The sequence below is a fragment of the Perca fluviatilis genome, chromosome 7 (assembly GCF_010015445.1).
Source record: "Perca fluviatilis chromosome 7, GENO_Pfluv_1.0, whole genome shotgun sequence".
NCBI classification, from domain to species: domain Eukaryota; kingdom Metazoa; phylum Chordata; class Actinopteri; order Perciformes; family Percidae; genus Perca; species Perca fluviatilis.
The window spans coordinates 12,381,937-12,503,726 of NC_053118.1; the positions used below are offsets into that span (position 1 = coordinate 12,381,937).

The following is a 121,790-nucleotide window of genomic DNA, read 5'->3' on the forward strand; positions in this document are numbered from 1 at the left end:
CTGTTGTTATGATTTGATACTATAAATAGATTGAATTGAATTGAATATACATATATACACACATATATATATATATATATATATATAGAACAAAACTTATTAGGTAGGTATTTAGAAATGTAAGGACAAAATTGGGGAGATTTGTTGTTGCTTTAACTACATATCACAAAACAATAACTGCTCCAAGCATTACAAGAGTTTACAAGGAGTTTAGTTACTTATGAGCATCACCAACCTGAGTTGAACCTGCAGATTCTTTGTTTTGCCACTGTGATGCATTAAGCATGTGTGAGAGAGTGCGAGTGGAAATTAATTGTCATACCCTGCCAACACCTGAAATGACATTGCAGAGTTTATGGACATTTGTCAGAGTGCCAAAGGGAACAGTGTGACTAATGAAAATAAGGTGTTAGTGACAGACTCTTTAAAGCAGGATGCTAGTATTGTTTCCTTTGTAGCAGCTCACCCTGATGATTCCCTCTCCTCCATCACTACAAAATACATGTGTGCCTTTGTGTGTGCATGTACGTGGGTATACGTGAGTGTGTTGTATAGAATTCTGCAGAGACCTTGGCTGCATTTTGCACCCTGGTTGACCTGTCCAACTAAAGGATTGCGAGGAAGGCTTAAATGCATCAAGAGCAGCAGGGGAAAAGAGGAGGAGAGGCCAGCCGTTGTGTTGTGTGTGTGTGTGTGTGTGTGTGTGTGTGTGTGTGTGTGTGTGTGTGTGTGTGTGTGTGTGTGTGTGTTTTGTGAAACCCAGAGAATAGCACATAATTACTCTATCTGCCTTTGATTAGCACAAGGGCATTTGTGTGTATTCATACAGATATGGATGTTTTGACCCGTCTCCAATTTACAGTACCATTTTTTTTTAATGATACTGTTATTGCCAGTGGTTTGGTTAATTACTGGGAAACATATGAAAAGCTCTACAGGGTGTATGTGGCACATTTAAAAGGTATCATAGAGGGCTTTTAGCTTCTTTCCAGATATTTTAGAGCCTTTTAGATTACAAAGTATGCACACACACACACACACACACACATACAACACACACACACCTGGGTGAACACACACAGACGCACACAAGGTTTGAGTGAGTGGTAGATGAAACCTTGAATACAGTATTCTGTGTTGTTTCAACATTAGCTTTGTCTCAAATAGCCTTTTCAACACCAAAAGTCCATGAGACCATAATGTAATGTTTCTATGTAAGGAATAACCACATGTTCTGTGTATCTTGAACAATTATTTTAATGAAACACATCTGCTGAATTAAATGATAACATATATTACAGTCACAGAAGTAAACAGATGACAACTGGCTGCACGCAGATCTTCATGTAATTTGAAAGAAACAATGCACCAAGATGAAAAACATCTTGATAGATTTTAACAATGCAATGTGTGTGTGATTTGGGAACCCTGCAGTGGTGGAAAGCCCCCGACTATAATATATTCTGATGGGCAAACGTTTAGATGTAAATGACTCTGCTTCTGCCTTATCTCATTTTGCTTTGACCTCTTTGGCCAATGTTTCTATGGGCTCAGCGTTTGGAAGTAGTCTGTTCCTAGTTTATGTCAGAAGTCTTGGTCTTGATGCTCCCACGGTGCAGAAGCCCTTTCTGTGACCCTCTGCAGGTACCACGGGTGCTTTTTGTGGGTCACTAAGTTGGAGCATGAGATAAAGTTTAAGTGATACTGACAGAATGGACGTACCACTCGCATCCAATCTACTTTTGTAGAAAAATAGAAACACGAGTAAGTCTACAGCCATGCTAGTGACTCTGAGGCTCTTGTTCAGGCGCAGAGACGGTGCTAAATACCAACACCAGCATGCTAAGGAGCTCAAAATTATAAAGCTAGCATGCCTGTGCTAAGTAGGTATAAAAATACAATTTTCACTATCTTAGTTTAGCGTGCTAGCATGCTAACATTGGCTAATTAGCACTAAACACGAAATACAGCAAACATAGGAATGTCATTAGTTTTGCAGGTATTTGGTCATAAACCAAAATATTGGGGATCACCAATTCATCCTAAGGACAACATGCACTCAGTTCCCAATTTATACACCTAGCTAAAATTCACCCAGTCTAATAATTCAATTTAATGGTAACTTTGGAGGCTGTATGTGGTGCTGTTGAGTATTGCATTATACATGTTTCTGATATTTTGTCCACCATGTTATCTATGAGGTTAGACTTCATGAAGATAGGATTATTGCAGGGCTGTTGTATTAGTTTTAGCTTGGTGAATTTAATAAAAAATGTGACCTGCTTGTGGCATTAGTGGAAAAGTCAAAGGATCCCCAAAGTCAGCAGGATCCATCTGGTGACTAGGGCTGCGCTCGATTGAAGAAATTCTTAGTCGACTAACACTCATTCAATTGTATCGACTAATCGATTAGTTGATGTAATCGACAGATCTGTAAATCTGAGTTTCTCCGCAAATAGTCATGCAAAAGCACCACTTTAATTCTTGTGTTTACCAGAGATGTGCTGGTACGTTTCTTGGAAATAAGTCATTCAGCATGAAAAAAGCATAAAACATAACTAATCGACTAAAGAAATCTAAGTTGACTAAGACCAAAACGACCGATTAGTCGACTAATGGACTAAGAGGGAGCAGCCCTACTGGTGACCATGTATGTATACACCAAATGGCATGGCAATCTATCCAAGAGATATTTCAGATATTTTAAAGTGGAGGACAAATCAACTGACAGGCCGACATTCTCATTCCCAGAGCCATAACGCTATTGTGCCTTAAATCAGAACTGTTGTGAAAAAAACTGTGATCATGCATAAAGTTGTTAGTGAATTTTCTCTCGCGGTGAGAGTCAGTGGAATGATGCAACTCGGTGCTCCTCTTGGTGTAATAATGGGGATTCCTGACCACAGCCTTTACACTGGCCTTCCTGGAATAACCCTAAAAAAGGATCAGAAATACAGATTAATGTGGCTGTGTGATTTATGACAGGAATGGGTTCAGACTGTTATCATCTGAGACACCAGTAATTCGAAACGGTTGCATGAAAGCAGTTGGTCAGTTTAACTGACCTACAACCCTGAAATCTCTGCGCATATGCTGTATGTGTCTGAGTCACTGAGTCCGATGAAAGACAAAAGAATAAATATTAGTTGTGGAAAAGGTTCTTCTCTTTCCCTTTCCCAATTACATTTCTCTTTCTATACACAGATTTAGCACTATGACAAAACCCTATTGTGTCAACGAGCCAAATGTACAGTATGGCAGAGATGCCAAAAATGAAGCTTAATTTGTCTTTGTGTGGTTTGATGTGTCTACTTCGTGCTTTGGATAGAAAACTGTTTACTTGAAAGATCCCGTTATGGAAGATCACATTTATCGTTTAGTGTTAGGATATGCGGTTTATTGGTCAGGTTTAGGGTTTACACAGTTAGTCTGGTGACTAGATCATTTACCAGTGACAGGGAATTGCGTAGTTGTGTAGTTACAAATAATATGTTTTCTCTGCCATAGATGAAACTGTATGTAGTGCTCTCCCAGACTCTCTTCTTGCCAGAAAAATACGCAAGCCTCATGTAGCTATTAAGAATATGTCCATTTTAAAGGGTAAATCAACACTGAATCACAGATGGCAGACATCTGACCACACCTAGTTCAGTGTTGGGCTACAGGTGTTTTCCATCAGCTGTTAAAGGAAAAACTCCTGCTGTGACATCACTGAGGTGTGGCAAGAAACATGCTTAACCCTTGGGTTGTCTTCCCATTGACCATGCAACTTTTTTTTTTTTTCTGGGTCAAAATTTCAAATGAAAACGTTTTTTGGTGATGTTTTTGTCACGTGGCCAGGTTGGTTCAGTGGGTAGAGAAGGCGCACATATACTGAGAGGCTTTTGCCTTGACGCAGAGGTCCAGGGTTCGAGTCCGACCTGTGATGGTTTCCTGCATGTCTTCCCCCCCCTCTCTCTCCCCTTTCTCACCTAGCTGTCCTGTCAATTGAAGGCGGAAAAGCCCCAAAAAAGAATCTTTTGACTTTTTGGTCACTTTTTTCCAATTTTGTTTTGTCACAAATTTCCGATGTTATTGTCGATGTTTTTGTGGATTTTTCTGCACTTTTTTTGTTGTTTTTTCCAAAATGTATTGATAATTTTTCTTTCCAATGCTATGAAATTGAATAACACACCCAAATTCAATGAAAGTGAACTGATAATTTATTTTACTTGTAAAGAGTAATGGTTGTATGGAACCATCCACATTATGTTTTTGGACAATTTGGTTGAAAGAAACCCAAATTTCGGATATAGAAACTTTTTGAAAATGGGTCAAATTTGACCCGAGGACAACAGGAGGGTTAAAAGTTTCAACTCGCAGCAGAGGACTTCTGCAGTATGTGATCCACAGTGGAATTTTTCTTTAAAACGGAAGCGACAGTATAGCTAGGCTAGATCCATTCTCTAAAAATGTTTTATTTATAGCAATGGTTTAAGATTTCTGCCAGAATAATGTCTTATCAATGTGTTCAATTGACTGAAGGGAAGGCAATGACAGTGTTTCGATGACAGTTGCAATAAAAGTGAAATATTGCATAATTTTTCCACACAGGACCAGTACTACAGTATTTGTAGAGAATTTAGTACATAATTAAATCATCTATAACGTTCTTGGTGGCATCTTTGCAATTCTCTTATCTTTCTTATGGTAGACTTCACTTTTAGAAGTCTCTCTTGTGTTGGTTGGATCATCTTGTTTTTGGCAAGAGGTCAATCTTCTTAAAACTGTGTCACCTCACACTGTGAGTCAGGAACTACTTACTGACAATGCCAAAGTTAAATAATCTATCTAAGAGACAACCCAGGTCAACTGAAGTTTATTGTAATGGATGAGTCTGTTCACACAATTCTCAGACTCTTACACTAAGATATTGTTTTGGGACGGATTAAATCTTGATGTATCATTATTCATTCTGGCAAAACTAATAACGATTCTGCTGCTGTTGTTTCCTGACCTCTGACCCCTAACGTCACAGGAAGTGCTGCGATAAGGAATCCAGTTTAATAGCCATGACAATTACAACAAGCTTATCAGAGATACAAGCCAGACCTTCTGACTAACTGCACTGCCAACACAAATTATAAGGAGCACATGCACTTGTAGATTTAATTTTATGGAATAATCACTAGCTAACGATTCGATTCTAAACCGATTATCGAATATGCAAGAATTTTTTTATGTACATTTTCATGCGTGATTTAAAAAAATATACATAGAAATCTGAGTTTTCTACTCAGTTTGCTAATCACTTCCTAGACAAAGCAGCTAGACAAAGCTTAGATTTTGCCATTTATTTGTTACACACAAGTTTTAATGAAATGTTTTGTCTACTGAGGTTTTTATTTTGTAGTCATTCCATGCTTAACCCTTGTGTTGTCTTCCCGTCAACCTTGAAAAAAACACAAATTTTTCATTTGTTCATCCCATCTTTTCTGATATAAAACAAAAATTGAAAGGGGGCAATGTGACCCGAAGTCTACACAAAGGTTAAGCCTTAAACATGCTTGCATGAAAGTCACCTTCTCTCACAGTAATCTTCCATGTCAGAGGCTCAGTAATGTTAAAGGTGGATAATTGTCTTCTCAGAACATGGTTTCAGATGTAATGTGATAAAGTAGATGAACAGCCTATATGTGTTTTGCCTAATTATTAGTCTTATTAGATCATGTGTATATATACAAAATGTATTTTCCTTTTTTCCTTTTGGCCATTTTTGTGTGTTTTTTTTCCTGCACTCTTGCCTAAACTCTAAGTTATTGTCCATTATCCCATCCTCTTTCAGTCACTCAATTTTCTGATTTGTACTTGTCTGGAAACAGTAATATATATAACTTTTAAATAAAATTCAACACATTTAAAAAAAAAAAAAATGATATATATATAAAATTAACTTATCTGAATTAAGAGTTGCATCGTTCTAGAGATAATCGCGATGCTTCTAAGAATCGATTATTTTCTCCACCCCTAATAATCACACTAAATAAAAAGGGAAGTTGTTGATACACTTTCCATTTTGGGAAGGGGCAAAAATACTAGTTAGCTGATTGGATGAACTATCTGTCTATCACCACCTATGTTGGTGATAGATGGGCCAAATCATCCAATCAAACTCTTGCCGAAACCAGTCGGGAGAAGAGCAAAAACATCTTTTCCTCCGAGAAAAGCCTCCATTGCCGTTTTTTGCTCTTCTTTCATTGGAGGAATACTTTCTAATTTGGATAAAACTTGCGCAATAGCTATGCTCATCTCATCCGTGGAAGCTGCCATCAGGGCTGGACTGGGACAAAAAATTGGCCCTGGCATTTTTGGCCCAGGCGGCCCACACCCACCGTGATTGGTCAGACACATTCCCTGCAGACAGTCCTCTTAAAATATGCGTGCATTCTATGTTATGAATTGCCTAGTGTTCAGCGTTCATGTGATAGTTTTGGATCCTTCAAGAGGAGTCTCAAGACTTATCTGTTGATCTTACACTTAAATAATTCATTCATTCTTAGAGTTATGATTTGTATATTTATGGTATTTTTGTTATTTTTTATTATTGATATTTGATATTGTATTGTCATTATTGTTTTTATTACTATTTTGCTGGACAAAAAGTGTCTGCTAAATACAATAACCATAACCCTTCCCAAAAAGCTGAGAGTAGTATGCTCTGGAAAAGAGCTAATTAAGCAATTCAAGGAACACTGATGCTTGTATCACCACTGATTTTATAGATCACACAGACTTTTCAGCTGCCCAACAGGCTAACAGCTAGCATTTTCAATGTAAGCTTAAGCAGTTAGGTTACCTGACAGCCATTAACTTTAATGTTACAGTCAAACTACTTTGTTATGACGTGAGGCGCACATAACGTGTGCGCGCGCGCACACACACACACACACACACACACACACACACAGCCTCCCTCCCTTCCTGAGAGTCCCTGTTGATTTGTCTACTCCTTACCACATCATCCTCTACTCTCTCTTCCATCTTTTCCTCACTCGCTCCCATGGGCCTGTCGCGGTCACTCGCCTCCTCCTCAGCTTCTTCCCTGTCGTGAAGCCGTTTCTGCTTCTCTGTATAGCCAGCCACGTCTCCTCCTCCTAGGCTTCAGGTAATGCTGATGTTGAAGCAGCTACTACAGCCCGATACATGTCAGAAATTTTGGCACATTTTGAGGAATCCGCCTGTAGATTCTTAATCTTTTTCTCCCGTAATACCTCTGCACCTCCCTTGCGCTTTGGTGGTCGTTTGTCCATTTAACGTGGATGCTAAACTTCCAGCATAACTATTACAGCTCGTTTCTCAGGGCCGGGGGGCGTGGCCATAGTGGGATTCGTAAATTTGCGGCCCGGAGTGCGGACGGGGGTTCCTGAATTTGATTGGGTCAGGCCAGTGTCAATAAAGAAAATTAACCAATGGGCCGCTGTGAGTTCTTTGTGGGCCGGCGCGGCCAAAAAAACAAACAAAAAAAGGCCTATTTATCGCCGACTCGGCCCAAAAGTGTGTCGGCCCACCGGGAAAATGCCCGGTATGCCAGATGGCCAGTCCAGCCCTGGCTGCCATGTTGTTTAGACTGAACAGTCGCTTCTCGTTGCGTCACACCTAATCCCGCCTCAAAACCAACACTGATTGGTCGGTCGTTTGGCGAACGGCTCTAAATTTTCTCCATCTCAAGGTGCCAGACTGATCTGCGAGTGGAAAACTGGAGCTCGCGAGATCTGGACGGTCTCACGAGGCTACCTATTTTCCCTCCTTAATTGTGATATCAAATTATTGGCAAAAGCACTCGCACGCCGTTTGCAAAAAGTTATGCCAGAGGTGAGCTCCCCGGACCAAACAGGTTTTATGACGGGACGGCACTCTTTGTCAAATGTGCATCGGCTTCTAAATGTCTTAAGGCAGTTACACACCAACCAGATGGCCAACCGTCGGCAGAAAAGCCAGTCGGACTGATCAGTCTCCCCGAGTTTGTCCAAAAACTGCCACAGAACACACCGAAGAGACGAACGTAATACGTCTCCATAACAGCAGGCGACGCTAATCTGTATTGTTGCCCAAAAAATGAAAACCGGCAGCTGATTGGACGAACGCGTCATGTGGGTTTGTTTTCTCCGGAAATTCAAAGCCAGACTGTCATGGCGGCTTGTTCAGAATACAATCTCATATTGTACTAAAATAGTTCACTGAAACATGTTTCTGAAAACATTTTAAGTGAGAAATAGGCCATGCAGTTGCTGAATCTGTCTTCATTTCAGATCAACAAAGGTCAGTTTAAAAGATTTTCGTCAGATTTTGAGAGACTCTAGTCACGCTCATTCCACTCGCCATTTCCGGGTGAGTCCTGACTGCTCTGTCTCCGACTGAACATGTCAGGTCGGCCAAAATGAAGGCCGACAGCCCCTCAGATGGACGACGGCACGGAACACACGGAACAGACTCGAGTCATTGACCTCACCAGATTGTCCAACGGCCGATTATCGGGTTAGTGTGTCAGTGCCTTTATACTCACCAGCATCCAGTGCGGTGACTGAAGTGGTCACTTCTCTGGACGCTGAGAAAGCGTTTGATAGGGTAGAGTGGAGTTTTTTGTTTGAGTGTTTGAGTAGATTTGGTTTTGGCCCTAATTTTAGATGTTGGATTGAGCTTTTATACTTCAGCCCAAAGGCATCAGTAGTCACCAATGGGAATCATTCCAAATTATTTTCCCTGACGAGGGGAACACGTCAGGGATCGCCAATAAGTTTGTTTGCTTTAGTTATTGAACCTCTTTCTATTGTATCAAAGCCAAAAAATGTGGAATTCATAGATGGGGATTGACCCATAAGTTATCTTTGTATGCGGATGATTTATTGTTGTACCTATCAGACCCTATAGATTGTATTCCCCATGTTTTGGATATATTGCAAACATTTGGTATTTTCTCTGGTTATAAACTGAACCTAACTAAAAGTGAGTGCTTTCCTATAAATGCCTTGGCCCAGTCTCTTCAGGACTCAGAATTACCCTTTTGTATGTCCAGAGATGGGTTTAAGTATTTAGGTATTAACCTGAGCTATACCAAAAAAACTTTACTCCATTAGTAGATAGATTAAAGTCTGATTTTCAGAGCTGGAATGCCATTAATTTGTCATTGGTTGGTAGGATTAACTGTATTAAAATGAATGTTCTCCCTAGATTTTTTTATCTTTTCCAGTGCCTTCCAATTTATCTGCCTAAATCATTTTTTCAATCTATTGATAGGTATATAGCATAATTTATTTGGGCAGGTAAAGCTCCTAGACTTCCCCATACCCACCAAAAGTATCTGTATGACTGGCTGACTGATCTTATGATGTATCTGAAATTGGAAAAGATAAAGTATGCACTTAGAGGGTCCAATGACCTTTTTTTTGGAAATGAAAAAGTAAAACAAATGTATTTCATGTAAGTATGTAACTTGATTGTTCTTTATGAATAAAAAGAGTTCAAAAAAAGATTAAAGAAGAGGCATTAAATCAACAAAGATGTGGATTGTGCAAAATGTGGTGCAAATTGACTGTTTCAAACATTTGGATTGCAGCGGATTGTGGTGGTGATGGCGCAGTGGATATGACACATGCCTTTGGTGTGGGCGATCTGGGTTTCATTCCCACTGAGATACATCAACCAATGTGTCCCTGAGCAAGACACTTAACCCCTAGTTGCTCCAGAAGCATGCAACCTCTGATATTTAGCAATTGTAAGTCACTTTGGATAAATGCGTCAGCTACAGTAAATTACATGTAATGTAATGTAATGCATTTGCCAGACCAGCTACATGCTATTTAACAGTGAATGAATATTACCGTTATTATAAGTATTTCTACTTTTCAGCACCACTGAACAAAAATTAAGGTTCTGTGCAATCTCATGTTAAAGTTTTGGTAATAACATCATGATCTTTTTTGAAAATTGTGTGTAAAATGTCTCAACAACACTGTCCTTTTCATTAGTAATTACGAAGTAAACAGAAGAACCGCTGAAAAAGAAAGATTGTATAAAACTGTGAGAAGGTTTGATAGGTGACATGAAACGATGACCTAAAGTTTGTGACAGCCCAGAAAAGAGAGAGGGTCATTCGGTTCATTATGTGATGTTCTATCATAAAGAAAACCCAGCAAATCTATGAGCAGCAGGGGCATCTTGGACAGTAGTGCAGTGTGGTTTATTGTTTTAAGGACTGGCATTCTTTGCTTTGTTGCTCTGGTCCCCATCAGAGAAAAGCCGAAAGCTGGGTTGGACGCACATATGGAACTGCTACGTTCTCCCTGCATGCTATGTTGCTCAACATCTGTTGAAATTAACAACACTGACCACAAACCTCTGTGCCAAAATTTTGGTTCAATATTAGCGTATGCAGGGATTTAAAAGCACACTGAGTCAAAGCCGTTACAGGAGACTTATCAATAGTTTTTAGATAAGTGGAGATAAAAGATTTAAGATACCCCATGAGAAGGTCTAGAGATGGGAATAAAAGCAATGAAGTGGATTTGAAACTCAATACTATTTTTTTTTTTTTAATTACCTGCTGAGCAACCGCGTGTCCATACTGTCATGCAGCTCCATATGTTACACTGTTGTGCAGAAGAAAGCCACTGCCTCAGTCTCAGGCAGTGGCTCTCAAGTGTCAGCTGGGAAAAATGTAAGAGACACGAGCAGCAGGCTGCAGAGGTCTCAGTATCACTGATGGAGGCTGGAGAACTTCCACCATGCTGTCAGTGTGTAAATGAAGCATTACTGTGAGCGGCTCTGGTGCACAAGAGTGCTAGTGCTGCAGTTGACTCGAGGACACAGACAGAGAGCGAGTAAAGGGAGAAACGGGGCTTTCCATTGCCCTAGTTTCCATGACCCTGTGTGTGTGTGTGTGTGTGTGTGTGTGTGTGTGTGTGTGTGTGTGTGTGTGTGTGTGTGTGTGTGTGTGTGTGTGATTAGCTCTTTGACGAGAATTACAGCTTTAACTGTCTCACATTCAAACGACAAGTGAGAGTGAAAATGAACACAAAGGAAAAGAGAAAAAACTGTGTGCTTGCGTGCATGTGTGTTGTGTGTGTGTGTGTGTGTGTGTGTGTGCGTGCGTGCGTGCGTGTGTGTGTGCATGCATGCGTGCATGTGTGTGCACAATCTCACAGGTGGGCCGAATGCACATGATTTTTGTGAAGTTACTTTGCAACCACAAACTTTCTAACATTACTTCCAGTACTTTAGTTGCAGTAAAAATCATCCAGCATCAAAGAGCACTCCCATAACCAGACTAATACAGTGACAGTGTCTGATGCTGGTAAAGAAGACAGACTGCAGGAAACAAAAGAGTTGGGGCTAAATATTTGTGGTAAATATTAACGGTTTTAAATTCCAAGGAGTCCTCTAAGAATCTAGTTCTCAATTATCGAAGCCAAACGATTGTGAATCACCAGTTGGGTTCCAAACCAAGTATACTGTACTATGAGTTATGTTATTCTTTTAGTCTAATTTTAATTAAGACTGTAAGAGTATGCAGCAAGCAGCTTTGTGAGGCTGTACTTAGGCACAGCTATGCTTTGAGCTAAACGCTTATGTTAGCATTGGCAACATGCTCACAGTGACAATGCTAACAAGTTGATGTTCAGCAGATATAATGTTTATCATGATCACTATCTTAGTTTAGTACAGTATATTAGCATGCTAACATGCTAGCATTTGTTATATAGCACAAATCACAAAAGTACAACTGAGGCTGTTGGGAATGTCATTAGGTTTGCAGGTATTAAGGCATAAACCAAAGTAGTGGACAAATTACAACTTTGACCTAATGGTGGTTCTGGAGGTAAAGTCAGGAGATCATGAATGTCTGTACTCAATTTTATTTTATGACACAAAAGAGACATTTCATTCAAAACCACAACCAAGTCAACCTTATGGTGGTGCTACACTGAAAGTCAGAGGATCACCAAAGTCATTAGGATTCATCTTCTGAGATGTCTATAAGGGTGTTTTCACACCTAAAGTTTGTTTGCTCTGGTCCGAATCAGTTGATGAGTTTGTAAACTGGCAGCGATTTTGCCCTTGGTTCGGTTTCGTTTCACACATAGAAAAATCCAAGTGTACCAAAATGCATCATTACAATCCACGCAAGAACGTTCACTCTGCTTATTGGTCAGATGTGTCTGGGGCGGGAGCAAGAAAGTAAATACAGCAAGAAGGTCCTGTGTTCTGGACTAGTGCATATTTCTTGCATCTCCATTGTCAAACTAGCTAATTTCATTTAAATAATAAGACATTGTTTCGCGAGCGATGTTACCAACGTCTGCTCTGGTCACCTAGACTTCGCTCTGCTCTGCTGGCATTTGTCTCCAACTTTAGCAGCGGCTGGTTTGACCACAGAAATGCAAGTGACCGCAGTCAATTTCTGTGAGAGAAACATTGCAAGCTGCTACAGTTTGCAAATGGCACTAATGCCCCTGGATGCTCAGGGGTACATTGAGACTATGGGAGGAACTAGTGTTACTTTTCCATTTTTCCATTACAGTCTAACAAGCTATTTTCACATTAAACATATTGTATCTGTGGGATATAAAATAAAATACAAAGTAAAAAGGCAAACATGCTCTGATTACAGTTAAATCTGCAATCTTTGCGACAAATTAAGTTAGCATAACATTCTACATTGTAGTTCAGCCATTTACTATGAATCACAAGTTGATCCAATGTGGCCTCTATCTGCAGACTGCGTTCCAGCAGGCTGTCACTTTATATGAAGCAGTTTGTACAGCGGCAGGCCTGCAGCCAACTGCTCTACACTTGTTCCACATTCATCATGTGAACCTGTTCTACATTGCAGTGGGTGTGTTTTGTTTTGTATTGTAGGATGTAGAGATGCAGGCTATTGAGTAGAGCTTTTAAAATTGGCAAATAAACAAGGAGGCGTTCTTAGCCCCATTAGAAAAAAGCATTTGGACTTGATTTACAGTTAGCTTCCTAAAGGCTGTCAACAAAGAAAGCATTTACTCCACATCACGCCTGGTTTCTGTAATTAAGGGGTCAAGACCCCCAAAATTGCAGTTCCCTACTGACAAGAGTCACAACTCATTTTCAGGAGAAAATGAATCTTATTCATAGACCGAGGAAAACCTAAACAGAGAATGTTTTGAAACCTGGATTTGGATTGGCTGCAGACAAAAAGACCAATTAGCAACAAGGCCTTATCCTATTGAGAGGAAAATATTGACCAGATCAGAAACATTTGAAATTTTCTTTGAACCATCCAGCTGCCATTGTGATTTTATCTGTAAAAAAAGTGCTTTATAAATAAATGTTATACTGTTAAATGTAATATGTTCATGGCAGTCCATCCTATAGTTGTGGAGGCATTTTACTAAAAAAACAAGAATGTTAATTTGATGTTGCCGCTTGACCAAAGTGCGACAACCGACCACTGAGCCACAGTGCTGACATTTGTCAAAAGCAGGGCAGCATGAGTCAAATGGGCATATACCAACATCCAAATCTTTCTTAATTTTTCTTAATTTTTTAAAAGTTAGTGAGATTTGTCCTTTGTTGCTTTCACCATTTTTGCCATCATGATAATATCACATTGTTGTTTTTTAGGGGGGAACCTACGAGTGTCTTGTGTTATCAAGTAACTGTTTTATAACAAATGTGTCATTTATCAGTGCATACATTATTTGATTCATATCCATTGCTATTGCCACGTCGCATTACACACAACACACTGAGGTAGATTTACTAACACTAGCGCAGTTTACGCTGCGTCTGTTTATGCAAGTTCATTAGTAGCACACGCAATGCTTCCTCATTTTGCGTAGTATTTATCAAACCTGACACCCACCAGGCAATCAGCGTATACTCCGCCCTCTAGCGTAATTAGCCGCCTCTAAAAAGCAAAGAATGGGCCCGCATGTATCTATCATGGATCTTCCTACGGGAAAAAGAAAGCGCAAGCTTAAATTTAGTGACGATGAAATTGATTAGTGCATGAAGTAACAACAAACCTGAACATATTACAGGGCAGAACATCCACGCCCTCGAAAAAAAATTCAATTTGGATTGCCGTAACAAATAAAATCAACTCGTTATCATCTACACGGAAAGAAGTGGAGGAGGTAAAAAAAAAAAACGGTGGCAAGACATAAAGCGCAGAAAAAAAGAGAAGGTGGCGTACAACTGGGCACAATCGAGGAGAACCGGTTCAGGTCCACCAGAAATAGACACGCTATCCAGAGGTGTATAGTCCAGGTGCCAGAAAGTAAAAATCCTGCTATGTTTTTGGATCTGCCTCTACATCTAGAACAGGTGTTTTCACTAACGAGCTCATCTACCTGGTAGAGGAGCTGGTTTAGTGATGGTTGGGACAGCTGCTGGACAGGATTTCTACTTTCTGGCATCTGGACTATACACCTCTGACGCTATCTACTATTGAAAAGGTGGTACAGCAAACACTTGTTGCCGAACAGGTGGAAGGTGTGTACAGCATAGATACTGCTGAGATCTCTGTAGAGAATGAAGGTATGTGTGGTATGTATACATATGTTTATATCATTTATATGTCAACCCAACCGATGGGGTTACGTCATTAAAGAGAGTGTTATATAGTTAAATAATCGCAAAATTGTTTATCAAAACTGCAACCGACATGGAGGCTTTTTTTTTTTGCCAAGTGTATTGGATGCCATGTTTGTAACGATTGCACCTGATCCTATCACAGCAATTGTTCCAATCTGGCTTGATTTATTTTCTTCATTTTTATTTTCAATCAATTTCAACCTAACATAGATTACTTAAGTATGCCAATACTTGTCATAGACATCTGCCTTCAGCCATGTCATATTGTCGGGGGGGGGGTAATGCGATGTCCTCTGGTGGCTCCATGTCCTCTGTTGGCTCCATGTCCTCCAGGGGCACACTATGGCAGATGGCTATGTTGTGCACTATGCAACAAGCCACCACAATTTTGCACACCTTCTCCGGTGTGCCAGCGCTCCACCTGTTCTGTCTAAGCAGCGCATCCGGCATTTCAAAACACTACAAGTGCACTCAATCACCCCCCTCATCTGTATTTGTGCGCGGTTGTAGTTTTGTTGTGCTGCAGTTGTGGGGTTAATTGGAGTCATTAACCATGGCTGTTGGGGATACCCACCATTACCTAATAAAATAATGACCTGGTATTAAGGCATGAGCTGTCAGATAATGTCGCTAATAGATATGGCTGGACAAATTATTTTCCCAAGGGAAATTAAGGATCACTGTAAAACATCCCCAAACAAACAATGCTTACCAAGTAGCCATGCCTCTCCAAAAGCCCGGTTGCTCAATCTTTGGTAGATAGCACTATGACGGAAAATGAAGCTGTCATGGACAGACCCAGGGAATTTGGCGACGACGTTGGTGATTGACATGTTGGCATCACATATGACTTGAACATTCATTGAGTATGTATGCTTCCTTTTTTCTGTAAACGTGCTCATTGATTGAAGGTGGGAGTGTAGAGATATGAGTGCAATCATTGGCTCCTATAATGTTCGGAAAGTATGCAATGTGAAAGAATTCTTGTTTGATGCGTCTTATTTCAGCGTTAGTAGTGGGGAAATGTACGTATTGACCAGTGTGTCGTAGTAATGCGTTGATTACCTGGGTAAGTATGTGGCTGAGTGAAGGCTGCGATATTCCCACGGCTGATGCAATGACCGATTGAAATTATCCTGATACCAATATTTGTAATGTTGCCAGGAGTTTAATGTGTGCTGGGATGGAATGTGAACGCTGAGTGAGAGGTTCCAGGTCATCTTTGATTTCATCCAGTAATTGAATTATTGCATGGCTGCTTAATTTGTAACGTCGGATGATTTCTGGTTCGCTTAATTGGAAAAGAGTGATTCTCATGGCATAAATCCTGTCTGCTCGCCGTCTTGGCCTATGCCTTCGCCTTGCTCGGATCACTGCTGCCATTGAATAAGGTACGTTTTTACACACAGGAAAACACGCTTCCTGGTTTAGACCTGCTTTTAAGAGGCAGAGAATTTCCCCCGCAGAATAGAGGCGCGCTTTTACTGGCAGTCTTTGTAAATACTGCGGAATATATAATTAGGCGCACTTTACGTGAATCCTCCCACCTTTTTGGGTGGAACTCCCACTTTCCCCATGACCCTCCCACGAACGCATATTGAAAGCGCAACTTGTCTCTTCTCGCTCATGTGGCAGGTAATCTGAGATTTCACCCAAATGCGCCCTGCTTGTAAATAGCCCGCATCGGTTAAGTCAGTCTTTGCAAACAATTAATGCCAGGAAATAGGCGCAAACGGCTTGATAAATCTAGCCTACTATGTATATCGTCATAGATAACAACCGTGGGTGTGTTGAAAATGACAGCACATACTGTACAGGTGTACGAGGCTGTGATTGTGCTGTGTTTGACATCACTTTATCTCTGAAATCAGTCCCACAGTGCAGTGCTCACTCTGCACTTTCTAACCAAACCCAGATGTTAGCAGGACACTGAGAGTGACATCACACCAAAGAGTTGTCATATTTACACACCTGGTCCATTGTTACTACACTTATTAAGTTAGAACCTCTTCATTAATGCAAGTCCCCCCTGCACACAGTCACACACCTCACAAGCTGCATCAAATTTGTATAGGTTGTGACCAGATTCATTAGTGTGATATTCTGTTTAACTAATAAGTAACAGGCACCCCAACTTCCTTTAAGAGCCTTTGGAACAGGATAACATGTCCAAGCCAATGTCCACATTAGCTACTGAGGGACGACAGTCAGTATTTACACAACCTCAAGAGGTCACTACTCAGGGAAACATAGATCGTTTTACCCTTATGAATAAATGAGCAATGCTGTTGTTTTTCTGGTGGCGAGTCTCTCTGTTACACAGGGCTGAGTTGGAGAACCAGCCTTTTTTGGCACGTTGCAATTACTTGAGTGGAATACTGAATTTAATTACTGTAGATGGGGCACTGACTCTGGATTGGATCTTGTCTCTTTTTACGTCCATCTGTCCATTACTTATAAAATACAGTATATCTCAGATATGATTGGACTTACCCTTACAATCCAGCATTTCAAGGATGCCTATGCTACAATTGCTAACTTGTGTATCACGAGGGACGTGTGACACATTAGTGTTCCAGTTTTGACAAAACCTCAGACAAGATGAATTTCACCACTGAATTACAGCATTCAAAATGGCATAAAATGACCTAGGAGGAACTACAATTACTACTGTACGCAGCTCACAACAATGTTACATATTAGTGGCCCAGATGAAGACTTCAGATCATTGAATGAGACAGCACTGTTTCAGCAAAAGATTTCCTAACTTTATATCAATCTGATTGTACGTTTAGTTTTGATTTCTTTGAAACACACATGCACACACAAATATTAGTGTTGCAAAATTCGTCCTTCTCATTCAATCTCAGCAATGATTTGGTTGTGCTCTCGTGTGACATTTTAGGGAGACGCCCACTTTCTCTCTCTTTGTTTATCAAGCAACCATCTCCATAGTGATAAAGGGAATATTGTCCAAATCCAGAGCTGATGTTGCAACATTTAATCCTCTGATTGAATTACCAGGGAGGAGTGGAGAGAGAGGGAGAGAGAGAGGAGTTAAGTTACTTTACTTTCATAAACATTCACTTCGGTGAGGCTGTACCTAACAGTGTGAAGGTTCCAGTTGTCACTAAGAGGGGTATGCCATCATCAACACCACTGACAAGTTCAGCTTTGCTGTCCCTTTTACAGTAATAGAGCCTTTTTATTGCTACACCGCCCTTATGTCTCATCCAAACTGAGCACCCCCGAGAGGTTTTTTCAGAACACTCATTTTTAGTGGCTGTCTAGTCTACAAAATCCTGTACTGTTTTAATGCTGCAATAATCAATATTTTGTAATTATTAATGGAACAAAGGACTATGTGTAATGCATTGCTTGTAGTGACAAACCTATTATTTTCACTGCACTCTGCAGTTCCTCTTAGCTCTATGGAGAGTTTTAATCTTTTTTAAACCCCATTCAGATGGGATTTACATTATGTCTGTCACTAATGAATAGGGGTGTCACGATTCTCCATTCTCTCGATTCGATTAAATTATCGATTCTAAGTTCACGGTTCGATTCGATTCTCGATTTTTACATTTTTTTTTTTTAAAGCACAGGTTGCAATGCCATTATTCAAATAATATTCAAAGATGTAATGCTCAAATGCAGCCTGTTATCAATATGTACTACACATTGTAGTGTAGTCTACACTACTCAGGCTTATGCATTGTCAATGCCACTATAAGCATATGGTTGTTGTTACACGTTCTGTCCTATAGAGGGACTTCCAACATTAGCCTGGCCTTGATGGGGACCTGCGTCACAGCACATTGCATTTCCGACACGCCGCTCTCTGTTTACATTCATTTCCCACAACAAGCACACAGCGACACAAATCAACAGAGAACTCTGTAATGAAACATGACCTAACAAGTGTAGTGAAGCAGCTCTGTTGTAAAGGCTAACGGTGCTCGGTTAGCACAATGACATTATGTTAGAAAGCACACCCGAAACGATTTGTCAAAAAATAAAGTAACAAAAGTGTTAGCCACGATGCTAACGGCATTGATAACTAAAGGCCCAGACACACCGACCAGACGGCCGACCCTCGGCAGAAAAGGCAGTTGGACTGAATTAAATCTGTACACCTACGAATTCCCAACATCAGTCTCCCCAAGTTGATCAAAAACGTGCCTCGGAAACACACCAACGCGACGAGACGTAATATGTCTCCATAACAGCAGCTAATCTGTATTGTCGCCCAAAAATGAAAACCGGCAGCTGATTGGAAGAACACGTCACGTGGGTCTTCTTTCTCCGGAAATTCAAAGACAGACTTTCATGGCGGCTTGTTCGGAATACAATCTCACATTGTACTAAAATAGTTCACTGAAACGTGTTTCTGAAAACACTTTAAGCGAGAAATAGGCCGTGCAGTTGCTGAATCTGTCTTCATTTCAGATCAACAAAGGTCAGTTTAAAAGATTTTCGTCAGATTTTGAGAGACTCTAGTCACGCTCATTCCACTCCCCATTTCCAGGTTGACACTCTACCAATCAGATGGGTCATTTGAGTCCGACTGCCCGCAGTGCCCGCCTTCCGATTCAACATGTCAAATCGGCCAAAATGAAGGTCATCTGCCCCTCGGACAGATGACGGAACGGAACACACACCGAACAGACTCCAGTCACTGACCTCACCAGACTGTCCAACGGCCGATTATCGGCTTAGTGTGTCTCAGGCTTAAGCCAAACGGTGCTGTCACTGCTATCAAGCGTTGTCACTCACTGAAATTCCAAAATACATCCACACCGGCGACTTCAGTGAAAGAGGAGGGGGGTTCAGGTTCTGTCGATGGGTCTCCTGCATCTGCAGTTGCCATGCTATCTTTTGACTGGCTGTAGCTAAGTTAGAGGAGGTTGACTTGCAGCACTTCAACACGTGTGTTTTTTTTCCAGCTTGACAAGCTGACTGGACGTGACATGGGGGGCGTGGCAGCATCAACGATTCCATTTTTTTATTTGAAGCTCGTTATTGTGACTTAATTTCGGTCGATTTTGAATTAAAATCGAAATCGTGACACCCTTACTAATGAATGTCCAAAAAGTCCAATCATAGAAAAAAAGACACCAGAATTTGCCATCAGGTTTTAAAGTTTTCTTCATGAAAGTAATCCAGTGCTAATTGTCTATACATACGACAAAGAACCAGATGACCAGCACTGGCAGGAAAAGCAACAAAGCCCTTTAAATGATGGTGGCCATCTCCAAACAACCCCCACTGGAATCAGCTGTAGTGAAAACTATAGGGATTGTAACATCTAGTCCTTTCAACAGAGTACATTGCAAACATGAACTGCCAATAACTAGTTTGGCATACTTTAATGGAGCCAATTTGCCAAAATGTAAATAAAAAAAAGTATTTTATTTTATGAAGCAGGTTAAGTTGAATAGTTGTAATTGAAGTAATTGATGCAAATACACAATATAATCTCCCTCCTGAGGTGGGGCAGATTCATAAATGTTATGTTGTGAAAATGTTGGCTGGAAATAGATGACTACTTGTAGGTAACAATGTGAAGGAACCTTTGCCTTATTTGGCTGACTGACAGGGTAACACGTCCTTTTATTCTATTAGTGTAGCCATTAAACCTTTTCATACGCACATATTTTTGTCATCCCCTCTCACAGTGTGCTTACAGTCTCCTCAGCCCATTAAACTGTATGGAATCAGTGTGAGTCCCTGTATTGTTGGTAGTGTAGGTCAGTCCTCGGAGGGCCTTGTTGTGTGTTATTGCACAAATTCATCACCATTAAGCAATCATGGCAGAGCACTCCAGTATGGTTTAAATACACACTGAGAGGAGCAGCCAGGAGAGAAAGTAGGTACTTGTTATGTGTGTTTGTAAAGCCATGTGTTGAGAATGAATTTAGGGAACTGAATTCAACTATTTATTCATTTACGTAATTAAACATTTTCAGAAGTATAGTGATATGTTTGGTTCCTATATCCTATCACAATGATGGCACATATTCTGCTCTTACACATAACAAAAAATAAAGAAAACACTGTGTATGTTGTATGCCTGCATATATTACACACAGCCTAACTACCATTTAGTGCAGATTACACAATAAGAAACTGTGTATATGAATGTTGAGCAAAAGCAGACTCTCCAGAGCTGTTAATGCAAATTTAAACAACCAGTTGACAGATTGTGGCTGCACTATAATGACCATAAGAGAGACTTTTTGTCTTTATTCCATGTAGTGAGGAAATGCTTGGCTGGTGGAAACTGCAGGAGTAATCCACAGCACAGTGCCAGTGCCTTTTCAGTGCCATAGCAGCTCATACAAATGTGTGAATACGGAATAGATGACATGAAAATTAATTGGATATTTGAATCAAACAATCTAACTGGGAAACAAAAATGACAGATGAACGAGTAAATAGTTCTCTCTCACCACTCTCATGTTTGTAGCAGGCAGTTAGCTTAGCTTAGCTTTAAGACAGGGGGTTACAGGGGGGAACAAGCACTCTCAATAAAACCACCAATTGTCATTTTTTATTTTGTTACATTACAAATCAAACAACTAATGGCGTGTTGCTTAGTAAGCTTTAGATGTGTTGAGCCAGGGGTCCGTTTCAGGAAGGAGGTTTAACAAACTCTAACCCTGATGTCTGAGTTGATTTACCCTGAGATGGGAAACTCTGAGTTTTCGGTTTCAGAACAGCTGATTTGAGTTGGTTCAATCAACTGAGAGTAGGTTCACGCGTGTGCACCACCACAATAAAAAGGCAGCATGAATGAAGCCATGATTCTACAATTCACCATGGCAACAACCACAAACAAACGGGTCGGCAGAAATACTCATGCGCACATACAGCGAGTTTGAACATGTATTTCGTTAAAAAAGCAAAACAGCGGCTGCTGCAAAAGAGAGAGAATTTGCGTGGGAGAAAATTGCTACTAGTGTAAATGCAATATAGTGTATTAATATCATATTTAATCATAAGTATAATATTACTGGTGAAATGGTATTGAACCTATAATCTATTTTATTTAGGTGCAATACTGTGGATGAAAAAGTAGGCCTACTAATGCCATTCTGAGGCTGCAGCACCATCATTAACAGAATTATAATTCATAATCTTTTATTTCAAAGGGTTTCATCATTCACCTTACTGGTTTGTGTCCAGGGAACACTACAAAAATGTTTAAAAACACATTTCAGAGCGAGTCACACTCTTCTGACGGCGCATTGCTACAGTGGCTTTATGCTCCGCATCACCAATGTTGTAAAGAAAACGGCCGTTTGCAAAAAAAATTAATGTGACACAAATAATCTGCTGGGAGGTAAGAGCATAAGATGGGTGACGTTAGTGATATGAGGACGGATACATAGACTGGGAAGAAAAACGATACTGCTCAAATAGGTAGTTATCTGGAAATTAAAATGCGTCGGGCCTCAATATCATCTCCCGACATGTGTTTAACACCCTGCGAAGTAAAGCAACTTCTTCATCAACAGGATCGTCGACAAAAGGAAATGCCATGTTTTGAGGGGGGAAAAAAGCGTTTTATAGTCTGCCTAACACGGTTAATAAACCAACCCTGTTTTTTTATTCATGCAGATAGCAAACTGCGCTAAAATGTGCCTGATACAGACTGACTGAATGAATGAATGAGGAAATGAAAGAGAGCTGTGTCAGCAGGCTGGGCTGGTGTCAGAGGGAGGAGACTGAGAGAAACTCGAGTTACCATAGTAACTGACTCCGAGGTGAAGTTACCTCTCTTTCTGAAACAGAAAACCCAGAGTTTCCCTCATCTCAGGGTTAACAAACTCAGAGTTTTCACTAAACCTGCTTTCTGAAACGGACCCCAGGTGGACTGAGCCAGGCCAGCTGTTATTTTCTGTCTTCGGTCTATATGCTAAGCCAAGCTAACGCATGGCTCTAGCTTCATATTTAATGTACAGATGTGAGAGTGTATATGTCTCTTCAGTAGTGAAAAAAAAAGGTGTATAAGATTTACTTGGTCTTGTCTCGGATGAAGAGGACTCAGGATTTTATTTCAATGCCGTTCAAGACCACAACTGCAGAGATAACACGCATTCCAAAGAAAGTGAATGCAAGAGACAGGAGAAGCTCTGGCGGTTTGGCATTGGTCTGGTCTGGTCTTGACTCGGTCTCTACTCCTCAAAGTCTTGGTCCTGACTTGGTCTTGAAACACTCTGGTCTTGGTGATGACTTGGGCTCGGTTAAGGTGGTCTTGATTACAACACTGAGTGTCTGTAATCCCTCACATTACCCCTCCCATCATCTCTGCCCTGGCTCTCTCTCTCTCTCTCTCTCTCTCTCTCTCATGGCTACATAGTGGACTAGGCTTCCATCCAGATCTATTTAATGGCCCATAGTGCTGCACTGCACACACATATACGTAAACACAGAGAGCACAAAAGAAAAAGAGAACATTTTCATGCATTCTGCCAAGAAGGTTGTTTATACGTTGCAAATGCACCCATTTACCTCTGTATTAAAATCATTCCCGCTGACATTATCTCTGTTGTTTGTCTTTGCAGCAATTTCATAGAACCACTTTTGCATGTAAATGTTGTTACAATGTTTTTATTATTATATGGATATTATGTTAGGTTGACACAATGGCATCTTTGTTTATTTCCACCTTGTGCAAAGGAATATAAGATGACCTTTAAAATGGTAGGTTTCATATGAACATATTATTGTAGGGTGCTTGCACCATTGTTCAAGTCAAATGCAATGCTTTTCAAGGCCTTTGTAAGACCTCACAAACATAATTAAATTGAATATTGTATATTAAATAATTTTGGAATCATATTCAGATAGTGATAACAAAGTACCCAGACCATCACGCTCTCTATCATTCACGCCCATAAACACACACACACACACACACACACACACACACACAAACTGTGACCACCCACTCCCCTGATCTCTGCAGGAAGTTACTAATCCGTTGGTCAGACTTGTTCATGATAAACACAGGCGGTGTACCCTCTTCCAAAACCTCACGCTCCTGTTTCTGCCTTTTAACAATTTGTTTGCCTGTCCAACTACTTAGCAGCAAATTACTGGCATCCAGGAATTATCCGACCCCCCAGCCCTAGCTGCATCATTAACTATGATCATTAGTGGCTTGTCCACAGCAGGACTTAGTGAGACTTGCTATAACCAAGACTAGTTTTAAAATTTTAAACACACAAGAAATGCATTATTTGTTAAGTGCATCTAAACCCTGCTGGAAAGGAATTGCATTTGAAATGTGACCACATTGGTTTTTCAAACGGCATCAAAATGCATTTAAAGGCATGCCAAAAAAACAAAATGCTCAAATACACCGAGTATTTCATTCTTCTGATGCTCTTAAGTACACATTGGTGGCATGAAAGGCATTTCCAAAAGCCTCCAACACACTGGCATCTGTCTTAAATTGTGCCTCACTGTCTCACCACTGCATTGTATTTGGTGCCTGTGCTCATTTACATATTCCCACAACATCCCTCATGACGCGGCATGGGAAAATGTTAGATGCAGTGGACACTGGGCATCTATCAAAGTCAGCGAATTTAAGTACATTTTTTCACCTGCTATGTTCCCTGATACATAGTTGTTAAAAATGCATGTTTTTTTTTAAACATTCCTACATACAACCTGGCAAGTCATATATCAAATTCAAATTGCTTGTAATTGCCTAAAAGGTTTTTAATGATAACAAACACACACAAAAATTTCCATTTATGAAATGTTTGCAATTATTTATGATTTTTTTATTTTTTTTTTATTCATTAATAGATTTCAGCGTAGCCTGATTTTCCATGTTTATACTGTACTGTCACAGACACATCAACTTCTAATAGTCTGGCACCTAGCAAACCAAAGTAAATCTGCACAGTAATCACCAAATTACAGTCACTTGCTTGTGGTCATTGCAACATGGTTGTTTCAATGTCCAGCATTTTTGTGGGAGTTTTCTCAGCTGAAGCGGTGTTTCAAGTGTTTCAGGATAAACCAAAGACTTTTAGAGAATCCATCAGCTTTTGGAAGTCATGGCATCTTTTTCATTTTCTTCAGCCATGACCACAACAGTTAAAGGCCGAGGTCCTTTGAGAGATCTTCCCAAATTGGAAATTTGGCCAGGAACAATACTTGTGTTTATAGCAGTAAGGTCGAGACAGTTGAGGTAACTTTATTAAGGTTCCCTTATCAGTCCTAACTTCTCTTGCAACCTGTACTTGAAAGGTATCTTAGCCATTGTCATTCTTATGCTCCAGTTCTGCTTTTAACGTAGATATATCATGCTCATTTTCAGGTTCATACTTGTATTTTGGCCCCTCTATTATAAAATGTTTACATGTTTTAATGTTAAAAAAAAAAATTTTCTCATACTGTCTGTCTGCTTCTGTCTGAAACGCTCCGTTTGAGCGCCTGTCTTTATGCCTGCCTCCTGAAAGTAGTAGTAGATAACTTTATTGTCCCCGTGGGGCAGTTTGGTTTGCGGCACAATCGCAAGGCACTTTATAACAAGACATCAGACATATGATACAAACAAATAATTCTTACATCAGACACCGACAGACAAAACATGAAGAATATAAATCACACACTACAATACACTATACACCCTTGGGTATGGTCAGACCAGCTGGACGACTAGCTTATTCTGACTGATTTAAGGCTTTTATGGCTTGTGGTACGAAAGAAAATTTGGATCTGTTCTTGGTCAGAAGGGGTAGGCAGAAACGACGCATAGATGGCAGTAAAAGCCCAGTCTGCTCTGATTGGCTTGCGAGAAAAATATGCAAAACCCTCCTAAATATCACCATCATGTTTCTGTGAGAGTAAGCTTATATAAACACAGTTTTTTCATTATTGTGTCTGTATTTATTCATCCTAACACAGTGCAATCCTGAGGCCAAACAGGAAAACACAAGATGAACCCGCTTTCACTTATATTCAGTATACCATTAATAAAAAAATGTAGCTCTTACATACCTCAAGTCTCTGGTAACCATAAAACTTTTTTAGAGGAAAGAAAAACTATGTTCTTTTATCATTTGACACCAAAACATGGTTAAAGAGAAATTATTTCAGGGATATCAGGGAGTTGAGTGCTTAATTGAATGAAACAAATAAATTAGACAGGGTGTAATATTGTCCTGGGCCGCAGAAGATCCGAGGTATGCATTTAGTTAACAAACTAAATTGTGTTTTTTAGACCACAGATCATTGTTGGGTGTGAGCTTTTTGAGTGAGAGGACAAAGTTCAAACTAAAGAGTTTTTTGTTTTTTTTGAAAATTGGAAAGGGCAAAACAAAAGGGATCAACACAGTAGAGCCACATATTGTGGCCAGAGAGAGAAAGTTGAATATTTAACTTGATTTATTACACTTTGTCCATGGGCTGCATCTCTATTTCAAAGTCAGGGAGCATGTAATTGGGGTAAATTGGGTTAGGGTGTTTTCTTACACACACCAGGGAAGAGAGCCAGTCATGCATCCTTACACATTAAAGGACACAATATAAAAAAAGAGATAGAAAAGGAGACACAGAGGAAGAGATGCCAATGGAATCACAAGCATCATAATTCAGATTATTATTTTTAAGTGGTAAACTATCTTGGTGGTGTCCAGCCATAATCAATATTGCGTGTGAAGCTCAGGGCTGATAACACAAATAATAACCGCTGTGGGACTTACTCCTCAAATAAACAGAACAGAATTGTGCACAGCGGTGGTTTTCTCGGCTCAAATGACAACGTGAAGAAGTGTTGGAGAATAGACGATGGCAGTGAAAATGGAAAAGGTTAAAATACTGAACTTGTATCCAAAGCAAGTCCAAGAATTTAGAGTCAGGAGAGATTTTATTCTGCTACTTCTGTTGCAGCAGGATTTAATTATCGTAATAGCCAGTGCGGTGCATTTTATAACAATTGTGAAAACCTGTGTCATCTGCGAACAGCTGAACTTATGTGATATATTTTGTGTCATAAAATGCTCAAAGTGAATAAGTAAATGTATCCACTGAAGGACTGTCACTGTCACTAATGATCTCCCAGTAGAGGCAATGTGGCCTCAGTGAACTCCAGAGGGAAGTTCCAGCCAAGTGAAGCACACAAGTGCAGTGTAAAGTGTTGGATAGAACAGTCCAGATTAAAGGGGCAGTTCCCCCAAATCACACAAAAAACACATTTTCTCACTTATCCTTGCATGCACATAGTTTGAGGGTCTTTTTTCTTCATTTGAAAATAGTTCCATGTCAACTGTTTTTATCTGTTGACAGCGAGGTCTGTGATCCGGAGTAACTGGGACATTGCTTCTGAAAGACATGTAACAGTTTTTCAAAGGCCATTTGTCATTGCTTTGAACAACACACAAAAAATTCCACTTGCCTAAATTGTACTGAGATACCACTGGAGGTTAGTGCCAAAATGTAGCGAACATATTTTTTAAATCAAAACCACTTACTTCAGATCACAGCATTTAATACCAAAATAGGTGTCTGACTACCACCTGCCTGCTGAATGGGAATGATGAAGTTAGAGCTAATGTTGAGCACAGTACTGACAGAACCGTCAATTACATTTCAAAAGGGAATTTAAAGTTATTCATGTTCACAAGATTGCACAAAAACAGAATGCAACAATCAAGTTTGAATATTCCTTACATTTTTCACAAACGTTTTTTTAGCACTAATCAATAGCTAATAATGCACTTAAAGCTTTCGAGAAGTTTTCCAACAAGAGGTTGATCCTTCTAGAAACACTCAACATGTGACTCGGCTTCATTGTCTGAATGATCATATGTTTTCTTTCTGATTTATATGTCAGAGTGTGTCATGCATGTTACTATCTACACAAGATAAAGTATTTTGGTATGAAAACCTGCATTATCCTGTATCAATACATCTCTGGCATTTGTATCAAACCAAACCGCTTGAAAATCGGTTGGCAATTCAGCGAGAAATCATGATTTTAATTGTGCCTGCCTCTATAGACATAAATGCATTAGGAGGCACGGCTCCCCCAGACCAAATGTCCAGAAGCTGCATCGCTCTAATGAGCAGCAGCAGCCAATGTGGTATCTATATCTATGGAGATAGCTAATGTTAGCCCTAAAGTGAACACTAAATTTACTTATTGATTTTTTTCCCAACTGCAGTGACAGTTCTAAGGAGGGGGGGTGACCAAGAGTGGCCAGTGCCCTCACAATATTAAGCCTCAACTCGCCTAACTGTGGTAATATTTTCATACATTTTTAACCCCACCATTATCCCCAAAGAGGGTATAAAATGAATGTGCAGTGAATAAAATGTAGGTTAACACTGATTGAGTATTCTTGTGTTTATTGTTATATGTGTATCGGTAATCTTTAGAACCAATGGTGGTATGTAACACTTGTGCTCGATATATTTGGTACCCCTAAAATCACATGTGGCCCCAGCCTGGCCCCTCCATTTAAAATGGTTTAGAACCGCCACTGCCTAGCTGTTATTTATAAATGAAACATTCATTTTGATTAATAACATATGGTAAGTCACATTCCTAATTTATATGAAAAAATTAATGACCAAATGTAATGAGAGTTGTGTTACACTCAGCTGTGAATTATTGTACAGTTTTATGGTATGTGGCAGGAATGATTTCCAGTAGCTGCCACCTCAGCTTTTAACTTAGTGGAATTGATGTCATTTTGGTACATGTTAGCTACATTTGAATCACAAATGTATGTGTATTATGTTAAATACAGTTGGTTTGATTGCAAATATAAATAGTAGACAAACAGGCATCACCTGACTGGAACTTGATTAAAGAATTTAATTAGGGTTATCTGTTTTCACACACACACACACACACACACACACACACACACACACACACACACACTCACATACTCACATACACACAAGGTCAGTTTCTTTTATACAACTTTGACATTTTCTCATTTAGCCACAGTGGGATATTTTGTATAGATGTTCTGTTTGATTTGGTGGCTGCACTCCAATGTTCACCTTCATCCTCAAATCCGGCATTAACAGGTGGATTATGCGTGCTTCTCGGATATCACACAGTATTCACCTGCTGTGAGTGCACACTTTCTGCCTCCACTGTGTCTGTGTCTGCACAAGAGGATGTGTGTCTGTGATTTGATTGTGTGCGTGTACTGCTGCCTGTTCTTCCTCCTCACACAGAGCCTGCTAGAATGAAAAGCTACCGGGCTAATTAGTATTTGGGCTTTGGTTTCTCTCTGACGACCCCATGGCGTTCTGTGCCTGATTGGCTCTGACACTGCAGGCCAGCAGCTAATTGGATCAACACAATTACTCACATTCTTACCATGTTGAGGGTTTTGTTTCATGTGTTGAATTTCATTAGAAACCCATACAAAAAAATAAAAAAATCCCAAACATAGACATGCATGCATCTGTCAAATGTCAAACTTCTACACAATTGTACGTACATACACACACAAATGCTATTGTAATCTCTGACCTAAAGCTCGTTCTCATACTGGTGGTTGTACTTCTGGTTGATGATAAGGTACCGCTAAAGTTGTAATCTTATACTGAATGTTGGTAGAGATTTAAGGGGAGTTAAGATAAATAGTCAGCTAAGTGCTGTGATGACAGCCGGAGCTTATAGGAAATCCTGTTTCAACTCCAGTTTCATAACTTTAAAACCAACATGTCAAATATTTCACTACCTCTCTGATTTGACTGTTTTTACAGCCCCTTGTCTTGTCTTTAGCGGTCTTGCCCCTGGGGGTTCCTCGATTCTCTCCTCTACATTTTAATGTTTTTGTTTCTACTCTTCCATTATTTATTTTGCTCTTAAACAAACATGTCTTGCCATACCTCATTTGCTTGCTCTGTCTGCTTGCTCTGTGTGTTTTAAAAAGTATTTTAATCATAAAAGCAAAATAGATTATGGCGTATTTTGTAAAAAGACACTAGGAGGGACATTTAGATGTTACTTCTTGTAACCTCTACATATTTCAGCTGCTGTTTTTGTATTCTTTATGTGATTTACAAACATTCATAATTCAAAACATATTTTAGGATCCTAGTCAATCAAATAAAGGCATAACATGCCCATAACATAATCTCTAAAAAAACAAAAAAACTCCAAATGCTAATATAGCTTTGTGTCTGTTTGCTAACACATTCTTCATATCAACTTTATAAGGTGATAATATTGTATGTCGCCCCGCCCCTTAAAAAAAAAATTAAACTGAGCTCGGGTGAAGTTCTTTAATGCTGTTGTGATATATAGGTAAATATGTTGTATGTGGAGAGAGAACAAAGAAGGAAATGTAGATATAAATCATAAACTAATTAGATAGGCTATAACTATGTTTTTTTTTAAAGACAGACGAGAAGTAGCAATGAAAAAAGACTGTGTGTGAGAAAAAGAGTGTCCAGGCTACATAGTAAACCACTTCAGTTCATATGCTGTCCATTTGGCTCCAATTAGCATGCAGCCCCCTCTAGCTCCCTCTATCTCTACCTCCCTCCTTCCCTGTCTCCTCTGTTCTCTCTTGGCAGCTCCCCCTCATTCGCTTTGCTTCCTACACCATACAGTACATCCCTGACACAATGACCTCCAGTAGCCTTTCTGATCAGGCTGTCTGTGTTTAAGAGGAAAAAAAATGTGTGTGTGTGCCTAGCCTCCCGCTGTCTTTTTCCATAACGGGCCACCACCAAGGCAGACCCCCCCTGTCTGGTTTACGACATAAGCACACACACTCAGAGACTGAACAAAGCCCCCACAGTTAGTCAGCCAGTCTACTGAGCTGCACAGGGGTTGAGGTTTGTAAATGGTTAACATTATGTATTCCCTTAGCTGCATGGGCATAATGAGCACTTTCAACATGTTAGATCAAAAGATGGCTGAATGGCAATCCTTTTTCACATGGAAAAAACATCACCATACTTTATCTTGCCGTTCATTTGTAGAATCCTACATACAACAGTGAATATCTCAAACATGAATGTGCATTTATGCATGCTCTTGGGGGGAATTCATCACTGGAATTGTTGGGTCTTTGTAAATTATAGAGTGTGGTCTAGACCTACTCTATCTGTAAAGTGTCCTGAGATAACTCCTGTTATGATTTGATACTATAAATAAAATTGAATTGAATCATAATCAGTTAAAATATCAAATACTTTTCTCCATGTGAGAGCATGGGGATGTGTTTGCGTTACAGGCCGTGACTCCGTAAGTCACACGTTCGTTGATTGTTTTAACTGCTGTGACCTTTCACATCAAGATGACATCACCCTACACACACATGCACAGCCATTGTCAAGTTATTAATTCAGGTTTTCTCTTGGTTGCTGGTGTTTGCACCTACTCTGTTTGACCGGGGTCCCCTCAAGGTGAGCTCTTATTGAGTCATTTACTGTCAGGCCACCCAATAATGAGTGCTGCACTAACCTCTGACTCCTGCTGCACGTCACGCCCTTCCTCTCTCTGCTATCTCTTCCCCAATCAATATTCAATATCAACAGAAGAGGTCACAAAAACAGTCTTAACAGAATGCAATGGAGACACTGAGGTATGTGGTTGCTACATGCATCGGCTCACCATTTTTGCTAAGGTAAAGACGGCTCGCTTTCTGATCCTCAGAAAGGCTAAACAAGGCCAAGAGTCAGCCATGCTAGCGACTCTGTGAGGATATATTTAGGCACAGTGGTGCTTTGAGTTAAGTGCTAATATCAGCATGCTCACAATGATAATTCTAAAATGCTGTTTTGCAGGTATACGCTTACCATTTTCACCATTTTAGTTTAGCATGCTGACATTAACTAATTAGCATTACACACAAAGTACAGCTGAGGCTGATGGGATTGTTATTAATTTTGCAGGTATTTGGTCACAAACCAAAATATTAAACAAATTAAAACTCTGACCTGCTGCTGGTGATTAAAAGTATGAATTAATATTCTGGACACCACTTGTATCTCTACCAAATTTCATGGCATTCCGTCAGATAAGAATTTCACTAAAAAACAAAAATGTCTACCTCATGTTGGCACTAGGTACAAAGGTAGGACGTTCTACCTGCAACATTCTGAGGGTGTATTGGGGATGTTGTTGAGGTAACAGATGACAAAATGTTCTCACAATGTTACATACAACCGGTTCTCACTCCCAACTCGTAAAATACGGACGCTTGGTCAGTGGCTCTCAGCGCCAGCTACGACTCAATAAGCACCCCTCAGCGTTTGTAGGGAACACGCCGGGCAGAGCAGCAGCTCCGTGGCGCGTGAAGATGACGGAGTATTACAGTTCTTTTCAATTGCTTAAGCACAATTTTGAAAACGGGGACAGTCTTTTTCAAAACACTACAAACAATTAGCACAACCACACACCCAATTAGCAGAACACCTCAGAAACTTTGCAAAATGAAACACTTGCAAAAACTATACACTAATTTATAAAAACCATATTTTGTTACCATATGAAACACACACGTTCCATATGACTTAATCCTGTTTGAACCAGTTACACACTGCTGTTGCTAACCTAAAACACTTTTAGCAATTGTACTTCTGATTAGAGTACTGTAAATGAAGTACACAGAGAAAGTGCAAATTTATAATAAGTTCACCAAACACTACACAAGACCAATGCTGCAGACTGAGGAAAATATCATTTATTTCTCTCCATATACCCAAATCAGTCAACATGGAGAATCCCAACAAAACATGTCCCAGTTTTCATGCTACTACAGTAGTGTGCATAACACTGTTAGCTCAGCAAACAACAGACAAACATAAAATACGGTATCCAGTACAGGTTACAATCACAAAAATACACGGAAAAATACTAGACTTTATCTCTTCGCCTAGCTGGATCTGACCAGAGAATTTCATCAACATCACAGGCAAACATCCTCATTGGCAAGACAACCGTCTTGAATGTCGACTCCATCCTTGCGCAGCTGCGGCGTCGACTTGGTCACAGGCGTCCTCCATGGCCTCAGTGAGGGGTACCTGAGCCTGGGGCCGGAGATCGTAAACCCTCGCGTGAATATGGGCCCCCTTCCTCCTTGTCGTTCTCGACCCTCAATCCTCAAATGTCACAGGGAGGGGTAGCAAAAGTGCTGATATGGTGCATACAATGAGCAGCTGATTACTGTAACTGTAGACAGATTTTCTTTTACCTGTTTCCTTGTTGAAATGTCCTCATGACAGATGCCACTGTACTACTAAGACTAAGATTTGGCTGAACTCTTAGTCCAGCCTCCCTCAGCGTCAATCCGTGGTTCACAACATGGTCCACTAGTGTTGCACAACTTTCATTTGATAAATTTGGTCCTCTTCTTCTTACAGCATATTCTCCGGCTTCAGGTCTTCCTCTCCCTCTCCCTCTTCCTCTACCTCCACCTCCACCTCGGCCTCTACCTCTGGCTGGGCCTCTTCCTCTACCTCTACCTCCTTCTCCTCCTCTGTGGATTCCCCCTCTCACTCTCAGTTTTCTTCTTCTGATTCCTTCCATTTTGGTTGAAGGCAGGTGAACTTACCTGCTGCATTTTATATAGCGCTTAAACCTGATTGGTGTGTCTACAATTAAGCAATCATGTGTTTGCATACCTGGTGGCTGTGTTTAACCAATTGGTTCATGGGTGTGTTCATTTGAAAGCCTTTGCTTTGAAATTGCAAGGAAATGACATCATGATACATTTCTGTGTCAAATGCATACAAGTGTGTTTAGTGTTTGGCAAATCACTGTGTGATGTTTTGCAAAAAGTGTGAAGCTGACAATGTGCTTACAGATGTGCAGATCTAGGCTAGTGTTTTGCTTCTTGAGTGTAATGTTTTGCTACTTGTGGGAAAGTTTTAATTTTAGTGTGTAAGCAATTGTAAAAAACTGTAAAGGAAACAGTAGTGAGTAATGTGCCCTGTGACTCCATGACTGTCCTGTACACTGTCCTGTGACTCCAAGACACTGTCCTGTGACTCCATGACTGTCCTGGGTACTGTCCTGTGACTCCATGACTGTCCCAGGACAGTCCTGTACACTGTCCTGACTGTCACAGGACAGTCCTCAGGACAACAGGACAGGACAGTTTTTGCTGCCACTGCTTCTCCATCCTCCACTGCTCTACCTGAGGTTTCTCTATTCTTTTTTCTCTTTTTTTTGTGAGTTTTTCCTTATCTTGGTTAAGGGTTCAAGGATAGAGGATGTTGGTATGTTGTACAGATGAGACAAATTTGTGATTTGTTTGCTAAATAAATAAAATGTGAAAATAAAATACAATTGAAATACATTGCTGAAATGCTTTCTTATTCTTATTCATAGAGATTTAGACGTTTGTGTGTTAGTGAATGTTTGATACCTGGAAATAAAAAGTGCACGTACATAAAAGAAAAATGCATAACTAAAATTAAATAAACAATTTTATCACATATGTAAGCAAGGCTTCTTTATATTAAAGAGGTATGCAAAAATCTGTAAATATATTTCCATAGAATATATAAAGTGTAACATATTATTTTGAAGCCCCCACATTCGAAACATAAGCAATAGTGCCCTTGAATGCCCCTATTGTAGCTAAAACATGATAAAGTCTAATTATAGTGGCTCAATGTACAAGTAAACATGATAAAGTGAAACAATGTGCCCTCATGGTATGCCTCTATGGTAGAAAATGACCTCCTGGTGCCCCAGTTGTTGTTTTTTCTGCGTGCTGGTGCCCCATCATATGCAGCTGGTGCCCTTTTATTGTTACGCTGCTGCCCCTCTCAAAGCCTGAGTCCGCCACTGAGCTCATACACAGCAAATCATGTCTACTTTACATTCCTCATAAGTTTTAGATCAATGTACACTCCAGACAGCTGGTGGTTTTCATCTATTTAAATACAATGTGAAAATCATCTTGCATAGGAGAAAATATGACATTTCCAAAACAGCTGCCATGATTTTCCATTTTGAAAATTGGAAGCAAAGATCAAACAAGGGGTAATTTGTCCAGTCAGGTGTAGGAGAAGTTCACGGTGATCCCTGAGTGGAGGAAAAAACTGACAATCATCAAACGTGTTGTACAGTCTATTTTAAATGATGTCTGTCCTACACCACAGTGGCTCAAGCTAGAATTGTGGTATACAAACTAGTAATATTCATGCAATGAGCTACCTCCATTTCGCTATGCACTGAGATCATTTGATTTTGACCAGAAGTAAGTCTGAAGTACATGTGTTGGTAATGTAATGAGCACAATGCACAAAGGATATCCAGCGGCTGACCATGATGTTTTTTAACCAAAGACGGATGGGAATAATTTTTATTGTACTGTTACATTTTGAGAAACTGCAGAATGGCCAGTTGCCTACGTTAACTCAATGTTGAGAAAGCACTTTGGATCAAGGAAACCACCAAATGGTATAAAAAAAGCCTGCAGATGGTGAAGGTACAGCAGTGTGGCTCACCTTTTCAAAGCTGGTGCAGATGTCCAGCGGTTTTTATTTTGGGTTAGAGTGGGGACAGAGGCTTACCAACTGACTGTTAACAAATGGTCTCACAGTTTTTATAGAGCTGGGGAAAGGAAACCAGAATGCCACTCAACTTCCTCTAGCTGCCACACACACACACACACACACACACACACACACACACACACACACACACACACACACACACACACACACACACACAGTGGCTCATATATGGCACTAAAAAGTGATGAGGAGGGGACTGACTGCGGTCACATTTACAAGAAGACTACTCAACAGCAGCTTACAGTTTCCCAGGCAGATTTATGAGGTATTATATTTCAGTTTGGGGTTAGTGAATATCCTATTAAGCACCGTACTCTGATCTTATCAGCTCTTGCCACAGATTTGTGATTGTGTTATTTTACGAAAATAGATAGACAAGGAGCAGCATGTGACAGTAATGTTTTTACAGGGGGGCTTCAGTGATTCAAGGGGCACAGAACTGGACAGGGGGCCTGAAATGTGTCAAGGGTTAATGACATGTATTATGTCACAAGTGCTGTTGAAATGATTTTTAGGGGTCCCGAGATTTCTAACCTCCCTGCGTTTGGTTAAAATATGGTACATACACCGTAGTATATGAGCCAGAGAGCAGTTACCTCCACCAAGACTGCACAATCCTCTTTTATATTATGTTGACATATTCTGGTAGAAACCCAAAATACAAGACAACCTGAAAATGAGCATGATATGGGACCTTTAAGCCCAACTCCAGAGTATAATAGAAGGTGTACAGTACAGAGTATCCATCCCTCTTAGCGTTGTGGCAACCCCATAAATGACCAGCCAAAACTGAATTTGTTACACAACACCGAGAGGAAACAGCATGAAATCAGGTAGTTCCCATATTAGACATCAAACAATGTTCTCAGGGTTCAAACAATTTTCCGTTTCAGCGACCACATGTCCATTCATTCCTGTTCCCGTCCATTATTCAAGGAAGCTGTTTAACCCATGTCCGTGACTATGGGTCAGTCATTCAATTAAACAAGTAAATCTGAGTGAATCAAGCTGGAATAAGTCCTGCTTCCCAGGTGAGTCCAATTCAAGTTGACCGGCTCAGGCTGCCATCACAGCAGTGCCCCCATCACTCGTTTGCTGGGTTTGGTTCACTTGGCTGTAAACGGACACCATTAGCTGCTAGGGTTGTTAAGCCACTTTAGGCCAATTAACTTTCCTTTACACGCAAGACGCTCAGCTGGAAGGCGCATGTTTGAGTTTTGAGAAAGAAAAGGAGAGGAAGACAGAGAGAACGAGATGTGGGCATATTTATTTCACATTTTTACATTTACAGTACATCTTTTGATCTTGCATTTAGCTTAAAGTTTATTATTGTGTGGTGTTGGTATACTAATTAAAGACTGGCATGGCCATCTATTGGTGCAGAGGTTACCACGGTTAGTGCTATGGTGTCTTCCTAGTAACACTTTATTTCTTGTTTCTTGTGGAGTGATATCACCGAAATAGGATGTGAAAGTTAAAACTGTAACATAGAGTCAGGAAATCTGTAATCAGGGACCAAAATGATAACACAGACAAACAGATAAAGCACCAAAAAAAATGATGTGGCTTCCAAATAACAGATGAGAGAGGAAGACAATGAGCGTGAAAGAAGGAAAGACTACAATGACACAAAGAAAAATAAATAAAAGACCAGGCAGAAACAGCAAGACAGAGAAGAGGGGGAGAAGATCTAGTGTTCTTTAGGAGATTATAGCCTTACCCCCAAGCCCTGCAATAACATAATAATAAACCTTAACAATGAAACAGAAAAATCTAAACTATTTACCAAATGTATCTGCAGCACTGTTTACAGCCCAGTCTTAATTCTACTGCTGGATGCATGTCAAGTTCCTACCAGACAAGCAAGAAGAGGCTCTCTGAAACATTATATACACAGAAATGAAAGGGGAAGCACACCCTGTAATAGCCAGCACATTGCAACAGATTACATGACACTGGTCTTGAATACTTTAATTACAGACCAACAGCACAAGTGCATCATGCATATGTAAACCACGCAGATACACACTAAAATCAGGAGATTAGAGGGGTATATGCACGTACAAATGACTTGACTAAGTGCAGGAAACAAAGTATCGGTGACAAAGTGGATAGTTGCACAACAGAATAATGCAGCATTATGATTTGATACAACGCAATGCTTTAAACAGTCAGGCATGTCTATACTGCTGCACTTAATAAGACACAAAGAGAAGCATTGTTACTGTGTGCAGTTTGTTTCCCTCCTGCACTTGGAACCATACTGAAGTAAATTTAGGCTACAGCCTTTTTTTTGGCTTCATGCTGTTTTTTGTTGAATGCTTTCTCTTTTTCTTCCTCCTCTTCTTCACTGTGGCTTCCTCATCCTGCACAAAGCTTTCGTGCATACATTTGTCCATTTTCCCATGCTTATCCAAATCTGATTCGTGGTGGCAGCAGGTTACATTATGTACATCTCCGTAGCCACGCTCCCAGGCCAGATGAGAAAATAGTACTTAATATAATAATACTTCCAGCATGGTCTGCCGCAGGGTATCCTCCCGGTTTGACCCATCTGGAATACCTCCACAGTGAAGTGTCCAGGAGGCATCCTAATCACAGGCCTAAATCACCTTAATAGGCTCCTTTCTATTCAAAGGAGCAGCGATTCTACTTCAAACTCCCTCCGAAGGGCTGACCTCCTAACCCGATTCCTCAGGGTGAATCCTGCCACCTTGCGAAGAAGACTCATTTTTATCGCTTGTATCCACAATTTTTCAGTTATTACCCAAAGCTCGTGATCATAGGTGAGGGTTGGAACGTAGATCAACTTGTAAATCAGGAGCTTCCGCCTCACCAAAACAATCATTTACAGCGTCTGCATTTCTGCTGACGCGGCACCAATCTGCAACTGTCTGTCTAAAAACCAACTTCCACCCACATCTTTGTGACATCAGCGAGACTGCGTCCGACACTTTCTGTAACTATCTGAAACTGACAATCCGATATTTATGCCTACCTAACGCAGGAGAGAAAGCAAAACTCTCAGGCTCTCTTTATTTATTCTTCACACAACAACTTTTAGGTTGAGCCCAGCGACACGGTGACAAAAATTCATTCCAGCCACTTGTATGCTTCATCACAATCTTTTGGTCACTACCCAATGTTCTTGACCATAGGTGAAGATCGTTAAATCGAAAGTGTTACAGCATACTATTACAGCTGATGAGCCACCAATCCGCTGGTCAATCTCACGTACCATTTTTACTATCACTTGTGAAAAAGACCCCAAAATACTGTATGTGAACTGCCTTGCTTGGGGCAGTTACTTGCTCCCAACCTGAAGTTAGCAATGCACTGCTTTCCAAAAGAGTATCAAGGCCTCAGACTTATACGAGAGACTGCCATTCCTGCCACTTCAAACAGCCCCAGTGTACACTGCTGGTCATGGTCTCATTAAGCCAGTTAGCCATTACATCATCTGCATATACAGCGTGTCCATAAAAATCACAAATAGACAAACAAGACATGACTTTGGTGAAGGCACTTGACTTCCTAGAAATAATCCAGATTAATTTTGTTCCTACTGAAGCAGAAGCAATGGACAACGTCTTATAGCCCTAAACAACTGTACACACATACACACCACAAGTGCCACATAGTTACGAGTAACACCTGAAAGCAAATAGAGGATTTAAAAGAGAACCTGCCAGGAACCACTCTTTCACTCTCTTTGCCCCCAATTTTCTCTCTTATCATTCTCATTTCTATTCTCTTCTTGTCCTCCTCTGCCTGTTTCATTTTATCTTCACGTCTCAACTCCAATGTCTTCATCCTATTCTCTACCCCTTCCTTTTTCTTTTTGTTTATCCCCTCTCCACTTCACCTACCTCTACTTACCTCTCTCTCAAATCACTTTATCCTTTGTTTTGCCTCCACTATCTCTCTCTCTCTCTCTCTCTGCTTTCCTTTTTCTCTCTCCTTCTGTTACTTGAAGCCATATGGTCTGATTGTAACCATGTGTGTGTTTGGAGATTACAGTGGTAGCTCTGTCAGACTCTGGGAAACTTAACTATAACACATAGAGGTGGCACCGACACACAGACACACACACACACACATGTATACATTATGCCAGAGATGCCTCAAGAGACAAAGAGGAAGCAATTTCAAAGTTTCTCCTCCCAGTTCATGCCATTGTGGTAAGTATTTTCATATCTTGCTTTTGTGAAGTGACAATAGCCTAAACCACAAGGATTAGTGTTTCACAGAAATGGAAATGGGGTGATGAATCGTCTGGTAAACGTCCCTCTTTCTCTTTTCGTGTGCTTTGGGAAAACATTATAGTGCCAAGCTTTGTGCATTGTGTGCTGCTGCCTTGTTCAATTAGGAAAAATGCTGTTTGTCTTGCAAAACAAAAGAATTACGTAGATTTGAAATCAAAGAAAGCTGAGTTAAACAAGGATGAGGGGTAAGATCAGAGGGAGTGGGAGTGGACGAAGAACAGCGATCTGGTTTCCTCCTTGTAATAACTTGTAGGATTTTTAGGTTAAACAACGCACTTTTCTCCATTAAGTTAATGGGGGGAGATGGGTGCTTAAGAAAACACTGTGTAATAGTGTGTTTGTATATTCTTCATCTGAGAACTGCTGCTCCTTTGAGAAGTGTACAGTGGAGAGATGAGCCAAAGAGTTTATAGTTGGATTCAAGCTCCTCACCAGAGCCAACAGTAGTACCAGTGTTGTTTAAAAAGCAGAACTCCACTGTAAAATAACTTAATCCAACACAAGGCTTGGTCCTTCTCTGTGTATTTACTAAACACAGTGAACTTAATTGACCTCCAGCATCTCTGGACTCAGTCCTGGGACTGAGAGAGGGTCTGTGCAGGAGCCTTTTCCAAAAATTGTACTCTGCTGTACTATTCTACTTCTTTGTACGGTTTGGTGTCAAGCTCTTAGAGACTTCAGCAAGGTACTTTGCCAGAACACATTGTGGGAGCACAGCTGTGACAGGATGCTCTTTTCATCCCTTCCTTCTCCTTGTGCTCTTGTAACACGTGCCACATATGAAAATAGAAAAGTCACCATCATTTCTATCTCTCCTCCTCTTCATTTGCTCTATCATGGTTGTATCAACAGCTGTGTCATGGTTGAACCTGAACGTGGGAAGGGAAGTCGGTTTGAGCTTGCGGGGGTGATAACTGGATTCATAAAGTCCCACTGGATGAGCTGTCTATGAATGCATCGATAACAAACAGACTATATTCCAACTGTCTACTGTCTGAATGGGTCAAAACTGCTCATCGGGGAAGTACATGCACAACCTAACAAAAAAAAACACACACACACACACACACACACACACACACACACACAAGCATATTCACAAATGTACACTAACTCAAACAGACTATATTCCAACTGTCTACTGTCTGAATAGGTCAAAACTGCTCATTGGGGAAGTACATGCACAACCTACACACACACAGACACACACAAGCATATTCACAAATGCACACTAAATCGCCACTCACTCATGTAGACTACAACATCATTACATTACATCATTACATTAAATTCTCCGTAATTTAACAAGGCAACAGAAAAACATTACAAAGGGCCTATTATTGTAACTGTACACCAGCCAATTGGTCAACTGACCGTTCAAGTCACTCCATCCCTCTTAGTTACTGTTGCTACACCTAAGCTTTGCTATCTAGCTTGACACTTGCCGTTTACAGTAACTGTGGCAGATGTATCACTCGATTAGATTTTTAAGCAAGCAACACATGGCCCTCACACATACTGTAGGATGTGCCAGTCCTTTTATGATGTGCCAGTTCCTTCATAATATTGAATTGAAATTGAACAAGGTCTTTTCTAACGTAACAATTAACTCTGCAAAATGATGTAGTTAGCTAATGTTATGCTACCCCTCGATGGACAAACCGTTAAATCAAGAAGTGTCCAGAAGGAAAGCCCTTCACTGATGTTATCCTGTAGACAAAGGAGAGGAGAGGGGATGATGACCAGGTCTGGTATTCCCTCTGTGTGTTCACATGCACACCATTCATTATGGGCCAAGACCACACACTGATACTTGAACTCTATGAACTATTTTGACAAAGTCTTCTCTTCTCTAATTTAATTTATTTTCTTTAATTCTACCTCCCTCTTTCTCTCTGTCTCGAGTTCTCAAAGTTGTTTCAAATTTCCAGTTCCTTTAGTGATTCTAATCCTGTCCTGTCAAGTAAAGTAATAACCATACTGTACAGTGCTATTTTCACCAGAGCAAACATAACGGTTGAAGATTCTGTTTTAAAGATATACTTTAAATTATATCAATTTCCTTCAGGGAGAGTGGTTATAAGTCTGTTTTGAGACATTATATTATAAGCTAAGTTAATAAGTGAATTATTAAATGCACTAAAAGTTGGAAGCACTTCTACCTTAAATGCGCTTCAAATAACAAGCAGTCCAGTTCAGCCCAGGAGGTTTAGGCATCCTACACAGGAGTGATTTTACAACCATATGGCACCATCTAGTGACCTTCTATTTTATTCACATTTACACAGATAAAGAATTGTCCTGACCTTTCTACCTTTACTCCTACTCAAAAGGAATTTGAAGGGAAAATAGGTTAAAAAAAACAAAAAACACAACCAAGTCTGTATAGTAACGCAAATTCCTATAGCCTTGGAGCCTATAATCACCTTAATAAAGTTCACTCTTCCTTCCTTCAATAGTGTTTTCAAGTAATCGACTCGTATCAACTTGCAGGTTGGATGTGATCTTTCAAAAGGAAAGAATGCAATAAGTAAATTCATGTCTTTGTTTTTCAAAACCTTCATTCTGTATGTGTTTGCAGGTGTAATCAGGTGCAATTCCAGGATTTGTTAAGTGTGTGGGGGACATACAGCATAGAAAATCTGCTTAGAAATATAGGAAATAAAACATCACATTCATTATTAATTTCACTTGTTTTCATTTTAAACAAATTGTATATCTGAATATAATACACATTTTCTATAGGCTCAGTCTGCCACTTTAAAAAAAGAAGAAGAAAAAAACAATTCCAGTGCTGGTTTCATTGTATCAGAATTTTCGATAGTCATCATGGAAACATTAATTGGTCATGATCATACCGCCAGTATTCCTCAGTCAGACCATGACTGAAACAGCACTGTGCACACAAACCGACTGCTTTGCCATTATCACAACAATGTATATGTAAAAATAATAAAGAATGTTCTGACGAACTGCTACCACTGACCTGTGGCGGTGACATCTGACCCTCAGCTGTGAGTTGGTTGATCTGTCCGAACTAGTCTCAACCGTTTTGGCTCTCACTGGTCAAGTAGGGAGCTGCTTTGTTCTGCCTGGCCTACGTTCTGATGGACAGGTTCACAGAGTAGCACTGAATATCCAGAAAACATCTCTCTTTTTCATATTCGGATTTTTTTTCCCCCTCCTATTGAGTATTTCTCTGAGGCCTGTGGGGGACTGAGAAAGCTTGTGACACCCTGTCAGCTCAGTTGCTGTCACATACGTGTAAAAGGAGAAGAAGATTGTTGTTCTACAGAGCCCTGGCCAAGTGATCATCAAAGCACGCCTTTGTGGATGAAAGCATGTATTGGAGATAAGGAATCAAGACAAAATAGAACCAATGCAGGGAATGATAAACTGACATCAAGGAGATAAACAGATCACTTTAAATCATTTGCATAGTTTGTAAGGGAATTTTCTGCGAAAGGATCAGAGTGGACGGGGGTGGACAACTTCATACACATAAAAGACACAACTCTTTCTTTTTTTTGGTCACACAAAAAAAGACAAATTCTTAACCTTCGTAAGAGATGTCAAGGCCAGAAGAGATGTTAAAAAACCTGAATCCACAACATAGTAAAACATTCTGCAGGTAAAATAGTCCTTCAAAACAAGGTTGGAGAAATTGACACTGCTCTTGATCTTAACTATGTTCTCATGTTCCAGCATTTTCCCTTTATAATATTTTTTTGGAGACAGGCAATGTATCAGCATTCCTTTTATTTTTTTTGTTTTCATCTAGCCAGGGGAATTTGTCTTGATGTTCTGGTCTGAGAGCAAGTATAGTATTGAAAAATACTCACGCAGAATATCTACAACAATATACTCAGTTTGATTTATGACATCAGGTAGCTACACTATATTTGGTCAATCATAAACCGAACAAGCTAGCTAGCCTACTAGATAAATAATGGCTAAAATTATATAAAGACATGGCTTGCACAAACAACAATTATTGTCACCTTTTTTGTGGTAGGCAGTTGGTATTACTGAGCTTCACCATTCTTCATATTACCAATCCTGCTAGCGTCACTATTTCAAATGAACCCAAAACTCCCAGCAGCCAGAGATGCCTAATTCTGCTAATCATACTTAAATTGTAGTGGCAGCATTGACTCAGTTATATTCAGGTATGAACTGAACAAAACAGATTAGACTTGAGTAGCCTATACATGTACAACACATTATGCAACACATTCAATCTGCGTTATCTTTTGCATGTGTGATATATATTATGTATTATTATGTATTATGTATATGTATATGTCTAGTCTGGATGGGTTATTATTCGCTTTGATTTAACCGACAGATGAAACACTGACACCGGTAGGTGACAGCTGGAAAATAAAAAAGTGTACATGTATGTGTGTATGCATGTTTGTATATGTGTGTATTTGTGTGTGTAAGTATGTATATATGCATGCATGTGTATGTATACATATTGTATAAATATGTGAATAATTAAATTGTTTCTATACAAGTACAAAAGTAGAAAAATGGGGTAGGACCAGAAAAGTTTTTTTTAACTTCTTCCTACTACTTTTTGGACATGGGAATCCTTATTTGAATCATTTACAGTAATTTTGAAAGAAATGTTAGTATTTTGTTTTTGTTGGTTTTCATGTTCTTATTTATCTTTTATCTTTTTATTTTTGACATTCAAACATTCAAAATAAACTAAACTAAACCCAAATCAATTATCTCCATTATCTTAAGGCGTAGGAACCCTGGTGTAATTATCGTACCATCTCTGCCATTATATGCTGAGGAAAATCGATTAGGAAACTTAATTCACTCAATGCCCAGTCTATTTAAGTACTGTATACGTTACACACTACTGACTCTATGATTACATGAAGACATGCATAGACACATGGCACAAACAGAACTAGTAGGCTTTGTCTAATAGTTTCAATGGTGCAAACTGCATAACAGTGAGCATGTGTGAGCAACATTGGTGGCACGGTGGCTCAATGGTTAGCACTGCTGGCACACAGCAAGAAGGCACTGTTGAGTACTGGGATTTAATGTACTTTCTCTGTGGAGTTTGCATGTTCTTCCTTCTAATTAGTTAGGAATGGTTCAATGCAGAGGTTAGGCTACATGCCTTGTATGTGTAAATGTACTTGGCGAAGGAAATATTATTATATATTAAATCTCGGCCACTGATCTCAATCATTCTTTTTTTATTTGTCTCTCACAAGTTCCCCAACTGTATGGATGTACAATACTAAAGACTGAAGAACCTCTTTAAGATGAAACATTCACACGTTGTGCTCTTGAATCCTTTCATCTTCAGAAAACAAATCACTGCCTCAGAAACGGAGTGAAATCAGTTGATTAGGGTTTTTTTTTAAAACAGATATATCTGTTAAATATAAATATACATATGCTTGCAAAGCCCTATTGATGCATTTGCTTATTCCCTAAGGGCTACAGGCCACATGTCAGCAAACCTTTATCCTGCTGAAGTGTCCATGAGCAAAAGAATAGCTTCCAAGTCCAGGGTCACCGCGCGCTGTAACTGAACCAGGACTCTAAGCTCTGTGAAACCTGTGAATACAGACTTTCTTATTTTATTAAAATAACACTTTCTCTGTGATCCTGTGAATATGTTTCATTCATGAATGACACTTTGTATTGTTTTGTGGAAACCAGAGGCATCACTGCAGTACAAATATTCTACATGACTCCACCATTGGCTACATGAAGAATGGGATGCAAGGTCAGAATCAATTCTACAGAGGATCCAGTGGAGGTCAGTGTTGCGTGTGAGCTCACTGAGCCGTCTGTGTCACTGCCATAGGTCACTTCAGGGCAGTTTGTCTCAAAACAAACTGTGAGTATCAGCTGACCTCAGTATAACCTTTCTGGATCCAGATGTGAGTGTGTTTTCTGTCTGTGTGTGTGTGTGTGTGTATGTGATGAAAGGGCGGGGATGTATGCAGTTTCCCACTGCAGACCAGCTTCCACTTGAGAAAGCACTGCAGCAACTCCTCTCACATCACATGCACTACATTCAGAGGGAAGAGGGAGAGGAAAGAGGGGTGGGCGGGGTGAAAGAGGGAGGGTGGGGCTTTTGGGGTAACAAACGCCCCCTCTGATAGCCTACTTTAATATGCAATTAGCTCCAAGCGAAGAGGCAGGCAGGCATCATCAACTCAGGCGCAACTTGACGGTAACACGGCGCAGTCCATTCATTTTTAAACTAGCGGGAATGCTTAATGGAGCCACAGGCACTCCTGCTGCCGTCTCGACAGAGAGTTGTTTCACTTTACTCCGTCTGTTTCTGAACTTTTCACGGCAATAACACTATGGACCCGCCATGGGCTGACACCGGCGCTCCGATACGGCATGCAAATACGTACTCTGACGTCGGCGATCATGTGGCTTTTGGCGTAGATCCTCCTTGTGATCGCCAATTTTTTCTTTCCTGTCGCCTGTTGTCTGCTCGGTTATTGGACCGCCGCGAGAGTGTTTGAAACCGATTTGGCTTATTTCTGGGTCTAGCAGTCGCTTTGGGATTGTACGCACTAACCTGAGCGTCGCGCCAAAACGGTGGGCAGGTAAGAAATGGATAAACTCTTCCTCTGTTTTTCTAATGGTTCGCCACGGCTTCCCCCTCAGAAGTCTCTCAAGTTAAAACTGCACGTTGTTGTTTTTGTGCCCCTCTCTTGGCTTGCTCTGCCCCTTGCGTGGCTCCCAAACACCAACACGCCTCTGTATAAATATTTTAACTTGTCTAGCCGCATGAACTTTGCCTGCCTCTGTCGTCTACACCTGCGTGCTGAGACAATGTGTCCGCCAAGTTGTTAATTGGACGTTTCTCCCCCCCAGTGTTTAAGTTTCACTTTGATGCGTTGTGGCCGTGGTGAGAGAAGGCAGACAGGAGAAACATCGTGTCGCCTACTTTTTCCTCCTCCCCGTGTCGACATAACCAGCAAAACATGGCCGTCCTTTGCCGACATGTTGTTACGTCGATGGCGAGAGGGGGAACATTTGGGGAGAGTGTTTTTCTGCGCCCCACTGTCACATCTCGGGCTGGCCGGTGGAAACGGCCGTTAAACTTAGCACCGCCGCCGGTGTGTACCCGCTCACAATCGGCGGCACTGAGGTTTGAGTGCAACTTTTTGAGTCCGACGTTGTTTATACTTTGATTTGCGCGTCTCTGTGATGTAGGCGTAACGTTACCCCTGGTGATGCCTCCTCCCCTCCGACACCACGGCTCACTCAGGCTACTGCATGCAGACAGACACACACAGTCAGTAGCCTACTGTAGCATAGGAGCTGATTTATATCCTGCCATTGCAGTAGGCCTTCAACTGCTGCTCTTTTTTTATTCAGAATATCAACTTTGGTAATGAACCCTAGTGTCCCGGACTGTAGGCAGTGTGTGTGTGTGTTGCACTCCTCTGGAGGCAACACGCTTAAACTAAAAGGAATAGTGTAACCATTTAAACCATTTGAAGTGATTGTGGTTGTTTTGATTTATTTCATTGCGTAGCATACCTAATGTTGTCCTGCACTGCATAAGATGGCATTAGTCAAGTCACGGAGAAGAGATATGAACATAAACAGATACAGGATGAGCATTGAACCCACATCATTATAAACATACTCCAGTGCCATAGTTCAAACGTGGGGATTCGGCTTGCTCCTGTTGGCCAATGTATAGCATTTACCTGGTTTTCTAGTTTCTTACACCATTGTGTCACGTAACAGTCAATTTTATATACAGTAGCCTACTATGTCTTATTATTATTATTATTATTATTAAATAGGTTTATTATTGGGAGACCATGCCAAAACATTTCTTAAAAGTCACTGTAAACCTTCCAATTTGGGACCTGAGTCTGATTCTATTCTAACCCTACATAATTACCCTATATGACATAAGTGCAGCATATACACCCACAGTAGAACTAAACACTTTCAAGGGACAATATCCTGGTAAAAAGAGCACTATTAGTACATACCCTAAATTGAGGTATTTGAAGAGGAAATCTTGAATTGGTGCATTCTACAAACCATAAATCTAGTGTTTATTGGCCTGTAAATGTGTTGTATTCTGTGTTGCGTGTGGACATAATAATGGTTGTATTGGAGTCTGTCAACGACATACTCCTGAGTACTGCCGATGATGACGTTAAAATGAAAATGATAAGCAAGCAAAAAGTAACACCTGACTATGACAATTCCAAGAATGGAGACACTCCAGCTCCCTGTGCCACTTACAATTAGATATAGACTCTGACAGCATGTACTGTAGTTGAGATTAAAGTAGCATTTTTATATTTTATTGGTGGTTGTGATAAACAGCCCCTAACACAAATGTACTATACTGTAATTGAATGCACCTGTTCACCAGTGCAAAGTCTTAGACCTCTGACAGGTCTACACACTCAGTTCCTACAGGTGGGCCAATTCATTGAACAGCATATTGCTTTTTTAAGTAAAGCTGTCAACCCATACATTCTAACTGTGCTGTCTGATGAATATTTTGTTCATTAGACAACATTCCCCTCATACTGGGATGACCCACTATGTTGCTAAACATTCCTTGATCAGCAGCCCAACAGAGCCCAATCTGTAAAAGATGTAAGTGATTTTGATCACAGCGCAGTTAACCCCCCTATTTTTTTCCAGTCAGCAATTCCTCTGGGTATAAACTTGGCTTCGCTCACTAAGCCATGCACTCTTGCTCTTTCCATGTGTGTAGAAATGTGGCTCGTGTTTGTTCTTCACATGGTTTCCACGTGTGATCTGCCAAATCAAAGATAATGTTATATAATTTAGAATGACATCCGGCTCATTTTTATTGGTAGCGGAACAATCAAAGGGTTTCTGTTGATAAAAGTAGACCGTCACGTTTCAAATCACATAACAGTTGCTTAGCGTGTTGTGTAGCAAAGCTTTTTTGCAGAACAACATAGGGAATACAGCCAAAAATAGGTGTGTAAGGTAAATTATGATTGTGTTGCTTGCCCAAATGAATGAACTGTTAGCAAGTCAGTGTACTGGAAAAGAAGTGGTGAATGTAAAGGAAGACTATTTAAAATCCCTATTCTTGTCCAGTTTGGGGTATAAAGGAGTTGTTGTTGTTGTTGTTGAATTTACAGTTTTGACAGATGCAAGATTAAGGCTGTTTAAATATTTTTTTGGGAAATTGTTTTTCTAGGTATTGCTTAAGGGATTAGAGAAATGGACAGATGTCTCCACCCTACCTTGTTGTCTATAACATTAGTGATTGCCTCATCATTACTAACACTGCACAGCAGAGAGACAGCATTTTAGTAAGGAGAGCTTTTCTGAACAGCCTACAATCCTTTGGATTGTTTACAGTAGCTATTATTATAAGTGGCATAAAAGATAAATGTACTCTCATTGAATCGGCTATTTTTCCAGTCTTGCTCAGCCATGTGGTGTTTTCTCAATGTACTGTGACCTCCTTAAAATGTCACATCCGAAACATCCAGCTGTGAGGTGATCCACTCTATTTGTTCTTAGAGGCGTTTATTCGTTTACTGTAGTCAGATGGTGGAAAATGAACAAGACTCAGTCTGTCATATTCAATTTAGAAACCATTGGTATGGTCTGACAGTGAAGAACGTGCACTACAGTCAAATATAATTTTTATAAATCACGTGCAAGATCTGATTGTTGACAGGTATCTTAGCGAGAGCTACTGTATTTAAATTGTCTGATGCCATTTCTGACAGCTAACTGGAACTAAGCTGGAGCAGAAGATGACAGTGAAACAATGAGAAAGTATGTTTGTTTTAGGTACATTAAAGTGGAGAGGTAGTTCTATTTCAGTGCTATGGGAGAAAGTATATGTGGTGTGTGCTGTATAGTTGTCAAAAGTAATGATTCTTTCTCGATACCATATGTTTAAAACAATACAGTCTGACAATAACATTTTCAACCCAAGGCTGCACAGATGAAACAACGGGCAAGAAAATCAACTTGTCCTCAACCTGTGACTATTACTAATATGTGTGTTCTGACCAAATAAATATTCCTACAGTTTATAACATCGAAATAATCTGAAGCATGCTAAGAGCATAGAACTTGCAAGAGGGAGTTAGATTTTTAAGTGGCATGTGGCACGTGCCAGTGGCATGTACTTCCGTATGCCAATTGCAATTGCGTACATAGACTGTATTGCGTATGAATTGACGCCGTAGCGAGTAGTATGAAAGGGTGAAAATCCAGGGTCAGGGTGGAGGATGGGTAAAACACAGGACTTTCACCCAGGAGAGCGGGGATCGAGTCCCGAGTGTGACTTTGTGTCCCGCGATTGATATTTCTTTTTCACGTTTGTTGTTTTCTTAACCCTAACCCCGTTATTCTTTTCCTAAACCCAACCATTTGTTCTTTTCCTAAACCCTAACCTAACTCTGTTCTTCTTTTCCTAATCCCAACCGTTTCTTCTTTTCCTGAACACAACCCGCGTGTCACGTAGCCTCGCGATTAAGACATAGCCTCGCGATAACACGCCACGTGGCTTTAGAAAGTGCCACGTATATTTCAGCGAAATGTTGCGCTCGAAGTTATATTTTAACGTTATGTTATATTTTACATGTTACGGTGAAGAACTAAGTTGTATTTGAATGTTATAAGTTATGTTTTACGTCTTGCGGTGAAGAACATGCCACTTCTGGTGGCACATGCCAGGACATGCCACTTCCGGCCGTCACATGCCACTTAAAAATCTAACTCCTACTGGAACTTGCTCGTGACTTTAAATAATATTTATATATTTTTATTTTATAGGAGTATATTAACGTGAACAATAATACCCATGTTGCTTTTTTTGCTTTGTATGAGACAAAATGTACCGGTGCTATATTTTTTTTTTTTGTTTGTCAGACCTCTTTATTCCATGATGTGTGGCTGTTATTTTTAGAGTCGTGTCAGCTGACCTGCGGTTTGTTTGAAAAAGTTTGTTTTTCACATTTATCAGAAACATCCATCCATTCATTTCCTAACTGCACATTACACTGCCACATCCAATCCCGAGCTATATACTCATGGCTGTCTGTTCTCTTGGTGAAACACTGGAATGAGTCACCGCGGGTTGGAGGACGTAGGTTGTTGTCATCATCACGGCCGGTCGTGCTCAGCGGGGCTTTGTGATGACATCAACATCTACGCTACGCTGTGCTTTTGTTCCAGTGTTTTTCAGTTTAGGTCCCCTCTCGGCTGTGCCTCCCACTGGCTTCTCAGACGTGTTGTTAGGTGACTAAGGCAACCACACACATGAGCTCATCACCTGTAGGTGTGGCTGAGAGGGAGAGCGTGATGGAGGGAAGGAGACCATTAGAGAGGTATAGCTGAGGGGGTTACATAGGGACAGAAGGGGAGGGAGCATGAAATCAACACTGTACGAGAGAGTACACGTGATGTCTGAGAGAGACGGAGTGATACAGTGGAAGAGACAATTGAGTGACACTGCACAAGAGTGACGAGAGAGGACAACCGAAGTAAGAAGCAGATGGAGACTAAAGGTCCACATGCATCTTAACTTGTAAAAGCAATTGTCCACATTGGTGTCATGTCAGTTTTTGGTGTGAAAGGCTGCGAGTTGCCTCAAGACCTAGTTGGATTCCTGGAAATCTTCAACCGCAGCCTTAGTGGAAACCAAAGCAGAAACGTTTCCAGGTAAAGTACACAGCAGGTCACAACGCTCTTACATTATGATGTGCTTTTATGTGTCCATGAAGGCAATCCCTCTTACTGGTGTTGTACCAGAGATGGTGTTGCCAGTGTGTGCACATGGAAGTGATAACAGAAAGCTGCAGTTGTTAGCATATAAAGAATTTAAGGTACGTCTGTGGTATTTAACATGTCGGAAATCCAACCGGACTAAAGGTGTCGCAAAGAAAACCAGCGACGTCGAGAGAGCCAGAGAGTGACAAAGAAAAGAAAGAAGACACGAGAGACAGAATGTCTAAGCGGTGTGAATGAGAAACCAGAGACGGCCTAGGAGTGACAGACTGCAAGAGAAGTGTGTGGGAGAAAGAGCAGGTACACTGGACCCCATCGTTAGTATCTGCAGTTGGTTATTTCATAAGCTGTGTATTTTATTAAAGACTCCCCTGCTTTATTGCTGCATTGATTATTATCTAGGTCTATGGGTGCAAAGCAGTTTGTAGAGCGGTGTGCTTCTGCATGTGTAAGCATGTATTAAACTACCCCGTGTTCATCATCCAGAGGGCTCATTTCTCATTGCCACTGCAGTCTTTTAGAACTTGATATTGCTTCCGCGGTTGACAAATTAAATCCTCTGCTAGCGAAAGTTAGTTCACACCCTTGCAGGTCGTTCATGCCTGTTTGAGCATGTGTGCTCCCCTTCTCCCATCCCACTGTGTCCTCCAAAATTCAAGTTTTGGGGGGAAAAAAACGAAAGGGGATAGTGGGGGTGAAATCTTTTTAAAAGGCCTCCTGCACTGCACCACGTCAGCCACTGGCACAGCAGACATACACCCCTCCTGCCAGCGTGAGACCAATGAGGAGAGGCCGAAGCTATTTACAAGCCACACCCACTGCAGGGAAGGCAGAGATTGACGGGTCGGAAATCCGGCCCCGCTGGAGCACCAAATGCTCGCTGCGCTCCAAAGTCTCCAAGCATTCTCATTTGGACTCAAGACATACTGTACATCCTTCTCTCCCTCTCATGCATTGACGCCCACATAAAAGGACATACTGTGTACAACAATATGAATACTATACAACAACCTAAACCAAACCTAAACATTATAGCACACTGCATTTGCAGTGATTACGACGTGGTAACCGTTGGACTGACGCTTTGCTGAACCCCCTCCCACAGCCTTTGTCACTGTTGACCTAATTTGGAGGCTGCTGGTGGGGTGCAAGTTGACCCTTGCCCTACTTTCACAGTGCATTACTGTAACGAAAAAAAACTCACACTTTACTCCGTCCAAACAAAATCCAAGAGCATCATTAGCAGTGGTTTAAGCTCTTAAAAGTTGACATGGTGAAGAACAAGGTTTCCGGTGGAGAGCAGTGCTCAGTTAATAAGTGTGGCTAGTTGTGCATAAGGCCATTAGTGAGAGTGGAAGAGGAGAATAGAGCTGGACAGCAAATAGGACAGCAAAATCAAGTCGAGGGAGGCTATTGCCATGGAAGCTAAATACAAATGTGCAAGAGGTATGGTTAACCCCTGTATTATTCTGTTGTAATGAAACACACCCCATCTGCTTTTCATTCCCACTCACAGCCCTGGCATCAAGTGAATGCTCGCTGACGTGTTGGCCTTCGTCATTGGGGTCATTTTGTGAGTCTATATGGGGTTGCAGCAACAAACTGAATTGCTTTACATGTAACACGACTGTGTGTGTTGGAGACACATCAGTTCCTGATGTTCAGCCGGCAACGCCAAATCTGAGCATGTTTGCTGTCAGTGACTGTTGGGTTTGGAAATACATTCAGATGAGGAAGCAGTCGGTAATGTGTTACATGTACACTGGCTTACACAAGGTGCTAAGAACGTGGACAGAATTTAGTTATATGGTGTAAACCTCGCCGTCATGCAGAAAAAGTGAATTTGGGATGGATTTTAAAACATCCCTGCTGTCCTGACAATAATGACCTCTGCTGGGTTTCGGCTCCTGGATACAAGCGCACGCACGCTTTCTGTTGGTTACAGTGTTACCATAGTAACGCAACCATCAGCAGCAGAGTGGGTGACACTTGGATATTTTTAAAGATTGCCCTTTGTGTGTGTGACAATGCACCTGTGTGTTCAGACAGGTCTAACAATGTCAGACTATGTGTCTCTGTGTTACGTGAACCCGAATGAACGGAAGACTTGACCCAATTCTTGACCCAATGCGGTGTAGTCTGCTTGACAGTGTTTCTACCATACTGTGTATATAGGCCACTGTGTCTCTTATATTGTAGGTTAAACAAGGTCCCAGCAGTGATGACCAGTCTAGCTTTCCGTTACTTCACGGAGTAGGGCTGCAACTAACGATTTATTTTCATAGTCAATTAATCTGTTGATTATTTTTGCGATTATTCAGTTAGTTGTTTGGTCTATAAAATGTCAGAAAATGGTGAAAAATGTGGATCAGCGTTTCCCAAAAGCCCAAGATGACGTCCTCAAAGGTCTTGTTTTGTCCACAACTCAAAGATATTCAGTTTACTGTCACGGAGGAGAGAAGAAACTAGAACATATTCACATTTAAGAAGCTGGAATCAAAGAATTTTTACTTTTGTCTTAAAATATTACTCAAACCGACTAATCGATTTATCAAAATGGTTGGGGATTAATTTAAGAGTTGACAACTAATCGATTAATCGATAAATCTTTGCAGCTCTATCAAGGAGAAAGTTTGGCAACTTGTCACAAAAGTTGATGGGTGTGTGATATTGCAAAAGTAGCCCCTGCCCCTTTTTAGTAGATTGAATAAAATGTGCAATATACACAATTTACTGATGTGACCAAATCTTGTTCAAATCAAAAGAGCATTGCAAAATCGGCTTTGTCACTCTGATACATATCAGTGTCAGTGTATTAGCCTATAAATAACAAGAAGTTGCGAAACAAAAATATGTTTTGAAGGCATTTAGAAACATTGTCGCCATTAGTTTGTCCCTCAGAGAGACCTGACAAGATTATTTCTCAACTGTAAAAAAAAAAAGAAAAGAAAAAGGTCCCGCTCAGTACATATCTGGTAACAGTTCTTTAATAACCTAAATTTAAAGAAGTTTAATATTTTAGGGCAATACACTTGTTGGCTTTCATGCGAGGGATCCTTATTTAAAATGTTTATGTGTAAAAGAAAATAAATATGATATACCGATAGCATTTTTTTGTATTACTCACTTAATATCCGCATTGGCCTCAGGAATGAATCCAGTATAGGTTGGGCTCCAGTGACAAAATAACCATTTTCATTGTTTATCCACGTTCAGTCTTTATCACAGCCCAGCAAAAGTAGCGCGTCTCTGTTGCCAGGCAGAACCTACCACGCACTCAAACACAGTGCAGCACTGCTTTGCTCTAGAGGAGGCACGTGATGAAATTTAAATCAATTCTGCGACGGTCCCTCTTCCACCCCTGCTGGGACATGTTGTATTAATGGTGGTAGTGCTTCTCCTCACCCACACAATTCAGACGCACACATTGTCCTCGTCGCTGCAGTGGCTGACTTGTGGACCAGCAGTCAGAAAGGGAGAACTCACTCCATACAGCAAGTCTCCATAAAGCAGTGTGTGCACTCCCTCTGCAATATGTTTTGGTTACTTGTGATATGAAGTGTGTGATCGAGCTTCAAAGTTTTAGTTAATGTTACAGCAGTCAGTGTTTCTGCAGCTAGTGGTGTCTATGCTGCGTTCTTGTCATGTTGTGCTGGTTATTTTAGAGCCCTGGTGTTACTGGCTGGTTTGTACTTCATGCATGGCTTCATTTGCGGGAGCTGCAGAGGTTGCCATCCTGACTGCCTGCCTGAAAACTCGGGCACTCGGTTGGCTGTGTCTCTACATTTCATGGACTTGCAAGAGACTCAAGTGTACCTGATCAATCTTGTTGCATTATATAATTTAATATTTACTGTAGGCCTGTAACAATTATTACATACTTGTCTAATTGTCAATATGTGTACATAATCGCGGCATCTTTGTTTAACCGCAATTAATTGCTAACATTAGCTAAGGTCTTAAGGCGTATGACTGATTATCGTTGATTTTGTTTACATATGCCAAATTGTAATTATATAAGTGATTATCGGTCGGACTATATATTTTTATTATTATTTCCATTGTGAGTTGTTGGCACTTGACCCTATATACGTTCATAGCAACAAAAATGACAAGTGGGGATACAGTTGGAAGAAATGTTTTACTATAATAAAGAGGCGTTGTTTACTTCGTAGGCCATGTTCGTATAACCTGTGTTATTCCATTATCTGGGACAGTGATATAACCAAAAGATTTTATTTATCACAAATGTAATTTGTTTAAAAAAGTAATAAATACATATTTTTAAATTTCACTGAAAATCGCAGTTATTTCTGAGACAATTAATTGTACAGCAACATTTTTAATTGTTACAGCTCTAATTTACTGTATCATATCAACAGTGTGCACATGATGCCTTACATTTCCATGAAACACAGACAAGCCTTTAACCTCACATATGCCTTGCTTTTTAATGTGTCACTGACAATAAAGCAGCAACCTTTTGACCTTAACGTCTGAGCCACAGGTCCTGTAGTTACTCTAGTGATCCATAAGAAAAGTTTCCCCCCCACCCCCCAATAATTACATCACTATAAACATCATGACACGTTTAGCAGAAACAGTTGGCATGGGGTATGTAGGTTCAGATGTGTTTTAAAACACAGGATATCTGCAACAGGCCTTCTGTTGCAGATATCCTCTGTTTCACTCCCCTTCCAAAACTTCAGTTTCTGAGAGCACAGTCTGAGTCATATGTTTCCCCCCCAACTACACTTTGAGATTACATCAATGATGCACAGAAATAGGAGCCGACAAGAGTGTGCTGCTGTGACTCATCTGTTTAGTGTTGTTCTCTTCCCGCTGCTCTTTGGATAGATATCCTTCCTATAGCACTACCATATTTCTGTTGTATTAGATCATCTGTCTGTCTTCAGACATTAGACAGACTCAGTGGTACGAAGGATTTGAATTGATTTCCCCTGTGTTCTCTCCAGTATGCATGCCAGGGCTGATAAATGTAGCTGCTGCCTGGCACCATTAAAGGTAACTCCTTCAAAAAAAAAAAAGATGGCTCCACTAATATAATGCACCAATCAGACAGACAGCCAGACAACTGGCGAGTACAGATAGACGGGCAGGCAAGGGACTGCCAGGCTGGGTATTCATACAAGTTTAATGAGCGTGCAGACAGTAGGGAGTTTGTGGCTCCAGCACAGCGCTCACTCTGCACACAGATGCTAACTGGCTGACTAGGTTAGACACACTGAAGAAAAGGTGCGAGACTCACTTGTTTGACCCAGGTTATAAAAGCAGCCGAGTTTTGAGTGCAATCATTTTTTTGTACTCGAAATAAAGTCAAAGCAATGATGTTAAGAATGTTCAGATGGCTGACTAGTAGTCTGAAACATTAGTCTGAGCACATTTCTTTCAGCTCCACAGCTGGGGTGTTTACAGACAAACAAAAAGAACAATGTGTCTCTCAGGGACAACGAATGATTAATAAGACTGAAGCCTGTTAATAAGGTTATTATCACGGTATTATACAAGTTATTTTGCTAAAGTTAGTGTGACTGGTGAATAGTTATACATTTTCCCGGTTATTGATCACGCACTGTACTAATTTATCTTTTCCATGATGGCATTCAGTGCTCCCAAGCAGCCAGTAAAGGCAGCAGGAGAGCGGCCCCTCTCCTGGTAGAGTAAAGAGAGGAAGAGGATTTTGGTGCCAGTGTATCCTCAGCGATTAGCACTCTTTGTACAGGCATTTCTCTTTATTTGAGACAGTCAGCTCACACGAGTTTAATTCAACTGCAACATCTCAAACAGCAGAGCTGTTTGTGTTTATATTGTATAAGATAATGTTCATTTTTCTGAGTCAGCCTCTGTTCAAAATCATGTCATGTTGTAAACGTTTTTTTTTTTTTCTTCTATCAAGGACTCAACAGGCACTTACTTAATATGCAAACCGGTGTCTGATGTCATCCAGTCACTTGTGGCACATTTTTAAGGAGCCACTGGTAGCTTTTATGAGTTGACAACAGTGACATTGTTAAGCTATATAGCAGTTGTGTTTTCGGCTTACTAATATAGATGTTGCATAAATGGAACTGCTCATCCTCTCTACCTCTACTTGTGTGGGTTCAACACACCAGTAGGAGGTAAAGCAGTCCAGCTACAGCGCTCTCTCTTCCGTTGTGCTCACAGTCCAGCCACTGTCGCCCATATGCACGCACAGAAAGTGTTGAGGCTGTATCCGCAGTGAGGCGGCAGATGTTCACCAGGTCGTGTAAAGGGGCACCTGAGATGCAGCTGACAGATGCATCTCCAGCTCCCTCTTTCCAGATGTTGGCTAGGCTACATTTTAGGATTTTGGGCAGACTTTGAGGGACAGATTAGAGCTGCAAAGATTAATCGATTAGTTGTCAACTCTTAAATTAATCGCCAACTATTTTGATAATCATTTAGTCGATTTGAGTAATTTTTTGAAAGTACAAAAGTAAAAATTCTTTGATTCCATCTTCTTAACACAATTTTTGTTTTTATATCAGAAAATATGGGATGTAGAAATAAGCGCTGTGTAGAAGAAAAAATTTACAATTTAAAACGTTGGAAAAAGAAAAAAAACTATCTGTGAAAAAAAAGGCGTCGAAAAAAACCTTTTTTCAAGGTTGACGGGAAGACAAACACAAGAGTTAAATGTGAATAATTTCTAGTTTCTTGTCTCGTCTGTGACAGTAAACTGAGTGTTGACAAAACAAGACATTTGAGGAAGTCATCTTGGGCTTTGTGGAAACACTGTTCCACATTTTTCACCATGTTCTGTCATTTTATAGACCATACAACTAACCGAATAAGCGAGAAAATAATCAACAGATTAATCGACTATGAAAATAATCGTTAGTTGCAGCCCTAGGACAGATAGTGAGTGGAAGAATGAGTATGTACACTGCAGTGTTCACACAATGTGTGTAATCATCACCCAAAACAGGGTTAGTAGGATAATCAGGAAGCTTGTAACCTTTTTTTCTACGGAAGCAATAGTTTCTATGTGCTGTTCATGATTAGCTCTGATTATTCAAGTGAAGCTGAATAGGCTAAACCTCACAAATGCATGGGAACAGATTGGGATTCACCAGGCTACTGTCGGTAATGTGTGCAAGATTTCTCTGTTCCTGTTTTTTTTTTTTCTCTCTATCTCTAAAAACACCGGTGTTCTGGTCATTTCTGTATACAGTCTCTGTCAGTGACACTGATGTAGCAGCTACTTGACTACAGCTCTACGTCCACGGTTGCTATAGCGACACCATGGCAATGAGTCTGCATTCTAATGATGCCTCAGTGGGTTGTATCAGGAGTTGAGATATCTCGGGACAAAGAGTGGACTAGCAAAGGACGCCCTTGGAGCCTTGAAGGGTATGGTGCCATGTGATTGATGCCTAGCTGCCTGGCGGGGTAGCCCAAATGAAGCATGTGACACTTTGGTGTGACTACAAACAAAGATTCTCTATAACTAAAGATAGCCCATTACACGCTGTCCCGATGGCATGAAACGGTACACACTTCCTGTCCCCTAAGTGAGCGTGACCTTGTTTGTGTAGTGTAGTGAACGTCATGTGGATGGATGAAAAGTTACATTTGCATAATATACTTATTAATGCTTATTATTAATATTTTCTTTTGCTCACATTAGATATTTATACCGTTAAAAGCCAGATTTAGCATTAAGAAAATAAGTTATCTGTGGTGTTTGCAAGCGTCGGTTAACTTTAGCCTATCTGTGTTAACAGATCTCACGAGAGTTTGTTGCTTAGACAGAAACGGGTCTCAAACAAAGTACATTTTCTCCTGATTTGTCCATCTGAAAATGCCATTTTTGTGTCCGAGGTAGGTGGCAGGAGGTATGTGGCTTGTGGAAAATTGGTCCAATATTTACTTTGGTGACTATGGGGCGAAATAATCGGTCATACATTGTGTTCACATTTAATTCTCCCATTGGAATCAATACACTCAACCCACGGAAATGACTGAGTTGGAGCATCTCGGGTCCTAAGTAAACAAAGTAAAATCCTAACCTGCTGAGCTGACAGTAGACTAAAGCCTTAGGTTAGGGTCATATTTACTGTTGCCCCACCCTTTAGCAGTGTAACCGTACATGCTTAAATATGATCATACTGTTAAGTAGGATCTTTGTTTGGTGGGGTCAAACCTATTTCTTCTGTCAATATTTCCTCATAAGCATCAAATATTTAAGTAGTGTAGTAGTAATTTGGTGGAGGGCTTTCCCTCGTTCTCTGTGCCGACTTGGTTTTACGGAGCCTCATTATGTCTTGATGGAAGAGCACGCTGCTGCATCGACTCATTTTTTCTCATGTGAATGAGTATGAAGCCTCTGCATGAGGCCTCCAGAATATCAATAGACCTTTTTCAGCCAGATAAGCTTCTCACTCTCCTCATTACAATATTACCCTAGGAAAGTTTTCTCTGCTCACTCTCCCTCAGCTTTTCCTAACTGCTTTTTTTCATGGAGCTTTCATTTCAACAGAACCCAAAATAAAAGCTGCTCTTGGCTTTTTAAGATGTCTTTCTGAAGCTGGTTTGGTTGAAGCTCTGGTTTCTCTATTCACACTACTGCAGCACAATCATATATGATTAGTCTATATTTTTCAAGACAACTTGTCTTACTGTCAGCTGCATATATTTGCATACCAACTGCACTATCAAAGTGTGATGATAAATGTTTTTACTGTACATAAATAGACACTAGCTGGTCCATGTAGCGGAGTTGTTTTCATTTTCAGTCAGGGTGAAGCTGCAAAACACAGCTGCTGCTGCTGCTGCTGCTGCTGCTGCCACCTGAACTCTTCTGGTCTCAGCCAGGTAAAACTGACAAACTGGAAATATAGCAGGTGGGTGTTGGAAGTGGCCAAAGTTCATATGGCCTGAAAGATTGTTGCCCTGATTGTGCAACCACTTGTCTTTAATGTCTTAGAAAAACAATATAACAATATTTATTACAGCAACTTTCTTACTGATCAGTGAATAGTTAACCCTAATGTATTCAAAATATATGCATAGTTGTTTTGCCAACACCACATGAGATGGGGTGGGGGGGGGAGCTGTCATTAAAGGTGCAGTAGTTAAGAGTTATGAAACTAACTTTGTCATATTTGCTGAAACTGACACCACCTACAGCCTGTAGTGTGAGTTGCAAAAATCCACAGCTCCCTGTTCAGATGCACCAATCAGGGCCAGGGGTGGGTGTCTAACTGCATGTCAATCACTGCTCATGCACACGCATTCATTCTCCCTAATTGGGCTTTAGCAGAAAGGGGGGGAGGGACTGAGATGTTGTCGATGTTCACATTTTTTGGCTAAGTCCTGGATCTTCGCAATCCTACCTACAGCACCTTTTAATATACATAATACATACTCAAGGTGGCACTCCTGAACAATTTCCAAAGTTGGCAGTTTTGCAGAAAATATACTGTAAATGTAGCAGGAATCGCACTGCACAGAAAATACAAGAGCCAGTGATCTTGGGCTTTCATTATCGTCTAGGCCTAATCATTGTATCATTTTGATGATTAATCTGATTAGTCAGAAAATAGTGCAAAATGCCCATTTTGAAGTTGCCAGAGCCCAAGTTGATATATTCATATTGCTCATTCTGTCTGACCAACGGTCCAAAACCCAAAGATACTCAATTTACTGTCATAGACGGACACTAAGAAACATACAAATATTCACATTTGAGAAGCAAGAACCAGGGAATTCTTTGCATTTCTGCTTAACAAATAATGTATGCCCATATTATTATTATTATTATTATTATTATTATTATTATTATTATTATTATTATCCACTTATTAAAGTTGGTTGCAATTAATTTCCAGCTCTACATTGCATAATCGGTAACATTAGTATCATCTCTTCTCCATCACGTCTGCCACTTCTTCCTTAGTGTTTTATGATTTATTTGAAATTGTGCCCTATACACTGAGATAAAACACTTTACAATATTGCCTTTTACTCCTTTTTGCCTCCAGATTGTGGTTGTAGTGGTCTGGCAGTCGACCACCTGTAGACCTCCTGCTCTGTTTGTTTGTCAGCTTCCTTTGACCTTTTTCATTTTGAGCCATTTTGCCCGCCGGCTGACTGTTCACTCGATTCTCTTCTGGATGGTGGCTCGCTGCAGATCCACATGGGACACTGCTGAGTTGAAATAATTCAGCATGGTGGTGCCTTTCTTGACACGCTCTAACCAGCCTGTTTGGTGCCTGCTGCATACTTATTTAAAGGCACTTGAAAAGGGTATCTAAGGTTTTTGCTTACCCATTTCTCATTTTGGTTTATTCTCCCTTAATCCAATGTCTCAGTTGTCTCAAACTGTTTTACAACCAATGTCTCCACATAAAGTGAATTAATGTGGTGAAACTCATATTTGCTCCATCTTTATTTGCCTTGCATTGAGTGACTATGTCAGCCCGGATGAGCTCTGTGACTCCTCACTGGTTTTCACTTATTAAATGCACTTAAATCATAGATAGCAGAAGTAGAGGAAATTAAGGTAAAGTAATGGTTTTTTAAAACAAAAGATAAGGAAAATGTAATAAAAGGAAATGTCTGTCTAATGTTAATAATAATCCGTTTTTCTACTCTGGCTCTTCTTTCTTCCATCCAGGTAGCATCCTGTCATGCAGTTCCAGGAGGTCGGCCAGCACCGGAGCTGACACTGTCAGTGATCCCGGCCTACACTACACCACACCAGTCCCATCTCCGCCAGGCCTTCACTTACTCTCGCTCCAGCCACTAATCTTACCCCTGGGGAAGACTGGTCTTCAGACACTCATCCCAGAAACTGTCCTGTGCTCGATACCTGTCCTATTAAAAAAGAGAGCCCAGTTCTGTATCTGGGTCCCAGTACGAGCCAGGCCTCCTGGCTATCCTTCGGTACCTGAAACTGATTATCCACCCAGCCCTCTGTGATAGTAGTCCTGCATTCTGCACCCTGGGCCCCTTAGCCTCCTTTATATCACCACGGGCCAATCAAAGGCACCAAGTGAGGGCAGCTGTCCACCCAGACAAACCCAGGATCCATCATCATGTCGAGTCGACGGAAGGCTTCCACTCCCTTAATGATCCGACCAGAGCAGACCATGGTGGAGCTGGATGATGACACCGAGGACGACATGGAGGTACACTCTAATATGTCTGGCAGGAGCAACTCATTTCTCTAACAGAATCAGCTAAATAAATAAGATTTCATACTTCTCTGTGAGGAAAATTGACATACTCTTTTTTTTTTTTTTTTTTTTAAATAGTTTTGTGTATTACACTGCACTTACACACAATATTTTTCTTTTATAGGATGCATGTTTTTGTTTTTCTGTGTGTTTTTAGTGGATGTGTACTGATTTTAGAAGGATTCACGTCATACCCTTTTCATCTAAAAACTGCCTTCTTCCAGACAACAACGGAGAACCATGCTGAGGAGGGACCTATGGAAACAGATCTCTCAACAGAGGCAAAGCCCTCTGTGGAATTAGACCTGATGGGCAAGGCCTCGGACCCTCCCACGGCTCCAGACAAACCAGCCACCGAGCCACCAGACCTCTCCAAGCCTCAGCGCAGACAGCAGGGGGGCTACGAGTGTAAATACTGCCCCTTCTCCACACAGAACCTCAACACTTTCAAAGAACACGTGGACGCCAACCACCCTAACGTCATCCTCAACCCCCTGTACCTGTGTGCCGTCTGCAACTTCAGCACAAAGAAGTTTGACACCCTGACCGAGCACAACGAGAGGTGTCACCCAGGGGAGAGCAACTTCAAATTCAAACGCATCAAAATGAACAATCAGACAATCTTGGAACAGACAATCGAGGGGTGCAGTAACAATGCAGTCATTTACAACACCTCCAGCGCCATTTCTGGCAAAGGGGACGAACAAGGCACTCTGCCGCTCAGCAAACCCACCACAGTCAAGATCGGTAAACCGAAAATAATGTCGCCAGATAATAAGCGGACAGATCTGGCCAAGAAACCAATCACAGCCGTCAACGTGAACGGGACGGTCATCATCCCGGAGTCGACTCTACTCAAAGCAGAAGGTCTTTCTCACATCATGCCTTCCCTCCAGCGGCCTCTAAACTATACTCAGGTAGAACTCAGTGGAGGAAGTATACTAATTATCTTTTTATGTACTATTCCTATACAGTTACACAAATAGTTTTACATTTTTGGAAATAACACTCATTTGGTTTCTTACCAAGAGTTAGATGAGAAAACCGATACCACTCTGGTGTCTGTACACTAAATATATAAAGCTCCTGTCAGCAGGCAGTGAGCTTACCTTTGCATAGAGGCTGGAAGCAGGGGAGACAGCGAGCCTGGCTCTGTCCAAAGGTTCAAAACAGCAACAACCCTATCAGCACCTCTAAAGCTGATGTGTGTTAGCTACATTTTTACAATTCAGTATTTGTAAGGATTACTCAAACAAGATATATAATGTGTTAATTAATGAGCTTTAGTGGTGTTAGGAGGTGTTTTTTTTTTTTTACGCTTTAATGCTTTTAAGCTACTTATTTCCCCGTGCTTCCAGTCTTTATGCTAAGCTAACTGTCTCCTGGCTCTAGCTATAGCTATATAATTGGCCTACAAACATGACAGTGGTGTCGTTCTTCTCATCTCACAAACGGCAAAAAAAAAAACAAAGAAGCAAAAAAAAATGTCAAAGTATTCCTTTTAAATTCTGGAACTGCCTTGAAAGTGGAAAAGTCGTTTGTCAAGTTAACATTTGGATGTTTTTCTGGTAATGCTTTTTTATGGGTCTGTAATTTTCCTAATAATTTCCGAGGCTGTCTCCTGGTTAGAACAGTGTCATTTAGTGCTAATTATAAGGAAACAGGAGGCCTTGTTCAGTTGGTGCACTTCAATTAATTAGATCCAATTAATTGCAAGTCTGTTATTCTGTGCACAGCAGGTCAGCTGAAAATGCAAAAAATTGAGAATTTGTCTACAAGACAAGCATATCATTTAACATATATGGAGAATAAAGCTACCCGTAATAAATTGATTATTAGTTAATCAAGGAAATTCCAATTCTCCACATACGTCTACACTACTTTTTTTCATGATTTTCCTAGGACATTATTAGGAAATTACACACCCCTAAAATAAAGTGTTACCATTTGGTTTTCTTTTTGATTTTTAATCAGCACCATGCTACTTTTCGGGGTTTTTTTGTGAACACAAGAACTGAATAAAGTACTTGTGGAAATCATTGTTCTTTTTGGGGGAAAAGAAAAGGCCGTTTAGGCTTACTGTATTGCTTTCTGTATAATTTCAGGTGCCGAAGATCGCAGTGCCCCTCAACACAAGCAAATACAACCCTTCGCTGGACGACAACCTGACGCTCATCTCTTCCTTCAACAACTTCCCCTACCCAACGCAGGCTGAGCTCTCCTGGCTCACCGCAGCCTCCAAACACCCAGAGGAGCAAATCAAAGTCTGGTTCACCACACAGAGGCTCAAACAGGGCATTAGCTGGTCACCTGAGGAGGTAGGAGTTATAGTAATGATAATATTTGAGGCACTATGTCAATTCTCTTCCCTCAAGTGAGGTTGAGTGTATTTTACCAGGTCTTTTCTAAGCTTAGAAGCTTAAATAAGGCATCATCTGGTTCCCCAAAGACTAAAAATAATAGTAATATAATAGAAACCGTATTTCTAGCACCTTATGTTTGAAATGCTCGTCATTAACTTGCATTCAGATTCCAAATACTGAGAATAGTTAACATTTTAAGTTGGCTATGGAATGTCTCATGTTAAATCGCTGTAAAGCAATTCATTCTCATTGTTTTATTGTAATAACCTCTGATCAGGTTGTGGGCTTTTGTTACTGATCCATAATGTCAAATTATACATACTTTTTACTCTTTGTTTCACTTTACATTAACAAACAACCAGCTAGTAATCGTGCAGACCTTTTTAGATTACAGTGTCAATTCTTATTTTTGGTATTAAATGTAAGGATGCACCGAATACAAATTTTTGGAGTTCGGCCGAAAATACCAAATCCACTGGTTAAGATTCTGCCGAAACCGAATACCGAATCCTACTCCCATCCGCATTGCATCATTACGTCGACCAGTGTAGTGCAAGCGTAGGGTTCGGTGGAAAGAAATTCTAAGGTTGGGCAGAAACCAGACCCCGTCAAAAAAAACAATATTCGGCCGAATCCGAACCCGAATCCTGGATTCGGTGCATCCCTAATTACAATACAATGGTTTTATTTTATTTATTTTTTAAACCTACAAGTATAACAAGTGCTTTCCTCCTATGACAGGTGGAAGAAGCCAGGAAGAAAATGTTCAACGGTACAATCTCCTCCATGCCTCAGACCTTCACCGTGGTAGCTTCTCAGCTCAACTCCCAGCCATGCAACCCGTCTGCCCCCACCGCGGCCTCCAAAGCCATGCAGTCGGCAGCGTCTGTCCTGCAGTCCCTCCCCTGTCACCTGCTGGGACAGACCAGCCTGGTGCTGACTCCTGTAGCTAACGGCTCCACTGTCACGTGTGCGCCGCTGGCACTCACCGTGGCTAACCAGGTATAAAACCCTGGGCAGAAATGTCAGCTTGTACACAAGACGTATGATTTAAAGATGTCACTGTTTTCACTAGGGCTGCACGATACCAGTAAAATATGCGATAGTGCTGTTCAATATTGCGATGACGATATTACTTGCGATACATAAACAGATATTAATGTGTACTCAGTTCTGCTGCTTTCGGTATTCTGCTAAAATACAACAAACTGCTTCTTGAATTTAAAACAAATGAAAGGAAATAATTTCCAACATTCTTTTATTGAACAAATTGAACATTTGAATTGAATATAAAAGTCAGCACTAAAACAATTAGTTACATTTTAAAGTGCATTTTTTTAACTGATATTTTCTATCAACCAACACATTCGCGATATTTCACTACCTTTAGCGACATGGTTATTGCGCCAGTTGATATTACGATGACAATGGGGGGAAAAACCTATATATTGTGCAGCCCTAGTTATCCCCATGTTTACTGTTTTTCTTTTGATGCTGCCTTTTTTTTATTATTTTTTTTTTAAATCAAGTCATTAATTTCTTACACTACACTCTAACTTCTATTCTTGGATTGACGCCATTTTAATATTCTCTGTAATGAAGTTTTTTTTTTGTTTTTAAACTGCTCCTCAATGTTTTCTTAAAAAAAAAAAAAGCACTCTAAATTGCCTTGTTGCTAAAATGCGTGATATGAATAAAGATGCCTTGCCTTGCTTTGCAGGTGGCACAGTCGCTCAAACGACCCCTGGCCTCCCCTGTGATCGCAACGGAGACCAAACGGCCCTCCATCATTCAAAACATCTCGGCACCCATGGCCACATCCAAGCTGGCATCACCCAAAGTGCTGAGTTTTACAGTTGACCCCAACAAAACCGACGAGCAGCTCTCAGTACTGAGGTCCAGCTACACACAGTGTCCTTTCCCCGAGGAAGATGAGGTAAGAATAAGTGAGTGAAATGACATTTTTTTGTGCCATGTCTTAGAAGGTCAAAATTAATTGGAGGGATTTTTTGGCATTTTTGTAGCTGCATTTAATTTCTAATTTAGTGCTCCTGTCAACAGTACTCAGTGATAGTTAAATTTTCTGTTGCATTTTGTCATGTGGTAGATCTACAGGCTGATAGAGACCACCGGGCTGTCCAGAGGAGAGATAAAGAAGTGGTTCAGTGAACAGAGGCTCCTTAATCTCAAAGGTATGTGGTGTGATCAGTGCCACACATCTAAAGTGCTAAAACAAACCCTGACAGTGATTAATCACACATCTTTCTGTAGGTTTTAAACAAGCTAATTATGGTTCTCAGAGGTAGGTTTTGATTGCTTACCCTTTAAAAATATATAGGGTATATATCCTGAGAAAGCAAATTGTGCTTAATCGTAGTCGGTAATCAGTTGATAATGATTTTATTAAGCACCATTAGTGCCATGTGTCGTTTAGTAATATCAATTAGCCGTGTTGTCTAGCATATTTTGGTCCTTAAGTCTCTCTCTCTCTCTCGCTCTCTCGAAGGTGTTCCTCCACCTCCAGTGTTGGTGAAAGCAGAGGTGACACCAGCACCCAAAGATGGTCCTGTAAAGAAGGCGGTCCCCAGCCATTTTCCCCTGCTGGAGAGGGTGAAGGGGAAGTCATCAGAACAGCTAAAAGCGCTGGAGGAGAGCTTTCAGAGAAGCGGCACTCCAACAGAGGCAGTGCTAGGTAAAGCCAACCCCTTTCACAAGCAAATGGACTTAATCGCATAACTCAATGTCTCGGGATGAAAATAGTTAAGATTTGGCTCATTTTTATTTTGGTTCGTAGTATATAACGTAAGAGCGGCAAGAGAGGGAAGGCATTAACGCCCCCATCTACTCCAACAGTGTTTTGACTTGTCTGACTTTGCACTGAAGAAGAAGAAGACGTCTTGTGTCCAGCAGTTAGACCTTTGACATACCTTAAACATTATCCTTTGCAGTTACAGAATTGCTAAATGTGGTGAAAACCACTACTGTGTACTTCTGTACATTTAAATAGATGTTATTTTACTCACTTATTTCCTGGTGGTCCCATTCCTGGTCCTAAATCAGAATGCTTCGTGTGAGCACATTATACACATTATATTAACATACAGAAACACAACACTGCAGGTTTGTAATCAATAAAGAACTTGCCAGTTCTGTTTTCCTATATTTCTATGATCCTTTTACGTTGTAAAGTTCCTGAGAAAAAATATTACAGAACATTTAAAGTACTTGTTAAAAACTTCAAGTTCAATATCCTCCTCCTCACTGTTAACATGACTTAAAGAAGTCCAGTAGTGTTTTCTCCTATTTTTACTAGTTCACAGCATGTGACTTAATTCTCTTTCACCCCAAAGGAACTGCTGGGCCGCATCTGGTAGGTTCCTGCAGACAGAAATAGCAGAAATGTTTTTAATGAGCCCATTGTTAGGTCCCCTGGAGAGAGACTTCCACTTGGAGGTAACACTGCTGCTCTGACCCACTGAACTCTGTCCTGCTGCAGACCAGCTGGCCCAGGAGACCAGGCTGTCCAAGACGGAGGTGGACTGCTGGTTTTCCGAGCGCAGGGCGCTGAGGGACAACATGGAGAAGGCTTTACTCTCCATGTCTGCAAAGAGCACAGAGGAGCGAGCGGAGCGGCCGGGAGCGCTGCTGAACGGCGCTTCACACGGAGGGAAACCTCCACGCTGCTCTCCTCAGCCACCTGTCCTCTCCTCTTCCTCCTCTTCATCCTCCTCCTCCCCTCCTGTGCTCGCAGCCTCCTCCCCTCATCCACCAACCCTCTCCTCCTCCTCGGCATCTCCTCCCATCCTCACTTCCTCCTCCTCCTCTTCTCCCCATCCTCCCATCCTGTCAGCCTCCACCAGCCCAGCTCCCATTACCAGCCGCTCACTCAGCCTGCTCAGAGAGGTAAGAAACTAGGGCTGCACAACATATCCTTTTTTTATTGTCATTGCAATATCAACAGGCGCAAAATACATATCGCGAAAGACACTTTTTGTGTTGCTTGAAAGAAAATATCAGTAGAAAACTGCACTTTCCTTCTTTTTATAGTGGTGCCTTTTATATTCAAGGTTCAATTTCTTCAATAAAAGAATGTTGAAAATTATTTCCTTTCGTTTTAAATTCAACAAGCAATGTGTTGTATTGTAGCAGAATACTGAAGGCAGCAGAAACTTAAAACTGAGTACACTTTAATATCAGTTTATTTATCGCAAGTAATATCATTATCGCGATATTCAACAACGTTGTAACATATCGCTTATTTTCCTCGTATCGTGCAGCCCTATAAGAAACGCTGACCAAAAAAATTTCGACATCAACTACAATTTAGATGGCTACGTATTCAAATATGACACAAGTTTGAACCTTAATGCAGGCTATAAAGATGAATGCAGATGGGCTGCAAAGAAGACATTGAGTTGTGACTTTAAAGAGATTAACTGATGAGTACAATCTGAAGTGAGATGATGTAAATTGATTCATCTCGAAAAGGTTTTGTACTACTGAAAAATCTGTGATTGACGCTACATGATTAGAGTTGCTTATATATGTATATATATATATATATATATATATATATATATATATATATATATATATATATATATATATATTTATATATATATATACACACACACACACACACACAACACAACACATACACATACACATACACACACGATAGATAGATAGATAGATAGATAGATAGAGGGGAGATAAGACAGCAGGTGAATACAAGGGCGGATCTGACGGGCTAAAGAGAAGGCGCTGGAGTACTGTTGTGTCTAGAAAACTGCAGTGTCCCATAGGATTACAGAACCCATAAATGAACCATATATCTGCGAGATGTCTCTGGAATGACAACAGTACTTGTTTTATGCACATATCCGCCATATATTAAGCCTATCAACAACATCCAAATGTATATATCTCATCACCCAAACCCACATGAGTACATACTGTAAATGTGTAGGATTCTCAACTGAATTGTTAAAAATGGCCTTCAACTACACTCCTGTGAGCCCCTATGTAGCAGTTCTATGTTTTACTGCTTGAGAGAATCTGGCAAGAATAGACAATACATGGAAGTAAAAGAACATGTATAGTTGCTGTGATCACATTGTGTTTCAATCAATACAACAGGGCTTAAAGTATTCCGCCGGATCTCCAGCGTGCGGCCGTGATGGAAAAAAATTAAATAAAATTGGGAATTTGCATGCGGTTTATTATTTTCGAGTCAATTGATTTCACCTACCAATCATATGAGAGGAACGCAGCTCTAACTAACACAGGGCTTAAAGTACTCGGGCCTGGTGCCCGATTTCTTTTTTAGAAAAAGTAACTCAATTAAAAAGTCCATATGGGGTTTGTTTTTGATGCGCTGGATTTAACCAATCATCGAACTTCCGCCTACCAATGAAACGAGTTCTAGCCAATCGGATGCAGAGTAGGGCGGGTCTTTGCCGAAAAGCGAGAGTGCTGAATATTACTGACGTTGATGACTTAACCATGAGCTCTGGCAGAAGGCTTCACAGACATGTTCCCTTAATAAGAAAGCAAGGCACACACTACCTTTTACTTTCCCCAATAGCTGATCATTGAATTTAGAGCTTTTAGTTTGTTTATTATACTGGCCCAATAAAGCATTTAGTTTTTGCTATGGAACAGTGGATTACATACTGGTGTAAAATGTTTTGTGTTGGTCTTGACAGATGTTCTGTCGGACTCAGTGGCCATCTCCCGAGGAGTACAGCCAGCTGGAGGTCCAGACAAGCCTTGGGCGCACCGACATTGTCCGCTGGTTCAAGGACCACCGCTCGGCACTGAAGAACGGTGAAACTCTGGACTGGATGGAAAGTTTCCAAAACCTTGTAGAGGAGCAGAAAGCAGGCCAGGAACAGAACGGCCAGAGTCCTGAGAAAAAACAGAGTGTTTCCTTGGAAGTCCCAGCTGGGAAAGGTGAGTTTTGGAGGAGACCTTGGGAGTAGAGATTTAGTTTCTCTTAATATCACGTTGCAAAGTGTTTTAAACCCTTTTTTGCCTTTTGTGTTTTCTCTGTTCACGTTTTCGAATTCTACAGCCGTTGGTGCAGTGGAGGAGGCCATTGAGAACACAGCAGCTGCTGCAGAGCACTTCAAGCTGTCCGACCAAGACAAAGTCCAGTGGTTGACTGACAGATTAGCCCACAGCGTGACGGACCTGAGCCGGACCAGGCCGGACCAAACCAGCTCGAGCACTGCTGACAAAGGGAGGTGGGTGGAGAGAGGGAAACGGATCTTTTCTCCTATATTTATTCTCTAGTGGGAGATGTTATACAGACAAAAAAAACAAAACAAAAAAAGATCAGCTCACTGCCAATATTTTATATTTTTAAAGGAATATCTGAGGAGTTATTTTAAGATTTGTTTTGTGAAAACAGTCTAAAAATACAGCACTGTATGGGCATCGCAACTCATGGATGCTGAATTTTTTTTTTTTTTTTTTTTGCATCAACTAGATATTCCTGCATGGGTTATAGCATGTTTCTCAGAACCATTCAATGTGAACATCAAAAATATTTCTTTGCCTTTTGTTTCTAAGGAGTCTGTTTGTGTTTAAACTTTGTCTGCTTCCTTGCCAGGTGGGTAAAGGTGACTGTGGCAGTGGGGGAGGAGAGTGAGGCGGGAGTGGAAAGACCGAGGCTGGCAACAGACACGGAAGTTCTGAGCTTGGAGCAACCTGGGAGGGTCATTGGTTGACGGTAGGTGGAAATATCCTTCAAAAGAAAACAAACCGGCTAACCCGTATTTTCCACCTGGTGCATCTGTGCTGCTTCTACGGCTGCACCGCGGTTTTGTTCCGTCCTCCGCCACGCGCCATACCACACCGGGAGTGTCTCGAAGCGGAGCGTCTTGCCTGCCTGACTCACAGATTTGATTGTCTCTACAAGTACTTTACGTGACCATCACATGTTTATTAAGCTAGTATCTACCTTCCACTCCAAGCACTCCTGTAGTCGAACTCCATGCCTTCTTCTTTTCTGCCGTTGTCCTTAAAAAGGATCTGTGATGTCTATTATGTTTTTCCCTGCCTGGCCCTCGGCTCGCGTGAAAATAGACCTGGTGCGTATCTTTAGCGGAGCGGAGAGCCGCTTCACGCACGCTTCTGGGATGCGCCGTGACGCGGGTGGTGGAATATCGAGCATTGACTTGGAACGCAGCGCAGACGTGCCCGATGGAAACTAGGGGATACACTCGAGCAACTCTTTTCACAAAATTTTGACTTTGTCTGGAAGAGATGGATTTTGATTTTGTGCGATTTGTCTCGAATAAATGGATAAATGAATGGTGAATTGTTCCTTTAAGAGGCCCCAGCTGCAGTCTCCAGCTACCCAGGAAGTTATTAGGGTGTAATTACCTCTGATTGGCCCTGGAATGGCATGCTGGGATGGCAGGATGATATTTGGACCCACACCATCATTAGCATCAAAGATGTAGACAGACACAGACACACACACACAGTGATTGTTGTCACAGGAAGGCAAATGGTGTATTTCTAATACTCAGCACATCTAATAGTTTATATGCAAAACCATCATGACGCTGTAAAGTATTTCTGAATTTCTCAGTGACCATCGCAAGCATTTGTTCAAATTGTAATCTGGACTCAATATTAATAAAAGAGAAATGCATTTTCTTTAAACAGGAGGGAGAAGAGTGATTTTTAATTGAAAAGTGAGCCCATGTGTTCACTTCAGTCCCCGTTTCTGTCCGGTTCTGTTCCAGGTCGAGTAAATCATTGACTGCTGAGTCACCGACCATCATGCAACGACTCAAGATGTGGACTCAGTAATGTAACTGTCTGCCTGTGATGTCATCACAAAGCGCCAGGGACATTGGAGTTCCACCGTTAAAGCACTGACTGATGTTTGGTGCAGATGGGGACATTAAGAGGAGTGCCAAAGCTGGACTTGATGCATTGTTCTTACTACTGTTACTTTTTTCTTTTTCTTTTTTTAAAGAAGCACCCTTGTAAATATTTTTCTGTATTACAAAAAAAAAAGGTTTGTACAGTTTTTCTGGGAGGGCAAGTTTTGTTACATTTTTTTAAAAGAATAGTCATGACCGGTGCCCCAAAACCTGGAATGTTTTGTTGTTGTGTTGTTTAAGATCAAAGTGTATTATAGTGTGTTATTCGCTGAAAATCAGCCCTATTTTTAAATCATACCTGCGCACTACTCATTATGAGTAGACTTGGGGGGCACTTGCATAATATATTCCTGTGGTAGTGATAGATAATTACATCTCAAACTGTTGTGAAACCTTTTCCTTTTCTCCTGCAGCGTTGACTCGCACTTGCATAGAAATATGCTGACGAAGGTGAAAATCACTCCGAGGTGCTCGAGACGCAGCTAAAAGGAGCGACCGTGTTTTACATACAGGAACATGTATCGAGATGATTAATCACATAGAGAAGAGAGTGGAGTGTCTGTTTGATCGCACCATGCTGCCTTTTCGGCTTTCTTTACAGACATTTGCCGTCTGCTTCAGAACTGGGTACAGTACGGACCGGTTACAGTGATTTCAGCTTTTCACGTCTTTGTTTTAAAAACTTGAAATATTCTCGATTGAATTTGCCAAGAACCTTTAGGTAAAGTAGTTTTTACGCATGATAAAACTGAAGCTCCTGCGATCTGTAAACGCACCCCTTGTGTTCTCTCTAGTCTTTCTGGCTTCTGGCTTTCCAGCTGTTCAAAGCTGGATTGGTGTACAGTCAGGTCACCTGAAGTGGTCGTTCATGAAGCTCCTGAGTTATAGAGAGAAATTATCAGACCTGTGCTGATTTAATTTTTTTTGAAGAACGGCACAAAAAAAGCATTGGAATATCACAACAGCCAAAGCTGTCATGAACTTATTGCATGTTCATTTTAAACAACTAATTTTCAAAAATGATTTAAAGGGATATCTGTGATTCTATGGGTCAAATTGCAAACGCTTGCAATATTTGTGCAGCAAAAAAAAAAGTTGAGTTGAACGGTCATTTAACCCTGGTTTGAACAGCAGGTGTATGACTGTTTGCTGGCTGAATGTCTGCTGCTGCTGCTTTTAGTTTCATGTTCAAACAAGTATCTGGGATACTGTACATTCGGTTGGTTAGAATGGAAAACTGCTTGCATTTTTCATTTTGTACTTTTAAGTCTGCTGTAACTCAATAAATAATACACAACCAACTGTAAAAGTGTCTCCCAGTGTAAATTGTACACATCAAGAGTTAAGCATTGAATCTGTGAGATGATCTAGGCCTTACACTGGCTTGTCAGGTCACCTAAGCTTTTTTTTCAACTTTATATCTGGGTGGAACAAAACGTGTTGATGCGATACGGTCCTTCAGGTATCTGTTATGCTCCTCCAGGTATCTTTGTTGCTGTTTCGACTTCCCATCAGCTGAAATTAAGGTGTGCGCGTCAGCTCCTCTGTAACCTACGTTTACCCATTACACCCTTCTATGCATAGGTTTGTAAAGGCCTTTAAGTGTATCTTCTGAGCATAATTCCAGGTTTATGTGTACATTGTTCAAATGCAATTAACAAATTCAACCAAAACTTGAGAATCAGAGCGCATCTGCATAAAACCAAACTTATGAATGGCCAATAAAGCTGCATATATTGTATATAAAGTTGAAACAATTGGTAAATAAATCGATTGACATAAAAATAATCACCTAGTTTGATATTTAAAGCACAAATCCCCTCTATCACACTTCTAAGTTGTGAGGAGTTTCAGCTTTTCTTTGTCACAATAAAATAAATATCATTGGGTTGTTGGACCAGACAAGAAAAGCATTTTTCACATTTGTTTTCTGATATTTATAGAACAAGTGATTAATGACAAAAATTGGCAGATTAATTAATAATGAAAATAGTTTCAGCTGTAATTGTATATTGTACATACAGTCACAGTGATTTTCAACCAGACACGCTGGCACATAATTGGCTGTGCCCTCCTGACTCGGGAGAAGAAAATCCAAGTGTTGCGTTAAGGAAACAGGGATAGTACAATAATTACGCTCTCAGACTCGCTCATCCTTTCAATAAACAATGGTTATATTTACAAAAATAAGTCTCCTCTTCACCCTATTTGGTTAAGATCAGATCTTAAGACAAATATCAGGTCTGTGCCACACAGGCTTAAAAAACATGTTCCACCCATGTAAAATCAGACCTGGAAACAGTGCTCTCTAAATAGCTTTGCCCATGTTCCGCTGAGAGCACACTCCCAATGCCTTGGTAATTACAATGTAATCTGATATGGCATGACAGAGAGAGAGAAGGGGAGAGGACAGGAAACCAAGAGTCAAAATCAACAGCGTGCTGGTGTGCAGCTGCAACATCTCTTGTCTTGACAGTCCGAATGCGAGGAAAGGAGAGGAGGATAAGGGAGGGGTGAAAGGAAGAAGATAAGGGGAGGGGAGACCAAGAATCACATTTAAAAAAAAAAAAAAAAGTCTATTCATATTTCCTTCTATCTGCTTCACATGGACACATGGGCAGTAGTAGCAATAGTAATGGTAGAGCTGGCTTCACTTGGTGAGTTGAGCTTAAGGCCAGAGTCTGAGTCCTGCTGTGTGGGGGCTGTCAGGGTTAAAATGCGTGCTTTCTCAACTGTCATCCTCTTGTGTCTTTTAAAACTAAACATGAATGTGAATTAAATTTTAAGTCAAGGTATTTCTCCTAAAATGGAAGAATGAGGAAAAAGCAAGCACTTTAACCTTAAACATTCAACTGCAACGCCATTTGTTATTGGGAGCAAAAGAGCGGCGGGGGTAGAGGGGGTGTAGCTCTCTCTCTCTCGCTCTCCTCTTGTCTCTGCTCATTCACCCCCAAGGCGGAAGCCTTGGCCCCAGTTGTAACGCCCTCTTCCTCCGCCTCCTTCGGCCTGCTCTGGGGCAGCTGGTCTGCTGGGAGGGACTCCGAAGCCCGACACCCCCCCCCTCCTGTTAGGGAAGAACCGATACCTGGAGAGAGGACAGAGATGTGCAAAGGGATGAGGAGGGTGGGCGTTCACGTACATTTATTAAAACATGACATTTGTAAATCCCAATTTAATGAGTAGAAAACATGGTAGGGTTGTTGTTTTGGTTTTACAGGGCAGTCGCACCCAAAAAAAGCGATCCAGCGATTTTTTTTTTTTTTTTTAACTTTCTTGTGGCAGCGATAAAGGAGTGATGTTTCCCGTTTACTGTACGGGATGCTCACACCGCCTCAAAGCACAGCTGAAAACACACTGACAAGTCTGATCGCCTGTTACATGATTGGCCACCGCAGCGTTTCACTCGACTTTTCCTACATACATGCCCACTGCGTTTTTTTTGGTTCCCCCCGCAGCCCAAACGCACTACCCCCGTTCAAAATGAATGATAAGAACTGTGTTTTTGCCACACCGTCGGACGGCCGACGCAGGCAGTCTGAACGCGGCCTTATCCTGAGATCTGGTGGTATGGCAAGGCAGGTACCGACAGCTTTATAACAAAAGTCATAAATAACTGTCAAATTGGATAAAACAACACAAGTGGTCAGACAAACTCATCATTTCATGGCTGGGCGAGCTCATGAGCAACTCTAATGTCCATCTGTTATTTTGTTGGGGTAGTATGTTTCTCATATGTTGTCTGCTGTGATTGCTCTGACTTGAGTCACCTGTTATCCGTCACTGTGCGGGGGTGAGTAACCAGTTTACCCTCTGGGGATACATTTTTTAATCTAAAATACTTACAAGAACTCTGGTGTGGAGAGGAAAGAGCGTCCTCCCAGGTCCATGGGGTATTTGAACATGAGGAAGAAGTAGAGGTGACCCACCAGGTTCCCTGTCAGTTCATTCACAAACCTGCCCAATAACGGCAAAGAGAAGAAGATGAATCAAACCAGATAACATTATACAGTGCTAGTGTAACATGTACACATTCAGTTCAAACACAAGCTGCTTAACAGCATATTCCCTACTTTGGAATACAGAAACAGAGCCCATTCCTTATTTCATATAAAGACAAGACATTTATAGTGGAGTGCATTTGAAATACAACTATTAAACTTTGATCCAACTAATCAAAAATAGTTCCTTACGAGCCCCCTATGATGAAGTTGAAGACCAGGATGACCCAGGGTAGATAGTGTGCCTAGGACAGAGCAAGCAGGAAATATTAATATGACTCCTAGAAGTAGCCTCACATTGTGGTAGTAAATAATAGTCCATACCATAGAAACATGCTATTTTATGTTCTCCTAGATAGAATTGTATAATTTGTGATGTAACAAGGGTTGGTGATAAGATATGTGGTACCTTGAACCGTGTTCCAAACCAGAAGGACACGATCGTGTCTTTGTTGAACTGAGCCCAGACATAGAGCACTGACATGATCAGTGGGATCATCAGCAGCTGGTGATGACAACAACAACACAAACAGCAATATATAAATCCAACCAAATGGCATCAACAAGACAGCTGTGTGAAAAGGTGTCCTGGTAACTTTTGGTCACTTCAGGACCTGTGCAATATCACCTAACATCTGGGGTGTCTCATAAAAGGGGCTCCAGAAAGAATGGCTAATTGGGGGAGGAATCGCAAATCGTAATTTTTTTTTTGCGATGATTTTTAGAATCGATTATTTTCTCTAGAAACAATATTTTTGATTAATTTTTTTACCAATGATTGACCTTAATATTTTGTGTTTCTACGGTACCGTATTTAATGAATAAGCTGTGTGTGTGTCTTGTCTGCATCTGCTCTTTGGGCTACTTACCTTTACACAACTATTAACTAAAACAACAAGTATGTAAGTATGTATTGAGTTGAGCTTTTTTGTTTTTTTATCCAATTCATCGAAAAAAATAATGGACAGATTAATCGATTATTAAAATAATTGTTAGTTGCAGCCCTTCTTGCAAACTTCTTCACAGTACAGCAATAAGGGGAAACTTACAGTGAGGCACTGAAAACCGTTTCTCAGGCCACGTCCACACCAAAACAACCTTTTTTTTACCCGTCTTCCCTGGATTCGTTTCAAGAATAGTTGCGTCCAAACAAATCCATTTGTAAATGACTCAATACGCTACTTCCTATTCCAGGCCTATAGGCGGCTGTCAGTACACGATCCGTTCTGCGCATGTGCAAGATGACACGTATGCCATGACGTATGCGCATATGATAATACTGTTTTACCACCTGCCCAATCTGTTCCACGCTAGCCTCCACCGGGATAGCTAACAGCTAATTCGGCTAACCGCTAGCCGACAGCCTTCAGTCTAAAATAACGCATGCGCAGAATGGATCGTGCAGGCAGAACGGACAGCTAGATTCAGTCTAAAATAACGTTAAGTCAAACATAATGGGAAAAGCAGGCTACAGCTAAATTACGACTTTACATTAATAACAATAAAGACAAGTATCGAGTGATTGTATTTTAAATGAGCACAAGTAGAACTGACGTAACAGCTGTTATATATGTTAACGTTTATTTTCAAGTTTTATTTTGAGGGTCTTTTAAAGTTTACATGCTGTCTCAGCTAGCGGTTAGCCGAATTAGCTGTTAGCTAAACTAACCTTAGCTTAACTGTGGAGGCAGACCGCTACAATCAGCTAGCGGTTAGCCAAATTAACCATTAGCTAAACTAACGTTAGCTTCCTGGTGGAGGCTAACGGCAGACGACTTAGCTTCACCGCAGTCGTGTCCGACCAGTGTGCAATAGCACTAGTGCGGTAAGAAGTCGAGGGGTGTGGCGATGACATCATCGATACGGGGTCGTATTCGTATTCACCGTCCATACGAAGCCAAACGAGAGCAGTTTTCGAATTTTTTCACCCTGAGACCAGGTTTCAAAAAAGTGCGTTTTCAGACAGAAACGATGCAAAACGTGCGTTTGCATAAAAAAAGTTTCCGTGTGGACGGCCCCTTAATTAGATTAGATTTTTTTTTTTTAAGATAAATTGGGATTATTGTAACACTGGTTAAACCTGAGGTGAAGCGCATTTCCCAAAATGTCAATCTTTTTATTGAAGTAAGCCTAATTTAACAGAGTCATCTTGCATTATGAAACACTCCCAAGATCCCAAGTGATAATAGCAAACAAGTGCTTTATACCTTATGTACAGTATACATAAATTCATGTTGTGGTATAAATACAGCGAGAAAGAGGAGGATTCTCACCCGCATGTTCATCAGCATCCCAGTTATCTGTAGCTAGAGTCAAGGACAACAACCTCGTGGCTCAATACAATCACAGCTGGAGCCTTAAGATTAGGGCAGCTGGTGACTGGAAGGTTGCCAGGTCCAATCCCCACACCGGCTGACTGTCAACCACCACTTCTGCCTCTTCCCCTTGCGTAAGCCCAACCTCCCACACCTGATTTTCTCTCTTTTTTTCACCCATTTCCACAATTTGCCTGCGATAACAAAAACTGAACACTTGGTCTAGATCAGGTTTAAGGAGAACAGGATTTTGCCCAAATCTGTCTCTAATAAACTATAAATGCCTGTGGAAAAAGTCAGACAAGCTGACAATCAGAGCTGAACTCCTGACAAAAACGACAGTGTGGAGATGTGGGCCGGGCTGTGCTGCATGTGACCTAGATTAAGTTTCTCTGCAGAGGTAGACTGACACTGGGCCACTGGCACAGAGCCACCCTGACATGGCACAGTGCTGCAGAGAGAGAGTGAGAGAGAGTGAGAAGACAGATGAGAGAAAATTGCAGAGGAGAAAAGGAGGCAGCAGAGAGCTAGGATCAATGGTGGAGTGGAAAACAGGGATGTAACTTTATGTTGAAGGTTTTAAAGAGTTTGGTACTTTGTGATGCCAGTTAAAGGATACAACAATGCAGATCCAGTTGAAGAGGAGCATGAAGACATAGTCTGCAGGTCTGCCATCAAACGCCCCTGAAAAACCATACCATGAAAAAACATTAGCATCGTGTGTGTGTGTGTGTGTGGGGGGTGTGTGTAAGCCACTGAGGCCAACAGTCTCACCTGTCTCTAGTCGAGTAGAGTAGTGGTAAAGGAAATACAGGTTGACCATGAACAGAAACCCAGTATTAGGGGTTATTGGGAAATACAAGGTGGCAGTCACTGGTCTCCAGAGCTGAAAGAAACAGAAGAGACATTAGTCTAATAGAAATCAAAATACTGTAGCTGTGTTTGGGCAGAGATCCATACTTTGAAGGCTGTGCCTGTAACACACATGAAGTCTCGTGTGGATTGTAAATGATAACTTCTAAGCACTGAAAAAGTGGCCCCAGACAGCTGGTGTTCCTCTGCAGAGACGGTCACCTCACAAGTAGATTCAAAAGGTTTTGTTTGATGGTAACATCAGACATCAGATGAATACAGTACGGTATTTAAGAGGCGGTTTGAGGGCTGATGTTAAATTACTATTAATCAAGGGGGAAATGACAGGATATAATTACAACATACAAGAGTGGAGTGAAACAAATCGTAACTGTGCCTTGGTTACAACTAGAGAATATGCTGCTTGATTAATATTTACGGGTATTGTCCATATTTCAACAATAGATTGATATGTATAGGTATTTAGCTTTACAGCCTTGGAATTTGGAATAAACTTCCACTTGGTCAAAAAACTGGACTTCTAAAGCCATATAAAACAGCATAATAGTTAAAGTGATGCTAACTGGGGTTTTTCCTTTTTCTTTTTTTAAAAACAGGACAGGAGTCCTCTTTCATGTACCATCACAAATAACAGGACTTGCCAGATATTGAAAATCAATGTATGTTAAAATTCAATTTCTCATTTGGTTGCCAAGCGACAAAACTACTCCAATATGAATAGAGTAATACTATAATAAGCTATTCAGCTGCAGCACGGCCAGTGTTTCTCTTCGATATCAGTAACCTATTGTAACTGCCACACCAGCTTGCTCTCTGGCAGGTTAAACCGTACACATCATATTACACTACAGAGAGTGCAATGATTGTTTAAATAACCACTGGTGGGAGTAGTATTCAAACCCTTTAAACGTAAAAGTAGCAATGCCACAGCATGAAAGTCGTCAGGTTAGTCAAAAATCTTATCTCAGTAAAAGTACAGAAGTATTAACAGAAAAATGTATTTAGAAAAAAGGTATCAAAAGTGAAAGCAGTAATTCTGCTATATTATGCTTGCAAGCGGCACATGAGTTTTACACTTTATATATATATATATATATTAGGGGTGTGCCAAAAAAATCAATTCACATTCGTATCGCGATTCAAGCTCTATCGATTCAAAATCGATTCATAGAATTCCAAAAATCGATTCATATGTTTAATAATTTTTATTTCTTTTTTAAATTGTATGTCTACTGCAATCACATGGGAAAAGTAACTACATTTACATACTGTGAATCGTTTTTTTAAAATCGAGAATCGTTTTTTAAAATCGAGAATCGTTGAGCCTGAAAATCAATATTGAATCGTGACATTTTCTGAATCGTGCACCCCCATTATATGTTATATTAAATTGGTTGTTGTTATTGAAGTGTTAATGAAGCAGCATTTTACTGAAAGTGCAGCTAATTTAATCTACTTCATCTACTTGGGTAGTTTAATCTCGCAATGCATCATATTCTATAAACTGACAATATATCATATATATTGAAATATTATTCTTTAAAGTAACTAGTAAATGTTGAAATACATTTTAAGTTTAGTAAAGTAAAGGAGCTAAATATTTCCCTCTGAAAAAAGTAAAGTGCAGTACTTGAGTAAGTGCACTAAGTAACTTTCCACCACTGCAATTAAGTAGTTCATGGAGGCTATTTTGCCCTAAGGTGAGACTTTCAGGCTAAGTATCCACGTCCCACCTCCTAACCTTGTTTACACTGTGAACCAGACAGTGATATACAGTAAAAACGCTGCCTGGAGGCCTCATTATACAGTGTAGGAAAGTTCCTTTACAATTTGTCCAAAATACTTTCTACCTGAGTACCTGAAAACTAACTGCTTTTATTTCACCAAATACCGAAAATGCACTTGACTCTATTAATTAAAATACATTTTTGAACTAATGATAGGTATATCTGCACCTTTTTTTCAGTGTTCAGTGTTCAGCTAAATTAAAAGCTTTTTTGACAGCATCCGGAAATCACAACCTCCTGCGTCTCGCCCTCTCATTGGCTGTCACACAGCACAGGCCTGCTCGGTTAGCCTTGCTAGCCACCTGCTAACTAACTGACCGCATCCAGAACACAACATAGCATGTACCAGCTACTCCAAAACACACAAGTGAACAGAGACAAGATAAACTTACATGAAATCTGCTTAAGACCAGCTCTGGAAACAGCATGAGATTCCTGAAATCAACCAATCCTAGTTTTCCAATAAAGGGAACAACAATCGAGGCAGCAAACCAGTACCGGGTGATGAGAGGGATGCTTTTGAACCAGTCCCCGATATCCGACATCTTTCCATATGATTACTGCCGAGTTATAACCAGGAAACAAGAGCGCCTCTCTAAAAATGAGCTAATATCACCACAACACTGCGACCCCTCGCTGTCTTTATTTCACAAGTGCTCACTGCTAACTTAACATGACGTGGCTAATCAAGGGAGCTAGCTTTACTGATCCATTTGCTGAGGTCAGAGCAGACACATCCGGTTATGCTTTTCAAAGTAAAACTATTGTCCTATTTCTAGGGAAATAAATAATGTTTGTCAAAATTGAACAGTAAAATGCAATTCATAAGGAAAATCATTCCTTTTATAAGAGCTGTAATATCATTATTCATATATTATATATATCATATTACAATTTTAAGCTTGTTGCTGAGAATACTTTTATGATGTGATACACCCAGTGTTGATTGGTTTTAGAGAAATACTGCAAACATTTCTGTTCAGATTAATGTAAAATTACTCGCAGTTAAATTCACTTAACGTTAGAAAATAACTAATTAATTCAACCAGAGTGAATTGGCATTTTGTGCTTTTCACCTTATTCTTTTCAAATAGTATTACACTGGTCATAATAAATTGTGTTGGTCACACTATAGGGATGTTGACAATGGACAACTTTACAATAGATGCAGGCAACACCAAGGTCTGTATATTTCTTATTCATTTTGTCAAGTTGTGGGATGTATATTTATCTAGTTTTAATACATAATTTTTATTTTAAAGAAATGGTTAATATGATGCTCTTGATTTGAAAAAACATGTTAGAACCGGATGTATTGTTATTATCTCACAAACATCTTTTGATTTTGCTTTGCATTTATAGCACTTCCTGTAAAATTTGCAAAAGCTCCCACTTGACCAATCCAGAGGCAGCCAGCCAGAAAGAGGCGTGCCAGACGCGATAGTTTTCCAGTACAGTGGTCCCTGTGGAGAGGGTCGAGCCACCAGAATGGAATGAATGTAAATAAGAACAAGCATAATGATTACTGAGGAACAATACTGAGGCAAATGATCCCTTTTTATGAAACCTCATGTTCTCACTTAAATACATAACTCAAATTTTAGGTTTCAGGTTTTTTGTGGCCCATTTTGAATAAAGATTTATATCAGAATAAATATGAAACAGGGTTGATCTGACTTACATGTTTGCAGCAATGAGAAAAAAGAGAGAAAGGCATGGGTGAATGAAAGCAACCATATACCGTCCAACAATTTTCATTTAAAATAAAAAGATTTAGATAATCATCTCAGATGTTTTATCTTTTTTTCCAAACCGGCAGATAGACCAGATGAAAAAGGATGAACAGAACAAAAACAAAGCCACAATAAGAGAGATGAAGCAAGAGATGAAGTTAGAATATTTTGTTTATTTGTTTTACTCTTATTTTTTATTATTTTTTGCTCTTACAACTCCATGTGCTCAGTGAATGAAGGTGATGCTGATCATACAGTTCATGTTGGGTTCAACATTTTGACTACTTCAAAATGTATTATTTGCAGAAAAGAAAAGTCCTAGAAATCCTAAACAACATATTCAGAAAAAAATCTTAACTCAGGGTCCGGTCCAATACTCTCTTTTCTCTCTCTGGAGCTTTCTATTCCCTCTCATGGTCTTCTGAAGACGTTCTGTTTTCAGAGACACCTGCATTTAGACATTTACTAAATTAAAATACCTGTGGTATATACATTTCATGTGTCACTCTCAGTTTAAAACATATCTCTGCACGCCTTGTGTTATAAGAATAGAAGTTAATAAAGTCAGTGTTTTGAACTACAACTCCCATACTGCACGCCGCTGTATACTTTTGACGTCAATTTTGGGCGACAAAATAACTCCTCAAAACCTCAAAACAAGCAAAATTTCCTGAAACTGTAGTTAAACTGTTAGCGTATCGTTTGATAAGCATTTAAAGGACTATTGAGCTCCGATTTTTCTAAATGGTGCTAATCTTAACGGCCTTTCTGGCCGTTACTTAAAACTAAATATAACGTTAACGTTACTGCATGATCTTTCAAATTTCGCGCTGTTTGCTCCGCCTTTAAATGGGTTAACTTAGCCAACTAGCCCGTTAGCTAGCCATGCTACTGTAAACTGGGGCAAGTCGAGTAAGGAGGATATTATTTTGTATTGTAAATGTATGCTCTGAGTTTCTTCAGACTTCTTTAAAATGGAAGTGACGGACATCGGAAACAAATTAGAGGGGAAAGTCTGGCATCGAAAACCAACACCAGGCAAAAGGTAGGAAATAGATAAACGATGCTTGATTAACGTTAACGTTAGTTGTCATTGTGCACCTGATGCTGCGGGGAGGGACACATGTATCTGGATTAGGCTGTAAAATGTCTCTGTAACGCATACCTCTGAGCCTAAACTAAGGTTAACATTGGAAGTGTTAGCTAACTGCTTGCAATGCGGTCATGTTCAGTCACACATGTATGCAAGTATGATACTGTACTGTATACTCCCAGGGGATGCCTCTTTACATTTTTGTTCATGTTCAGCCACTTTTTTCAGGGTGTAATTGTAACCACTAGAGAGCAGCCATGCTTCATCAGTGTGTTGCTTTTCATTTGAGTACTAAATGGGTGTTGTCTGTCTTCCTTGTGTGTCCTAGTGTGTTAGTGACGGTGGTCCGCACATCTCAGCAGGCCAAGACGGTGCGTTTCCTCCATGTGGCCTTTGACACCACAGGAGACTCCTTCCTGGCTGGAGATCACCATGGCAACATCTACGTCTTTGACATCAGTAGGAACAGGTGGCTGACTGCTCAAAAGCCCCAAAATAATTGAGTGTTTTAAGTATTTGATTATCACTATTCTATTTTATTAACATGATTTGCCTTGTGACATGTTTACGAATAGTATGGTCCATATACAGTCATGAGCCCACATTTCCTATATATGTCATAGGCATTTTCATTCTCTCACCTGAATGTGTTCTATTTGGAGCCAAAAATATGGTAAAAATACTTTTATCTTCTTCCCAATTGATCTTCTCATCTACAAGGACGTGATCCGATGATCGTGTTCCAAATATAAATGTATCTTCCTTCTGTTTAGAGCTGAACAAAGTGGTCTCAATGTGAGCGAGTGTGTATGTGATCATTTGTTTTTCATCGCTTCTTTCATGGGCCAGATTTCGTCTGGTGCAGAAGACAGGGCAGGCCTGCACTGCTCTGGCATTCAGCCTTCGCAGGACCACAGAGTTCCTTGTGGCTCTGGCTGACTACACCATCAAGTGCTTTGACAAAGGTAGGATGAACACATCCACGCACGTCGCTTCGTTCTTTTCATAGTAACTTTCAGGGGTGTACCCTGTTTTTAGGTTCTCAGGACTTTTTCCAAACAAGTTAATTTTCAATGACACTTGCTATTAATCACCTTATGTATGCAGAGGATTTGGTAATCATTTGCCCATATAGTGCTGGGTTACAACAATTTTTCAAGGTTTGCTCTCAGTACGGTGTGGATTTCGATATCAAATATAATGCAAATAAGAGCAATATTATGATTGTTAGAAGTAAAGAAGACAGGAAATGACTATTTCCTGATTTCTTTTTATCTGGTACTGTCCTTAAAGTGTATGATGAGATTAAATATCTTGGTCATCATATTGTTAATGATTTATCAGATGATAAGGAAATCAACAGACAGTGTCGCCAGATGTATGCTCAGGCTAATGTGCTTGCACGTAAATTTGGCATGTGTTCTGCTAATATTAATGAAGCTTTATTCAAAGCATTCTGTACACCACTATATACTGCCCTCTTGTGGCGGTCTTACAGAAAAAAAGTGCATGCAGAGACTGAATGTAGCATATAATGATTGCATGAGACTAGTGCTAGTCCAATGTTTGTTAGTGGTAGTGTGCCTACCTGTTCTGCCTTAATAAGAAACCTTATTTGTTGATACATGTGTAGAATGTCTGTCTCAGAAAACAGAATTATTCAAGCTTTAGGCCACATTGATTTTTGCTCTGTCAGGTATGCATCTAGACTGTGGAGACATTGGTGCTCCTGTTTGTATATTACAGGTGAAGGTTGTTGACCTTTTATTAATTTATATGAATTGTACTGTATACTTATTGCTATATGTTTTTAAATATTGTCATTTTTAGTGTACTATGGACCTTCCATTTGTGTCCTGAATAAAGTTGTTATTATTATTATTGTTGTTGTTGTTGTTGTTGATGTTTCATTGTCTTTTCTTTCAGACACAAAGCAGCTGGTCAGTTGGATGCGGGGTCACGAGGGAGCAGTTTCGTCCATCTCTGTCCACAGCTCGGGCCGCTACGCCATCAGCACGTCTTCAGACACGGCTCAGCTCTGGGACCTGGACACCTTCCAGAGAAAGAGGAAGCTCAACATCCAACAGTCTGTTGGCATTCAGAGGGTAAACATTCAAAATGAAAGCAACATTTACAAATAGTAGTTTAATGACAAAGTTGGAGTTGTTTTTTTTCCCCCTCTCAAGAAGAGTTTTTGGTTAATTTGAAGCTGTTGATATACTATATGTCTAGTGCATTTATGGTATGCACACACTAAATGTGTTCTTTCTTCATTGTTGTCGTGGCCCACTGTTGTTTGTGTTGCAGGTGTTTTTCCTGCCTCTCAGTAACACCATCCTCAGCTGTTTCAGTGATGACTCCATCTTTGCTTGGGAGAGCGACACGCTGATCTGCAAATACCAGCTCCCTGTCCCCGACTGCGGACCCAAAATCTCCTACAAGGCCTTCGCTGTCACACGGTCTTTCACATCACAACTAACTAACTAGCGCATTTATTATATAGCTTTCCAGTGTAGTGCTTCGTTACCATATGTCCCACCCTGCTTGGCTCTAAAGACTTCATAAGCACAATAAAAAGTAAATAGGGATCAGAAAGCTTTATCAAACACTGATATACCTGACTTGTGTTGGCAGTGATGGTAAGAGCCTTGCTGCTGGTGGGCGCTCCAACCTGCTGCACCTGTGGTGTCTGGACAACAAACAGCTGATCAGGGTGATTCAGATGCCCACGCAGGTCCGAACCGTCCGACAGCTGGATTTCCTGCCCGACAGCTTTGACGGAGGAGCCAGCCAGGTACACAGACAACCGAGGAATTTTCACTCATCTCCTCTGTTCTCCTGCTATGGAACCTCGTTTTACACACCTTTGACATCACTTGCCTGTGATGCCCCGTCTGTGTATCTGTACATGCTAATGAGCCCATCGTCTGTTTCTGTATCTCTGTATGCATATGTTTGCACTTTTCTGCGCCTGCGCCCTGTGTAATTGAGACTTTTCGTTTTGCCTCTGTAGACACTTGGTGTACTGAGCCAGGACGGCGTGATGCGTTTCATTAACATTCACACCTGCAAGCTGCTTTTCTACATGGGTTCCCATGATGACGCCATCACCACGGCGGCGGTCAGCCCTAACGGCCGACACGTTGTGGCCATCATGGATAATGGCAGCATCAATGTCTACAGTGTTCAGAGTCTCACACAGGAAGTCAACAAGGTGACCGTCAGTTGTGATAGTTGTGCAAAGATGGACAAGGTGGCAAGAGTTTTCTCATTTGTTGATAATAAGATATTGATCTGTATTCATATAATGCCTGCGTTTGTGTGTGCCCCTCCCCCAGCCTCCTCCCTCCCAGGTGGCGGTGGTCACTGGCGGTGGAGCTGACGATCAGGACTTGTCTAACCTAAAGGTCAGGGTCAGGTCCGAGGTGGTTCAGAGACCAGCCAAGAGCTTGGGTAGGCGGACACAGGTGAAGGTACTCCGACCCCCCGCTGGGTCTACAGCTGAGGATAAAGAGGTGGGAACAACACACACCAGTGTTTCCTATACATTGTTTTTCTTTTTGCAGAGTGATGTCAAGTTTTATTTATCATAGATGTTCCACCACAAATGCACACAAAGCATTTCCCTCGCTCTAACCAGATGCATGAGTGCGTATTTAATACTGTGTTACGGTTTCGTGTTTGTCAATAGAATGAACTACCTGCTGGTCTGAATAAGAAGAGACTGGTGGCTCTGCTTAAGGCGTTTGGAGAGTATCCTGCTAAATACAGGTAAAGGTTACTTTCATGCAGGATTCATGCATGCATCTGATGACTAAAATGCCAAGTTTTTAACACCTAATGTAACATTTCCATGATTCATTTATGTATCTGTGTTGCAGGATGTTTGTATGGCGGTCTTTGTTGTGTCTCCCAGAGAACCATGCGGCGTACAGCAGTCTGACTGATAAAGGTCTGCATTCAGCCTACCTCGCTCTGAATGATAAATACCCCATCAAAAGTCACAAGCTACAGAGGGGACTGCAGAGGTACACACACACACACACACACACACACACACACACACACACACACACACACACACAATTGCAACTCATTATACGTATTTTCTTCTTTCTGCAGAATATAAATGATTTTTAACAAATTCATTATTTAGTCCTTTTCCTGGGCTCCACAGGGTTTTGTCTGCCTTCGCTCACTGGGCAGCCATCTTTGGAGAGGTGGAGTACCTTCCCCTGGTAGCCTTCCCTTTCGTCAAGCTCTTCCAGAACAACCCGATGCTCTGCTTTGAGGTGGTGGCCACTGTCATAGGTACTTCATGGTTGTAATTATAAAATGCCATTTCCCGAGTCAACGCAACATTATGAACGTGTATGAAATTTCAACTACACACATTTGAAAGCTTTCCAGTATTTTGGGCTGCTGCTTTAGGTCCAGGATCTTTCATTACTACATGTTTTTTGTGCCTTGTTTATGTGTAGAGAATGGCAGTGCGACATTCACATTTTGCAACTCTGGCTCTGTTTATCAGGCATCTGAATGTCTTGAGTCCAAGTCTTGTGTTATCAGTCTGTCTGAATACGCTGATGTTTGGTTGCACAGTGAATTGGGGTCAGCACTGGTTCGAGTACTTCCCCAACCCTCCTCTGAACATCCTGAGCATGGCGGAGAACGTTCTGGCTCATCATGACAAGGAACTGCTGCAGCACCTGGTGGACTGTGGCATCACCTCACAGGTAACCGCTGTACGCAGCTACACACAGCTGGAGGAGAAGAGTGGACGAGTGGTGAGAGACAGGCTTGTCCTGGAACTCCACGTGATGTGCATCTCTATATCATTTAGCTCTACGTGTGGCCCCTGCTGGAGACCTTGTTCTCAGAGGTTTTGACTCGCGATGAGTGGCTCCGACTCTTTGACAACATCTTCTCCAACCATCCATCGTTCCTGCTCATCACCTGCGTGGCCTACGTCACCTGCTGCCGTGAGCCTCTGCTGCTCTGCTCCCAGAAACAGGACTTTGAGGTAACTCTCATAGTGAGTCAGGAAATGTTTCCATCTCTCTTCCTCCATCAAACGTTTTCTCCTGTTTTTCTTTTGCTTCCAGTATTTTTTCCACCACCGTAACAACCTGGATTTGGGAGCCATGATAAAGGAAGCGTACCGGCTCATGGGCAGCACACCAGCTGACATCCATCCCAGGACTATGCTTTCTGACTTCACACCGCTGACCAAAGGCCAGTACCCCGTGTTCAACCACTACCCCCAATTCATAGTGGATTACCAGAGCCGGGAGAGGGAGAAGATACGACTGCAGGAGATGGAGTATCTCCGCGAGAGGTGATTATTACAGATAGTGGATCCAAAGTGTTAATAAGATAAGAAATGCTAAAACTAGCGTTTAGATTATACATTTCAAAGCCATTAGTGAGAAAATATCCAACAGATGAAAAGTGTTTGTTTGTCTCTCAGGCAGGAGGTGTCAGCCATGCACGCAGATTTTCTGCGTCGCCAAGCTAAAGAGGAGGCCTATTATGCACAACAGGTAGATATTGTTTGTCGAAATGAATTCAGCCATAGATTTGGTTGGAATTGGTTTTGTTTTGCCTGTTCGTAAAGTTAGCCTGTATGTGAAACACAAGCCTGAAATGGAAGTTAAGTGAACTGAATACTTTGACTGATTTGAACACAGGAGCTGCTGCAGAAGGCTGAGGAACAGCGCAAAAACATCCTGGCACAAGAAGAGGAAAAACTAACGCAGCAGAGGGCAAAGTAAAAAGCACCAGATGCTCACACCTCCATAGTTGAGTCATGAGGACAAAAGAACGATGTGATTTAGCAGAATTGGTTGCTGACACTGCTCCGTCCTCTGCAGGTTGGCATCCATGAAGAGAGAGCTGAAGGTGAAGGAGTTACAGCTGCTGGACGAAACTAAAAGACGTTTCCTCAAACACCAACAGGACCTGAGAGCCTCACAGGTCCAAAGACTAGACCAGGAGATCAGTAGAAAGGTAACCTGGTGATTAAAATGTAAGGTAGTCTTTTGTATGAAGGAGCCCGCTTTAGCCATACCACAGATCCCGAACTCTGCTGCTCACTTTATTATGGGTAGTGTGCTTTTTATTAACAACATTTTTTTTTTCTTCTACCAAATAATCTTCATCATGGATTTAGTAGCCCTCACTTTTGAGCACTAACCAACCAATAACCTTTAATGCTGTGCTACAGATGGATCTCCGGGAGCGAGAAACAGCTGCAGCAGTCCAGGATCTAGAAGTCCGACAGATGGAGCTGGAGGCTCAGAGGAGACGCCTCGAACAGGTTACAAACCGCTTGCATGCTTGCAGCTTCCTCTCTCCCAGCCTCCGTCTTTTGATTCATTTCTCCCTCCCTTCCTCTCTCTCTGTGACCATGTATCCCCCAATGATGACTCCCCTAAACCTAGAACGCATTCTGCAGTTGAATTACCTAGAAGCATAAAAGGAAATGTGCTTTCTCTTACTGGACGTTAAGTAGAGGTACAGGTCAGCCTCTAAGTTTGAGACTTTATTGTTTATAGGAAGTGAAATCACTCATGGTTGTACCTAATTCAAGACTTCCCAGTGTTGTAGCCTCCTCTAGACACCACCTTTTTTAAATCCTAATGAATGAATATCACACACACATTCTGCATTTAGATTCTTACAATCAAACACTGAGGTCTGTAAAATATGCAATTTTTAGATGATGTAATAGTCACAAATATAGTCACTAGTTGTTGTTTTTTTCCCATGGCCATTTCCCTCAGCACCTGTTTAAGGAGCAGGAGCGAATGGGACGGGAGGTCGAGGAGGAGACCGAGGTGAGGATGAGGAGGGCAGAACGAGAGGGTGAAAGCTACACAGAGCTGCTACACCGTACAGAGACAAACATGCAGGTTAGTGACACATTCCAATATGGAGCCAGTGTAATAATCTCGACAAAAGCACACCATCTCAATGCACTCGAAAATTGGTCTGACTTTACGGGAAACTATCACGTTAGCCACGAAGGCATGCAAACTCTGATTTTGGCACAGTTACCAGTGATCTTCTCCTCTTCCTCTATCCGTTAACTTTCTCTAAAACACACGCACCAGCACACACACACACACACACACACACACACACACACACACACACACACACACACAGGTCCTGGAGGAGTCCCTGGCGGAGGCGTGCCAGCTGGGCTTGGACTCTGACTGGCAGAGAGAGGTGGCGGAGCGCCTGCAGCAGGTCGATGCCAAGCAGGAGAGGAAGAGGGAGAGACTGGCAGAGCTTCACAGGCAAACCCTGGCAGAGGAGGAGAGACTGGCTGACACCGTGAGAGATGTGGCCGGAAGGAGGGTGACTGAAGAACAACAATTTACATGATGTATTTGCTTGACTATGTACAATGATTGTGACATAATTTATGGCCTTTTCTGTTACCTATAAAATCAGTACTGCGAAATTGGTTTTAAGATTTGTGTTCCTTGCTGAGAAACTTCATATCTGACCAGTGTCTGAAATACTAATTATGAAACCTCACGCAAGACAAATTGTAGGATTTGGAAAATGATGCTGTTTGGTGATCGTTATTCAATTAGACAATAAGTATTTGTTAATTTGCAGTGGGATGAAGTGATGAGCTCCAGAGCCCAGTTACAGGAGCAGCAGCCGCCCTGGGAGCAGCAGCCGCCCCGGTCTACAGCAGACAAAGGTATTACTCCACATATACACCTGTTGTGTTTGTGGCCTTTGAGCTGATCTGTCCATTATCCAGACGTGGATCTAATATTCAAGATTCAAAATTTTTTTATTGCCATCCTGTTATACAAGCACAAATGTGTGAAAGGCTTACGCTGGGAGCTTCCATTAAAGAAAAACAGTAAGTAGTAAATGTAAGGGAAATGTAATAAAATAAGTGCATAACAAATGAGTGAAAGGAAAAAAAGTAAATATAGAAAGGCATATAAAATATAATGGAATAAAATATAAGAAGCGATTTAAAAAAATATCTACATTCAAGGCCTATGGCACACGGAGTGAATATTGCACAGGGGTTTGAATTATATTCAAGAAGCCGGGTGTTGCATATTGGTGTTGTAATATGCGTTTGCTTTGTGGCAGACGACCAGAGACAGATGGGGGTAAGATCCCTGTGTTCGACCAGAGGACTTCCTCCTAGAGCCAGTGCCACCACTGCTGTTAATGTTGGAAGCAGCACTGCAGGTCCAGCAGTCAGACACAACCCTGCCACCAGCCCAAAGCAGGCAGGAACCAACATGGTGTGTCTGAACAGCAGCTCACCTTCAGAGAGCACAGCCACCAACTGTAAGTCATTCATTCATCAAGTAGATAAGGCTATAACTATATAGGCTTATGATAGGCTAAGACTATATCCAAAGATATTCAGTTTACTGCTATAATATAAGGCTGGCAAACACATTGGAGGAGCTGGAATTGTTAAATGTTTGCCATTTTTGCTTGAAAATTGACTTTAAGGGCCCTATCTCGCACCTGGCGCAGCGCAAAGCCCGACGCAAGTGTCTTTGCTAGTTTAAGACCAACGCAGTTGTTAATTTCCCGTCCAGCGCCCGCGTCGTTTAAATAGCAAATGCACCTGCTCCCATCTTTGCGCCCATGGGCGTGCAGGTCTTACAGGGAGGTGTGTTCAGGTGAATTCTTGGCGTATTGCTATCTTGAGGCAGCGGAAAGTGATCGTGCCATTGACCAAGAAAAAAAGTCAATAGCGCAGCATTTCATTGTTATTTTAACAGCAAATTGGTAAAATGCGCCTATGCTCATGCACAGCGTGCGAACACTATGCTTGTTACACACACACACAGGGAAGTGCATAATTGCATTGCGCCAAGATACGTACGCCCCTGACTTTTAAAGGGAATGGGAGATGACACTCTGATCAAAACACACCTATAAATTAATGAAGACACGAAGTACAACTTTTTTGAACCAGGCGCCCGGTGCATGGACCCTTTTTTTCTGCCGTCAGATTAGCAAAAGTAGATTTGGACACACCCTAAACGCACCTGCGCCATGCGCTTCACGCCGTGCCCTTAGATCGTTGAAATAGGGCCCTTAACATTTAATTGATTATCAAAAGTATTTGTTGATGAATTTTCTGTCAATAAACTAATCCACTAGTTGTTGCAGCTCTACATAATGTGACCACCATTACCTTGAGTTTCTGCGGCAATAATGTTCCTGTTTGTGCTTGTTATTTTGGGTCAGTTTCCCTGGACCGAGGCCGGGCCCAGCTGGACAGCAGCGAGAGACAGCTGCTGAAGGAAGTCAGAGAACTGAGACAGAAGCTGGCGGCCAGAGCCAGAGAGGGCAGCTCTGCCTCCTCACAGTCTGTCCTCACACTGTCCTCTGTCTCACCGTGACCACAAACTGCTCTCTCGTCTTCATAGTGTCACAAAAACATATTCTTGCCTCAAGCAAGCAACAGATACAATGACTCAGACTCAGTTTACCATTTTCCAAGTGCTTATATACCATCCTTTTTAAACTACACATTATTAAAGCAAATAGTCAAACATGTTAACTGCGCATCATCAACCACCATCTCATGAACACCCACGTCTTCCGTTTAAGACACCAGTCTTCTGGTTCCCTGTGAGGACAGAAACGGGTGCTCTGATGTTGCCTCGTGTGATGTGCACATGATTGTTTAGCTTTTGTCACCACTCTAGGTCGACCATCATTCATGGCTGGGCTCTCTGATAATATTGCTGCAAGCAACGACAGTTTCATTCATTTTATCTCAAGTCTGTCTGTGGCCACTCCAGAAACACACTGTCCTGTATAACTGGGGATAGTTGTGAGCACAGTTACAAACTGATGCAGCGTACAATACTGTCGGTACCATGTCTAACTCGGCTAACTGTATGTGAAACATCTGTTAGTTCTATAGTGTCTGCAGTTTAACATCTTGTTATACAAACTATTATACCTCTGAATTTGTTATCATACCACATTCCATTTAATGTTCAGTTGTACACTTTATATTCATGGTTGTCATTTTTTTAAATATTTGTGCTGGTGCTCCATTTAGAATTTTTTTTATTTCAATACAATTTTTTGTGCGATTTGTCTTATTTAAAACCTGGTTTGGATAAAATGTTTTTAAAAAAACTTCCTATTTCAAATTTTGTTTCATTTTGTCTTTTTTAAGAAATGTGCTTTATACAGAGTGCATAGGTAGTGTCTTACAAACGGACAGCATGCAGTATGCAAATCCAGTTCCTCAGGGCTTCCACTACAGGCGTTATCATTTAGATTTCACTATAATTTGGATTAGAGGTATGTTTTGATTGGATATATCAGGGAGTTTGTTTCAGGGTGTTCATGTTTGTCTACTCATGTCAACACAATAAGCAACTTGTCTCTTTTCTTAAACCCGATCTGGTTGGACTCTGCTCCTCACTGGGTGTGCCTGTGAATGTCTGTCTCTGTCTTTTGGTCCTATAGTCATCCAGGTGTTGTTTGACATGAGCTAAAATGACAGCCATCTCCATTCCTGTCACTCATTCTTTTCTTTCCCTCCACCCAAAGTTGATCTGTCCTGACGTGCTGTAAATCACTCTCAGGCCCTGGAAGGAATACAGCAAAATCAGTCGATCATTTTCTTTTATATCAGTCTGAATCAACAACCAAAACCGCACACTTGGTGCCTTTTGCAAGTACACGAATATGTCTTGAAGCAAAATTTCACATGTCACACATGATACTATGAACTTGCATATGAATAAATATTTCCTTCTGTTATGTAAAAACTCAGGAGCAGCTAAGTTTCTAACTTGTTCAGCCTCTAGTCTGTCTAGCCCTTCCTGTCTTTTCCTATTTGCAGTTGCTTGCTGCTCCAGTTCTACCAGATTTTGCCTGTAAAGCGTCCTCCAATATCAGCAAATGACACACAGCGACATGCATAGCAATCAGTTAAATCATTTCTTTAAGCTCATCAGATCCCCACTCGCAGTCTTCACCACAACAGTGATAAGCCGTTGCCACACTTTCATACAGTCTTGGACCAATTTACAGCTGTTTCTAAGGCCATTGGCCATTTGTGTATTCACACAGAAGCAAGTGAATAGAAAAACATATTTCCATCCTGATTATTCCTACCGCCATTTGTGGAGAGTACAATGCTTTGAAATGAGATTTGGCGTTGGAGACACTGCAGGCTTGTCTGTTTGCTCTGTGTCTGTGTTTGCTCACTGCTAGGAGATTTGCCTGTTTGTTCTTCATTTTTTTAGTCTTGTCATTTTGTGGTCTTTTTACACTTTTTTGTTTTGGTGATTGTGGTACAGTTTGAATGTTAGCCTCTGCTGAGGACTGAATGCTAGCCTACCAATTTACAGCATGCACATTAAAATATTGAACACACAGACATACACAGCAATAAACACTGCAGTTGCATCAAAGGTCTCCACATTTTACATTGCTCATTAACTTTGTACTTCAGTAGTGGTCATTTGAGACCTAGTGACGTAAATTCAGAAAGTTGTTGTTCTTTTCTACATATTCCAAATAGCACTTTACCTTTGTGTCAAAGGCAATTCAGAGGGATAACTTAACATTTCCAAAGGACAAAACGCTGTTGTAGAGTATTGACTTACATAAAAATGGCATTTCTCAGCCCCTTTAGAACATCACCCTGTTAAAGATATGATCTCACTACTCTTTGTCCTGCCCTCAACCATAAAATGGCCCAGGAAAACAATCTGATGTCTTAGTATTAGCAGCCTTTTCTATAGCCAAATTCCAACACAGTTTATGATTCTGTCAAAACTCAGACATGATTAGGCAAAAGAAAATAGGATTTGCAATTACCAGATTTTTAGTTTATTTTGGAATCCTGTTCATTGACGCTGAGTTGTTATGAAGAAACTCAGCAGCAGCTTGACTTTGGATACATGAAGAAGATTCAGGAGATATTGATGACTTATACAGAAGCATCAATGAACTTGTTTATTGTGTATTCCCATCCCAACTCTGAAATATCTCTTCCTGAAGGTGTACTTAAACCTAGCTGGAGATATTGCGGGGGCTATAAACATATCCTTACCATAACAATGTCAGCCTGACCATACTGCAGTAGAGCCTATACTTGGTGTGTGCATACCAATGTGAGTATGTGTTATGTGTGAACTTTCTCTTCTGACCTTGGTGGGATTGTAGTATTTGAGCCAGTACTGTCTTCTCATGCAGCTGTTACGTCTCCCGTCATCTATGGAGACCTGGAGTTGAACTACTCTTCTGCCAGAGACAGGTTATGACCTACTGCTGTTATGTTGGACACTGACCTGAAGGAGACCTGAGGAAAGCTGGAATTTTCACCACAGCTACATCCTTTTGTTCTATAGTGCATATCTTTTGCTCTCAGCTGTCACCTGTCATCACTTATTACTGTGAAACAGTATTGCCCTAAGCAGGGGCGGTTCTACCATTTGCCATTTACCTCTCAGTGAGCTTCAACCAGTAGTTCTTTCACGAATGTCAGAGACATGCATGAGACTCTCATCCACGCTTTGACGATCATGCACAGCTGAAACATGGACCTGCTTTTGGTTCTTCTAATTGTCAGATGAGATAATTCTACCTTTTAAAAAACCAAACCACTAAAAAAGACTTGCATTTAAGTCCACCATCCATGGATGACAGCAGTGCGTCAGCGCCTTTGTACTGGAGATCAAAACCCCTGGGGAAGGTGAGGCGACGGGTTCAAGACCTCCGAATCCCTTCCCCCTCTTGCTATGACTTCATAGCCAGCAGACCGGCGTTGGACCTGAGCCATAACGAGAGCGCCCGGCTGGCAGTGGACTCCCTTCTGAGCCACGGCTTAGAGGGATACCACGAGGTGTTGAACGCAGAGGGAGAAGTGGACTTTCTGTCACAGCTGGAGAAGATTTACATCCTGGAAAATGGGAGGGATGGAAATACAGGTTGTAAGTATTTGTTTTTATATTGTGATGCATCCTTTTCACATTTTGTCCTACTCTTTGCAGCCTGTTGTGTTTGAAAACATAAGATAACCATCAGATTGATTCATTGGATTAAAAAATAAAAAGATAGCTGGTTGTTTTACTTTTTCATCGCTTCTTGCATTACACAGCTGATCCTGGTGCGTCTGATGAAAGTGCTACTGAGTTTGACAGCTTGTCTACTGGGTCCCAGTCTGCCACACAATGTCCTGCAGTGTCCACAGACAGTGATCCCATTTTGGCAGGTTTGGACCTGAGGGGGCAAAAAGGTATTACAGGAGTCTTTATGGAAGCAAGTCATTTCCAAAAAGAACTACTATTACTCTGCTACTAGTAAATTTTTTTCTGGTGTTTTAACTCTTGGTATTTAAAATCCTGCAGAGACTTTAGTGTGTCAGCCCAATGTACTTATATGTTAAATCAGTATCCATTCTCATTTGCTGCCATCTCTGATTATGTTTTTGTCCCTTCCAGATGTAAGGCAGACTGACCCTGCCCTGGATAAGCCAGATGTTGAGGTTTATTTTAAGTTTGACAACAGGGCAGCCAGCATGAAAGACCTGGTCAGAGAGTTCATCACCAAGGCTGGAATGGTGTGTGTGTGTGTGTGTGTGTGTGTGTGTGTGTGTGTGTGTGTGTGTGTGTGTGTGTGTGTGTGTGTGTGTGTGTGTGTGTGTGTGTGTGTTGTGTGCACGGAACATGACGTGTTTGCCTGTACATGTGAGGGATGATAGAAAATGTTAGTATTGGATCTTGTGTGCTGAAAAGTCAGATACACAGTGGGTGATATGTGTCTGTGCATGTATTTGCTATAGTGATTGACAGCTTTAGACGTGTGTGTGTGTGTGTGTGTGTGTGTGTGTGTGTGTGTGTGTGTGTGTGTGTGTGTGTGTGTGTGTGTGTGTGTGTGTGTGTGTTTAGGCCCTGGCCATAGTGATGGACAACTTCAGTGACGTAGAGCTGCTCTGTGATCTTCTCGAGGCGAGCAGGAAGAGGAATGTGTCTGTTTATCTGCTGCTGGATCATCTTCACCTGAACCTGTTTGTGAGCATGTGGCAGGAACTCAAACTCAACAGCAAAAACTTTCCTGTGAGTCTGTTCATCTTCCTCTTTCCACCCCCTGCCTGTCTGAGCCTTGCTGCATTCTTTTTGGTGGTATAGATAGATAGATATTTTTTGTCCCATAAGCGAGATTTGTTTTCACAGTCTGACAGCCACATGGCAATATACACGGACAAATACGTCAACAGATAACATAGAGACACATTTACAACTGCGACACCGGATCTATACAAAGTCAGTGAGATAGTTTGTTCAGCAGTGCAATGGCAGAAGCAACAACACTTCTGCCAAAGTGGGTCCTTCTACACCTCAGAGTCCTGTATCAGTGTGGATATAGAGGGTGATTGGTGATTGATTGCTCTATCGTTGAGGTCTGAGATCTTGGGTGTAGGGGAGCTGATTATTTTGGAGGCAACGTGTGTGCTCTTGGTGAGTTTGTTTTTGTTAGACATGGTGAGCATGCTGTAGAAACAGGGGGAACAGTACACCAGGATGGGGTGGATTATGCTTTTGTAAAGTAACAACAGGAGGTGTGGGGCAACAGAAAGTGCACTGAGTTTACAGATGACATGTAATCTCTGCTGAGATCTATGTGGATATCGGTAACGTGTTGATAAAAACTGAGGTGATTGTCTAAAGTGAGTCCAAGGTATGTGAATTTATTGACTTGTTCTACTGTATTGTTATGGATGAAGATGGGAAACAGTCCGGTGTTCGGTGCGTTAAAGACCAGTTCTTTTGTTTTCCCTATAATCAGATGGAGGTAGTTGTCAGTGCACCACTGTATGAAATGAGAGATGGAGTGTTGATAGGGTGTAATGGAGATGTTGTCATTGAGTAGAACCAGTATGTTAGTGTCATCTGAATAATTATAGTATGTGGTTGTGGGTAAGGGGCTGATGCAGTCATTTGGGGTTAGAGAATGGGGCCGTGTAGAGAATGGGGCCGAGAACACAGCCTTGAGGGCCTCCGGTATTGTTGATAATGGTTGGTGAAGTGACAGTTCCAACTCTTACAGCCTGTGGTCGGTCACTCAGGAAGTTATGGACCCAGTGGATGAGATGAGGTGGGATATTGAGTTGGTGAAGTTTCTTGATCATCTGGTGGCGTTGAATCGTGTTGAAGGTGGAGCTAAAGTCAATGAATAGGATTGATGCAAAGTTGCCAGGGGGGTCCAGATGTTGGAGGAGGGGATGAAGGAGACATGCCACAGCATCCTCTGTTCCTCGCTTGGCCCTGTAAGCAAACTGATAGGGGTCCAGCTGTGGTCCAACAGCTGACAGGATGGTGCGCAGAATCAGTTTCTCCAGGCATTTCATCGCTATGGGAGTGAGTGCAACAGGCCGGTAATGGTCAGGTTCAGATGGGTGGGGTTTCTTGGGTACCGGTATAATGTTAGATGTCTTCCAGAGGGTAGGAATCAATGCTGTCCTGTAGGATAACGAGAAGATGGAGAAGAGGATGGGGGAGAGTTCCATGGCACATAGAACTCTCTCATGGATAGAGGGATGGATGTGACGTCAGCAAGATCCCGCCATCCATCTTCATTAGTGTCATTTTTAGTAACCCTCCTCCACCTCTACTAACCAACGAGCCACAGCAGCACACAGCACAGATTATCTGGCTTCTGGACACATGATACTGCACATGGAAAGCAACATAGCCAGACTGCACATGATGGACATGGTGCTGTTTTCTTTGTCTCTTTGGTTGTTTTTCTTTCCCAAGCTGACCTTTGATATTCAGCATAGGCTGTGCTCGGAAAAGCAGGGGATTTTCTTTGAGAATGCAGCACTGCTACTGATGCATGTAACCAAAATGCAAATGACTGTGATGCACCAATGTGACCTTTAAATTACATTGCATTTGTATTTCTTATCAATACTATCGTGGTGGTGCTCTGTATAAAACATATTAATATATTATTATTTTTTATCTTTAGAAATCTTTAATTTTTGCTGCTGCGATCACCAGCTACTTAATATGCATAACATCGAAAGTTTGTTATTGCAAAATAACTACACTGGGTGGTGAAGATAATTGACTTTTTATTAATGTACCAATTTACCAAACTATCAAAACATCTCAACTTCTCACTGCCTTGGAAAATGTGCTTTTTCCCCTGCTTCCTCGAGTGAAAAACTAACAAATTATACATTGAATAATTGATTAAAAATTGCTGTGTGTGTGTGTGTCTGTGTGTGTGTGTGTGTGTGTGTGTGTGTGTGTGTGTGTGTGTTTTTTTTTTTTTTTTTTTTTTCTGTGCCAAGACAGGCAGGAAGCTGACTGGTGAGATTGCTGAGAGTTTTATCATCTCTGACTGGACTGAGGTGCTGACTGGCTCATACAGGTCACATATAAACAAAAACAAAAAAAACACTAACACACACACACACACACACTTGAACACATTCAAATAGAAATAGTTTTTATAAATAATAAACATTTGTGTTCTTCTAAGTCTAGATTTGCATGTTCAGTCTGTGTCCACTTTACCTTTGTCTCTTCTCTTTTTAGTTTTCTGCTCTACCATTAATGTGTGTGTGTGTGTGTGTGTGTGTGTGTGTGTGTGTGTGTGTGTGTGTGTGTGTGTGTGTGTGTGTGTGTGTGTGTGTGTGTGTGTGTGTGTGTGTGTGTGTGCGCGCGTGTGTGCGCGTGTCTGGTTTCTCTTCAGTTTCTCCTGGCTGTCCTGGCAGACCCATCGTAGTCTTGCTGTTCTTGTAAAGGGCAGCGCAGTCACACCTTTCCATCAGGAATTCCTCAGGCTACATTCCAGCTCCAAACCAATCCTCGGCTTTGATACTTTTATCACAGTGCCTCACACTCTCCCTCTTTACACCACATTACATGCAGCTGAAAGCACTTACAATGATCCCAGTAAGTCAAAACCAAGCCCGACCAAAACAATATGCCCCAGGGCTCAGAAGGAAGATGGTCAAGACACTCAAACAAAAGCAAAAATGCCAGTTTTATCCAATTCACAGAGTGCAGAATTGGAGTGTAGCAAGGGTAAGACCCAACCTCTACACAGAGCAGGCGCTGGTACACAAATGCATGAAAATCCTCCACAATTGTGCCTAAAACCTCTTATTCAACCAGGGGCACTGCAGAGTGTATCTGTGGGAGAGCATACAATAGGAGCTGTCTGCACACAGCTTGGAGCACAAACACATGTGGAGTTTCTGGAGAAGAATCAACCCCAGATCCAGAGTCACTCAAACCCTCTCAGTCAGCCCCATGTCTCAAATGTTCAGTCTCACCACTTCATCGCCGCTACAGCTGAGAAGAATACGAGGGCTCAAGAGTCAAACCCTCTACACACTGCTTCCCCAGCACACGATCAGCACAGGATTTTCAGCTATCAATCAACTTTCAGGACTAATCTCGAGCACCCTTATGTGGGTACTGAAGGTCTTTTCTTTCACCAAAGGAATAGGAACAGATTGACAGAGCATTCTGGGATTGCTGCAGGTCTAGACACACAAAGACGACAATGGAACTACTTACTTAACTTTAAACCAAAGGCTGACTTTCTATCTGATAATCCCAAAGTCCTGTCTCCTTTCACATTACAGCAAAAACAAGCAAAGACAGACCTGTGGCTTCCTTTAACCTACCCGAGGGGACACACATCTGTGCTACAAACTCAAGTGTCCTCTCTAGGAACCAGGAGGCAAGATCACCCCCAGAGGCATCACCAACCCTCCCTCCAGTTGCACCAAGCCACAGAGGCTCCAGGTTCAAAGTCAGCATCATCAGCCCTGGGAGCTCATTTTAAACCTCAGCTCCAGTCAGACTCCAAGTTGTTCTTACCAGGTACAGGAGCCACACAACATCTACAGCCCCACTCTTCCCAGCAGGCGAGGCCCCCTCCAAGACTAATCTGGATGAGCCAGAGTCGCACTGAAAGACCCAGACCTGTGGCTCGCCACAGCTCCTTCAGCACCACCTACGGGACGGGACAGCAAACGGACGGACAGGTGGGCTGGAGGCCGTTTCATAGCAGCATGAATACATCAGCAGGGAGGAGCCAGAGCATGGCTGACAGACAATTAGCAGGCCTTAATCCAAACATAACCAAGCAATATACAGACTAAGTTGATCTTTAAAGTATATTCTACTGTTTAAAACATATAAAATATATTTTACTGTTTAAAAAAATATATGAAATTATATAAAATGAGTGTATTTTGTCTACAGAATTATGAGTTAAGACTGATGTGTGAACTATTTTTAGAGCATCAACCTTTGTGTGATTTGTGTGTAGCACTTAAAAAATGTTTTATATTTTTTTCTTAAAAACAAAATGATTTAATTTTTGCTCAGTAAATGTTTAAAAGCCTATACAATTGTGTCAAAAATGTGATAGTTTTTTAACAGAATATTCGGTTGACTTTGTCGTGTTCCTATTCAAAAGCCCTGCAAACCCACACAGGTGTTTTCAGTTATTAGCTGATTAGACCTCTGCTGAGGTTAATGCTGGGAGTATATATATATATATATATATATATATATATATATATATATATATATATATATATATATATTATAATATCAGATACAACACAACAAACAGTGAGGGAGACATCAATGAAGCACTGTGTGAGGTCTAATGAGGCCATTACTGTAAACACCTGTGTGGGTGTAACATGTGTGGGGGCTTTCTATTACCCATGTAAAAGAAGAAAATAAAGTCTCCCTTACCAACTGCTCATTATTTCAATTCCATGCATTGTGTGAATGCTGATTCAGCAGCATTTACAGTATTGTTGTCCGAAGCTTTATCATTCCGCTTCTTCTCCATATGTTTTTTAGTGGCCTAATACTTCTGCATACTTTCAGCTACACAAAACATTCAAATATCAAAATGTTCAGCTCTTTAATGACATTTATGTTTGTATTTAACTTTTTTCTACAATTTATACTTTTTTTAAATATTAAGCTTTTTTTTTTTTTTTTTTTTTTTTTTACATTTAAAGTCAATGTAGCAATCCTCTTCAGGCTTCAAAAGAGGAAAAAGGTCCAAAGCACACTTTTTGTGAAGAAATTAAAAAGCCTTTATTTTTCATATCGAAAAAAAATAACTGGGCAGTAACTCATGCTTATCGGCACATAATGGCATTCAAACTTTAAACTGTTCACAAAACTTCAACCTTCAGCTATTACATTATGATTCAGCTTCTTAATAGCTTTTACAGTGTTTGTTTTATCACTGTTAATTGCTTCTTTCAGGCTTTTTTCTGTGTTTATAGTATGGGTCTTTGACATACTATACTATGACTCTTTTATCACTTTATTCAACGTACTATACTATGACTATTTTATCACTTTTTTTGACATACTATACTGACTTTTTAATCCCTTTTTTCGACATACTATACTATGATTTTTTTTCGATATACTATGACTTTTTTCGACATGCTACACAATGGATGTGTTCATAACTTTTTTCAACATATATATGACTTTTTCGACATACTATCTTATGACTTATTCAATATTATATACTATAACTTTTTAAAGATTCTTTTGAGTTTTTACGTACTACATATCTGAAACAAACTCCCAGAAAACTGCAGGTCCCGCTGCAACTCTGTTCTTTTGAATCAAGGCTGAATACCTTTCTTTTTTATGCTGCCTTTCTTTAAATAATTGTTCAGTTCTTATACTGCACTGTAACTTTTATTCTCGTATTTTATCTGTTTTTTATATTTTTAATTGTTTTCTTAAATCTTTAATGTTTTATGTAAAGCACTTTGAGTTGCCCTGTTGCATGTATGTGCTACAAATAAAGCTGCCTTGCCTTGCTTTGCCTTTGACTTTGACTTTTTTGAATTTTACAGTTTTTTACAATTGCTTACACACTAAAATTAAAACTTTCCCACAAGTAGCAAAACATTACACTCAAGAAGCAAAACACTAGCCTAGATCTGCACATCTGTAAGCACATTGTCAGCTTCACACTTTTTGCAAAACATCACACACAGTCATTTGCAAACTGAAACACTTGACATTGCATGATGCATTTGACACAGAAATGTATCATGATGTCATTTCCTTGCAATTTCTAAGCAAAGGCTTTCAAATGAATACACCCATGAACCAATTGGTTAAACACAGCCACCAGGTATGCAAACACATGATTGCTTAATTGTAGACACACCAATCAGGTTTAAGCGCTATATAAAATGCAGCAGGTAAGTTCACCTGCCTTCAATGGAACATAATGTAAGCACTTTTGCCTGAACAGATAGGGGCTACAAGGTCATCTCTAGTTTTCCCGTGCCAGTTAAGATGTAACTGGGGGGTGAAAGTCGTACCGGGAGGAGGAGGCGAAATGGCTCCAAGATGTCTCTTGTATTATTTTGATTGTCTTCATGTGTATCAGATTGCCTGTAAGAACTGTAGCGTCATAATAATCCAAGTGCGTGTGTGCTGTCACTCTGAAGATGCATATAAGCCTAGTGTTCTGTTCACTCATTTGAGAAACTGACTCCACACTGGGCTGCGGCCTTTTGTGAAATCATGTTGCTCCTATATTTGCAAATATATCTTTTTTAATAAAATACAAAAACACAACTTGGTGTTTAGTCTCAGTCTGTCTTATTTGTTTCAATTTACTAAACTCTGAAATTTCCCCCCCTGCTGCAAAGGAAACTTCCATAACAGGGGAATCCACAGAGGAGGAGAAGGAGGTAGAGGAAGAGGCCCAGCCAGAGGTAGAGGCCGAGGTGGAGGTAGAGGAAGAGGGAGAGGGAGAGGGAGAGGAAGACCTGAAGCCGGAGAATATGCTGTAAGAAGAAGAGGACCAAATTTATCAAATGAAAGTTGTGCAACACTAGTGGACCATGTTGTGAACCACGGATTGACGCTGAGGGAGGCTGGACTAAGAGTTCAGCCAAATCTTAGTCTTAGTAGTACAGTGGCATCTGTCATGAGGACATTTCAACAAGGAAACAGGTAAAAAAAATCTGTCTACAGTTACAGTAATCAGCTGCTCATTGTATGCACCATATCAGCACTTTTGCTACCCCTCCCTGTGACATTTGAGGATTGAGAACGACAAGGAGGAAGGGGGCCCATATTCACGCGAGGGTTTACGATCTCCAGCCTCAGGCTCAGGTACCCCTCACTGAGGCCATGGAGGACGCCTGTGACCAAGTCGACGCCGCAGCTGTGTAAGGATTGATTCGACATTCAAGACGGTTGTCTTGCCAATGAGGATGTTTGCCTGTGATGTTGATGAAATTCTCTGGTCAGATCCAGCTAGGCGAAGAGATAAAGTCTAGTATTTTTCTGTGTATTTCTGTGTATTTTTGTGATTGTAACCTGTACTGGATACCGTATTTTATGTTTGTCTGTTGTTTGCTGAGCTAACAGTGTTATGCACACTACTGTAGTAGCATGAAAACTGGGACATGTTTTGTTGTGATTCTCCATGTTGACTGATTTGGGTATATGGAGAGAAATAAATGATATTTTCCTCAGTCTGCAGCATTGGTCTTGTGTAGTGTTTGGTGAACTTATTATAAATTTGCACTTTCTCTGTGTACTTCATTTACAGTACTCTAATCAGAAGTAGAATTGCTAAAAGTGTTTTAGGTTAGCAACAGCAGTGTGTAACTGGTTCAAACAGGATTAAGTCATATGGAACGTGTGTGTTTCATATGGAAACAAAATATGTTTTTTATAAATTAGTGTATAGGTTTTACAAGAGTGTTTCATTTTGCAAAGTTTCTGAGGTGTTCTGCTAATTGGGTGTGTGGTTGTGCTAATTGTGTGTAGTGTTTTGAAAAAGACTGTCCCTGTTTTCAAAATTGTGCTTAAGCAAGAAAAAAACTGTAATCACTCTTTTCTATTCAATGACTATTTTCCACATACTATACAATGACTTTTTTGGACATGCTATATACTATGACTTTTTTGACCTGCTCTAATATGGCATTTTTATCACTTTTTTCGACATACTCTACTATGACTTATTTGGACATGCTATATTATGACTTTTAATCACTTTTTTGAACATATTATACTATGACTTTTTTATGACTTTTTTCGACATGCTATACTATGATTATTTTTTACATGCTATGCCATGACTTTTTTCGACATGCTATGGTATGACTTATTCAATATACTATACTATAACTTTTTAAAGATTCTTTTGAGTTTTTACGCACTACATATCTGAAACAAACTCCCAGAAAACTGCAGGTCCCGCTGCAACTCTCAGTTCTTTCAAATCAAGGCTGAAGACCATCCTTTTTGATGCTGCCTTTCTTTAAATAATTGTTCATTTCTTATACTGGACTGTTCACAGAAAATGAGACTGTCTGAGACCGAAACGTTGTATTTTTCTAAATAAATTTTTGCTAGTGTAATGGTCAGTGTGCGGGATTTTCTCTGAACAAATTTTGATCTTCTACCTTTGATCATATCTTACGCACCTGCCCGACAAAAGAGGAGTGCAAAAAAGTTTTCTTACGTCATACTGGACTGTAACATTTATTATTGTATTTTATGTACTGTTTTTATATCATTATGTACTGTTTTTATATTTGTTATTGTTTTAAATGCTCTTGTTTTATGTAAAGCACTTTGAGTTGCCCTGTTGCATGTATGTGCTATATAAAGCTGCCTTGCCTTGCTTGGCCTTTGACTTTTTTCGACATACTATACTATGAAAAATGGAAAGGAGGGTTCGGCCGATAGTCGAACCTCAGGTTGAGGAGGAACAATGCGGATTCCGTCCTGGTCGTGGAACAACGGACCAGCTCTTCACTCTCGCAAGGATCCTGGAGGGGGCCTGGGAGTATGCCCAACCGGTCTACATGTGTTTTGTGGATTTGGAGAAGGCGTATGACCGGGTCCCCCGGAGATACTGTGGGAGGTGCTGCGGGAGTATGGGGTGAGGGGGTCTCTACTCAGGGCCATCCAATCTCTGTACGACCAAAGTGAGAGCTGTGTCCGGGTTCTCGAGCAAGTCGGACTCGTTTCAGGTGAGGGTTGGCCCTCCGCCAGGGCTGCGCTTTGTCACCAATCCTGTTTGTAATATTTATGTACAGGATATCGAGGCGTAGTCGGGGTGGGGAGGGGTTGCAGTTCGGTGGGCTGGGGATCTCATCGCTGCTTTTTGCATATGATGTGGTCCTGATGGCATCATCGGCCTGCGACCTTCAGCACTCACTGGATCGGTTCGCAGCCGAGTGTGAAGCGGTTGGGATGAGGATCAGCACCTCTAAATCGGAGGCCATGGTTCTCAGCAGGAAACCGATGGAATGCCTTCTCCAGGTAGGGAATGAGTCCTTATCCCAAGTGAAGGAGTTCAAGTACCTTGGGGTTTTGTTCGCGAGTGAGGGGACAATGGAGCGGGAGATTGGTCGGAGAATCGGCGCAGCGGGTGCGGTATTACATTCCATCTATCGCACCGTTGTGACGAAAAGAGAGCTGAGCCAGAAGGCAAAGCTCTCGATCTACCGGTCAGTTTTCGTTCCTACCCTCACCTATGGTCATGAAGGCTGGGTCATGACCGAAAGAACGAGATCCAGGGTACAAGCGGCCGAAATGTTTCCTCAGGAGGGTGGCTGGCGTCTCCCTTAGAGATAGGGTGAGAAGCTCAGTCATCCGTGAGGAGCTCGGAGTAGAGCCGCTGCTCTTTTGCGTCGAAAGGAGCCAGTTGAGGTGGTTCGGGCATCTGGTAAGGATGCCCCCTGGGCGCCTCCCTAGGGAGGTGTTCCAGGCACGTCCAGCTGGGAGGAGGCCTCGGGGAAGACCCAGGAGTAGGTGGAGGGATTATATCTCCAACCTGGCCTGGGAACGCCTCGGGATCTCCCAGTCGGAGCTGGTTAATGTTGCTCGGGAAAGGGAAGTTTGGGGTCCCCTGCTGGAGCTGCTCCCCCCGCGACCCGACACCGGATAAGCGGACGAAGATGGATGGATGGATGGATGGATATACTATGAATTTTTTAATTACTTTTTTCAACATTTTTCGACATACTATACTATGACTTTTTTATGACTTTCGACTTACTATACTATGACTTTTTCAGTTTTTTTCCACGGACTATACTATGATTTCTTTTGATACACTATTCTATGACTTTTTTATAACTTTTTTCAACATTCTATACTATGACTCATTTATGACCTTTTTCGACATGCTATACTATGACTTTTTTATGATTTTTTCGACATAGTACACTATGAATTTTTTTCTGCATTCTATGCTGTGACTATTTTCAACATACTATACTCACTTTTATAATCACTGGTTTTGACATACTATAGGCCTACTATGACTTTTTTTTTTACATACGATACTATGACTTTTTTTACGAAAACATAAACTTTGTGGGGCAATACATTAGTGAAAGAGAGAAATATGCCAAAAACATCTCTTTTATGGAAGTCAGATACCTTAGAGTGATAAGAGAATGACTGGAAGTCAGCAGGGTGTTCAAATTCTACATGTTTCATCAAGTTTTGAGGGCCAATACACTAAGCAAAAGAGACAAATATGACAAAAACAGACCTTTTTTTACCTAAGGTCAGATAGCTTAGGGTGATAAGAGAATGATTGGAAGATAAAGGGTCAGGTGTTCAAATCCTACATGTTTCATCAAGTTTTGAGGTCCAACATACTAAGTGAAAGAGACAAATACGGTGAAAACATAGACCTCTGCACTTAGTTTCAAGACCTTTTTTACAGAAGTAAAGAATACAAACAGATTTAGAGAAAAGTTGTGTTCCTGTCAGTCTCTTTCCCAACCTACTGTTTTGGAGAGATGAATGCAGATTTCGACATACTATACTATGACTCTTTTCCCACTTTTTTCCAACATGCTATACTATGACTTTCTTCGACATGCTATATACTATGACTTTTTCAACATGCTATACTATGACTTTTTATCACTTTTTTCAACAAACTCCTGTATGACTTTTTATTAATTTTGTCGACACACTGTACTATACTATGACATTTTCATCACTTTTTTCGACACGCTATACTATGACTTTTTATGACTTTTTTGACATACTATACTATGACTTTTGTCAACTTTGTCTTATTCAACATGCTATACTATGACTTTTTTCAACATACTATATTATGACTTTTTTATGACTTTTTTCAACATGCTATGCTATGTTTTCTTTTGACATGCTATACTATGACTTTTTTTGACATGCTATACTATGACTTTATCACTTTTTTCTACATGCTATACTATGACTTCCTTATCACTTATTTTGACATACTAAACTATTACTTTTTTATCACTCTATCCCATTTTTATCTCGACATACTATACTATGACTTTTTCATCACTTTTTTCGACATGCTATATTATGACTTTTTTATATTTTTTTCAACATATACCGTGACCTTTTTATACATTTTTTCAACATGCTTTACTATGACCTTTTCATGACTTTTTTTGACATGCTATACTGTGACTTTTTATGACTTTTTTGACATAGTATACTATGGCTTTTTTCGATGTACTATACCATGACTTTTTTGACAAGCTATACTATGACTTCTTATCATTTTTTTGACATACTATACTATGACTTTTTTCGACATACTATACTAAGACTTCTTTTATCACTTATATCGACATGTTATACTATGACTTTTTCATGAATTCTTTCTACAAAATATACCATGAATTTTTTGACATACTATACAATTACTTTTTTTGACTTGCTATATATTACTTTTTTTATCACTTTTCTTTACATACTATACTATGACTTTCATGACTTTTTTCGACATACTATACTATGATTATTTTTGACATGCTATACCATGACTTTTTTCGACATGCTATAGTATGACTTTTTCGACATGCTATACTATGAATTTTTTATCACCTTTTTCAACAAACTCCAGTATGACATTTTCATCACTTTTTTCGACATGCTATACTGTGACTTTTTTCACTTTTTTTTGACATACTATGACTTTTGTCAACTTTGTCTTATTCAACATGCTATACTATGACTTTTTTCGACATGCTATACTATGACTTTTTTATGACTTTTTTCAACATGCTATACTATGACTTTTTTATCACTTTTTTCATCATGCTATACAATGACTTTATCACTTTTTTCATCAAACTCCAGTATGAGTTTTTATTAATTTTGTCGACACACTGTACAATACTATGACATTTTCATCACTTTTTTCGACATGCTATACTATGACTTTTTTGACACTATACTATGACTTTTTTCACTTTTTTTGACATACTATACTATGACTTTTGTCAACTTTGTCTTATTCAACATGCTATACTATGACTTTTTTGACATGCTATACTATAACTTCTTTCAACATGCTATGCTATGTTTTCTTTTGACATGCTATACTATGACTTTTTTGACATATACTGTGACCTTTTTATAAATTTTTTCGACATGCTTTACTATGACTTTATAACTTTTTTCGACATACCATACTATGACTATGATAGTCACACCTATGGAGCTATTAATGATAATATGCATGCTTTTCCTGCTATGACATATGAAAATGTCTGCTAACCCATCATTTGTTTTCAGCCCGTTTAGGTTACTTCTGCACAAAATGTTTGACAATATTTCAGCAACAAAAACAACACATTTTATTTAAATCATTCTTAAAATATGAACATGTTAAGGCATTAATGACATTTTAGGCAGAACATTCAAAGAATTTTTCACTTTGATTCCTGTCTCAATGTAGAACAGAATCACTGTCATAAACGATATTACACAAAGTATGAAGTGGATGAAACATTAGTGGGTCTGTGTATGGCTGGTTTGTTTGATACTGTCGGATTGACATTCACTATGCAGTTCTCCTTGTGCTTGAATTAAGCGAAGAGGTGAGGATGAAGAATTCTGTGACATTTTAAGAGTGTGATTTATTCTTTTGAACATTCATTTTTTTTGTGGTACTTTTGAGATTGACAGAATTTAAATTTGACTTTTGACTTGTATTTGTGTATTTCCACATGTATGTGGACTTGTTATATATCAATAATGTCCACCTCTGTTTCAGGACTTGGACCTGGCTTTCAGTTCATTCAGTAAGTGTCTTTTGCTCTTTGATGGGGTCTGTACAGTGACGGGACCTTCAGCATGTTCTTCCGTCCCGCCCTGTCTGCCAACTTCTCTGTAAACAGGCATCACTGGAGCATCAGGACTCTGTGTCCGTCTGTGTCTGATGTTGACAGCCATCAGTCTCTAGCACCCCAGTCAGTAAGATCTTGTTCCACCAACGCCCCCTGAAGCTCTGCAGACACACACTGGCCAGACTCTCCCCGTCCTGGTAGTCCTCCCTCATCTTCTCCGGGATCAGGTCCTCTGACACCACCTGGGAGATCAAACAGAGAGAAAGTCAAAGTGTGTTACTGTGTAAAAACTATCCACTGACTTTACCTTAACCTGCCCGAAATTAAGGCATGACACTGCATGTACAGTGGTGCTCATACGTTTATGAACCCATGCTAAAGTTGACTAAAAAGAGGAATAAAAAAAATCATCTTTTGGAAATTGATCTTAATGCCTTAATTATAAATAAATAAATGTTCTTCCTTAAAATATAGGGGGCATAAGGATACAAACCCCTATGTTAAATTCCCATAGAGGCAGGCAGATTTTAATTTTTAAAGTATAGTCAAAGATTGGCATGGTTTTATTTCAGTTAGCCTAATAGCTGGTTTGATTTGCATTGAGAGATTTATGGAAAGTACCCCATGCCAATCTCTAGGTATGGTGAAGGGTATGTGATGATGTGGGGCTATTTTAATTCCAAAGGCCAAGGGAACTTTATCAGGATGCATAGTATCCTGGATCCATGAAATAACTGTCCTTTATATATAAAAATCTGCCTGCCTCTATGGGAATTTAACATAGGGGTGTGTATACTTATGCCCCCTGTATTTTAAGGAAGAACATTTATTTATTTATGATACATTATTCATTCACAAAGAAAATTGGTGTCCTTAAAGGTTGGATTTTTCCTATTTTTTTTAATTAAGGCATTAAGATCAATTTCCTAAAGATGATTTTTTTATTCCTCTTTTTGGTCAACTTTAGCATGGGTTCATAAACCTATGAGCACCACAAACTATAAACCAGGAGCGTGTCTTCACCTCAGTGAGAGCCTGCAGGGTGGTTTCTTTGGGATTTAGCCTCTGTAACACCTCATCGGTCGTTTTGAGGGTGCTTTCAGTGCGCTGCAGCACAAAGGAGGACTGCTGCTGTCGAAGGATTCTCAACAGGAGTCTGAGGGAGACAGAAGAGACATTCAGACACTATGATTTATAATTTAAACTCTTTATAAATACTCAGAGAAAATCTCTAATTTGAGCACACATCCAACTTTGGTATTACAGAGTACCTTAGTACAAACTACATAACTAATGTTTTGCAGATTATCTGGACAAGACAACTGGTTAAAATTAGGTATTTTAAAAGCTGTAGATGTCTTGGTTAGATTTTTTAAACCTAAAAGCCCCTTTCCTTCAAGACGTTTACACAACATCTGGGCCAGCTGCTCTTTCCAGTGGCTTTCAACTATTACAATATGTTACGTATGTAGCAAAATTGGATGATATTTTGTGTGCTGTGTGTGTGTGTGTGTGTGTTTTTGTGTGTAAAGTATATGAGGCCTAGGGATTACAATCGCTATGCTGTACCTCGTCCTAATGAAACAAGTGCACGCTTTCAGCCAGATTTTGTCCTCATCCATCTCTGCTGCCTCTTCCTGTTGTTCCGCACTCTGTTCTTCTACTGATTCAAATCTCTGTGGGGAACACGGACCTAATAAAGGCAAATACGACAGCTCACATCAGACCTGAAGACAAATCATTTGTTCATCAAACAACAACTTGCAAAAAAGAAAAAGAAAAAAAGAGCAGGAGCATTTATCCAGCAAACCATTTTTCCTGTATAACTGTCTCTCAAGAAAGGAAGATAACTCTATCCTACCGGTGGTTCTGTCACTCTCCAGCAGCTGCAGACACGTCTGTCCCAGGCTGTACCAGTGCCAGGGGTTGAAGGGCAGCATGCTACACAGTTGCTGCAGAGATGACATCTTTGATCGTACGTCTCCAAAATGCTGGTAGATGCTGACTTTCAGCAGCAGGAGGCTGATCAGGTGACAGGTGTTGGAGGCTTCTTTGCTCTGGAGAAACATCATCTATACATTACGACTGATTTCTGGCCATTTTCTAAGCCAAAGCTTTCAGACTGTTTTCTTACTGAAATTTAAGTAGACTAAAAAATTTAACTTGCTTCTTCGGATAGTTTATCTATCACATAGAACATTTAAATTACCTGTAGCTTTACTCATGTTACATGCCTTGTGTGCTAATGGTAAAGTAGCTTCCAGGATTTAAGAGACAACTGCCCACACAGACTGCAATAATGAGCTACATTGGTCGACAATTTAAACCAGGAGACTGTAATCATATACAGTAAGAAAATAAGCAAAGTGGACTCTGGTAAAATTTTAATATTGGAGCCTCGGGGGATAATAAAATCTTTATTAGCTCATAAAGCTTAGGTAAAAAACAAATAACTAACATAGTGTGAATAAAAACGCAATTGCTACCTGGAGGGTAAGAAATAAACTTTTCCTCCACCAAAACTATGCTATACTTTAAGAAACGATCATTAATATTATAATTATTGTGTATTGTAACATATAATACAGAAACTATATATACACAGTACAACAGCTAGTTACTATATACTAATGGCTTTCTATACTAACAGTTTTTCATCATGACAGTAGGAGCAAACATAAACATTATTTAAATAAAAATAATCAAATCAAACTGTCAATGTAATGGGATATTTTCTTTAACACCAAGTGAGTTTATATATATATACATACATACATACATACATATATATACATACAAATATATATATATATATATATATATGTATATATATATATATATATATATATATATATATAGACACACATACATACATACATACATACATACATACCGGTATATATATATATATATATATATATATATATATATATATATATATATATATATATATATATATATATGGGATTTTCACAATGACAGCAAGCTGTTACAGTAAGTAAAAGCAGTAAGAAAGAGCTTTGAAGAATTACCAGTAAGTCCACCAAGTCCAGCGCCCTGTCTCTCTGTCCCAGTCTGGTGCAGCATCGGGCCATTCCCTCCAGCACATCTCTTCTGATAGTCAGGTTGTTGTCAGCAATCCACTCCAGGCAGCTACTGTATGCATCCAAGGCTTTCTATACCCACCACACCATCCCCCAACACAACATTACACACCTCATAGTGGACAATGGAGAGTGGTATGAATGAGCAAGAAAAAGGTTGGCACATTATGAGGCAAACACAGTGTTTTATTTGTCCCAAGTAGCTTATGTTGGTACTATTACTGTAAACGTACTTAAACAACAAACGTATTGTTGTCAACATTACAGCTGTATTTAATACTCTAGCAATTCAACCCAGTTTTATTTTATTCAAGAGTTTTGGTGTGATGTGGCTAAATGTTTTTTACAAGTCTTTTTCATGTTGTTTGATAATGTTGCTGTGTGTCCTGTTGGATAAAATATGTCAATGTGTACAGTACAAGAATAAATGATGTAACAAAGTCCTGTCTGGTGTTATCTCTGCAGCAGCTCTACAGAAACATTCAAATGCTGGCCCATGACAACAGTGCTGCATAATAGTCCCTATTATGGACAAGCTGATAAAATGTACATTTCTGAAGAACACTAAAGAGATTCCACTATTTTTTTTAACCAATTTCACTGGTAGAATGTCAGCATAACTGATGAGTCACAATGGTCATTAACAAGCATTTGAAATTAGGGATAACTGACCAAACTGAATATACCTGATGGTTTCCCTGTCTCACAGCCAAGTCACCTCTAAACTTAAAGACTTTCTGCTTCTCCAAAGGATCATCTGTGTCCAGAGCAGTGCTCTCACAGAACCACTGCAGAGACAAACAACAAGGGGAAAGATGACAATTTAAAAAAGCTGCATGCACAATGCATTATTGACATGTACAGTGCCACAAATAGAATGTAAAGCAATATAAAAAAAACGTTGACTGAATCCAGAAACAAACATATTACATATCTGTCTTTGCTTAAAATAGTTTGGTTTAATTGTATTTTGTCGTTTCCTTTGCACGTCCCATGTTTGATTGAATCTGTGATTATTGCTTTTGGCTTTCTTCTTCCCTTTTATTTTGTTATGTGCATATTAGCCGAGTGTGCAACTGTTCATGCATGTTGTTGGAACGACCGATACAACTTAACCTTAGCTTGTTTGCCAGCAGCTTTTTATTAATAGCTTTTTCCCGTCATAAAGCCTTCCAGAGAGTGCCACTTCATCCATGTCCAGCATCATCGCTACACACAACTCACCCGGTGAAGTTTAGTAATGTGAAGTTTAGTTATGTTGAACAGACTCACCTCTGGTTTACACAGTTTGGCGTTATAAGACGACAGAGCCACAGAGACTCGGTCTCTCGCCTCCAAAAACACCGAATCGTCAAACGTGCTTCCAAATATCTCCATTTGGACCCGAAAACACGATTAGTTCCCCAATTTCAGCAGGTAACGTTACGCGTGTCAACAAAACAGCTAGCTGTAGTTCATGTTTGTTTATACCCTCATGGTTACGCGGTCCTTAACTGTAAAGTGCTCAACTAATAACAGTGTCCAGGGTTTATAGTTCCGGGCAGAAAGGTTCCGGTGTTCTGGTGTTGTGCCAAGTTTTTTTTTTTCCGCATCCACTCGGCAGCATCAATAATTTCTACCGAATAAAAATCATCCACCTCATAGGCAGCAAGTAAATGCTACTACTGAGTCTAATACAACATTGATGACCCTAAACGTTCTAAAATTAGAGATTTCAGATAATTTATCATAATTGATGAACATGGCAAAGAAGTATAGTTTTTAAACAGTAGACTTAAAATCCATTATTTTCCCGTGTGGATGCAATTCTCGGCAGGGATGCAGAACTTGGCTCCGGCAGAAGATGAAAACGGGTGCATGATGCAGGCTAATTGTAAATAATCAGGTGAGGTGGATAATCCTATAAGGTGGATTTTATTTTAACTGACACTGACATCCTAAAAACAAATAGTGTGAAAGGTAAGTTTGCATCTTCATAGTGCACTAAAAAAGTTAATCGATAGGTATACATTATATAGCCTAATAATCTTCATACATTTCCTATGCATTCAGCTGAAATAATATACAGTAAATGTAATTCAATCAAAATACATATTGAAGGCTGCCAAAGTTTTATATCAACAAAGGTATATGCAAATATATGTGGCCACATAAAATGTAGTCCTATGCAATATAAATAGCAATGCATGTTTTTCATAATTTTTGTATATTTGAGACATCTAAAAATATATTTTCCAGCAAGATCTATTTTCAGGAAGAGAAAAAAAAAGCTTTTCTTAATGTTCTTACATATTATAACACTGGAAATGATTGATCTATCATATAATCATTATATTACGGTATCATAAATTCAAATGGATACATTGACACAACTTCAAACTTCAACTTTAAACATATTCCAAATATCTACAAAGTGAGTGCATGCATGGCCTAAAACACAGAGTGAAACTAATAAATAAATAGTTTCTAAAGCCAGGGGCAATTTTAACCCTTTTTTACAGGTGCTGAAGTACCCCTAAACTTGATGCCGGCACCCCTAAAAAATATTTGCTATAACACAACAACACAACAATGTCCCCACTGACACACGACACACGTTCAAATGAAAAAAATGGACAGAGAACAGCAAAACATTGATTTCTCACATGTAGGCTACTTTGCACAGATGAAATTAAACATCTTGTCGTCAAGCTTGCTGTACCAGAGATGGTCCGCTTGTCTGTCCATGGCAACACTCATGTCACAATCTTCTGTCTTACTATTTGGAGCCCAGCGATTGAATTCTAAGCGCTGATCATCGACCCAGAACCAGAAGTTGAGGGTGCAGGTGTAGCGAAGGCCCAGCCACACAAAAGGAGTGTCAGCCTTCTGGGCCTCCAACTCAGCCCAGACCTGGGTGTCTTCGTCAACAATGGAAGCCAGGTCCATGTCTCTGTCCCTGCAGTAGTACAGGGCATCTTCCCACGTCTTCTTCTCTTTGACCAGCTCAAAGCTTGATTCTAGAGGGGAGAAAAACATCAGGGAGTCATTCACTTTAGAAACAAATATGTCTTCTATAATGGCTCTTATTCTCTTATTCACTCCAATGCTTACTCTTCTTAAATTTTGGAATATAAAACAAAGGGCAAATTAGAGAAAAATAGGGTATGAGATGGGAAGATTTCCCAGAAACTGAACATCAGAGAAAAACAGAAACACAAAAATGAGCCCATGTGATGTCATTTATAAATTGCAGCATAGCCTGTACATTTCACGAGACACTTGAGGATTGAAATAATTACAAATTTCAAATTAATTAGGGAGAATACATACATCATACCTCAGAATACATCATGCATCAAACCTTGAGCCCTGTGGCCATCACTTCACTTCAAAAACAATCCAGAAAAATTAGAGCTTTTTCCCTGATTATTTACAATTAGCCTGCATACAGCATGTCAATTTAAATTCTTCACAGTAGGCCATAGTTTTGCAATCTTTAATCTACTAAAATATTAGTGTGGGTTTTTGCTTAGCCTGCTGTTTGTCATAATACTATCTGTTCTTTAATAATGACCTTTGTTCACATTCCAGGAAAGTATTACCTCATCTCTAAGCAACTCACTTTGAGGAGAACTTTTATGTAGCTTACCTTTTATTATGCCGAAGATCATCACTTCACACAGAATTAAATTTTTTACCTCCGGTAAAAACACCGTGATGTAGCGCCCCGACACTGTTGTATTAAATACATAGTAATTGAAATCGTTTGTTATGAAGTTTTGGATGGTTCTACGCCTGGAAGAGAGAACAAGATGAACATACAGTAAGAGGGGGAGACAACATTAGCCTATATGCACAACCTATCTAAAAAAGCAAATACTGGACAGGTCAAAGCCTGAAATTGTGAAATAACACAAAGTAACACAAAGGTATTACAATGGGTTGGCGGTGCCGTTGTTCTGACGAGAGTTCCCAATGTATATCCGAGCACCGCTCATATCAGCATTTTCTTGTTTTATGTTGTAGATTGTGATGTTGGAAATTCTGTAGACACCGAGCAGGTCAATTCTCCACCAGGAGTTGTTCAGTTGCAGTGTGTGAGCACATTTGTTCAGATCCCCATCAATAGCTCTGTCAGCGATATAGGGGATATGGGAGTTATCTATATTGTCTATATAGTCTGTTGACTGAGAAGTTGTCCCATTACATCTTATGTCTTCTATTTGGCAGCGAGCTGCAAATGAAAAGAGAAAAAATATCTAAAATTCACTTCAAAATATTGGCCCTTACATATTTAGCATAGAAATATGTTTTGTTTTTTTACATGACTTGAGAGAAATTAAACTGAGGTGTAAAAATGCATTTAGTCCTACCTCTTGTATCTTTGAAGTGTGCACTTCCTGTGAAATGTGAAACGCTACAGAATTAAAAAAAGAATTCCTGTTCCCTATTTATAATATATATATATATATATATATATTTTAGTCATGTCAAGTTACTGGCAGCCATGATATCATTGCTTGGTAATACAGCAGTAAGCACAGAATACCCATACTTAAATAAATACTTAATGGCCTGCATGAGAAGTCAAATCCTCTCAAGTTGTGTGCTTAATTCAGGAGTGTAGAGCAATTTACAGTAAAACGCGGTGAACTATTTCATCACTTTATCCATGATTCACATTTTGGTGGACATCTCATTCTGTGTGTCAATTATTTAAAAAGTCACTGACATGGATGTGAATAAAGCGAGCTACTTACCAATCAGAGAAACGACCAATAGAGTCCACAGCATCTTTACTGTGGAGGAGAAAACACAGCAACATCAGCTGACCAAGGACAAGTTAAATGTTCTGTACAAGTGACAAACAGACTAATCCATTAAAATCAGAAATAAAGCTTTAAATTTCCTTTAAATTGGACAAATGTCTCTACATCTAAGAAAATACTTTGGAAGGACTCTTTAACATCACAAAAAAAGGAAAAACTATTTATGTTGTACTAACCTTCCTCACCTTGTCAGCCTTTATCTTTCTCCACAAAGATGGTAAATTGAAGCCCTCTCCCAGCTACAGCTGTATTTCTACTTATCTCCTTTCCTTGACTGTTGCCTATATGAAAATACACTAACCCCAAGCAATGCTATCTCTCCTGGTTGTCACTCAGAGTCCAGCTATTTCCCTAGTCAAAGCACCTCCAGGAAATATTCAAATCTCTCAAGATATCGGGACTGCATTGCTCTCTGTGGTCAACATACGGAATGTCAGCGCATGAGTGTTCCAACACATGCAAACACATCTACAGTCCCATGATATTGTATGCATTCACTTCAACAGAGAAGTTTTGAGTTTGATACAAATATATGAAAATCTATTCACGGTTTGCCACAAAATTAATTTGATTGTCAGTTACATGTTACATTTCAACAGACGTACTTTTGATGAACTCCAAGAACATAAGAATAGTAACAACTATTTCTACAACTGGTCCTGGTGGTTTACTTAAAACACTGTTAATACTATCAACTGTGATGATAAATTCCTAAAATGACTAATAAGTAGCTACAGTGATTCAAAGTAACAAATGGTGACTGACCCTAGGGTCATAGTTTTAATGGGACACTATGCAGTAGTTTGTTCTCGGCCTCTGTATTTATTCCACTGCTTCAATTCACACTTATTCAAAGCAAAACATGCAAAATGTTGCTCACAAGTGCACATCTTTTGATCGAATTTTTTTATTATAATCTTTATTGGGTTTTGTCCTCAAACAAGTAGAAAATATAACTCTTGTAAATCAGACTAGAAATCAAGCCTCAATAAAAGCTGGGGTTTTAAATTAACATTGCACACATTGTCTGCCTAACAGCTGGTAGCTACAAGCTGACATTTGCAGGGACTGCAAAAGGAATTGTTAGCTTTCTAAAGGAAGCCTCCGGAGGCAAGCGCACATACATATCATGTTTAATCAAAGTTTATGAAAGATACTCTCTCAGTTTTTAACACATTTCAGATGTACAGGCAGAGTGTAGGAATAACTTAGATGGAAATGTCAGTTCCGTGGACACAGAATAACACCAATTTGTCCTGTTTTGTTTTAGTTTTAGGTCATCATCATCAACAACAACATCTTTGCCTACATTACCTGCAAAAAAAAATCAACTCAATTAAGTCAGTTTCATTCCTGGAATCCCTTCTTGTCATTAATAAGGTGTTCTGGGTAAGTCTCGGGTAAGGCATATCAGTTCAAGGTGGATTCTCACGTTCAAGATCCCAGCTTGTGTCTAGGGGACCAAATATCACTTAAAGTCAGGAGTGACATTTTAAAACAAGTAAATACTTGTCGTCTTTAAAATAATAATAATTTATACTTTATTAATCCCACAAGGTAAATTACAATGTTTTCACTCTGTTGTTAGAATCCACATGGGCCTGAAATACACAGATGTCAGAGTGAGGGGCAGTTGGGGGTTTGGTGACTTGCTCAAGAGCACTTTGGCAGTGTCCAGGAGGGGAATTGGCACCTCTTCAGCTACCAGTCCACCACCATACTTGGGTCCGTACGGGGACTTGAACCAGCATCCCTCCGGCTTCCAACCCAGCTCCCTACTGACTGAGCTACTGCCACCCCAAACTGAAACCTTTAATAAGAGTATACAGTTAAATCATTGTATTCTTCCTACAGTATCTGTGTCTACGGAACCAACTGTAACTTAACACAGGAGCTGAGAGATCACTGTCATCGTTCGGTAAAACAGGTCAGGAAATACGAGTTGTTTTGAAGCAGGAACAAAGAGAAAAATGTTAAAAGCAAAGCACACTCTTTAGAAGCAATAACGTGGGGTAAAAACTGTCAACAGATAGAAATTAGAGCAGAAAAACCAAAAGGGGAAATTTCCACTGTAATGGAGTTTAAAAAAAACAAACATTTATACATACAGTATATTACAATTCTGACAAGGTTTAGTTTTTTTTGCCAAAAAAAGCTGGCTGCTGTATAGTGAAAACATTTGAATCTCTGATTGCTGTAAGAAACATTCAAC

At 40.4% G+C, this 121,790-nt stretch overlaps 6 protein-coding genes across 11 annotated transcripts; 3 read left to right on the plus strand and 3 right to left on the minus strand.

The window, feature by feature from the left end:
- The first annotated feature begins 45,604 nt into the window (after positions 1–45,604).
- Positions 45,605–73,980, plus strand: LOC120561949 (zinc fingers and homeoboxes protein 2-like). 3 transcript variants are annotated; one of them, XM_039805296.1, is made up of 13 exons: positions 45,605–45,627; positions 61,843–62,356; positions 62,629–63,321; positions 64,510–64,722; positions 65,509–65,769; positions 66,488–66,703; positions 66,875–66,959; positions 67,274–67,459; positions 68,264–68,670; positions 70,476–70,722; positions 70,844–71,015; positions 71,384–71,503; positions 72,528–73,980. In XM_039805296.1, the coding sequence occupies exons 2-12, from the start codon at positions 62,264–62,266 to the stop codon at positions 71,499–71,501; spliced, it is 2,691 nt and encodes an 896-aa protein (XP_039661230.1). In that variant the 5' UTR covers positions 45,605–45,627; positions 61,843–62,263; the 3' UTR covers positions 71,502–71,503; positions 72,528–73,980. The 3 variants fall into 3 exon arrangements, with proteins under 3 accessions (XP_039661230.1, XP_039661229.1, XP_039661231.1); XM_039805295.1 differs by lacking the exon at positions 45,605–45,627 and adding an exon at positions 45,653–46,015; XM_039805297.1 differs by lacking the exon at positions 45,605–45,627 and adding an exon at positions 59,978–60,067.
- Positions 73,981–74,584: 604 nt separating this feature from the next.
- On the minus strand, positions 74,585–82,189 carry derl1 (derlin 1). Its single transcript, XM_039805298.1, has 8 exons — positions 82,037–82,189; positions 79,759–79,870; positions 79,604–79,668; positions 78,943–78,969; positions 77,079–77,174; positions 76,862–76,914; positions 76,515–76,625; positions 74,585–75,756 (listed from the first exon to the last, which is right to left on the minus strand). Exons 1-8 carry the CDS (start codon positions 82,187–82,189, stop codon positions 75,612–75,614), a joined length of 762 nt encoding a protein of 253 aa, XP_039661232.1. The 3' UTR covers positions 74,585–75,611.
- A 1,823-nt stretch (positions 82,190–84,012) lies between these two features.
- tbc1d31 (TBC1 domain family, member 31) lies at positions 84,013–94,628 on the plus strand. Of its 3 annotated transcripts, none has more exons than XM_039806899.1 (23): positions 84,013–84,422; positions 84,799–84,939; positions 85,320–85,435; positions 86,397–86,575; positions 86,778–86,929; positions 87,105–87,264; positions 87,484–87,684; positions 87,809–87,985; positions 88,162–88,241; positions 88,352–88,498; positions 88,648–88,781; positions 89,073–89,206; positions 89,314–89,493; positions 89,576–89,808; positions 89,941–90,013; positions 90,161–90,240; positions 90,344–90,479; positions 90,697–90,789; positions 91,256–91,384; positions 91,641–91,835; positions 92,103–92,190; positions 92,601–92,804; positions 93,723–94,628. In XM_039806899.1, exons 1-23 carry the CDS (start codon positions 84,352–84,354, stop codon positions 93,875–93,877), a joined length of 3,258 nt encoding a protein of 1,085 aa, XP_039662833.1. In that variant the 5' UTR covers positions 84,013–84,351; the 3' UTR covers positions 93,878–94,628. The 3 variants fall into 3 exon arrangements, with proteins under 3 accessions (XP_039662833.1, XP_039662834.1, XP_039662835.1); XM_039806900.1 differs by having other exon boundaries at positions 91,641–91,811; XM_039806901.1 differs by lacking the exons at positions 92,601–92,804; positions 93,723–94,628 and having other exon boundaries at positions 91,641–91,863.
- Positions 94,629–96,961: 2,333 nt separating this feature from the next.
- LOC120561925 lies at positions 96,962–102,976 on the plus strand. The gene is made up of 6 exons (XM_039805266.1): positions 96,962–97,441; positions 97,609–97,746; positions 97,952–98,070; positions 98,399–98,632; positions 100,801–100,889; positions 101,214–102,976. Exons 1-6 carry the CDS (start codon positions 97,147–97,149, stop codon positions 102,634–102,636), a joined length of 2,298 nt encoding a protein of 765 aa, XP_039661200.1. The 5' UTR covers positions 96,962–97,146; the 3' UTR covers positions 102,637–102,976.
- Positions 102,977–111,147: 8,171 nt separating this feature from the next.
- On the minus strand, positions 111,148–116,271 carry zgc:101716 (uncharacterized protein LOC492784 homolog). Its single transcript, XM_039807322.1, has 7 exons — positions 116,040–116,271; positions 115,454–115,555; positions 114,696–114,839; positions 113,525–113,720; positions 113,233–113,356; positions 112,687–112,819; positions 111,148–111,905 (listed from the first exon to the last, which is right to left on the minus strand). The coding sequence occupies exons 1-7, from the start codon at positions 116,142–116,144 to the stop codon at positions 111,729–111,731; spliced, it is 981 nt and encodes a 326-aa protein (XP_039663256.1). The 5' UTR covers positions 116,145–116,271; the 3' UTR covers positions 111,148–111,728.
- Positions 116,272–117,023: 752 nt separating this feature from the next.
- LOC120562735 (fucolectin-4-like) lies at positions 117,024–119,846 on the minus strand. 2 transcript variants are annotated; one of them, XM_039806601.1, is made up of 6 exons: positions 119,755–119,846; positions 119,510–119,548; positions 119,123–119,149; positions 118,686–118,983; positions 118,399–118,544; positions 117,024–117,766 (listed from the first exon to the last, which is right to left on the minus strand). In XM_039806601.1, the coding sequence occupies exons 2-6, from the start codon at positions 119,541–119,543 to the stop codon at positions 117,420–117,422; spliced, it is 852 nt and encodes a 283-aa protein (XP_039662535.1). In that variant the 5' UTR covers positions 119,544–119,548; positions 119,755–119,846; the 3' UTR covers positions 117,024–117,419. The 2 variants fall into 2 exon arrangements, with proteins under 2 accessions (XP_039662535.1, XP_039662536.1); XM_039806602.1 differs by having other exon boundaries at positions 119,764–119,838.
- Between the last annotated feature and the right edge of the window lie 1,944 nt (positions 119,847–121,790).

Bases quoted from the DNA above. Each gene is read 5' to 3' on its own strand.
- LOC120562735 (XM_039806601.1), bottom strand. From the start codon at position 119,543: ATGCTGTGGACTCTATTGGTCGTTTCTCTGATTG. The intron at 118,984-119,122 runs GTAGGACTAAAT...TTTCATTTGCAG, and splicing joins ACACTTCAAAGATACAAGAG to CTCGCTGCCAAATAGAAGAC. The intron at 117,767-118,398 runs GTAAGCTACATA...TCTCCCCTCTAG, and splicing joins GATCTTCGGCATAATAAAAG to AATCAAGCTTTGAGCTGGTC.
- zgc:101716 (XM_039807322.1), bottom strand. From the start codon at position 116,144: ATGGAGATATTTGGAAGCACGTTTGACGATTCGGTGTTTTTGGAGGCG. The intron at 114,840-115,453 runs GTATATTCAGTT...TGGTGGGTATAG, and splicing joins TGAGACAGGGAAACCATCAG to AAAGCCTTGGATGCATACAG. The intron at 112,820-113,232 runs GTACAGCATAGC...TGTCTCCCTCAG, and splicing joins ACTTGTTTCATTAGGACGAG to ACTCCTGTTGAGAATCCTTC.
- tbc1d31 (XM_039806899.1), top strand. From the start codon at position 84,352: ATGGAAGTGACGGACATCGGAAACAAATTAGAGGGGAAAGTCTGGCAT. The intron at 87,265-87,483 runs GTACACAGACAA...TTGCCTCTGTAG, and splicing joins TTGACGGAGGAGCCAGCCAG to ACACTTGGTGTACTGAGCCA. The intron at 89,494-89,575 runs GTAACTCTCATA...TTTTGCTTCCAG, and splicing joins CCCAGAAACAGGACTTTGAG to TATTTTTTCCACCACCGTAA.
- derl1 (XM_039805298.1), bottom strand. From the start codon at position 82,189: ATGTCGGATATCGGGGACTGGTTCAAAAGCATCCCTCTCATCACCCGG. The intron at 78,970-79,603 runs GTATCCTTTAAC...CTCTAGCTACAG, and splicing joins TCAACTGGATCTGCATTGTT to ATAACTGGGATGCTGATGAA. The intron at 76,915-77,078 runs GTACCACATATC...GCTCTGTCCTAG, and splicing joins GGTTTGGAACACGGTTCAAG to GCACACTATCTACCCTGGGT.
- LOC120561949 (XM_039805296.1), top strand. From the start codon at position 62,264: ATGTCGAGTCGACGGAAGGCTTCCACTCCCTTAATGATCCGACCAGAG. The intron at 65,770-66,487 runs GTATAAAACCCT...CTTGCTTTGCAG, and splicing joins CACTCACCGTGGCTAACCAG to GTGGCACAGTCGCTCAAACG. The intron at 66,704-66,874 runs GTAAGAATAAGT...GTCATGTGGTAG, and splicing joins CTTTCCCCGAGGAAGATGAG to ATCTACAGGCTGATAGAGAC.
- LOC120561925 (XM_039805266.1), top strand. From the start codon at position 97,147: ATGGATGACAGCAGTGCGTCAGCGCCTTTGTACTGGAGATCAAAACCC. The intron at 97,442-97,608 runs GTAAGTATTTGT...TGCATTACACAG, and splicing joins GAGGGATGGAAATACAGGTT to CTGATCCTGGTGCGTCTGAT. The intron at 100,890-101,213 runs GTCACATATAAA...GTTTCTCTTCAG, and splicing joins GTGCTGACTGGCTCATACAG to TTTCTCCTGGCTGTCCTGGC.